Raw genomic sequence first — 144,179 nt, 5'->3', positions numbered from 1 at the left:
TGTGGCTGCTGGGTTGTAACCTTACTCGTCGGTAATTCGGATGTGGGGGTAACCGTGGGAGTTGGTGCTTCTTGTCCGTTTAATCTCACAACCTGGAATAGGAACTGTCCTTTTTTATCTTAGAGCTTTAATATCTTGCGCTGGGGGGAGTTCGAGGATTGTCCGCACTCACTTTTGCTCTGTCTCATGCTTTCCCTGTGTTATTACTATTCCCAAATAAGAAACCTTTTCCTTTATCATCTGTGCCTTTTTCAGCTTAACTTTCACTCTGACCTTCTGGAGGAAGGTGGAATATCGATGGATTATTATAAAATCCCTGGGAGAGACACGTCCAGGTGAACTGTTGTCCCTGAAACGTAAACGTAAAGAATCCATTGCTAATATCCAACACAGTAAACCACTTAGACTGTTTTGTTTTTTTATTTTCTAAAACTTTGATTGTCCTCTTAAATATCAGATAAATTTCCCTTTGAGTGCTTTAAATAACCCCTCATTTCAATTAAATTTTGTTTATTGATTCCAATTTCTTATGCCCAGACTTGGTGGTATTTTTTGTACGTTAAAGACAGAAGTGCTTGCAACTATCGCTCCTTCTCAAGCCCTTTGTCTCATTGATAAAGATGCTGTGACATTTGATGTCTGCAATTAAGTTCTTAAATTCTCAAAGCTGCTGAATCTCTCGCTGTGGCATCAGTTCTCACGTAGCCTTGGAACCTACCGTCACCTGCTTAAAAAAACACAAAGAATCCATTGTGGCTCTGCCCCTGAGCCCAGTGGGTTAATTTGTCCACTTACATCTGTTCTCAGCTGCATCACTTTACGTAACCTTTTTTTCTGATCGAAAAGAACTACTCCATTTTAAACTTTTTTCAATCCTTTTGGTATCCTTAGGGTTTGAAAGCAACAAAATTATTAGTAACATTATCAACTTCAAAGGACAGCATCTCCATCAGGAAAGACAGCATTTTAGATCAAACTGCAATTGTTTTCAAATTTTTTGCATCTTTTGTAAGAGGTTCCTAATGCCAGGATTTTTTTATAACAAAGATGATTCCAAATTCCAATTCACTGCAATAAATATTTAAAAATCAAAACTGCCAATGTTATATGAACGAGTCTTGTGTCTGGAACTGAAGACTCCTCCAAAACTTGACATCATAAACTTGAAAGTTCGTTGTGGCCACAAATGAAATTTCCAGTTTTTCAACTTAACAGGTCAATTAACCTTAATCGTATAAACTTAACTCAGACTTATTAACTTATAATACTTATTAACTAGACACAGAACAGAATCGCACGTGCTTTGTTTTTAAGATGGTAAATTACATAATTTTTCTTGTTCTTTCTTCAGGCGCCTTTTCAAATGCCTGTAATAAAACCAAAAACTAAAGGAAAAGTTATTTAACATTCTTAAAACAAAAGATTTAACACCAACTCCTTACACAAACTTTAAACAGGATTTCTTTCCTATATCTCTTTGTTTATCCTTCTCTCCCTTAAACCAGTATCCAATTCCTGACATTTGCTACATAATATGGTCAGTAAAACATGTCTTCAAGTTTAGACTGCAAAATAAAGCAATAGCAGAGTTTCCAATTAAAGCAGTGTTTTAAACTTCAAATTGGATTTTTGCCAGACAGCTTCAGACCTTCAAGGCTGAAGCTTATCTCTTAGAAAATTGTTCATTGCTTTTTCACAGTTGCCAAACCAACTTTTAAAATAAAAATAAAACTTTAACTTAAAACATAATTCAATTTTATACCCCATTACTGAGTGCACAATCTTAAATTGAAATGAATACACTCAACAATCACTTTTCTCAACCATTCAATTCCAAACAACTTAATAGACCCATGCTTTCAACATTAAAGCCAGACAACAAAGAGTTAAAGACAGTCAGTTCTACAGAACACAAGCTGTACATCCCCGGGACATTCAATTCATTCGTGGAAGCTTCCAACATTCACACATTCAAATCAAAGACACAGTAACTTGTTTTTACTCTAAAACATAGTCCTTTATGTCACTCTGCCATAAACCTTGTCATGGAGCCCTCTGGCCTTTATTGGCCAAGGACCATTGGGTCCGTTCTTTATCCTTACCCAAACTCTCTTTATATCTTCCAGGGACCACTGTCCTGTGGAGGTGCCATTTGTTTGCCCAATTTCAGTGTACGTTTTAGCCAAATTAAACTGTTGCTCTACATATTCTTTTAACTACCAAAGTATTTCATCTTTGGGAACGTCAGGTGGGGCCCGTCCACCTTTGACGGTAGTTGGTAACTGTTGGTTGCCTTCGTCGGTCATTTTATCAATGCCAGGGGTCGGTATATCTCGTCAAATACCGCCAAATTTTTTTTACAGATAAACTCGAGCTGAGGGGGCTTCTTTGGAAGCCCGTGGGCTTAATAGCCGGGTTGTTATTACGCCAAATACTGCCGAATAAGGTGCCTGAATATATAGGGGGTTTCCGTTTTCCCCCAAGTCTCGAGTTGCGGAACAGAAAGGTTCGGGATCGCATGGTGGAGTACCAAGCTTAGACAACGGCCCAGGACTTTTTTTCTTAAAACAAAGAGGAGTCCTTACCTCCGGGGCCAATGTAAGTCCGATGTCCAATGCTTTGGTCTTTATCCCCCAGCGATCCTGCCGACTATGCCAAATTGTTGGATCTCATTAGTTGCACAAAGAGAGACGAAGTCCGACTGTAGCTTTAAGAAACTTTATTGCAGTACTTAATTGTTACATCTTCAGAAAACTTAACAATGAACTGAACTAAAACTAAAAAGCAATACATACACTGAACTAACACTGAACTAACCCACCTTTCGCGCCAAATCAAGCCTTGTTATAGTTATTCATACAAATCAGTAACACCTACTCTTTGTTCCCAATTGGTCTACAAACTTCTGCAGTTTCTTGGTGACGGGGCCTGATTGGGGTACTGCCTTGTCACATTCTCCTCTAGCAGTTTCTCATCCCCCTATCTCCTTGGACCGTTAGGCTGATCGTTATACAATAGGCTACTATTAAGCAGTCTGCAGCTGCCCCGTTAGTTTCTGCTTATTAGTCTGTTTCTGCTGATAAGTTGCCTCTGCAGCCCTGAAGTTATGAAGTCATTTCTGATAAGCTGTCTCTGCAGCTCCGAGGTTAGTTTGTTAGTAGTACATAATTGATTAATTATTTCACCTTAAATGTCCCCATATTATTCTGTCCCCACAGTCCCCCCTTTGATTCTTCAAACACCTTTAAGAATCATTCCCACCTAACTGCCTTTAATGGTCTCTATTTGTCTAGAAACAGCCTTCAACACCCGGAGGGGTCGCACTCAATACGTTGCCTGCTTGTGCCAAAAGAGGGGCCTGCGGAAACTCTGTAAAGGCATAAGTTTTGCAGGGGCTTCAATTACTTGTTTACAACAGCACTTAATAAGCAAAAACATAAAAGGTAGTATATTTGTACAATTACAATTTCATTTAACCATCACTATTACATAATCGATTGTACAAACATAATACAATTCCATTCTTAGAGTACATTGATCATTCATTAATTCATTTTAAGTATATATGAAAAGGTTATACAATTACCCTTTTATGGCATAACTAATTGTCTCTCCTTTTATAGAGCAAGTTCGAACACTAATTGCTTTTCGGGTCGCTGTCCAACCTGTGTTCATACATCCTCTTACATCGCCTAATTAATTTCTTAAGTTGCCAAATTAAGTAGGTCACATATAACACCATGATACCCAAAACTACTATCAGGACATGGGAGATAATTCTATACCAGGGGTGTATCTGCACGTCTGACCCCCAGTTCCATAAGTCCTCCTGCCAGGTAGAATCATTTATCTCGTCAATCTCATCTTGTAGCATCTTTGACTGTTGTTCCAAATTGTCTTACACTACAGCAATGACTTCTAGCTGCTGCCTCTCTTTACCCAAGCGTGCGGGCAATGGCTGAATAGTATATTCATATTCCCGGAGGTAATTTGTCAAATCCTCCTTAATACTTTCTGTCACAGTTATCATTTCTGTCTTTTGTTTATGTATCTCTACCAACTCCATCTTCCCTACTCGGGTTGGTATTTGTGGGTTGAACCAAAATGTACTGTGGCTCACCGGACAAGTCCGGTTATGTCCATACTGGTACTCCTTCGCTGTGGTGGTTAAGCAATATCTCCCCTTTCCCATATAGGTCACATGGGTTAGCCCTGACAATGCTTTCCGAGTCTGCATGGTGCAATTTACAGTGGCGTTAAATCCACATTTTGATTCTGCCGTTTTATATATATAGTATGAGGACATATGACCACCTGGTTTTCCAGACTACACGCAGACAATGTTGTTCCAATTACCTCTTTTCCAATTTCCATAACATAGGGTAATATATGGAACACAAAGGTCCGAGTGTATCAGCCCTGTGTCCTCAGTACCTTGCTCTATGGCAGCGAGGCCTGGACAACGTATGTCAGCCAAGAGCGACGTCTCAATTCATTCCATCTTCGCTGCCTCCGGAGAATACTTGGCATCAGGTGGCAGGACCGTATCTCCAAAACAGAAGTCCTCGAGGCGGCCAACATCCCCAGCTTATACACACTATTTTTATTTTTTTATTTAGAGATACAGCACTGAAACAGGCCCTTCGGCCCACCGAGTCTATGCCGACCAACAACCACCCATTTATACTAACCCTACAGTAATCCCATATTCCCTATCACCTACCTACACTAGGGGCAATTTACAATGGCCAATTTACCTATCACCTGCAAGTCTTTGGCTGTGGGAGGAAACCGGAACACCCGGGGAAAACCCACGCAGACACAGGGAGAACTTGCAAACTCCACACAGGCAGTACCCAGAATCGAACCCGGGTCCCTGGAGCTGTGAGGCTGCGGTGCTAACCACTGCGCCACTGTGCCGCCCACTACTGAGTCAGCGACGCTTGAGATGGCTTGGCTATGTGAGCCGCATGGAAGATGGCAGGATCCCCAAAGACACATTGTACAGCGAGCTCGCCACTGGTATCAGACCCACCGGCCGTCCATGTCTCCGCTTTAAAGACGTCTGCAAACGCGACATGAAATCCTGTGACATTGATCACAAGTCGTGGGAGTCAGTTGCCAGCGTTTGCCAGAGCTGGCAGGCAGCCATAAAGACGGGGCTAAAGTGTGGCGAGTCGAAGAGACTTAGTAGTTGGCAGGAAAAAAGACAGAGGCGCAAGGAGAGAGCCAACTGTGTAACAGCCCCGACAAACAAATTTCTCTGCAGCACCTGTGGAAGAGCCTGTCACTCCAGAATTGGCCTTTATAGCCACTCCAGGCGCTGCTTCACAAACCACTGACCACCTCCAGGCGCTTATCCATTGTCTCTCGAGATAAGGAGGCCAAAGAAGAGGGTAATATATCATAGTATTTTATGTAATCTTTTCCCCTTATCACCCCTATATTTTCTACTTCATGTAATTGCATCCCTAACTTATCTCTCAGAATTACAGATATTCCCAACACTACTCCAATACTCATAGATCCTGTATTTACACATTCCTGACCTTTCCACACCTTAAGTTTTCTCAGTTGGCACCTGGTAATTTTATCATTCGTGTGACTAGTTAAGTCCTCCGACTGGGTGTCATTTATCCAAACTGGCACATGTTCCGCATCAATTTGCCTCAAATTTTCCTTCTTTTGTTCTAACATTCACGAACTGTATGTATCACATGCACTTTCATTATTTGAAATATCGTGGACCTCCTTTAGCTTTTCTATAATATCATTAATAGTATGAGCATGACCTTCTAGTACTCTCATCAGTCCTGTAATTAGTTCAGTTGCTCTGCATGTAACAAATCACATTTTCTTCCATTCCCGGTATCTCTTTGCATACCAGGTGGTGTTAATTTTGGAGTCTGTCATTTGCTGTTGACTTTATATACCTTCATTTGGGACCAGCGTTTCCATCGGCCCTTCCCTTTTACCATTACATTGTCTCCCACAACAGGCACCTTCGTCTGTTCCTCTTTCATGTCTGTTTCTATAGAATCTCCTGCCTCAGCTCATACAGTTGCCTGCACAGCTCCTTCACAAATCACCCTTCCTGTCACTATATTCATCAAATCCTTTCCTACTTTAGCTACACCACTCTGTCCCTTTTGTCCCTTTTTCAAAATATCCTTTACTAGCTGACTAAGAGTTCTAACCTTCTGGTCCACATTTTCCAAATCTATAGTATTGACAATTGAAGTTCCCGTATTAAGGACTGTGGCTGCGTCATTCACTAAACTACGTTTATGTCTTTTTCCCTTTATTATTCCCTCATCACCAAATTCTTGTCTTAGCAATTGTTACAGTAATACCTTGGACAACTTTCAGGTCTTCTCAGGGCACCAGTCAGGTAGCTGGATATCTGAAATATTCAATATTACCGGTACCAACTCAAGCTTTATATTATCATATACAATTTTATTAGTTTTTATTATCGCAAGTCCATTTTCTGGTCCTGCAGTTAAGGCAGGGCAAGGGAGACCAGTCACTTGTGGCTGCTGGGTTGTAACCTTACTCGTCGGTAATTCGGATGTGGGGGTAACCGTGGGGGTTGGTGCTTCTTGTCCGTTTAATCTCACAACCTGGAATAGGAACTGTCCTTTTTTATCTTAGAGCTTTAATATCTTGCGCTGGGGGGAGTTCGAGGATTGTCCGCACTCACTTTTGCTCTGTCTCATGCTTTCCCTGTGTTATTACTATTCCCAAATAAGAAACCTTTTCCTTTATCATCTGTGCCTTTTTCAGCTTAACTTTCACTCTGACCTTCTGGAGGAAGGTGGAATATCGATGGATTATTATAAAATCCCTGGGAGAGACACGTCCAGGTGAACTGTTGTCCCTGAAACGTAAACGTAAAGAATCCATTGCTAATATCCAACACAGTAAACCACTTAGACTGTTTTGTTTTTTTATTTTCTAAAACTTTGATTGTCCTCTTAAATATCAGATAAATTTCCCTTTGAGTGCTTTAAATAACCCCTCATTTCAATTAAATTTTGTTTATTGATTCCAATTTCTTATGCCCAGACTTGGTGGTATTTTTTGTACGTTAAAGACAGAAGTGCTTGCAACTATCGCTCCTTCTCAAGCCCTTTGTCTCATTGATAAAGATGCTGTGACATTTGATGTCTGCAATTAAGTTCTTAAATTCTCAAAGCTGCTGAATCTCTCGCTGTGGCATCAGTTCTCACGTAGCCTTGGAACCTACCGTCACCTGCTTAAAAAAACACAAAGAATCCATTGTGGCTCTGCCCCTGAGCCCAGTGGGTTAATTTGTCCACTTACATCTGTTCTCAGCTGCATCACTTTACGTAACCTTTTTTTCTGATCGAAAAGAACTACTCCATTTTAAACTTTTTTCAATCCTTTTGGTATCCTTAGGGTTTGAAAGCAACAAAATTATTAGTAACATTATCAACTTCAAAGGACAGCATCTCCATCAGGAAAGACAGCATTTTAGATCAAACTGCAATTGTTTTCAAATTTTTTGCATCTTTTGTAAGAGGTTCCTAATGCCAGGATTTTTTTATAACAAAGATGATTCCAAATTCCAATTCACTGCAATAAATATTTAAAAATCAAAACTGCCAATGTTATATGAACGAGTCTTGTGTCTGGAACTGAAGACTCCTCCAAAACTTGACATCATAAACTTGAAAGTTCGTTGTGGCCACAAATGAAATTTCCAGTTTTTCAACTTAACAGGTCAATTAACCTTAATCGTATAAACTTAACTCAGACTTATTAACTTATAATACTTATTAACTAGACACAGAACAGAATCGCACGTGCTTTGTTTTTAAGATGGTAAATTACATAATTTTTCTTGTTCTTTCTTCAGGCGCCTTTTCAAATGCCTGTAATAAAACCAAAAACTAAAGGAAAAGTTATTTAACATTCTTAAAACAAAAGATTTAACACCAACTCCTTACACAAACTTTAAACAGGATTTCTTTCCTATATCTCTTTGTTTATCCTTCTCTCCCTTAAACCAGTATCCAATTCCTGACATTTGCTACATAATATGGTCAGTAAAACATGTCTTCAAGTTTAGACTGCAAAATAAAGCAATAGCAGAGTTTCCAATTAAAGCAGTGTTTTAAACTTCAAATTGGATTTTTGCCAGACAGCTTCAGACCTTCAAGGCTGAAGCTTATCTCTTAGAAAATTGTTCATTGCTTTTTCACAGTTGCCAAACCAACTTTTAAAATAAAAATAAAACTTTAACTTAAAACATAATTCAATTTTATACCCCATTACTGAGTGCACAATCTTAAATTGAAATGAATACACTCAACAATCACTTTTCTCAACCATTCAATTCCAAACAACTTAATAGACCCATGCTTTCAACATTAAAGCCAGACAACAAAGAGTTAAAGACAGTCAGTTCTACAGAACACAAGCTGTACATCCCCGGGACATTCAATTCATTCGTGGAAGCTTCCAACATTCACACATTCAAATCAAAGACACAGTAACTTGTTTTTACTCTAAAACATAGTCCTTTATGTCACTCTGCCATAAACCTTGTCATGGAGCCCTCTGGCCTTTATTGGCCAAGGACCATTGGGTCCGTTCTTTATCCTTACCCAAACTCTCTTTATATCTTCCAGGGACCACTGTCCTGTGGAGGTGCCATTTGTTTGCCCAATTTCAGTGTACGTTTTAGCCAAATTAAACTGTTGCTCTACATATTCTTTTAACTACCAAAGTATTTCATCTTTGGGAACGTCAGGTGGGGCCCGTCCACCTTTGACGGTAGTTGGTAACTGTTGGTTGCCTTCGTTGGTCATTTTATCAATGCCAGGGGTCGGTATATCTCGTCAAATACCGCCAAATTTTTTTTACAGATAAACTCGAGCTGAGGGGGCTTCTTTGGAAGCCCGTGGGCTTAATAGCCGGGTTGTTATTACGCCAAATACTGCCGAATAAGGTGCCTGAATATATAGGGGGTTTCCGTTTTCCCCCAAGTCTCGAGTTGCGGAACAGAAAGGTTCGGGATCGCATGGTGGAGTACCAAGCTTAGACAATGGCCCAGGACTTTTTTTCTTAAAACAAAGAGGAGTCCTTACCTCCGGGGCCAATGTAAGTCCGATGTCCAATGCTTTGGTCTTTATCCCCCAGCGATCCTGCCGACTATGCCAAATTGTTGGATCTCATTAGTTGCACAAAGAGAGACGAAGTCCGACTGTAGCTTTAAGAAACTTTATTGCAGTACTTAATTGTTACATCTTCAGAAAACTTAACAATGAACTGAACTAAAACTAAAAAGCAATACATACACTGAACTAACACTGAACTAACCCACCTTTCGCGCCAAATCAAGCCTTGTTATAGTTATTCATACAAATCAGTAACACCTACTCTTTGTTCCCAATTGGTCTACAAACTTCTGCAGTTTCTTGGTGACGGGGCCTGATTGGGGTACTGCCTTGTCACATTCTCCTCTAGCAGTTTCTCATCCCCCTATCTCCTTGGACCGTTAGGCTGATCGTTATACAATAGGCTACTATTAAGCAGTCTGCAGCTGCCCCGTTAGTTTCTGCTTATTAGTCTGTTTCTGCTGATAAGTTGCCTCTGCAGCCCTGAAGTTATGAAGTCATTTCTGATAAGCTGTCTCTGCAGCTCCGAGGTTAGTTTGTTAGTAGTACATAATTGATTAATTATTTCACCTTAAATGTCCCCATATTATTCTGTCCCCACAGTCCCCCCTTTGATTCTTCAAACACCTTTAAGAATCATTCCCTTGATCCCACCTAACTGCCTTTAATGGTCTCTATTTGTCTAGAAACAGCCTTCAACACCCGGAGGGGTCGCACTCAATACGTTGCCTGCTTATGCCAAAAGAGGGGCCTGCAGAAACTCTGTAAAGGCATAAGTTTTGCAGGGGCTTCAATTACTTGTAGTAGTAATAAATGGGGGTCCAGAAGCAGCAGAGGGGGTGTCAAGCATCAGCAGTAGCAGCAGCAGTAATAGAGGGGGGTTCAGGAGTTATAGCAGCAGCAGAGTGATCCAGCAGCACTCCAGATTCATTACATCAGGGAAAGGCAGCAATACAAACAGGGCCAGCATTGTTTTAAAGATGGCGCTGGCACCTACATTCTCGTCAGCTGACGTTGTTATCAGCATCTTGTAGCCGATCCCCATCCTGCAATATAATGGCTCACACTCCTCGGTTATGTTAATTGGCCATTCACCGCTCGATTGTTGGCTAGCCACACATGTGACAGGTGCGACAAAACCTGCTTCCAGTGCCACTGCTGGGACCTGCGACAGGCTGACAAAATTCAGTCCATTGCCTCCAGGATTGTCACTGACCTTCTCTCCTCTGGAGACTTTCCCTCCATGACCTCCAACCTCATATTCCCCTAACCCCAAGCAGCCTGCTTCTACCTCCTTCCCAAGATCCACAAACAGGACTGCACTGGTGGACCTATCATTTCAACCGGTTTCTGTCCCACTGAACTGATTTCTTCCGATATCAACTTAATTTTTTCTCCCCCTTGTCCAGTCTCTTCCCACCAAATCTGTGACTTCCAATACCTACCATCACTTTAACAGTTTTCAGTTTCCTGACCCTAACCATCTCCTCTTCACTATGGACGCCCAATCTCTCTACACCTCCATCCCTCACCAGGAGAGTCATAGGGCTCTCCGCTTCTTCCCTGAACAGAAGCCCAATAAGTCTCCAACCACCGTCACTCTCCTTTACCTGGCTGAACTTGTTTTCACATTAAACAGCTTCTCCTTTAATTCAACTCACTTCCTCCAAATAAAAGGTGTTGCTATGGGTCCCGCATGGTTCCAAACCTTTTTGTGGGAGACGTGGAACATTCCTTTTTCCGCACCTACTCGGGCCCCCTCCCTCACCTCTTTTTCCTGTACAATGGCGCAGTGGTTAGCACCGCAGCCTCACACCTCCAGCGACCCGGGTACTGCCTGTGCGGAGTTTGCAAGTTCTCCCTGTGACCGCGTGGGTTTTCGTCGGGTGCTCCGGTTTCCTCCCACAGCCAAAGACTTGCAGGTTGATAGGTAAATTGGCCATTATAAATTGCCCCTAGTATAGGTAGGTTGTAGGGAAATTGAGGGAAGGTGGGGATGTGTTAGGAATATGGGATTAGTGTAGGATTAGCATAAATGGCTGGTTGATGGTCGGCACAGACTCGGTGGGCCAAAGGGCCTGTTTCAGTGCTGTATCTCTAAATAAAATAAATGGTGACTGTATCAGTGCCACTTCCTGCTCTTGTCCTGAATTGGAAAACTTCATCAACTTTGCTTCCAATTTCCACCCTTCTCTCAGCTTCACTTGGTCAATTTCTGACTTTTCCCTTCCTCGACTCCTCTGTGTCTGTTGCTGGAGATAGGTGATCAACAAATATTCATTATAAGCTCACTGACTCCCACACCTACCTCAACTACACTGCCTCACACCCTGCTTTCTGTAAGGATTCCATTCCATGTTCCAAGTTTCTCGGTCTCCATCGCATCCGTTCTGTTGATGCAACCTTTCCTACCCAGCACTTCTGACACATCTTCCTTTTCCCTCAACTGAAGATTCCCGCCAACTGTGGCTGATGGGGCCCTCAGCCGTGCCCATTCCATTCCCTGCAATCTGCTATCACCTCCTTCCCCGAGCCACAATAGGATTCCCTTTGGCCTCATCTTTCAAGCACCGATATTCAACACTTTTTTTTCATGGGATGTGCATATCACTGGCAAGGCCAGCAATTGTTGCCCATCCCTAATTGCCTTTGACAATTGAGTGTCTTGCTAGGCCATTTCAGAGGGCAGTTAAGAGTCAACCACATTGCTGTGACTCTGGAGTCACAGGTAGGCCAGACCCAGTCAGGACAGCAGATTTTCTTCCCTAAAGGACATTAATGAACAGATGGATTTTTACAACAATCAATAGTTTCATGGCAGCATTACTGAGACTAGCTTCAAATTCTTTGTTAATTAATTGAATTTCAATTCCATCAGCTGCTGTGGTGGGATTTGAACCTATATCCTCACAGATTACTGGTCTAGTGAAATTGCCTCTATGCTACCATCTTGCCATGCCATCCTCTGATATTTCCATCACCTCATGATGCCACCACCAAACACACATTCCTCTCCATTCCCCTTTCAAAATTCTGAAGGGACCACTCCCTCTGTGACACCCTGTTCCACTCCTCAATCACCGCCAACACCTCCTTCCCTTCCCACGGCACCTTTCCATGCAAGCGCAGGAGATGCAACACCTTTTACCTCCTCTCTCCTCACCGTCCAGAGCCCCAAACAGTCCTTCCAGGTGAAACAGCAATTTACGTGTGCTTCTTTCAATTTGTGTTCAATTTGACACTCTGTGTTCACTGCTCACAATGCAGTCTGCTTTTCAATGGCGAGACCAAACACAGATTTGGTGATCGCTCTGTGTTTTAAAAATTAAACCCTGTTACGGTCAAACCAGGAAAAGGCTGAAAGGGAACCCCTAGACCCCTTTCCTCACCTGGTCGTAACAACCAGCTGTGATCTTATTGAATTGTGGAGCAGGCTTGAAAGTTTGTATGGCCTACAGCTCCTATTTTCTTATGTTTCTTACGATTCTTGAAAGTTGCAATCCTGAAGTTCTTTCCCTCGAAGTGAAGCCCAGCCCAAATCAGAACTCTTATTTTCTCAGCATTTTCTAGGCCAATGATGATTACATTTCAAAGTTATTTATTGTATGGAAGTAAGGGAGTAGGCCACACAATGGCACATAGCATTTCAATTTAGACAAATGTAGTATCATGTATGTTGGTGATGGATTCTCCTGTCACTGCGAGTATTCAACAAGGAGACTGGTTGTTCACTGTATAGGTCGATGTCATCTCATATGTGATGTTAAACCAAATCTTGATCTGCAGATCTGATTGCAAATATGAAGTCACGGTTGAAAGGGTGGGTGAGGGCACTGGCTTTGAAGCATGCTTGCTTGTCCTGTTATCCTCAAATGATGAGATTGCTCGATGACAGAGACTTCTGCATTTGGATCTGTCCATGGTTGTTTTTTTACCATGTAGGTGGGTCCAATTTACAGGATCTGAGATTGGCTTTCACAGTGTCTTTGTATCTAAGTTTGGGATATCCTATGTTACGGGTTCTGGTGCTCAGCCGGGTGTAGAATATTGCCTTTTGATATGAAGAAATCCTCCAGATGAACCACATGGCCGATCCAGCAAAGCTGGGTTATGATAAGCATGCTCTCAAAACCAGGTATGAGGCACCTTGCAAGAGCTTCGGTGTTAGGGATGTTGTCCTGCCATGTGATTTTTCAGATAGATCTTAGACAGCGAAGGTGGAATGCATCCAGTTGCTTTATGTGATGCTGGTAGGTTGTCCATGCTTCACAGCCATAGAGAAGTGATGTGAGACCCACTGTCTCGTAGACTTTGATCATTGTTTTGGGACAGATGTCATGCTCTCTCCAAAGCCTGTGGGTGGGGCCTGTCAAATGCTGAGCCAACTGATAGACAATTACATCATCCAATGTGGTGTTGTTGAAGAGGATGTTCCCAAAATAGCAGAACCTCTGAACTGAGTTGAGGGGTGTATTGTTGATTGTGACTATGGGGTCTTGGAGTTTTTGGCCGGGGTAGGTTGGTACTAGATCTCCGTCTGCTCTGTCTGTTTTAGACTTATTGTAAGGCTGAAGTATTCTGAGGCTTAGGCAAAGTGGTCAACAAGCAGCTGGATGTCCTCTGGAGTGTGTGCTATGTGAACACAGTCGTCGGCAAACAAGTGTTCACTTTGTAACTGTTGACTGATCTTTGTGCGAGCCTTGAGCCTTTGCAGATTGAAGTGGTTTCCGTTTGTCCTAAACTGAATGTGTACTCCTATGTCGAGATCTTTGAGTGCATACAAAAGCATGGCTGAAAAGTAGATGGCAAATAAAACTGGAGCCATTACGCTTCCTTGCTGGATGCCATTGGTGACAGGTAAAGCATTTGATAAGACATCATTCTTACATCACGCTGGCCATCATGCCGTCATGAAATGAACAGATGGCCGTGATCATCTTTTCAGGGCAGCCATATTTGTAAAGCACCTTCCACAGGCCTTCATGTTTACTGTGTCGAAGGCCTTTGTCATGTCAACGAATACTATGTAGATGTCATTGTTCTGTTTGCGGGATTCTTCTTGAATTTGACACGCCGCAAAGATTGTATAGACTGTTCCTTGTCCAGCATGAAAGCCATACTGTGATTCTGGGTACACCGAGTCTGTAAAATGAGTGACAATCCTGTCGAGAATAACCCTTGCAAGAATGTTTGCTGCTGTGGAGAGAAGCAGAATACGGCAATGATTGTCACAGATGGACTTGCTTCCCTTCTGTTTGTACAAATGAGTTATAGGAGCATCCTTGTTACCTTGGGACACAATACTTTGGTTCCAGGTTACGCAGAAGAGGCTAGTGAGTTTCCTAACCATGTGCACTCCTTCATACTTGAATACTTCAGGTGGAATACCATCGATTCCCGAAGACATAGCCGCATGTAGTTGGTTTCTGGCTTCAATGACTTTGACTTTAAGATGGATCATGGGCAAGCTCGTCCACAATGCTGTGAAATAGGGCACAGGATACACATGGATATTGTTGTACTGTGCTGCTGTGGGCTCTGCATGGAGGGGGGTTGGTGACGGGGTCCGGGTCTCGGGGTCTCTGACAGTGGGCTCCATATCTCGGGGTCTTTGACAGGGGGTTCTGGGTCACGTGGTTTCTGCAATGGGTTCCGGGTCTCAGGGTCTCTGACAGGTGGCTCCAGAACTCGGCATCTGTGTCGGGGGGTTCCAGGTCGCAGGGTCTCAGAAGGGGGTTCTGGGTCTCAGGGTCTCAGAAGGGGGTTCTGGGTCTCAGGATCTCCAACAGAGCAGCCAGCTGCCTTCATCAATATGAAGGATTTCCATTCCATCAACGTCAGGTGGTCAGTGACCACCAAAAGCATTTCCTGCAGGTGTGTTCCCGCTTCCGAAGAAGCAGCCACGATGCCTACATACTTCGACAGTCCCAGGTGCCACACCTTTTCAGGCCACCCGTTTGCCTTCAGGGATGGATTCTCAGGGACAAGGGTTACATATTGAAGACATGGCTACTGACACCTGTGAGGAACGCTTGCAGCGCAGCGGAGGAGAGGTACAACACTTGCCATGGCTCCACCCGAGTGAACATCGAGCAGGCCATTGAGATTTTGTTGCCTGGATTGATCCAGTGGAGCCCTGCAGTGTGCCCCAGTGAGGGTTTCATGTATCGTGGTGGTCTGCTGTGCCCTGCACAATCTAGCACTGCAATGGGGGAAGGCCTTGCATGACAATGAGGTGCCTGAACTACACTCCTCCACGGTTGAGGAGGACATAGAGGAAGGAAAGGAGCAAGCATCACTGGATGTTGAACCCCTTGCACAAGATACAAGACAGATTGAGTGATGGGCAAAGGCGGCAAGAGACAACCTCATAATCACCAGCTTCCAGACTCCCTGATGCCCAAACATAGGGAAACCAGTAAACTCACTGCAATGCATGTAGACTCCTTTCCATTTGTGTTATCTGACTTATGCCCAGCTGCAAACTGCGCTTGTGCCCATGGGAGACCATATGTTAATGAAGGCTGTGGTTACATTGGCATCCCACTGAGAGGCAAGGGTGAAATCAGCAACTCACAATTAAGTCATAATGTAATATTAGCTGTTAAACAATGATCATTAATTGTGTGAACAAAAGAACTTGATATTCATCATTACATTTCAGATGGCAGAAACCCATGACTCCCCAAGTTTGGCTATGTGGTTTTCCTAACACATTTGGGGAGGTATGAGCACTGCAACAGCAGCTGGGCTGGAGGCAGGCTGCTGATCAGGCTGCCCTTTGGCCTGTGATGATTTCGGTGGCCATCCACTGGTGCAGCACTCTCCTGAGGCGTTGTGGCTTCTGGATCTGGGCTCAATGGTGGAGGGGCTGAGGAGCTGCTATCCATACTCGGAGTGCCCCGAAGGGAGCTCCCAGCTGTGGCAGTCAGCCTCTCCTCCTCCCTTTGAATGCTCACTTGAACCTCCCTGCTGACCAGAGAAGGACGAGGAGCTGGAGAAGATTCCAGGCACCTCGTCCCTCACTTGCTTTGCCGCTGCTGCATCAAGCTCATGGCCAAGGTGATGGTGTACAGTCTGCATGCATCTATGGAATCTGGCTCTCCATGAGGGTCACCAACTTCTCAATGGAGAAAGTCATGAACTCACATTCCTGAGAAATGGCAGAAATTATGGCATGAATGGGCTCCTCCATCATCCACTCATAACTGTGCATTGCCTCTGGCAGCACCGCCAGATGTAGCCTTACTTCTCTTTGCAACTCCAACATGCCCTGTGCTGTCAACACCAGAGGCTCCTCATCATCCTGGGGCTCAGCATGAGACTGGCCACCCACAGTCCTCTGACTGTCAGTGGCTTCGGCTGTCTCAGCCTCAGCCAGCTGTTCAGGCGCGTGTACAGTACTCTTGCCAGGTTGTGATCTTGATTCTACAGCCGAGTGGGAACTCACTGAGGTAAAAGTATCTGCGCTGGTGGGAAGTGTAGGAGAGTGCTTCCTCTGACTGCTGATCTTCCTCAGATGTGGAATTCTGTCCCCTTCCACTGGAGTCTCCTGTGGATGGCAACATGCATAAGAGAAGACAAACATGTGTGGGTTCGCATTAGCAGATCTCATCATGCCAGCCATGTGTCATGGAGGTCTCCAGAGGTGAACTGTATGTCAATGGAAGTCAATCCTCACTCACTTGCGTGGATTCGCCAGTGTCATTATCCACAATGGAGCAGCCACCCTGTGTTCCCACCAGCTCTAGTGCCTCCTCCTGAGCCATGGAGAGAGGCCTGATGTCTAACGTCCCTCCGCCAGTTCGTGATGTCTCCTCCTGTTATGGGCCCTCTTGTCTTGCAAATGGAAAGGTGGGCATAGTCATATTTCACAGAGCAATCAACATGACAGTTCTGCTAGTGTCCGCCCCTCGTCTCCTACTGGAGTACCCCATGGAGCTTTTGGGAGTTAATGGGGATGAACTGTGAAAGAGGGTGGCCTTTGGCCAAGATGCAGCCACGCATCTGTCAGGATGAGGTGAGTCTTAAGCCCCTTTGCTCGCACTTTCATCATTGCATCCCTCCCCATGTCCCACTTCGTCCTGCGTAACCACATGCAATTACGCAAAAGGAGAGAGCTAAGGAGCAATCACCTTGGTGGAATGTAGGAGGTCGTTTACCCTCTTGTGGCACTGAACCCACGTCCAGGTGGGGGTGACCCCATGGCTACAAAACCCCTCGGCGATCTCCATCCTGGTTTGCTTGATCAGGTGGAAGGACCTCTTCTTGCCATGGGTGGGAAAAGAACCTCCCGCCGCTCCCTCGTAGCCTGGAGAAGAATCCCTAGGGAGGCATCACTAAACCGTGGGGCTACCCGATGTCTTACTTCTGCCATGGTTGTTGCAGGCTCAGGTACAGGTTGACTATCAGGCAGCAGAAGGGGTACTGGGGCAGCAATTGGCACACTTGCAGGCACTCTTTGAAACCAGGCGGGTGTGCATGCAGGCCTGGCAGGCCTTTAAATATGACACCAGAACCTGTTCCAGAGTCATCTGGCGTTGTATTCGGCTTCTTACCTCCCGCCCCCACCGCGTGATTGGGGGGCCCAGTGCCTCCGATATATAAAATGGCCACCCGCCACGTGATCATGATGGGGCGGCCGTCCACATGTTAATTGGGAACAGCGGCTATTTCCAGTCCTGCCACTGGTCCGTGTGGCGGGATGACTAAATTCAACCCAATCATTTGCAGGAAAAATACTAAAAGCGGTTGAGAGATTTTTAAATAAAAGCAAAATACTGCGGATGCTGGAAATCTGAAACAAAAACAAGAAATGCTGGATTCACTCAGCAGGTCTGGCAGCATCTGTGGAAAGAGAAGCAGAGTTAACGTTTCGGGTCAGTGACCCTTGTCACTGACCCGAAACGTTAACTCTGCTTCTCTTTCCACAGATGCTGCCAGACCTGCTGAGTGAATCCAGCATTTCTTGTTTTTGTGTGAGAGATTTTTAAAAATGGCTGTTGTGGAGAAATCACTGAAAGTTCATGACCAATCTAGAGAAACTGTAGCTAAAGCTAACAGGATATTAGGTTGTATTAATAGAACCTTTCAGTAACAATCAAAGGGACACCATTCTGTCATTACGCAAATCATTAGACTGCATCTAGAGTACAGTGACCAGTTTTGGTCCCTTCACATGGTGAATGATATCATGGTCTTGGAAAAGGTACAGAGCAGAGCTGCATGAATGATTTCTAGTTTAAACCACTTCAGCTGCTCAGATAGGCTCAAGGATCTGGACCAATTTATTTTGGAGGAATGTAGACTGAGAGGGTCCTGACTTCTATAAAATAATTAAAAGGCTGGTTAGTGCACCAACTGATAAATTATTCCAGTTTAACAGATTGGGGAGCATGAAGGGACATAAGTTTAAACTATGTCAGAGTAGGAAGAGACTGGATGTTAGGTGGTTCTTCTTTTCCCAGACAGTAGCGAGCCTCTGGAATGCATTGCTGGCGAGTGTGGTGACCCTCTGTTTGCCTGCAATAGGGAGCTGGGCCAGTTCTTGAATGGGGAAGAGATTGCTTCAGATAGAAGTATCTTTACAGATAACATTTGATCCATGTGATCCCCTAGACTGGGTCCAGTCATTTGAAGGATTCAGAGAGAAATTGACCAGAATATTTTTTTCCTTATTGGTCCTGAGTTTTTTTTCTTTGTTTTCTTGTCTCTCTCAGGAGGTCAGATGGCTGTGGGATTGTGGTGGGGGGTTAGGGGGGGTGGGGAGTGTAGGAAGTGTCCAGTCATGATACTCCAGCCATCGTGGTGTAGGGCAGACTTGATGGACCAGCTAGTTTTGTATGTTCTTTGAAACATTTCCTGGAAATTTTTATTTTTTTCTTTTGTTTTAGAGATACAGCACTTAAACAGGCCCTTCGGCCCACCGAGTCTGTGCCGACCATCAACCACCCATTTATACATATCCTACACTAATCCCATATTCCTACCAAACATCCCCACCTGTCCCTATATTTCCCTACCACCTACCTATACTAGCGACAATTTATAATGGCCAATTTACCTACCAACCTGCAAGTCTTTTGGCTTGTGGGAGGAAACCGGAGCACCCGGAGAAAACCCACGCAGACACAGGGAGAACTTGCAAACTCCACACAGGCAGTACCCAGAAATATGATAAGGTGCTGCACTAACGTAAACTTTCCTTTCTTTTAAATGCACCCAGCATGCACAGCTGCTCCTTACTTTCAACTCACACAGTTCAGAGTTCAACATCGCTCTGAACTTTTGCACAATCTGCCAAAACCACTGGTCCTTGAAATGCATCCTTTATGCAACTCAAAGATGTTAGAAGCAATAAAATCTCCCCATCATATTTGTTCTTCTGCTATGAATTGTACCCGACAGCAGTGGCTTAGTAGCAGTACTTGCCTTTTAATCAATAGGTTGTGGGTTGCAGCCCCACACCAGAGACCTGCGGTCAAGATCCAGGCTGACACTTCAGTACAATACTGAGAGTGTGCTGCACTGTTGGAGCTGCCTTTCACATGAGATGTTAAATCTTAGATGGATGTAAATGGTCCCACAGGATCATTTCAAAGAAGAGCAGGGGAATTCTCCCCAGTGTCCTGGCCAATCTTATACCTCAGAACAGATTATCTGATCATTATTAGATTATTTTAAACATAGAGTTATGGGAAAGGTGAGCATGGATTTAGGATGTAATGATATGTCAATGACAATGATAGATATGGACAGTGTCCACGAAGGGGAATGGTTGTGTTGTCTGCCCGGTGCCAGGGTTTGGGCCATCTGCTCAGGGCTGGAAAGGAACTTACAGTGGGAGGGGGTGCAGATGGCCACCACATGACCAGATTTGCCACAGGTACGACAAACTCTGGGCTGTCCTGCCTAGACCAAGAAGCCCTGACTTCCCCCAATAGCGAAGCTTGAGGGAGGATGGATGATGGCTCCATTTGCCTCCACCTTCAAGATCATCTTGACCTGCCACTTACTAGTCCAAATCCCAAGTGACCTCAGTGCTGCTCCCGGCCACCTCGAGGTACCTGGCGAGGAAAGTGAGCACATCCATGAAAGGAAGATGGAGGTTGTAGAAGTGGATTGTCACCACCCGGTTCCATTGTGACGGCAGCATGAAGAGTGGCTTCACCGTGAGGATCGACAGTGGCGCCTGGTTTCCTCTCCTTGAACACCTTCAGGAACTTGATGCATCCCACCACGTTCTTGAACGTCATATCGAAATAGCCACTGCTAGGGAAGTCCTGCAGGCAGAAGATGTCCACAACTCGGATTCCACAACAATCAATCAGAATTTTCTTATTTATTTTTTTATTTAGAGATACAGCACTGAAACAGGCCCTTCGGCCCACCGAGTCTGTGCCGACCATCAACCACCCACAATCCTACACTAATTCCATATTCCTACCACATCCCCACCTGTCCCTATATTTCCCTACCACCTACCTATACTAGGGGCAATTTATAATGGCCAATTTACCTATCAACCTGCAAGTCTTTGGCATGTGGGAGGAAACCGGAGCACCCGAAGGAAACCCACGCAGACACAGGGAGAACTTGCAAACTCCACACAGGCAGTGTGGAGTTGAATTGAACCCAGGTCGCTGGAGCTGTGAGGCCGCGGTTCTAGCCACTTCGCCACTGTGCCGCCCTTCTTGATGAAGGAGGCGCAGTCGATGGGTGCACCTCCTTTGCTCTCTTTCACTGCAATCCTAACGGTGTTACGGACTTCCTGGCCTGGAGGTCTGATGTTGGTTGCAGCCATTTTATGCTTGAAGCTTTCCTGGGACAGGCACTAAAATGCCAACCAACAGGAAAACAACAACCAAGTTAGATCTCCAATCCCAAAGAGTGAAATGCTGTAAAAACAGCGCTGAAATCTCACCACCCCACTCCCCCCAAAAAACACAAAAAAACACACATACAGGATCAAAGCCCATTGATCACGGTCTCTCCCCTGCCAGAGGACATTCACTACAGACCTCTCATCTGTCAGAGCAGGGGAATGAGCAAATAAAAACAGAAAGTGCTGGAGAAACTCAGCAGAGTTAACGTTTCAGGTCAGTGACCTTTCAACAGAACTGGCAATGGTTTGGAAATGTAAAAGATTTTAAACAAGTAAAGTGGAGGTGGAGGGAAGAGAACAAAAGGGAAAATGTGTGATAGGACAGGGGGCTGGAGAGATTAACTGACAAGGTCATGGGACAAAGAAAAAGAGACTGTGCTAATGGTGTGATGAAAGACAAAGCATTAGTGCAGAGGGAGTGTGTAGACCCAGTAAAAACACATATAGTAAAAACACATACAGCAAAAACCCATAAGAACTTAATTAAAACAATGGGGCACAGCACACAGATAGCCGAAGAATTGCAGATATGATTATAGAAAAGGTATTGAGGAGGATCTCAGAAACTGTCTTTGGATTTAGCAGATATAGGGAGTCATCATAGACACCAGATATGATTAAACTCATAAGAGACAATGGGAAACTGTGAAGTTTTGAACAGGTTCTCACTGAGTCAAATAAAGAATTATCATTATGTCATTATACCAGACCCCTATGAGTAAGAGGGGCAGGTCTCAGAAACAAGATTTAATCCCTGACTGAAACTGAGGAAGGTACAAGAACCCCGGGGAAGAACACTCGAGAAGATACCCTGAGCCAGGGGCTCAGAGAACAGAAGAGCAGCCGCAAGTCCGAGACTGATCACCTCGTGTCTTGACGGGTAGTATACTGTACAAGTAGTGAGAGCTTGTACTTGATGATTTAGTGTGTTAATAAAATATTGATATTCCTTTTACCAATCGGATTCCGTGGATTCTTTAAGAGTAAGTGCGTGTTAGGCACAACAAGTGTTAATGACAGAATAATGAGCAGCCCTTGCCAAAAGCACAAATATGAAAAAAACAGTAGGCAGGCACATGGTTAAAAAAAAAAGGAACAAAATAAAATAACAATAAAAAGGGCCAGTCATGGTCTGAAATTATTGAACTCAATGTTCAGTCCGTTAGGTTATAGTGTGCCTAATCGGAAAATAAAGTGCTGTTCCTCAAATTTGCATTGATGTTCACTGGAACACTACAGCAGACCCATGACAGAGATGTGGGCATGAGAGCAGGGGGGTGTGTTGAAATGGCAAGTGACTGGAACTCGGGGTCCTGTTTTCGGGCTGAGTGGAGGTGTTCTGTAAAGTCATCAGCCAATCTACGTTTTGTCTCCCCAGTGTAGAGGAGACCACATTATGAGGAGCGAATCCTTTTGGGCCTCCTTATCTCGAGAGACAATGGATACGCGCCTGGAGGTGGTCAGTGGTTTGTGAAGCAGCGCCTGGAGTGGCTATAAAGGCCAATTCTGGAGTGACAGGCTCTTCCACAGGTGCTGCAGAGAAATTTGTTTGTTGGGGCTGTTGCACAGTTGGCTCTCCCCTTGCGCCTCTGTCTTTTTTCCTGCCAACTACTAAGTCTCTTCGACTCGCCACAATTTAGCCCTGTCTTTATGGCTGCCCGCCAGCTCTGGCGAATGCTGGCAACTGACTCCCACGACCTGTGATCAATGTCACACGATTTCATGTCGCGTTTGCAGACGTCTTTATAACGGAGACATGGACGGCCGGTGGGTCTGATACCAGTGGCGAGCTCGCTGTACAATGTGTCTTTGGGGATCCTGCCATCTTCCATGCGGCTCACATGGCCAAGCCATCTCAAGCGCCGCTGACTCAGTAGTGTGTATAAGCTGGGGATGTTGGCCGCTTCAAGGACTTCTGTGTTGGAGATATAGTCCTGCCACCTGATGCCAAGTATTCTCCGAAGGCAGCGAAGATGGAATGAATTGAGACGTCGCTCTTGGCTGGCATACGTTGTCCAGGCCTCGCTGCCGTAGAGCAAGGTACTGAGGACACAGGCCTGATACACTCGGACTTTTGTGTTCCGTGTCAGTGCGCCATTTTCCCACACTCTCTTGGCCAGTCTGAACATAGCAGTGGAAGCCTTACCCATGCGCTTGTTGATTTCTGCATCTAGAGACAGGTTACTGGTGATAGTTGAGCCTAGGTAGGTGAACTCTTGAACCACTTCCAGAGCGTGGTCGCCAATATTGATGGATGGAGCATTTCTGACATCCTGCCCCATGATGTTCGTTTTCTTGAGGCTGATGGTTAGGCCAAATTCATTGCAGGCAGACGCAAACCTGTCGATGAGACTCTGCAGGCATTCTTCAGTGTGAGATGTTAAAGCAGCATCGTCAGCAAAGAGGAGTTCTCTGATGAGGACTTTCCGTACTTTGGACTTCGCTCTTAGACGGGCAAGGTTGAACAACCTGCCCCCTGATCTTGTGTGGAGGAAAATTCCTTCTTCAGAGGATTTGAACGCATGTGAAAGCAGCAGGGAGAAGAAAATCCCAAAAAGTGTGGGTGCGAGAACACAGCCCTGTTTCACACCACTCAGGATAGGAAAGGGCTCTGATGAGGAGCCACCATGTTGAATTGTGCCTTTCATATTGTCATGGAATGAGGTGATGATACTTAGTAGCTTTGGTGGACATCCGATCTTTTCTAGTAGTCTGAAGAGACCACGTCTGCTGACGAGGTCAAAGGCTTTGGTGAGATCAATGAAAGCAATGTAGAGGCATACAGTATACTAAATTGATGAAAGTACAAGTAAATCGCTGCTTCAGCTGAAAGGAGTGTTTGGGGCCTTGGATGGTGAGGACAGAGGAGGTAAAAGGGCAGAAACAAAAACAAGAAATGCTGGATTCACTCAGCAGGTCTGGCAGCATCTGTGGAAAGAGAAGCAGAGTTAACGTTTCGGGTCAGTGACCCTTCTTCGGAACTTCGGGTCACTGACCCGAAACGTTAACTCTGCTTCTCTTTCCACAGATGCTGCCAGACCTGCTGAGTGAATCCAGCATTTCTTGTTTTTGTTTCAGATTTCCAGCATCCGCAGTATTTTGCTTTTATTTTAGGTAAAAGGGCAGGTTTTACACCTCCTGTGATTGCATGGGAAGGTGCCGTGGGAAGGGTCGGGGTGTCGGGGATAATGGAGGAGTGGACCAGGGTGTCACGGAGGGAATGACCCCTTCGGAATGCTGACAGGCGAGGGGAGGGGAAATGCGTTCGGTGGTGGCATCATGCTGGAGGCGGCGGAAATGGCAGAGGATGATCCTTTGGATGTGGAGGCTGGTGGGGTGGAAAGTGAGGACAAGGGGAACCCTGTCGTGGCTCTGGGAGGGAGGGAAAGGGGTGAGGGCAGAAGTGGGGGAAATTTATTGAGGAAGAACTGTCAACCACAGTGCAGGGGAATCCTCAGTTGAGGAAAAAGGAAGACATATCAGAATCGCGATTGTGGAAGGTTGCATCATCAGAGCAGATGTGTTGGAGATGGAGAAATTGGAAGAATGGAATGGAAGGTGTGAGGAGACCAATGCAGATTGGTCAATTATCACTGCTTTTTTGGCACCTGATTACAATTCTAACCTCAATTTTGCTGCCAATTCTTTTAGTTTATTCTTAGTTAAAGTTATCAAGTCACTGAGGGAAACATGATAGGCATTCAAACTCTTCAGCTGCAGCAGACATCAACAGTTCCTTCAGCAATACCAAATGGTCTCTTAAAAGAGTTATTTCCTCTTTAGGCAATTAATTTGGCCAGTAGCTCCATGTAGAATTTCTGCTGAGAGAGAATGGACAGCTCTTTTCAGTATTCTTCACTGGAAAGTCTGTCAAAACAAGCTGGTTCAAGCCAGTTTTTGCCAGTTTTACACACAGTTAAGTGGAAACTTTATACCATATGACTTTTCTCTCCTGCTGTTGCCTCGGTAACAAAATGCAGCTGTGGCACACTGTGCCACCAGAAATCCAAAACTTCTCTCCCTGTCTTAAAGGTTCATTGTTTTTAACAGAGTCTTAAAGACACACAGTTTTAATACGAGGAGAAAAATAATATGTCCGTGACACCTTATTTATGCCTTTGTTCCACAAGAACACAAGAAATAGGAGAATAAGTGGACCATATGGCCCAACAAGGCTGCTCTGCCATTCAATACGATAATGGTTGATCTTAGGCTTCAACTCCACTTTCCTGCCTCCTTGCCATATCCCTTGATTTCTTGACAGAACAAAAATCTATCTATCCCAGCCTTAAATGTATTCAACGATGGTGCATCTACAACCATTTGGGGTAGAGAAATCCAAAGATTCACAACCCTTTGAGTGAAGTAATTTCTCCTCATCTCAGTCTTAAATGATCAGTCCCTTATTCTGAGACTGTGCCCCAGTGTTCTAGATTCCTTGACCATTGGAAACAATCTCTCAGTGCCCACCCTATACAGCCCCTTCAGAATCTAGTATGTTTCAATGTGATCACCTCTCATTTTTCTAAACTCCAGAGAATATAGCCCTAATTTACTCAGCCTCTCATCATAGGACAACCCCCTCATCCCAGGGACCAATTTAGTGAATCTTCGCTGTACGTTCTTCAATGCAAGTGTATCCTTTCTTAAATGTGGAGACCAAAGTTGCACACAGTACTTCAGATGGGGTCTCACCAAAATCCTGTACAATTGCAGCAAGACTTCTTTATTCCCAGGGTCGGCAGCATGTCCGTACTTGGACACCAGTGGCTGTGGCAAAAGATTTTGAGATCCGTGACTGGTAATTTCAGGGATGAGAAATTTCCCATTGGCTCAACAGCCACTAGTCTTGGTCCATATTGATATCAATGATACAGGTAGGAAGAGAGATGTGGTCCTTCAAAAAGAGTTTAGTGAGTTAGGTAAGAAATTAACAAACTGGACCTCAAAATTAGTAATCTCCAGATTACTCCCAGTACCACACACAAATGAGTATAGAAATAGGAGGATAATGCAGATGAAAGCATGGCTGGAAACATGGCACAGGAGGGAAGACTTTAGATTCCTGGAACAGTGGGACCAGTTCTGGAGAAGGTGGGACCCGTATAGGCCAGATAGGTTGCACGTGAACCGAGCTGGGACAAATTTCCTTGCGGAGCAATTTGCTAGTGCTATTGGGGAGGGTTTAATCTAACTTGGCAGGGATGTGGGAGCCAGGAGGAAATATCAGAGAATATTACCAAGGTGCACAAACTACTGGGAGAGTTATATAGCACGAGATTAGGGAATAGTAATTTATTGGATGGGGTCAGAATAAGGGTTAATGTGCATGTGTGTGAATGCACAGAGTGTTGCTAATACGATTGGTGAGTTACAGGCACAGATTGCCATGTGGAATATAATGTTGTGGCTATAACAGAGATCTGATTTAAAGAAGGGAAGAACTGGGTGTTAAATATTCCTGAATACAAGGTGTTCAGGAAAGATAGGAACTATTGCTGAAAACAGAGACATTTTGTTGAAGCTTTTCGTCTTGCACTCATCAGGACAATTCTGATGCAAAACTTGTGAAGCATGATTCCTGGCAATTTTTACCACTATTTTTGGCAAATTACGATGATAGTGAAGACTGGGATTGTTACATTGAACGGTGATGAAATGAAAGCTGAAATAAAAGCCCTCCCTCAATGTCCAACTGGTCTGTGATAACAACAAGAGCTTCTTCCATGTTTGTGCTCACTTTCCTAGCATTTGCCATGACTCCTGAAATCCTCTACCAGTCCATGCTGCCTCAGATCTTCACTCCATCTCCCAAACTGCGTGGATGGATCCAAGGAGACAAGGGAAATCCCTTGAAAAGATGGCTGCTGATCCCTCTAGGGACGGCCCAGACAGAAGCACAGAGACGAAGCAACCAATGCCATCTGCTCAATAGGCCAACCATTTAGTAGGCCATCGGGTTTCTGAAGATGTGATTTCGGTGCCTGGATCGGTCGGGTGGCACCCTCTAAGACCCTCCTGTAGGGTCTCGGCCATCGTGGTGGTCTGCTACACTCTCCAATCATGGTCTGCCAGAGAGGTGTAGACCTTGAGGACAGTGAGGCCCTGGAAGGAGACAGCTCATCAGGGAAGAACAGGAGGTAAGAGAGGAGGAGGATGAGGAGACGGACGGGGATAACACTGAACAGAGAGGTGCTCCTGCTGCATGATGAGGTGGCCTCTCCAGCCACCCTCCGGGATGAGGACCTGCCACCTCTTCCTCCTGGCCTTCATTAGATCCAGGTGGGCATCGATGAAGCGAGGTTTTTCCCAACCCCTAGTGCCAGGCCTCCAGCTCTCCTGTGACATCTCACTTACTTCTGGTGAAGTGGAAGGCAGATCTCTCCCTCAGGACAACCAGCATCCTCAGTGATGGCTGCCATGGGCATGTCTTCAGGAGCCTCAAACTTAATTTGAATCACCTCCATTTTCAATCCCACTGGCTGTAAGTGGACAGAAAACCCATCTCCATGCCAATTAAGGCTAACCCATTTGAAAAATCTGAATCAGTTTCCCACAGGAGGCAGGTTTCCAACTCTAAACCCAGTTTCTGTTTCCTGCCTCCATCACAAAAATCCAGCCCTATGTTTCGGGGGACTTCCTGGCCCCCTGCAGGTAACAAACATTTCTCCTCCTTTCCACCTCCTCCAACAAGTGCACCATCCAAAATCCTTGCAGCCAATCTCTCCATTTCCCACTTCCTGCCTGACTCCCAGCAGCTGCTCCAGCCACAATGCACCTTTCCTTTAAGAGCTGCACACTAGCTTTAACGGAAGCAGAGCTGTTAGGATTTTGGGCCCCTGGCTGAAATATGCAGCCTTCAAACAGTGTAGTTAGTGCTGGCTGCAAGTAGAAATCATTATAATAAACAGGCAGCATGAAGTTGGCAGCCTGCATTTCAGTCAACAGACATAAGTCAATTGTGCATCAGACCTGTTTTCAGAGCCTGCCTGGACGTGTAGCTGATAAGAGTTCAACAGAAGCAAAAACAGGCTTTTTTTTTTGTTAGATTGCTGCATTTGCTTCCATAGGTTTTGCAGCTTGAAATAGTTACAGACTATTGCTGGCATCCATTCGATAAATTGTAGTTAGGATGACCAACTCCTCCAAGAACACATTGAGGAATATGGTCAAGTTGTAATAAGGTATTGGGCCTATGTAACTGTCTCCTTTTGAAGGAGTTGATTGATAACTGTATGTGAGGTCTTCTTGTTAAAGTAATCCCTTGATAACATATGAATCCACACCAGAGAAAATATATATAAGGAGGGTGTTAGAAAAGATTCTTCAGAAGTTGACAAGGCCTGATCAGCTGTTCCCCTAGATCTCATAAACTATGATGAGTGAATTATTTGGTAACTTGTACCAAAAGTGTGTTAAGTATATGTGTCATCGTAATTAATAGTGATCATTGTATAATTGTTTCCAATAAATGCCTTTGAACCCTACCATCATATGGAATAGCTTATAAATTTCCCGAATAGAGTAAAATCAAAGGAGCTGAGTTAATTGTGCATCGTGATCCTCAGGCCCATTTTCAGGGGCAATCCAATGTAACGCCCTTGGGCTTATAGCTGATAGGAATTCAGCAGAAGCAGAGCAGCAGGGCAGCAGAGTGAGTTGAGATGAAAATTGAAATCAATGAGGATGAGAAGTTCCTCAGTGCAGCGAATATTTTAGAATGGAAATCCGTTTTGCCCCGTTTTCGTGTCTGAATAGGCATTTAGGCCTCGGTCCTCATCAACACATTGCCAGCGGACTGAGGGCGGCATCCAGAAGCAGCCTGCTGGTTTCCAGGAGATCATGAAAGAGAGTGGGATGATGAGCATTGCGAGGGAGCCAAGTGGGGACTTGCAACTGTCTTTGAGAATGCTGTGGATACAAAAGGAGCACTCCTGCTTCTCCAGGATCCATATTCAGATAAGTGTATTTAAAGTGCATTTAAAAATACTTAAGGGCCACTAGATGTCAGCATTCTTATTCTGAAAGCAGCAGGTCTGGCACCAACTATGTTGAAGGCAGTTTGATCTCTGCACTCCTATATTCGAGCCATTACCAATATGTCAGGGGGAGGGATGGATGTTGTCCACTACCAGCACCTCCTTATTGGATGCTTAGGCACCAGTTTTATGGGCACAACATTAACAAATTCCTAGGCCTAAGCAGAGGCCAAGGATTTTCCATTTTTGCTGAATCCCGATGCACCTTTGGTAGAGTAAGAACTCCACCCCCTCAGAGGCCTGCTGCTGTACATTACGTCCAAATGAATTAGGAGCAGAAATAGGCCATTAGGCCCCACGAGCCTGCTCCGCCATTTAATAAGATCATGGATGATCTGTTTGTGTCTCGAATTTCACACTTCCATCTTTGATTCCCTTGGCTTATAAGAATCTATCTATCTCCACCTTAAAATATTCAATGACCCTGCCTCCACCACCTTCTGAGGCAAAGAATTCCAAATTCGCACTACCCTTCGAGAGAACATAATTGTCCTCACCTCTGTCCTAAAAGGGCGACCCTTAATTTTAAAACAGTGCCCCCTAGTTCTGGACTCACCCACAAGAGGAAACATCCTTTCCACATTCACCTTGTCAAGACCATTAAGGATCTTATATACTTCAATCAAGTCTTCCTTCACTCTTCTAAACTCCAATGAAATCAAGCCCAGTCTGTCCAACTTTTCCTCATAAGACAACCCGCTTATTCCAGTTATCAATCTAGTAAACCTCCTCTGAACCACCTCCAAATCATTTACATCCTTCCTTAAATAATGAGACTAAAACTGCACACAGTATTCGAAATGTGGTCTCACCAATGCCCTGTATAACTAAAGCATACCATCCTTACTTTTATTTTCAATTCCTCTTGTAATAAAGGATAGCATTCCATTAGCCTTCTTTATTATTTGCTGTACCTGCAAAGTAACTTTTTGTGACTCATGCACTAGAACACCTAGATCCCTCTGCACCTCGGAATTCTGCAGTCTCTCTCCATTTAAGTAAAACTCTGCTTTTATATTCTTCCTGCCAAAGTGAACAACTTCACATTTTCCCACATTATACTCCAACTGCCAGATTTCTGCCCATTCACTCAACCTATCTATATCGGTCTGCAACCTCCTTATCTCCTCTTCACAACACACTTTCCTACGTATCTTTTTGCCATCTGCAAATTTAGCTACCATGCCATCACTCCCCTCAACTAAGTCATTGATATAAATTGTAAAAAGTTGAAGCCCCAGCACAGAAATATTGAATTGAAACATTAATTTGAATCAATGCAACTACTTTCAGGGGAAATCTACCCACTTCCCACTTTCAGCAACATTGCACGCCAGGAATACACCTTGTATCCAGTCAGCAGTGCCAGGGCCAAGTTTAAGGAAAATTTGTTGTATCTTAAAGTTAATAGTCACCTTTTCTCATGTAAGATTTAATGCTCATTTGCCCTAGAGTTTGTATTAACATTGAATATCTCTCTGGGATCCAGTTAACCTACTTCTTTTAAAATCTTCAATACCTCAATAAGTTGACCTTGGTATACATTCCTAGTAGGCATAATTTTTTCCAGTTATGAACTTATTTGCCCTTCTTTGCACTGCCTCCAAGGCCAGGATATACAGTGTTCAAAACCATGCATATTACTTTAGTAAGGGAGAAACTAGTGGTAATTATCATTCTCTGGGATGTGCGTTAGTCATAATGAAACTTTTTATGACAGTACTTTGGCCGTCCACCCGAGTCAACATTTCTCCAAGTTTTGGTTCAATTTATATGCAAGGAATTTGAACATCATTCTCAACCTAACTGTTTTGTAAGGGTGTGTCACGACTTAAGCAGAAACCCAACAAATTCCTGTCACAACTGAAAAAGAAAATGTACTTGTGTGTTTTCTTACAAGCTCTCGTGAATGCCTGAATCTGGACAGAGTATCATGGATCGTAAAAATAAAGAAACTAGGTGAGTAGTGAGTAACTCTAATTAATTAATAAGTTGTTAGCCTTGGTTCATTGATGGCACACGCACCTCTGAGTCAAGAGATTATGGGTTCAAGCCCCACACCAGGGTTTAAGTGCAAAAAATGTAGTCGGACACTCCAATGCAGTACTGAGAGAGTGCTGCAATGCCAGAGATGCTGTCTTTCAGATGCGACGTTGACCAAAACCTCATCTGTCTGCCTGGTTGGATGGAAAAGATCCCATGGATCTATTTCGGAGAAGAGCAGGGAGTTATCCCCAGTCTCCTGGCCAATAATTATCCTTCAATTAATATACAAAAACAGATTATCTGGGCATTATCACATTGCTGTTTGTGGGTGTTTGCTGTGTGCAAATTGGCTGCCGCATTTCTTACATTACGATAGTCACTACACTTCAAAAGTACTAAATTGGCTGTAAAGTGCTTTGAGGTGTCCGGTGGTCATGAAAAGCGCTATATAAATGCAACTCTTTCTTTCTTTGATGGTACTATTTTGAAGAAGAGCAGGGGAGTTATCCCCTGTGTCCTGGCCAATGTTTATCCATCAACCACCTTAAAAAAACCCGATTATGTGATCATTATCACATTGTTGTTTATGGGACTTTGCTGTGTACAAGTTGTCTGCCGTCCCTACATTACGACAATGACTACACTTCAAAAGTACTTAATTGGCTGTAAGGCATTTTGGGAGGTCTTCGGATATAATGATGCTATATAAATTAAAGTTTGTTTGTTTTATTCCAAAGATGATAAATCTGTGGCATTTACCAGCTGTTAATAATGGATGAAATTGCCCCGCTAGTACGATTAATCAAACAATCAAGTGTGATCTCACCATTGAGTCTTTAAAAATTGAGACTAAGGGAACCTTACAACATACATGCTTTTGAAATCCTACTTAACATCATCCAGTTATTACTTTCTTTGTTTTAACTTGCTTTATGTCTTTTTTTTAAGCCTCAGTCTGTCCTGAATTATGAGTCCTGGTTCAAAACCTAGACTTCTTGATAATAACTAGAGACATTATGTGGCAAAAGCATATCTCAACCATTTTGAACTCTGTCAATGCAATGTGACAACAAAGACCTAGAATTGGCAAAAAAAAAATCGAAAGTTTAAAGAATGAAACAAATTGCAGTTCAAATATAGTTTTGGATTCTTTAAAATAAAATAACTGCGTAATTGTAATTTGAAAATATATTTACATGTTTGTTTACCATATCTATTGTGACAAATGTGCAGTAAAATGATGATGCTTTGACTTTTAAAGAGATAAAATGAACAGCACTAATCCCCACACACCAGCCTTCTTTATAGTAATTTTTCACATATCTAATCAGACTTAATTCCTGTTCTACCTCTAACTGCCTAACCTGGCAATAATATCCCTTGTATCGCTCTCTCGATTTCCCTTCCTCCTACCTTTATTTGAAGATATTCCAAGGTATATATTTTATCTTTAAACCTACATGTTGTGTGTTTTTGTCCTGGGTAACAGAACATGTTTCACTTTTGGTTCTCATGTCTGAATCACGCATTTCCAGTTACAGTGCAGATTAAATGCAAGGTTATACTCTATCCTCTCCCACTAATGTATCACTACCTTAACTTTAATAGAACCTATATTAGTATAATGTTTACATTTCTCACACATGTCTCTGAGTGAAACTGCTAATGTTTTAAGTGTAAGTACAATAAAGTACAACATCAGAGGAATGTATGATGGCATTAAGAGAGCTTTAGGGCCAACCATCAAGAAGATCGCCCCCCCTCAAATCTAAATCAGGGGACACAATCACTGACCAACGTAAGCAAATGGACCGCTGGGTGGAGCACTACCTAGAACTGTACTCCAGGGAAAATGTTGTCACTGAGACCGCCCTCAATGCAATCCAGTCTCTGCCAGTCACGGATGAGCTGGACGTACAGCCAACAAAATCGGAACTCAGTGATGCCATTGATTCTCTAGCCAGCGGAAAAGCCCCTGGGAAGGACGGCATTACCCCTGAAATAATCAAGAGTTCCAAGCCTGCTATACTTTCAGCACTGTACGAACTGCTTTGCCTGTGCTGGGACGAGGGAGCAGTACCTCAGGACATGCGCAATGCCAATATTATCACCCTCTATAAGAACAAGGGTGACCACGGTGACTGCAACAACTACCGTGGAATCTCCCTGCTCAGCATAGTGGGGAAAGTCTTCACTCAAGTCGCTTTAAACAGGCTGAGCGTGTCTACCGTGAGGCCCAGTGTGGCTTTCGAGCAGAGAGATCCACCATTGACATGCTGTTCTCCCTTCACCAGCTACAGGAGAAATGTCGTGAACAACAGATGCCCCTCTACATTGCTTTCATTGATCTCACCAAAGCCTTTGACCTCGTCAGCAGACGCGGTCTCTTCAGACTACTAGAAAAGATCGGATGTCCACCAAAGCTACTAAAAATCATCACCTCATTCCATGACAATATGAAAGGCACAATTCAGCATAGCGGCGCCTCATCAGACCCCTTTCCTATCCTGAGTGGCGTGAAACAGGGCTGTGTTCTCGTACCTACACTGTTTGGGATGTTCTTCTCTCTGCTGCTCTCGCGTGCGTTCAAGTCTTCAGAAGAAGGAATTTTCCACCACACAAGATCAGGTGGCAGCTTGTTCAACTTTGCCCGTCTAAGAGCAAAGACCAAAGTACGGAAAGTCCTCATCAGGGAACTCCTCTTTGCTGACGATGCTGCATTAACGTCTCACACTGAAGAGTGTCTGCAGAGACTCATCGACAGGATTGCGGCTGCCTGCAACGAATTTGGCCTAACCAGCCTCAAGATAACGAATATCATGGGACAGGACGTCAGAAATGCTCCATCCATCAATATCGGTGACCACGCTCTGGAAGTGGTTCAAGAGTTCACCGACCTTGGCTGAACTATCACCAGTAACCTGTCTCTCGATGCAGAAATCAACAAGCGCATGGGAAAGGCTTCCACTGCTATGTCCAGACTGACCAAGAGAGTGTGGGAAAATGGCGCACTGACATGGAACACAAAAGTCCGAGTGTATCAAGCCTGTGCCCTCAGTACCTTGCTCTATGGCAGTGACGCCTGGACAACGTATGTCAGCCAAGAGCGACGTCTCAATTCATTCCATCTTCGCTGCCTCCGGAGAATCCTTGGTATCAGGTAGCAGGACTGTATCTCCAACACAGAAGTCCTCGAGGCGGCCAACATCCCCAGCATATACACCCTACTGAGCCAGCGGCGCTTGAGATGGCTTGGCCATGTGAGCCACATGGAAGATGGCAGGATCCCCAAGGACACATTGTACAGCGAGCTCATCACTGGTATCAGACCCACCGGCCGTCCATGTCTCCGCTTTAAAGACGTCTGAAAACGCGACATGAAGTCCTGTGACATTGATCACAAGTCGTGGGAGTCAGTTGCCAGCGATCGCCAGAGCTGGCGGGCAGCCATAAAGGCGGGGCTAAAGTGTGGCGAATCGGAGACTTAGCAGTTGGCAGGAAAAAAGACAGAAACGCAAGGGGAGAGCCAACTGTGTAACAGCCCCAACAACCAATCTTATCTCTAGCACCTGTGAAAGAGTCTGTCACTCTAGAATTGGCCTTTATAGCCACTCCAGGCGCTGTTTCACAAACCACTGACCACCTCCAGGCGCTTACCCATTGTCTCCCGAGACAAAGAGGCCAAAGAAGAAGACAACAAAGTACATTCATGTTTATGAAAATCTTCCATTCCCATTCTCTCTCGCCATATCTTTACTTTTGTGTAGGAACAAATTTGGTATCATTCCAGACTGGAGTCTATGCTTGATTCCAGTAAATATTCTTGTGGATGATTGTGAAGACTTCACAATTAGAATGTTTTGAGAATTTTTCATTATTCTTCTGTAAAATTAACCACTGGTCTGGATAATATCAATTTCTGCTTTACAGATTTGTGCAGAAAGTAGTGTTTCTTAGAATTAAAATCTATTTTAAAAAGCACTGATCATTATTTGAATTTCCAATGTCAGTATTGTCATAGATACCTTCAAGGGGAAGCTAGATAAGTACATGAGGCAGAAAGAAATAGAAGAATATGTTGATACGGTTAGATACAGTCGGGTGCGAGGAGGCTTGTGTGAAGCATAAACACTAGCACCAGTTAGACTGAATCACCTACAACTGTCCGGTACCCAGCTGGGGATCTGGAGGAGAAAATCAGCTCTAACATGTGTCAGCCATGTGTCAATGTTAGCACTCTCTTCTCCAAGTCAGTTGGTTGTGGGTTCAAGTTCCACTCTATAGACTGGAGTACATAATCTAGGCTGGTAATTGAGTGCAGTACTATTTGAGATACCATCTTTCAAATGAGATGTTTAACCGTGGACCCATTTACCTACCCAAAAGGGCGCAAAGAATCCCGCACCACAATCCAAAGAAGAGCAGTCTAGTTCTCTCATTGTCCAGGGCAGAATTTATCCCTAAAACAACACCTAAACCAGATGATCTCACAAAAATTGGCTGCTGCATTTCTTACTTAACAACAATTTAAAAATACTACATTGGTTGTAACAGGCTTTGGGGCATCCTGAAGACACGAAGGTGCTATATAAATGTAAGTCCTCCTTTCTTTTCTTAACATATCTTGGTGTGGATTTTCTCACAGTAATAGTTGAACCAAACCAGTGTTATATCACTGATTACTGCTTAGCTCTGGCACAACAGTGTATGTCTTGTGATCTGCAATTAACTGAACAGAAGCAAGAATGTGATGGTGAATAAGGTGACAACCTGGTGAAGCTACATCACAGGATGCATGCATGCCAAACAGCAGAAGCAGCATGCTGTTATAATCCTATTAGGGAACGTTAACTCTTATAAGGAGAAAATTGAATTCCCAGATATTTCTGAAAGAATTATGCCACAAGATTTTATGTTTTAAACAAAAAAAGCTTTACTATACAGGGGTTAAACAAAGAAAAGCACTACTAACCTAACACTACAATTTAGAAATATTTATATTTTAAACATAAAATCTTAAAAAAACAGGAGGATGTATACTTTAAACTCTAAATATCAACATAATACCCCCACTTGACTTTTACTTCCACCCCAAGAGTTCCCCTGTACGGATCTTGGCAATTTGTTCACTTCTCCTGGGACCAATCCAAAGTGTACCACAGCTCTTAGGAATTCTCTTCAATTCCTTAGTTTCTCAGCTATCTTCTGAGGTATGAAATCATCTCCCGAATCTGGACTTCCCAGCTTGAGCATGGGCCTGCCTTAAAACAGAAACATCCCTGGATCCCAATGGCTTCTTTGCTCCAAAGTCCAACTGACTTCCAAAAGCCAACTGTCAGCAAGCACGCAGATCAAAATACCAACAGGCACCCACTGCATCATCTATCTCCATAGCAATGTGGTATATTTTGGATGTCCCAGATAGAAATTTAAACTAATTATTTCCAACTCCAAATCTTCTCTTTGTTCTGGAAAATCGTATGAATAATTTAAACCCCTGATTGCAACAGCTGCAGACACACCGTATCCATCAAGAAGTTCAGAGAGGTTCCCATTGTTTAGTGTCTTCACACTTCCCATTATGACCTTACTAGATAAAGACCCTTTGATTTGTAACCGCCCTTGGTTTGTTTGCCAGCTTCTCAAACCAGGTATTTTCATTTGTCTTGCATTAAAAAAAAAATCAATTTGCAAATTAAAAGTTGCCTCTAGAAAATTAATACAAACCATGAATTAGATGAATGTAACAATGCTATAGACAGAAGCGATCCCACAACGAACAGATCAGATCAAATTCTGCTGTTCTGTCACATTCAGTGAATGGTGGTGAACTATTAAACAACTCACCAGAGGAGGAGACTGAACAAACATCCTCATTCTCAATGATAGCAGAGCCCTGCACATCAGTGCAAAAGACAAGGCTGAAGTGTTTGCAACCATCTTCAGCCATAAGTGACAGGTGGATGATCCATCTCAGCCTCCGCCTGAGGTCCCCAGCATCAGAGGTGACAATCTTCAGCCAATTCAATTCACACCAACTAATATCAAGAAACAGCTGAAGGCTCTAGATACAGCAAAGGCTTATGGGTCCTGACAACATTCCGCTGTAGTACTGAAGCCGTGAGCTGCAGAACTAGCCGTGCCCCAAGTCAAACTGGTCCAGTACAGCTACAACACTGGTATCGACCCAAGAATGTGGAAAATTGCTCAGCTATGTCCTGTCTACAAAAAGCTGGACAAATCCAATCCGGCCAATTACTGCCTCATGAGCCTACACTCAATCATCAGCAAAGTGACAGTGTTATCAAGCCGCACTTATTCAACAATAACCTGATCACTGATGTTTATTTTGGGCTCCACCAGGCACTCGGCTCCAGACCTCATTACAGCCTTGGTCCAAATGTGGAAAAAAGAGCTAAATTCCAGGGAATAGGTGAGAGTGACTGCTCTTAAAATTAAGGAAGCATTTGACCAAATATTGCATCAAGGAGCCCTAGCAAAAGTGAAATCAATGGCAATCAGAGGGAAAACTCTCCACTGGTTGGAATCATACCTAGCACAAAGGTTGTGTTTATTGGAGGCCAATCTTTTCAGCCCCAGGGCATCAGTGCAGGTGTTCCTCAGGGTAGTGTCCTATAACCAATCATCTTCCGCTGCTTCATCAATGACCTTCCCTCCAACTTAAGGCCAGAAGTGGAATTGTTCACTGATGATTCCACATTGTTCAGTAGCATTCGCAATTACTCAGATATTGAAGAGCAGTCTGCACACCATGCAGCAAGACCTGGGCAACATTCAGGCTTAGGTAGATAAATGGCAAGAAACATTCACGCCATACAAGTAGCAGGCGGTGCCCATCTCCAAAAAAAGAGAATCTAACCATCTCCCCTTGACATTCAATAGCATCACTATCACTGAATTCCCCACCATCAATATCTTGAGGGTTAGCATTAACCGGAAATTTAACTGGGCCAGTAATATAAATACTGTGGGTACAAGAGCAGGTCAGATACTGTGAATATTGAGGCAACTAACTCATCTCCTGACTCCCCAAAACCTGTCCACCATCCATAAGGGACAAATGAGGAGTGTGATGGAATATTCTCCACTTGTCTGGATGTGTGCAGCTCAAACATCATTGAAGAAACTCGACACCATCCAGGAAAAACATGCCGCTTGGTCACCACCCCATGCACAACCTTAAACATTCACTCCCTCCACCACTGGCACACAGAGGCTTCTGTGTGTACCATCTACAAGATGCCCTGCAGCAACTCGCCAAGCTTCCCTCAACAGCACCTTCTAAACCCACGACCTCTACCACCTAAAAGAACAAGGGCAGCAGATACATGGGAACACCACCACCTGAAAGTACCCCTCCAAATCACACCCTCCTGACTTGGAATTAGATCACCATTCCTTCAATATTGCTGGGTCAAAATCCTGGAACTCCCTCCCTAAATGCACTGTTGGTGTACTTGCACCTCATGGACTGCAGCAGTTCAAGAAGGCAGCTCACTACCACCTTCTCAAGGTCAATTAGGGATGGGCAACACATATTGGTCTTACCAATGCTGCTCACATCCCATGAATGAATAAAAAAATTATTAATAGTACATTGTTAAATGTGTGTACACAGCTAATGTATCAGATGGAAAATGTGCAAAACCACATGTGGAGTGCAACTTTTAATAAATTCAGCAATAAGAGCCAGAATTACCTACGCATGTAAAGTGCTGCATGAAATCATTTTCCTCAGAAAATCTGGATAATGAATTTTGAAGTAATGCCCTTGTTTTCTTGACACTATGCAAGCTTTAATTGTACTTTGAAATAAAAACAAGAAATGCTGGAACCACTCAGCAGGTCTGGCAGCATCTGTGGAAAGAGAAGCAGAGTTAACGTTTCGGGTAAGTGACCCTTCTTCGGTCACTGACTCAAAACGTTAACTCTGCTTCTCTTTCCACAGATGCTGCCAGACCTGCTGAGTGGTTCCAGCATTTCTTGTTTTTATTTCAGATTTCCAGCATCCGCAGTATTTTGCTTTTATTTTAATTGTACTTTGTTGTTACCTTGCAAAATGGTTTGGTGCATGTTATGTCGAAGAGAAAACTGAGCAAATATGTGAATTTTTTGTTATTGTCTGAAATCTATGAACTTTATATAAGTGATTGTCTTAAATTATATATTTTTATTCAATAGGAAAATCTGGGATGAGTTTGTTGCTTCTGCAGTTAACACTGAAGAAGAAACCGCCTCAGTATGTATGACCGTAATCCAGTTCTTCTGCTGCACAGTGCTTGGCATCTTAGTGCTTGGTCTGGCCCTCTTAAGCAAGGTAAGCTGGTTCCATCATGTAATTTAATACTTCATAATAACTAAGAACATTTGTCTACATTTTTGACCCAGAGTTTGTCAGGTATGCCCAATCATGCAGATGACACATTTTCAGTTGTTTATTTATTGTGTTATATTTCAGAAATTCTGTTATGCAGTATCCCACCCAAAAAGTTAACCTACCTTTTCTTAAAGATGCTAACTCACTTGCTGTATTGTTCTAATATTTTCTTCTTTTAATTCAAGATTCCTAGCATTCGTTGTTCATCTTTTTTATCTCTACTGTCTCACTTGAAGCTCACTAATTTTAAAAACACTACCTTCTGTTCTTCTATTATTCTCTATCTATTTATTTGTGCCTCTCAGTGTTTTTAAAGCTTCAACCTCAGTCATGTCCCCTCTCAGTCTTCTTTTCTTCTGTTAAAGATTTGTAAATCTCTTTTTCGAACTTTTCCTACATTACAACAACAACAACAAGTCAAAAGTATTTCAGTGGTTGTGAAGCACTTTGGACATCCTGAAGTCAAGAAAGGTGTTTTATGTTCACTACTGTCCTTTAGACAAGGAAATCTGCTGTCCTTACCTGGTCTGGCCTCCATGTGACTCCAGACCCACAGCAATGTGGTTGACTCTTAACTGCCCTCTTGAAATGGCCTAGCAAGCCGCTCAGTTGTATCAAACTGCGACAAAGTCAATAAGGAATGAAACTGGATGGACCACCCGGCATCGACCTAGGCACCGGAAATGACAATGGCAAACCCAGCCCTGTCAATCCTGCAAAGTCCTCCTTACAAACATCTGGGAGTTTGTGCCAAAGTTGGGAGAACTGTACCACAGACTAGTCAAGCAGCAGCCTGACATAGTCATACTCACGGAATCATACATTACAGACAATGTCCCAGACACCGCCATCACCATCCCCAGGTATGTCCTGTCCCAGCGGCAGGACAGACCCACCAGAGGTGGCGGCACAGTGGTATACAGTCGGAGGGAGTGGCCCTGAGAGTCCTCAACATCGATTCTGGACCCCATGAATTCTCATGGCATCAGGTCAAACATGGCAAGGAAACCTCCTGCTGATTACCACCTACCACCCCCCCCCCTCAGCTGATGAATCAGTACTCCTCCATGTTGAACACCACTTGGAGGAAGCACTGATGGTAGTAAGGGTGCAGAATGTAATCTGGGTGGGAGACTTCAATGTCCATCACCAAGAGTGGCTCAGTAGCACCATTACTGACCGTGTTGGCTGAGTAATAAAGGACATAGCTGCTCGACTGGTTCTGCAGCAGGTGGTGGGAGAGCCAACAAGAGGGAGAAACATACTTGACTTCGCCCTTACAATTCTGCCTGCCACAGATGCATCTGTCCATGACAGTATTGGTGGGCATGACCACCGCACAGTCCTTGTGGAGACGAAATCCCATCTTCACATTGAGGATACCCTCCATCGTGTTGTGTGGCACTACCACTGTGCTAAATTAGATAGACTTCGAACAGATCTAGCAACTCAAAACTGGGCATCCATCAGCAGCAGCAGAATTGTACTCAACCACAATCTGTAACCTCATGACCCGGCCTATCCCTCACTCTACCATTACCATCAAGCCGGGGGTTCGCACTGGTTCAATAAAGAGTGCAGGAAGGTATGCCAGGAGCAACACCTCAAAATGAGGTGTCAACCTGGTGAAGCTACAACCCAGGACTACTTGTGTGCCAAGTAGCATAAGCAGCATGCAATAGACAGAGCTAAGCGACTGCACAATGAGCGGATCAGATCCAAGCTCTGCAGTCCTGCCACATACAGCCATGAATGGTGATGGACAATTAAACAACTAACTGGAGGAGGTGGCTCCACAAATATCCCCATCCTCAATGATGGGGGAGCCCAGCACATCAGTGCAAAAGATACCGCTGAAGCATTTGCAACAATCTTCAGCCAGAACTGCCGAGTGGATCATCCATCTCGGCCTCCTCCTGAAGCCCCCAGCATTACAGATGCCAGTCTTCAGCCAATTTTATTCACTCCACATGCCAGCGAGAAATGACTGAAAACACTGGATACTGCAAAGGCTACGGGTCCTGACAACATTCCAGCAATAGCACTGATGGCCTGTGCTCCAGAACTTGCCACAAACCTGGCCAAGCTGTTCCAGTACAGCTACAACACTGACATCTAGCTGGCAATGTGGAAAATTGCCCAGGTACGTCCTGTACACAAAAAGCAGGACAAATCCAACCCGGCCAATTACCGCCCAATCAGTCTCCTCTTGATCATCAGTAAAGTGATGTCGTTGACAGTGCTATCAAGTGACACTTGCTTAGCAATAACCTGCTCAGTGACGCTCAGTTTGGGTTCTGCCAGGGTCACTCAACTCCTGACCACATTACAGCCTTGGTTAAAACATAGACAAAAGAGTTGAACTCCAGAGGTGAGGTGAGAGTGGCTGCCTTTGACATCAAGGCAGCATTTGACCGAGTATGGCATCAAGGAGCCCTAGCAAAATTGGGCACAATGGGAATTAGGGGAAAACCCTCCGCTGGTTGGAGTCATACCTAGCGCAAAGGACATCATTGCAGGAATTCCTCAGGGTAGTGTCCTAGGCCCAACCATCTTCAGCTGCTTCATCAATGTCCTTCCTTCAATCATAAGGTCAGAAGTGGGGATATTTGCTGATGATTACACAATGTTCAGCACCATTCGTGACTCCTCAGATACTGAAGCAGTCCGTGTAGAAATGCAGCGAGACCTGGACAATATCCAGGCTTGGGCTGATAAGAGGCTGTAACATTTGTACCACACAAGTGCCAGGCAATGACAATCTCCAACAAGACAGAATCTAACCATCTCCCCTTGACATTCAATGGCATTACCATTGTTGAATCCCCCACTATCAACTTCCTAGGGGTTCCCATTGACAATAAATTGAACTGGAGTAGCCATATAAATACCGTGGCTATAAGACCAGGTCAGAGGCTAGGAATCCTGTGGCGAGTAACTCACCTCCTAACTCCCCAAAGCCTGTCCACCAACTACAAGACACAAGTCAGGAGTGTGATGGAATACTGTCCACTTGCCTGGATGGATGCAGCTCCAACAACACTCAAGAAGCTCGACACCATCCAGGACAAAGCAGCCCACTTGATTGGCACCCCATTCACAAACATTCACTCCCTCCACCACCGATGCACAGTGGCAGCAGTGTGTACCATCTGCAAGATTCACTGCAGCAACGCGCCAAGGCTCCTTGGACAGCCCCTTCCAAACCCATGACCTCTACCACCTGGAAGGACAAGGGAAGCAGTTGCATGGGAACACTACAACCTACAAATTCCCCTCCAAGCCACAGACCATCCTGACTTGGAACTATATCGCCGTTCCCTCACTGTCGCTGGGTAAAAATCCTGGAACTCCCTTCCTAACAGCACTATGGGTGTACCTACCACACATGGACTGCAGCGGTTCAAATGGGTGGTTCACCACCGCCTTCTCAAGGGCAATTAGGGATGGGCAATAAATTATGTCCTAGCCAGCGATGCCCACATCCCATGAATGAATAAAGAATAAATAAATAAATGCAAGTCTTTCTTTCTCCTTTTGTCAAGCCAAGAAAAAGTAAGTGCATAGAGTCATAGAGTTATGCAGCACAGAAACAGGCCCTTCGGCCCATCGTGTCTGTACCAGCCATCAAGCACCTAACTACTCTAATCCCATTTTCCAGCACGTGGCCCATAGCCTTGTATGCTGTGGCATTTCAAGTGCTCATCTAAATACTTCTTAAATGTTGTGAGTGTTCCTGCCTCTACCACCTCTTCAGGCAGTCCGTTCCAGATTCCAACCACCCTCTGAGTGAAAAATGTTTTCTTCAAATCCCCACTAAACATCTAACCCCTTACCTTAAATCTATGTCACTTGGTTATTGATCCCTCCACTAAGGGAAAAAGTTTCTTTCTATTTATCCTATCAATGCCCCTCATAATTTTGTATACCTCAATCAGGTCCCCCCCCTCAGCCTTCTCTGCTCTAAGGAAAACAACCCTAGCCTATCCAGTCTCTCTTCATAGCTGAAATGCTCCAGTCCAGGTAACATCCTGGTGAATCTCCTCTGCACCCTCTCCAGTGCAATCACATCCTTCCTACAGTGTCGTGACCAGAACTGTATACAGTACTCCAGCTGTGGCCAAACTAGCTTTTTATACAGCTCCATCATAACCTCCCTGTTCTTATATTCTATGCCTTGGCTAATAAAGGCAAGTATCCCATATGCCTTCTTAACCACCTTATCTACTGGTGCTGCTGCCTTTAGTGATCTATGGAAAAGTACACCAACATCCCTCTGACCCTCTGTGCTTCCTAGGTTCCTACCATCCATCGTATATTCCCTTGCCTTGTTAGTCCTCCCAAAATGCATCACCTCACACTTCTCAGGATTAAATTCCATTTGCCACTGCTCCGCCCATCTTACTGGCCCATCTATATCATCCTGTAAATTAAGGTTTTCCTCCTCACTATTTACGACACCACCAATTTTCGTGTCATCTGCGAACTTACTGATCATACCTCCTATATTCATGTCTAAATCATTAATGTACACTACAAACAGTAACGGTCGCAGCACCGATTCTTGTGGTACACCACTGGTCACAGGCTTCCACTTGCATAAACAATCCTCGACCATCACCCTCTGCCTCCTACCACTAAGCCAATTTTGGATCCAATTTGCCAAATTGCCCTGGATCCCATGGGCTCTTACCTTCTTAACCAATCTCCCATGCGGGACCATATCAAAAGCCTTACTTTAGTCCATGTAGACTACATCAACTGCTTTACCCTCAGCTACACATCTCGTCACCGCCTCGAAAAATTCAAATTAGTTCGACACGATCTCCCCCTGACAAAGCCATGCTGACTGATTAATCCCTGCCTCTCCAAGTGGAGATTAATCCTGACTCTCAGAGATTTTTCCAATAGTTTCCCAACCACAGATGTTAGACTCACTGGCCTGTAATTACTTGGTTTATCCCTGCTACCCTTCTTGAATAATGGTACCACATTTGCTGTCCTCCAATCATCTGATACCTCTCCTGTGGCCAGAGAGGATTTGAAAATTTGTGTCAGAGCTCCTGCTATCTCCTCCCTTGCCTCACAGAACAGCCTTGGATACATCTCATCTGGGCCTGGGGGTTTACCCACTTTTAAACCCGCTAAAACAGCTAGCACTTCCTCCCTTTCAGTGCTAAAATATGTTTAAGTATATCACAATCCCCCTCCCTGATCTCTACACCTACATCATCCTTCTCCATAGTGAACACAGATGAAAAGTAATAATTTAAAATATGGGAAAAGTGCAGGATTAGTATAAATGGGTGGTTGATTGTTGGCACAGACTCGGTGGGCCGAAGGGCCTGTTTCAGTGCTGTATCTCTAAACTAAACTAAAACTAAAAACCACACCAATGTCCTCTGGCTCCACACACAGGTTGCCTCTTTGGTCGCTAATGGGCCCTACTCTTTCCCTGGTTGTCCTCTTGCCCTTAATATACTTATAAAATGCCTTAGGATTTTCCTTTATCTTGCCTACCATTGTTTTTTCATGTCCCCTCTTCGCTCTCCTAATTACATTTTTAAGTACCCCCCCCTACACTTTCAATACTCCTCTCGTGCCTCTGCTGTTTTAAGTGCTCTGTATCTGCCATACGCCTCCTTTTTTGTTCCTTATCCAATCCTCTATATCCCTTGACATCCAGGGTTTCCTGGACTTGTTGGTCCTACCCTTCACCTTAACGGGTACATGTTGGCTCTGAACTCTCACTGTTTCCTCTGAATGACTCCCATTGGTCTGATGTAGACTTTCCTACAAGTAGCTGCTCCCAGTCCACTTTGACCAGATCCTGTTTTATCAAATTGAAATCAGCCTTCCCCCAATTCAGTACTTTTATTTCCGGTCCATCTTTGTCCTTTTCCATAACTACCTTAAATCTTACAGATCTTACTATCCCCGAAATGCTCCCCCACTGACACTCCTACCACTTGTCCGGCTTCATGCCCTAGGAATAGGTCCAGTACCGCCCCTTCTCTTGTCGGACTTTCTACTTACTGGCTCAAAAAGCTCCCCTGTATGTATTTTAAGAATTCTGCCCCCTTTAAGCCTTTTGCACTATGACTATCCCAGTTGATATTGGGGAAGTTGAAATCCCCTACTATTATTACCCTATTATTTATACACTTCTCTGAGAGAAGTGCATATACTGGTGAAAACTGAAGCTAATACATGCTGGACAATGGTTAGCAAGACATAATCTTTATGGTTAATTTAAGAGTCAGCGTAATGCGTATGACCTCTTTTTGAGGGGAGGGAATGAGTTGGGTGGGATAGCATCGCATCATAGAGTACCCCAATGCATTATACAGTAGAAAGTATTAAAATGGCCAGCATGTTACATATTAGTTCACTGACAACATTATCCCAGTGAGGTAAATATTCACAGTAATCCTGTTTTTCTTCTAATTATTATTGCTTCATTTATGTTGGAGGACTGTTCCAGTGGCAGGTAAGCTGCTTTCTGTTCAGATATCAGTCATAGATACTTTGCAACTGACTTCAGAGGTGTTATATGCTCAAATGCATTTACACTCTCTAACTTTGCTCATCTCATGCCAGTCTGACACCTGAGCCAAATTCAGCCTCAGGCCTCATTTGAATGAAATTGGTGATCTGGAGATGTGAATTGAGCATCCCGATGTAGCTTTCTGATGGGGACCTGATGAAATATGGCTGTCTTCGACCTTGAGCAAGATCAAAGGCAACGGGGAGGAGAAATGGTGGGGAGAAAGCCTAGGCTTGCAGCAGTTTGCAGTATTTTTGTGGAGCCAGAAGAAGCACTTTTAAAGTGTTTTGTGGTCACTTCTTGAGCAGCATCCATTGATCCCTTTAAGAATTGGTGGTTAAGCCACTCAAGGCTCAGTGCAGCTAGGCAAGCTTGCATGGCACAGGCTCTGCCCATTTTTACCCTAATTTTGCAATTGGAGTATGATAACCAGCAGTAGGATATCGATTTGTATATGCAAGGTGCTTAACACCTGTTTCAGGCAGTCATCCTGTACAATGTATAGGCACCTGCTCCCAATGTGCCAACTGGCGCTCTTGCAGGGCAAATCCGGAGGTTGTCCTATTATTCATCGCCATGTTGCCAACATGATGTGTTTTACACCCAAATATCAATACAAACAAAGATGTTTTCACTTGTGGGGAGGAAACCAAAACCAGAGGCCATAATTATTAGATAGTCACTGTTACAACCAGGTGAGATAGGGGTCTAGGGGTTCCCTCTCAGCCTTTGCCTGGTCTAACCATAACAGGGTTTAATTTTAGAAACAGTGTTTTTAGCTCCCTCTCAGTGAATCCTTGTTCACTGCTTTCCAATTGTAAGGCAAATAAATCAATTCGACAAGTTTTTGTAGATTGAAACAAGAAAGGTGGAAGTTTATTAATCTTAGACTCTAATTCGGGTAACGGCTACGAGTAAGCGACGCAACCACGCTAGCATGCCTATGCGCTAAACACCAATGCATATAGAGACAGAAAAAGTCGAAAGAATAAAGGGGAAAAGTTTGAGACAATCGATGGATTGTAGTTACAGTCCTTTGAGTTTGATGTTGAGTCTTTGGTTGCTGGTACGTCGTGCTGTTCGTTGGGGCCCAGTGCATGCTTTAACTTGTTCTGATGTAGGAGTCTTTTCTCTCTTAATGTTTACGTGTTTGCAATGGGTCCAGAGGCTTATGAGAAAGGGAGGGAGAGCCAGCCAGGAGAGAGGCTTTCTTGTTCCAGGATCAGTTACAGTCTGCAGTCTGACCCCAAACTGTCCTGTGTCTAGTTCAAAAAGCCTGGGCCAGCCGGTTAGTCATGTGACCAGCTGGCTTAACCACTCCTGCATTTGTGGATTCCTAAATCTCCCGGTGGCGGGGTGTAGTGTTGTCTCCCACCCCGACAAGATGTGGGTCACCATTGCCCAGCCCAGTCTCTGTTAATTGAATCAGTGAGCAATTCTTTTGTCTCTCCAAGCACTGTCTCTCAGTATGTAACTATCCCCCAGCCAAGTGTCTGGTGATCTCTTGTAAAATTTCTTCACTCCAGCAACAGTTTAAAATTAATGTTCATATGACAAAATGAATACGCCTCATTCTTGGCAGGTGGGGGTCTTCATGACATCACCAGCACATCCAATAGGGAATTCGACAGAAACTTCTTTCCCCCAGAGAGTGGTTAGAATTTGGAACTTGCTGTCACAAGGCAAATAGTGTCATATACTTAAGAGAAAGCTAGATAATTACATGAAGAAGAGAATGGGAGATTATGGTGATAGGGTGAAATGAATTGGGGTGGGAGAGGCGTGTGTAGAACATAAACACCAGCATAGATTGGTTGGGCTGAATAGTCTGTTTCTGTGTTGTGTATTCTATGAAATTACTAAGGGTGCAATTTTATTATCTTTCATCACAAATTTACTGTCCTATATTTTCCAGGTTTCTCTTTTACTGTTGATTTCTGCCACAGGTGATGATTCAATCCATTTTACCAATAAACCCTTCAGTCATCTTATACTGGGTTGCACACTGTTAATCCCCAACATTCTGACCGTTGCAAAGTGTCTGTGGAAACTTTCATTCCGTTCTGAATCTATGGTCTTCACATACAGCCTGATAACAGTAAGTGAATGCATAGTAAGCTGAAATTGGAATTGGAATTGGGGGGATGATTCCGTGCAAGGATGTGATTGGGATCGGTTTGATAGCCACTAGGAAACAAGTATTCACTGACAAAATTGCCCATGTTCGTACTAGGAGTTTGTCCATTTTTGTGAAGTAAGTGGGATACTGTCACTCCAGACCCCACAGCAGAAGTTATTATCTTCAAGAGTGAGTGATAGTGAGTTTCAGGAAGAAACTAGACAGATACTTCTCAACAAAACAGATTCAGGGTTATTAGAAATATTGAATTATTAGAAAAGGAATACTGTGGATAGGTGGTTAGGTGAACCAAAGGTCTTCTCCTGCCTGAACCTGTTACTATGTTATGATTATCATGCGATCATTCAGCCCATTGTGCTTGTGCTGACTCTTTAAAAGAGTTATCCAAATCGACCCACTTCCCTGCTCTTTCCTCATAATGCTGTAAATGTTTCCTTTTCAAGTTTATAACCTATTTTTGAAAAAGCTACTATTAAATTTTCTTCCACAACCCTTTAATTCCAGATCATAATATTTTTGGGCCAAATTTTGTTGCCACAGGCCATCTAACAGTGTTTGTCATTAATTAGACATCCCCTTGCATGTTAAGGTTTTTTCATTTTTTTCGTGGCAAATTGCTGAAATGTGAGCAGATAAAGTCGCAGCGAGGGTGTAGGGTGTGAGAATTCCTTGCAGTGTTTCACTTAGGTTCAGTGCTGTACTCTAGACATAACAGGAGTGAGTGACTCAACACCAAATAATGTTTTAAACAGTAATTTTATTGAGTAATTATTAAGTAATTATGAAACAAATAGTCGTTTGGTAGTACAGAACTTGAGTATTGCTGAAAATAGAGGCATGTTGTCAAAACCTTTCGCCTTGCACTCATCAGGACAATGTGAGGGAAAGCAACTTTTATACTGCATGAGAAGAGAGTGCTGATTGGTTGGCATGTGAACTCTGATTGGCAGAGGCGTTTCCATGGAGAATACACCAGCTTATGGTGACTGATAGTTAACTGCCAAGCTTTGTTGGAAATTTAAAGCAGGTAGCTTGACTCTGATTGGTCAATGCATTGCCCTGACGAATGAACCAGCTAATGGCTGTCACTTATTTTGTTTAGCTGAAACAGGCGCAATGTGTGTATATGTTCTTTCTGTCTGCAAAGAACAGGGCCCTGTGTACTAATATATGTTGCGAACATTAGAAGGGACATGCTGTTTGATACGATCCACCAGTCTTTGGGACGTACGGCCTACATACCTAGCATTACACTGGCATTGAAATTCATATATCACATTATTTATTTGCGTGTTAGGCAGGATGTCTTTTTGGTTTGACAGCAGCATCCTGTTAGTAACAAACACCACATGTGTTGCTACTGCATAGTAGCAGCATGAAACAGCTAGCTTCCAATCACTGTCTGTTAATACGCAAATGTCTTTTCCAACCATGGCTGATCTGTTTAACAAGTCCTTTCTTCACTCCAGTAACAGTTTAAAATCAATGTTCATGACAAAATTCATTTGCCTCATTCTTGGCAGGTGGGAGTGACACCTAACCTCTTGCATATTTCCAATATGTAGCATTGGCTGTATTTGAATCTGCAGCTGCATGCAATCATTTCCTTACACGTCTTAATGGGCTCCATCCTGAGCTCAAATTCACCTTTGAAATGGAGCAGTCAAATAAGCTCCCTTTCCTTGACGAACTTGTTGAGAAATCTGCTAAGGGGTTCTTTACCACGGTCTACCACAAACCTACCTTCACTGGCCAATACATGCATTGGGATTCTTACAGTTCCACGCGCTATAAGATTGACCTTATTGGCAACCTCGTAAATAGGGCCCGAGCCATTTGCTCACCATGCAAGCTTGATGCTGTAATAGGATGAATCAAAGGCATCCTACATGACAGTGGCTACCCTGATCAGATCATTTCTCACTGTATATCGCACAAACTTATGAACGGGCCTAAGGCTGCCATTTTTGAAAAGTGCCCAGTCGACCTCAAGTTACCCTGGAAGGGTAATGTATCCCAAATATTTGAGCAACAGGTGAAGGTGCCAACCAATCAGCACTCTCTTCTCATACAGTATAAGTTGTTGTTTTCCTTTACATTGGTTACTCTTGCGATTGTCCTGGTGAATGCACGACGAATGCATGTCTCTATTTTCAGCAATTATTAAACAATTATTAATGATAGAAAAGGAAAGAAAGGTAACTTTATTAAAAGGAAAGGAAGGAAAAGAGTATAGAAAAACAAAAACAAAACTTGTACACACTGCTGTAACCCCAAGTCAGTTAGTTCACGACAGATCAATAAAATGGTACCGTTCCCCCTTGGTGCATCCATCACCAAGTCTCCGGAGACCCTTGCATGGGTGTGGACTCTCCAGTCAGTCACTCTGTGGACATCTCTTCCTCCATCGTCTTCAGTGGTTGACTAGTTCATTCTGGCTGCAGCCCCGAAAGTTGGATGCTGTTCCCCTTTAAGTCCAATTTCTGGCTCCATTCCAGCTTTCTGAGATTTCCATCCAGACTCAAAACAAAGGTCTGACAACCATGAGTCCTTATTAAATTCTTCTCACAGGCACTACGAGGCTGTTCAGGCTGTTTACACATCCTTTGATGGTGTCTCTCACCTGCCATCAATTAGGTTATACAGACCATCAATTAAACTCCATCTTCTGACTTCACATCAGAGTGAATCACCCCATGTGCAAGGTTATCCATTGTCCGTGCTTGTAGTTCAAGGGTCATCAAATATCATAAGAACTGACTTCTGTTTAAACAATGAGAAAGCAACTGTTATTTTCAAGAAGAGAAAAACAGTAGTTTGGACAAAACAACAGCTGTGCATGGTCTGGAAAAATACAAGTTCACAATTAATAATATACCAGTGATTACATAATTGATTAATTACTTGATTCAAAGCACAATTTTACTTCGTTTTTAATCAACGTCTACAAATTAACCTTTAAAAATTCACTACAGGTTTAATATAGGTTATTAAAAAAAAATCAAAGCAAGGCAGAAGTAAAAATTTAAAAACTTACAAAATGTAGTGGCTGCAGTCCTCAGGCCTACAAGGGAAACAAGGTATCTGGAACCTGAGTAAACAGGACTACCAACTGTGTTTCTCCTTAACCAACCAGATTGAAGGATTGTGAAATTAACAGTGCAAGAACTGAAAGTGTGTGAGAATAAGAAATACTGAAATGTTGTTTCTACAGCTTGTGGAAAGTTACCAAGAAGTCATTTGTGCACAACATAATGAAATCACTGAAAAAGAGAACTGATAAGGATATGTCAGTGGAGACCTTAAGACAGTACATCACTGACAAAGAATTGATAAGGGTATGTAAGTGGAGACCTTGGGACAGTACATCACTTAAAAATTGTGCTTAGGCAGATAACAGAGAAACAGCAAGAGTTAGAACAACGGATGTAGTGAATAAGAAACTGCCCCACTAAGATAAAGGCTGACAGCTGCAAGTTAAAACACATAATTGGAGAGCCAAATAAGGTAAAACAAAAACAAGAGTTAGGGGCTAGAAAGTTAGAGTAGGGGGAGAAGTAAACAGAGGAGGAGACTGTAGCAACCATAGGATAGGTTAGTGTCATAATACGTTATAACCAATAATGTAAAATAAAGGCGTGGACAAATGGATTTGTATTGTATAAACATGAACTGAATATGTTGATCGGTGTGCCTGCTTGTAGGACACCCGATCTTGCAAGACCGTTAAATAAACTTACTTCTTCAGAGTTTGACTTGGTGTAAATTATTATCAAGTGGGCTACGTTTCTCACAAGTGTAAGCTAGAATGGGTGAATTCAATGTCAAATCAGGTACAGAGAGAAATAGAGGGAAAGAAAGATTATTTTAAGGGAGTGAGAAAGGAAAAGAAAAAAACATGTTTTAAATTTGACAGTTCTAACAACAATTATACCTGAAGGAATAAGACGTCACATTTGGAATATTTAATTTTCAGTGCCAGAGAGGTTGATAGGCAGTAATGAACACTTAGCACATTGTTAGAAGAGTACTAAGACTGGAATAGACAAGACTCAACTTTCTGTGCTGAATTTATTTTGTATCTATTGTGAAAATACAGCAACTTCGTACCATTCAATACATTTCAAGGATGAGGCAGTCAATGAACTGTTGTTTTCACAAAGCTAACAACAGAGTGGCACAACTCAGACAGCAACGTTTTAATATTTGAGTTAAACCATGTATCTGCCCCTCACCTGAATTTGCTGCATAAATAAAAGTGAGCGCCATTAACCTCACTGTTATTTTGACAGGAAAATCTGGACCACTGTTGCCAACGTAATCATTATTGGCGAAGTAATGAGAAATCAAAGACATTACGAGGAGAATCTGGCTCGGCAGAGTTATATATTTTCTTCAGCTTCTGAATCATTTGGGATTTATTTCAAATGCATCAGAAGTTAACCAGCTTCTTGTTTTTCTTTCAGGTCTGCATTCTGGAAGCATTCACATCCTTCGGTACAGCATCCCTGGTTGTCATCTGCCTGCCCCACTATGACATATTGACAACTGTGTTCATTTCTAACAGTATTAGTTTAATTCCATCCATTCTACAAGTGGTATCTCAGAAAGCCAGCCTACGGCTCAGTGTGATAGGACCTCTGTCAGGGTTGCTCCTTCTCTTGTGTGGTTACATATTCTTTCTTGTTGGTCAATGTTTGGATCTAAAGGAACATGATAGTGTATACTTGGGACTCACCATATTTTTCTCTGTTTTAACATCTCTGAGTTGGCGTGAAAATTTTATTTCAAATTGGAAGTATCCAATAATTAAACTTCTGAGGTCTGAGCTTGATAAATCCAGGAATATGGTGAGCCTCTGGACAAGTGTAGTGAGAATTGTTATTACTGCTTCTGTAGTGGGATCTGGGATTGCTATCAAGGAATTGGAGTGGGAAACTGTCAGTGATGTTGCATCGCACGAAATCAGAATAATTCTGGGTCTTTTTGCAGTGCAGGCTGGTGCATCAGTACTTTGTTCCTGGTTTGGGGTGGTTGCATGTAAGATCCATGCAATGAGGCGAAGTTTTGTCCTTCCTTTGATTTTGAATACTCCAGTGGTACTCACTTTTTTTCTGGTGGTCTTTAGGATTCACTACAATGACTTTTGACAAACTGACAAGAAGTTCAACCTCTCAGATTTCTGTGCTCATTCCACAAATGGTGTGAATAATACATTTAGTGTAGAGATCCTTTATTCAGAAATCGTTCACAGCATTTGCAGCCTGCAGGGAGGTACATCAAATCAGACCAGTGTTTGGTTACTTGGGGTGGCTGGGGCATGCTGGTGGGTTGGGTTCATTCTTACAACGATCTACCTGTGGACTCAGAACATCAACAGAATACAACGGACATCAGAGATCTTTGTTCGGAGGATGTATGAAGCTCCCTTTCTAGAACAATCCATGCTGCTTAACAAAAGAATTCACATTAATCCACATCAGCCTGCGGAAAGTAATCCAAGGTATAAACATAATGGAATGTTTTGTGTTTAATTAGCAGGAGATTCCCAGATTGTCATTCAGATCAAGATATTCCAATTTATTTGATAACGTGAATGTTCATAATTCTGTTTTCCAGCCCAACATAAAAACCAAAATGCAGGATATACAGAAACACATTAATATTAAAAAAAGAAGCAAACATCACCTTTGAGAATACATTGGTGTACACACTTTAACTGCATGTTTTACATGTAAAATGAAATATTATAATGCTTTGGATAAAGTGAATCAATTACATCCATCATTGTTGTATCAGCAAGTAACTTCTCGGAAGCCAGTGCATACTGTTGTCAGCTGCTCGCACAAACTGACTTGTGATTGAATAAAAAATTTAACTTCAGGCCAAATCTTCCGAGAAAAGTATTGGCATATTAGCGACATATGTCATTATTAACACCCAAACTGGCCAGCAAGTTTCGGGGATTTAAGAGATACACTGTGAGTTATGAATCTCCAGACCTTGCTGATTGATTTATGCCACTCCACTGCTAACTTTGCACACATGGCCATATCACTCTTAACCTCCCCTTTATTATTCAGAATTTCCAGCTTTGCACACTAATTGTCTATGAAATTCTCCATAGAAATTCAGGGCTCATTATTAATAGTGTAAGTACCCTCTTAACAATAATTGTTAATAGAACATAGAACATAGAACAGTACAGCACAGTACAGGCCCTTCGGCCCACGATGTTGTGCCAAACCTTTAACCTATTCTAAGATCAAACTAACTACCTACCCTTCATTCTACTATCATCCATGTACCTATCCAAGAGTCGCTTAAATGTCCCTAATGTATCTGCTTCTACTACCACCGCTGGCAGCACATTCCACGCATCCACCACTCTCTGTGTAAAGAACCTACCTCTGACATCTCCCTGAAACCTTCCTCCAATCACCTTAAAATTATGCCCCCTGGTGATAGCTCTTTCCACCCTGGGAAAAAGTCTCTGGCTATCCACTCTATCTATGCCTCTCATCATCTTGTACCCCTCTATCAAGTCACCTCTCATCCTTCTTCGCTCCAATGAGAAAAGCCCTAGCTCCCTCAATCTTTCTTCGTAGGACATGCCCTCCAGTCCAGGCAGCATCCTGGTAAATCTCCTCTGCACCCTCTCTAAGGCTTCCACATCCTTCCTATAATGAGGCGACCAGAACTGAACACAATATTCCAAGTGTGGTCTAACCAGGGCCTTATAGAGCTGCAGCATAACCTCGCGGCTCTTAAACTCAATCCCCCGTTAATGAAAGCCAACACACCATATGCCTTCTTAACAACCCTATCAACTTGGGTGGCAACTTTGAGCGATCTATGGACATGGACCCCAAGATCCCTCTGTTCCTCCACACTACCAAGAATCCTGTCTTTAAGCCTGTATTCTGCATTCAAATTCGACCTTCCAAAATGAATCACTTCACACTTTTCCAGGTTGAACTCCATCTGCCACTTCTCAGCCCAGCTCTGCATCCTGTCAATGTCTCGTTGCAACCTACAACAGCCTTCCACACTATCCACAACTCCAGCAATGCTAATCAACCTCTCTGGCCCAGAAAGGGAACAATTTAAGACATTGGCCGGGATTTTATGTTGGGTGGGAAGCTCCGTCCACCAGCCAAAGAGGCGTGGGTAAACCCGCCTTCGCTGGGCCTGGGGAGCCACGCCGGGATTTTAAGCTCCCCAGGCCCTAATTGGACTTGGGCAGGACTTCACCTCTCTGAGACAGCAAGTGCCACCTAATGGAGCTGCCAGCCAATCAGCTCTTGGTCCCAGCAGTGCCACTGGGAACAGTGGCCACTGCTAGTATTGCATCCAACCAACAGCTGGATTGTAGACGTTGGCCTCAGAGAAAAGGTCGGTTTTGGGACCTAACTGGGGACAATCAGCCAGTAACCAGCGAAGCAAGTGTGCGGGGGGGGAGGGGGAGTGTTGCACAGTGTGCGGTTGGGCCATGGGGGGGTTCTCTGTGTGGCACAGGGTGCCCGTTCAGGATGGCCCCCACAGCTGACAAGGAGGCCGCCATGTGGGCTGTTTCATGCCGCCACCGCCCCTGGTAAAATTGCACCGGGGGCAGAAAGGTATCGGGAATGTCACTCCCCACCTCCCACTCAATTTTACAATCCACCCGCCACCAATCTGCTCTGTGGTGCGGTGTAATATTCCGGCCATTGACAGTCATTCCTGCATACAGTAAATTGTTGTTAGAGATTTAAAAGATTTCAAATTTTAAATTCTAAGATTTTTCTTACTCTTTCTTTGTCATTTTTTTCTCTCTTAATCCAATCTTTCTTTCCCTCTTAATTTTTCTTTCAGTGTCTGATTTCATTCTAATTCACCTTCCTTCTCTTGGCTGTATCATAACTTGCACCAAGTCCCATCACCCCTGTCCTTACTGATCTACATTGGCTCCCAGTTGTGCAACACCTCAATTTTAAAATGTTCATCCTTCAATTTCCTTCAGGGCCTCGCGCACCCCCCCCACCCCCCTCCCCTCCCTCCGATCTCTGTAACTTCCTGCAGCCCGACAACCTTCTGATATATCTGCATTACTCCAATTTTGACCTTTTGTGCATCCCCAATTTTAATCATTCCACCTTTCCACCTTCAATTACCAAGACCCTATGCTCTAGAATTCCCTCCTTAAACTTCTCTACTTCTCTACCTCCCTTTCCTCTTTTAAGACAGTCCTTAAAATCTACCCCTTTGACCAAATTTTTGGTCATCTGGCCTAATAGCTCCTTATGATGGCTGGCCACCACCTTTACAGGGGCAATTAGAGATGGGCAATAAATGCTGGCCTAGCTAGCGATGCCTATGTCCTGTGTTAGAATAAAAAAAGTGCCAGATTTATATTCATAGTAGACTTTTACATGGAGGTTTCAAATTTCTGATCTAACCATGGTTCTAATGGTAGTTATTAACCAAGATTCGTGGTTACGTTTTGTAACATCACTTGAGCCATTCAATTGGTTTACTGCCTTGTACTTAAACCTTGGTGTTTGCTATCCTCCGTGCAATATACAGAAAACACTAAATAACTCAGACTCAAACTATAAAACTGAATTGTTTAATACTTTGGTTTGACTTGTGTTTTGATACTATGTGATGTCCCACAATAAACATTCTATGGGCTGAATTTGATCCGGCCCTTGGAGACAGGAGGGGAGGCGGGCAGGGACTGACAAAATGGCATGGGGAGGGGCTGGCCTTCCCCTGCCACCATGCCAATATGTCTGCGCTGGGAAGGTGGAGGATGGCCCACTCGCCTGAGGCTAATTGAGCCACTGAAGTGGCCAATTAAGGGCCACTTAAGGCAGCTTCCCATATCTGCTCCCATTCAACTTACAAGGGAGGAGCCTGCCTCCACTTAGAGACACCACCAGGTGAGACCTGGTTACCTTGGAGTGGGGGGTGGGGTGCTCCCATCTTTAGGGGCAATCCATGGCCCATAAGGTGGCTCCCTGATGGCAATAACCGCTGCTGGTGAAAGGCCCCCAGCCTCATCAACCACCCCCTCGTCGGGGCCTGCCTGACTGGCCCCGGTGACTGCGACCCCACTTACCTTGGTCTCAGGGTGGTCTCCATGACGCTGCTCTGGGCTGGGTGCAGTTCCAGCCATGGCCACCGTTCCCAGCAGCACTGCTGGGACTGATGAGCTGCCAGCCCTCTGATTGGCCAGTGGCACTTGAGGTGGGATCTTGTCCCTTAAAGGGGATGGAAGCCTCTACGACAGGCCTGTACGCTGTTGAATTTGGCCGGGGTAGGGGGGGGAGGATTGACAAATGGCTGACGCGGGATCGCTCCGCCTGCTTCCTGGCCCAACGCTGGCACCGCCACTGCCAAAATAAAACTCAGCCAACTGTTGCTGCCTCATTACTGCAATATCATGTTAAAAATCTCAGGGATTAGTTTCCGAACAGATTTAAATGACAACAAATCATTGGCCCTAATTATTTGTTGTCATTTTTATTTGATTATCCACATTAGTTAATAAAATTTAAGTTTTTAACACAAATGATGGGGAAAATAATGGCTTCGAAGTCTATGGTGTTTAATGTTATATTCCTGACTAGTGTCAAAATGGCTCCTGTTTAATTTTACAGAAAGACAAGAAAAATGATGATTTATGTGTGTGCGACTATGTGGCATGAAACACTGGACGAAATGATTCGAATAATATCTTCATTGTTCAGGTAAGCTTCTTTGGAATATGTGCCTCTTTGTATCAAGGATTTTACCATAGCTAATATTTACCAGTTAAGGTCATTAATAATCCACAGCAACCATCAGCCTGTAAGTTTATAATATATTTTTAGTCAAAGTGAAACACTTAAATGTTTCATCTGTTACAAGATAATTCTTGTAAACATTTGTAAGGCTGGAATTTTACCTTGTAATAGTGGACATCCTTGGAGGTGGGGGGGAACGAGAAATGATGAGTCATGAGGTCAGCTCGGGCCCCCGATGTCGTGACAGCTGAAGGCCACTTTTCGAGCCGAGGACGGCAAGCGAGATGGGAACTCCGTTCGTCACAAATTAAAGGCAATTAAAGGCCAATTAAGGTCATTTAAAAATCAATGCACTTTAATTTTACGTGCCCCACACCATTTCACGGGACACACACAGGTCGCGGGGGGGGTGGAGGGTGTTGGTGGTTGGAGCCTTGTTAGGTTTAAATAAGTGGCAACGGCTCAGCATTGAAGGGGCCTGAGGAACTGGGCCTTGTGAGTTTGTGGCTTTCCGGTAAGGGGGAGTTAGGGTTTAGGGCTAAAATTGCTGGCCCACTCTGGCCAAATTGAACATAGCCATATTTGAGGAGATATCTAACAGAGGGCTGGGATTGCTTTCCCTCTCAGCGATCACTGGAAAGTTGTCCACATCAGATATTAGGTGCACTGTGCCATGGGCATTGTGCATTCCGGAATTGGCTCCTCCAGCGAGGAAGAGATCTGGAGAAGGAGGGAGAGGCGGGCAGGCGGCCAACGACAACAGCAACAGGCTGGTCACCGGCAGGTGCAGCCTGGTGATGGGGGAGGGGAAAAAGGCCACAGAGTAGACTGGGCACTAATACCTCTGAGGAGATGAGGCTACCCAGTAGGCAGGAGTATCAGTAGCGGATGTTCTTCCTTGCGATGTCAGAGTGCCAGTGTCTTCAATGACTGCACCAGTTGGTGCAGACAGCATGGGCTGAATGGCCTCCTTCAGTGCCATAAGTGTTCTATGTTTCCATATGTACTTCAGGACTCAGCCAGTTTAGCCAGCGGTGATGTTACTAAGTCACTCTTGGTGATGGATATTGAAGTCCTTCACCCAGGGTACATTCTGTGCTCTTGCTACCCAAGTCGTATTCATCATGGAGGAGTACTGATTCATCAGCTCAGGGAGGGAAGTAGGTAGTAATCAGTAGGAAGTTTACTTGCCCATGTTTGACTTGATGCCATGAGACTTCACGGGGTCAAGAGTCACTGTTGAGGGCTCCCAGGGCCACAGACTTCTGACTATATAGCATTGTGTTGTCTGCCACCTCTGGTCATTCTGTTCTATCGATGGGACAAGACTTACCCTGGGATCGTGATGGAGGAGTCTGGAACATAGGCTGTAAGGTATGATTCAGTGAGTATGATTATGTCAGGCTGTTGCTTGACGAGTCTGTAAGACAGCTCTCCCAATTTTGGCACTAGTCCCTCAATGTTAGTGAGGAGGACTTTGGAGGGTTGACTGGGCAGGTTGTGCCTTTTTATGGAGGGTGGAAAATATTAGGCTGGCCAGGAATGCATTCAAATAGTCAAGTCTAAAGGTAACAAAGGTGTGAATGAGGGTTTCCACAGCAGGTGAGCAGTCTGATGATGGTGACGTTTTTGTGACTGTATTTGTTTATTTGCTAACAGGTTGGACCAATTCAAGGAAAAACGTAGAAAGGCTGCAATCAAAAGTGATGACAGCTTTGATTTTGAAATTCACATTATGTTTGATGATGCATTCAGGAATATTACCGACAAAGAGGCAGGCACCAAGAAGAGGGTTCTTAATGAATACGTTGAGTCACTTATCAAAGCAATGGAAGAAACTTACAGATTATCCTTGAAATTCACTCTTTCAAGTGCGTGTAGAAATTAATAAATTTTTCTCGAGTTTATTTGGCTCCACAAATGTCAAGTTAACCTCAGTAGCTGAACTTCCACCTGTGGGAAAGTTATCAAAATATATAAATGCAGGTAAATGGGCTGATTAAATGTTGCACGTGAGTGCAGGGGGAATGTGGCATGCAGGCCTTACCAGTTAACTTCCTGTTCCCACCCATCCCTCTTTCTTCCTCCGCCTTCCCTCATTTCCAATACATTCCCTCTGTCTGGCTACTAGCTGTTCATTTCCATTGCTTCCCTCCATCTTTGAACTGTCCATTTTGAAGTACCCTCCCCTATGTCCTCCCTCACCCCTCACTGCACTGTTGTCTCAAGACTGCCGTAAATAGGTCAAGGTGAACTTGGTTAGGTTCCTGTCCAAAAACATGATCAGACACCAACCAGAAGCAATGCAGAACTGTCTGAGGGCATGTGAGAGATGGAGAGCAAATAAAAGCTGGAATGGGACCTGTTAGTGAGCGATTGGTCCGAGACTTAAATGGAGGTGGGCTCTGGCCCCAGCCGGTTAGTAGAAAAAAAGTAAATCGAGAGTGAGGTTTGCAGGGAGTATTAGGCCCATGATCAAATGCAGAGCCCTGTGAGAACATGCAGGCCGAGGTGAGAGGAAGCAACAGGAAGGGAAGAGTTATGGGGACACCGGCGGGAGAGCAAATTTAAGCATAAATTAAATTAAAGCAAACTGAAATAAAACTGACCTGGCAGCAGCAGGAAATCTAACCTAATTTAAATTTTGAAATTCACTTGAAGAGACTTGCAGTGCCACTTTAAGAAACAATCCTGAGAGACATGACTTGCAAGGGCAGTTGTTGCACCTAGTGTTGAGAGGACTGGAGATAACTATACATGGCAATACACTTTATTATGGAAGTGATTCTGTTTTTTTATTATTGAAATATTTTTTGAGGAATTCATAGTCAAACTGAATGAATGTTGGACAAGTTTTTTTCAAGAGTGCATTGAAAGAGCTAGTTTGGCAACAATGCTTACTGGTTGTCACATGACTCAAGTTAAAAGAAGAACAGAAACCATGGTAACAGGAGAAGATGTGGGCAGTGAAGTCAGTAATATAACCTGATAGGACAAGCCCAGCAGCACACACCTGAGAGAGAGAAAACTCGCAAGCTTTTGGTTGTAGTGTTAGTGTGCTTTATTCTGGGAAAAATAGAGTATATGATTGGCCGTATTGGTACGTGGGAATATTTAAAATATATATTGTGACCTGTGGAGAAGTGAGACTAGAATAAACAAAGCACTCCTCCTGCCTTGGTCGGATAATTGGGGGCTCATCTGGGATAAATCCAACATCGATGGCGTACAATTGTAAGTGGGGTAATAATAAATGATAAAATGAAAAATAAAAAGAACCAGGTGTCTTGTTTAATAGAGTAAATTTTACACCACTGAAATGTCTTTAACAGTTGCTGCAACCTTTCTCGGGAAGGAGGATGTATCCTTGAGTGATTTGAAGAACTTAACCAAGGTTAAACTAAAAGATTTGGCAGAATTGTTGGTGTTAGAGTTAAAACCAAGAGTGAAGAAAGCAGATGTAATTGAGGTAATAACACAGCATTTACAATTAGAAGAAGAAGAAAGTGGACCAGAGGGTAGTGCAGTTGAATTAGCTAAAATGTAGTTACAGATGAAGCAGCATGAACTTGAGCAGGAAAAAGAATTGAAAAAACTTGAGCTTGAAAGAGAATTGACAACGAAGAAACTTGAATTTGAAAAAGAGGAAAGGGGAAAAGAGAGAGTATTTTAAAGAGAAAGAGAAGGAAAGGAATTGGATTTTTAAAAATGATGGAACTAAGACAAAGAGGTGGCCTTGACTCCATTGAAAGCTCTGGTGAAGAAAGATCTGTTTCCAACACAGGACCCAGTGGAGAGCTGTTTAAATTTGTGCAGGCCCTCCCTAAGTTTAAGGAAAGGGATGTAGAGGCATTTTCATTTCTTTTGAAAAGATAGCCAACCATTTGAAGTGGCCAAAGGAAAGCTGGACACTGCTTATAGAAAGCAAATTCCCCAGTTTTTTTATCCTCAATAATGTGTAATTAGAATTTATTTTCATAATTGATTACATTTAAACACAAACCTCCACAGAAATACCATGAATTAATTTATTACTAGAAGGGTTTTGATAAAGCTTTCCATAAAGTCTCCCTCTTCAGCTTCATCCAACAATTAACAATGCAAGAGCTGTAGACAGTGGCAAGACTGAGAAAAGAGTGAATGAGTGTGAGTGGCAAAATGTGTTTTTACATTTTTTATTTTCTGCTTTCCCCAATTTGTCATGAAATGCATTTTAAAATTCTGTTTCATTTCTCCAAGGGTAGAGGTTTTATGGAAGTAATTCTGTTTTTTTTTGTTAAAATATCTTTTGTGGATTTCATAGTCAAAGTCAATAAATATTGGACCAGTTGTTTTTCAAGAGTGCACTGAAAGGACTAGTTTGGCAACTATGTTTACTGGTTGTCACATGACTCAATTTAAAAATAGAATAGAACCCTTGTAACAGGGGAAGATGCGAGCAGAGAAGTCAGTCACGTGCTGTAATAGAACAAGCCTGGGGACAGTAGTATGCACCTGAGAAAGAGAAAACTCACAAGCTTTTGGTTGTAGCATTAGTCTGTTTTATTTTCGGAAAATAGTCTATGATTGACGGTATCGATAAGTGAGAAAATTTAAAATATATGTTGTGACCTGTGGAGAAGTGGGACTAGTATAAACAGTGCACTCCTCCTGCCTCGGTCATAACAGCTTGCATTGCCCATGGTGATACTCCAGGTGTGACAGCCATGACATAACCTTAGGAAGCTAGGAATGATAAGATTGTGACACAGGAAGTACGTGTGATAAATGACAGAATTTAAATGTATTGCAAATTATCCATTTCTTTTGCTCACAAATTCAGAGTATACTAATCTTAACTGATTATCCTGGGTGGAGCTCATTAGGCATTCAAAGGATTCCCACTGTCAATGGTGAACCTGCTGGTGATAGCCACAAAACTCCCGTGGTACCATCCAGGGAGGCTGTGTAGCACCTGAAGATCTGAGGAGACTTAAAGGGCTGAATTTTACCAGCCCCACCCCCCTCCCCACAATGTCAGGGGTCATAGTGGGAGGGGGCCTGGAAAATACTTCTGTGAGAGGCCAGCCATGGACCTTGACGCCGAGAAGGCCCCGCCCCAGTTTACCAGCAGCATGAGGCCTTGAGGCGGCCACCTCCCCCGCCCTACCCCGCCGTTCAGTGGCAGAGCCTTAATTTAAATATTTAAATAAATGTTAATGAAAGCATAAACACCTACTTTATCCTGACGGCCGTTCTACGCTGATAGGCCAGCAGGCGGCTGGAACTCCCGTGCCTTTGGATCTCCGTTCAGAGATCTGAGGAGTAACACTGGTGGGGAAGAGTGAAGTTTTCAGGACGTGAGGTGATGTGAGTGGGGAAAACTATTCCTATTGGTTGTGGGAATGGTGGGAAGGGGTTGGGGGTCAAAGGTGCTGAAGTTTGTGGCAGGGGAAAGTTTGGAAGAGCAAAAAATGTTTCTTTTAGGGGATAGGGCAATTTATTTATTGAGTACTCAGTGGAGGGGGGTGGTGGGAGAGGGATTTCAAAGTTAAATTAAAATTTTATTGCGATTTTTAAATCAACGGGACCTTTAAACATTTAAATTAAACTGAAGGGTTTGAAGCCCTTTCAAAATGGCTTCAGCACCCACAGCGGCACAAGACGTCATTGCCAGGGACACAGTACCCGCCCCCTTCATGTCATCAGGGGCCAGCATTCTGTCCCCTCCATGATAATGAGCCGCCGCACAAAATATACAGGCTGCTCTGTGGTGCATGTCTCCTGTGTGCGTTGCGCCATTCCGGATGCTCACCACTGACAATGGTGGAGAACTTGAAACATTCAGCCCAAAGGAGTGGAAGCACCTTAATAAGACTCAAGGCCTCAGCTGACACCAAGGCCTTCAGCGGGTAAGTGTTGAAGCGTATTCCCAGGGCAGAGGCACCTGCAATAAATATTATGTGAATAACTAATAACATATAATTCCAGCTAGCAATGAAATGTTTGCAAGGCACCATGGGACTCAGCTAACTTGACAACATTCCTCACAAGGGATGATTCACATAAATTCAGCAGAGCCTAATCAGGTGGCCTCTAGCAGATGCCCTTATGTCGACAAAGATGGAATGCTGACAAAGTTGCCAGCCTGTAACAAGGTTAAGATAAGATGTTATGTATACATAAGGCCCAAGGACGATGAATCAGGAAGACATCATGTACGCATGAGTAACTCCTAGCTGTCCAAGAACATGAGCTGACCATGCAGTCCCCCAATGTCTAGTAACCCATTTCATTGGTTCTACTAATCAATGTATATAATCTATAATCACTATGATTGGCCAGCCGGGATGGGCTGAGTAACTGTTTGAAACTGTATAAGTATTGATGATTTTCCTTTGTTCGGTGGAGAGGAATCTGGATTGCCCAATGACCTGCTCCCTGCCGGCGTAACCCAATAGACTGACGTTTGGAGCAGACCCGAGTGTCGAATGATTCTTTCAGATTCATTCCCACTAACAGTAAGTATCTCTGATGTCTGACGCAAAAGAGAACTTCTTACTCCATTTTATACTTACCACCATTTCCCACAGCGTACTGCTACTACTACTGCTGCATGGTGGCCTGAGAGGGGTTAATAAATGTACTGGACAGCAGGAAGATCTGCCCGGATTGTACCCTGCAACTTTATTGCAATTTACGTTGGTCGGGAGGGGAAGGAGCGGGCAGCAGTGGTCCCAGTGAAAACAGAAGAAAATAGAAGAAATCAACCGCTTGAACATTCCCCAACAAAAATATTCATTAGAGAGAAATATTAAATGAATAACAGAGTTCTTCTGTGTTATAGGGTTTTTCAAGGTCACAGTTCAATGGTTTCTTCTGATGAAAATGAGAAAGGGACTACAGGAGTAAAAGCGATCTCGACTCCTTATGGAGGAAGATTGTCTTACATATTACCTCGTGGAAGTGGCCTACATGTTCACCTGAAAGACAAACAGCTGATCCGAAATCGTAAAAGATGGTCACAGGTTATATGAAAAACTGTTTTATGTTATTGTTGCTTAAGAAAAATGAATTTCCAAAAGCAGGAAGAACTTGTAGTGTCTTTCACCTCCAAAGATGTCCCGAAGTGTTTCACAGCCAATTTGTTACTTTTGCGTTGTAGTTACCCTTGTATTGTAAGGAAACATGGCAGCAAATCTATGTAGAACAAAGTCCCACAAACAGCAATGAGCTAAATGACTAAATAATTTCAGTTAGTGATGTTGGTTGAGGGGTAAATGTTGGCCAGGAGACCAAGAGAACTCTCCTGCTCTTCTTTAGTTGGTGCGATAAGATCACTTACATCCTTCTTAAGTAGACAGATGGTTTAATACCTCATCTGAAAGATGGCATATCTGACAGTGCAGCACTCCCTCAGCATTACACTGGATTGCCAGTCTGGAGAATAGATTAACAAAATGAGGTGATCAACTAATTCTTAATTTTTTGCGTTTTCATTTGTTTTTTTTCCTTTTGCATTTGTTTTCTGGATTGAAAGGGAACTTCCCCCTCCATTTCAGTACTTACCACCATTTTCCAAGACGTATCACCATCCCGAGAAGGGATGTTAAGTACAGCGGAAAGCAGGAAGGTCCGCTGGGACTAAACCCTGTGCCCGAGCCAAACTGTCTTTTAGATCAGACAGGTCTATCATTCTCTTCCCTTAATAGTGATTTTTGGTGTTAGTGTGACAGCATGAAACATTTTAAATCTACCTAATGATACTTCCCGTCTTAAATAGGTGATTAAGATAGCACTAATCAGTGAAAAGGCTCCCACGTTGTCCCTCTTGGATGGGGTTTCCTTAAGAACTGGCAGAACCAGGATTTTCCTTACCCACTTATTGTCGAGTGCTCCATTCAAAGATGGCCATGAGACTCCTTTGGAAAGATCCTTGGTGGCTGTTGTTATGTTGGGTCAGAAAATCAGTAAACATCACACCAACAAAATGTGGTAGTGCTAACCCAACACAGGTCCCTGATTCTGCTCAGGAAACTGCTTTCTTGCTGCCAACCACGACTGCCCTGCAGTTGAATGAGAGAGATAGAGAGCAAGAGAATAGACAGATAGTAAGAAGAATGAGAAACAAAGCATCAAATGGATTGTTGGGGAATTCCCGGCTTCCTGTGGCAGTGCTTCAGAAATCCGTTCACTGGAAAATATTGCAAGTAATATAGGTTTTTTTGTCATTTTTTTCTTTTATCTAATATGAATACACTGTGTGTGCTAAAATATTGAATTCCTAACAGTCGTATTCGTGAATACCTCAGACTGAAAAGTACAATGGATCAACCCTTACATACAAAAACATAAGAAATAGGAACAGGAGTAGACCATTCGGCCCCTCGAATCAGTTCCACCATTCAATAAGATCATGGTTGATCTGACTGTAGCCTGAACTTCACTTTCCTGCCTGCCCCCCTTGACTCCCTTGTAGGTCAAAAATCTGTCTAACTCAGCCTTGAATATATACAATGACTCAGCCTCCACTGCTCGCAGGTGAAGAGAATTACAAGCACTAACGACCCTCTGAGAGACGCAATTCCTTCTCATCTCCATATTAAATGGGCGACCCCTTAATTTGAAATTGTGTCCCCTAGTTCTAGATTCCCCCATGAGGGGAAACATCCTCTCAGCATCCACCCTGTCAAGCCCTCTCAGAATCTTATACATTTTAATAAGATCACCTCTCAATCTTCCAAACTCCAATAAGCATAAGCCCAACCTGTTCAATCTTTCCTCATAAGATAACCCCTTCATCCCAGGAATCAGCCTAGTGTACCTTCTCTGAACTGCTTCTAATGCAAATATGTCCCTCCTTAAATAAGGTGACCAAAACTGTACACAGTACTCTTGGTAGAGTCTCATCAGTGCCCTGTTTTCTTTTTTGATTCATGGAATGTGGGTGTCTCTGGCCAGGCCAGCATTTATTGCCCATCCCTAATTGCCCATGAAAAGGTGGTGGTGAGCTGCCTTGTTGAACCGCTGCAGTCCATTGCGGGGTATGTACACCTACAGTGCTATTGTACAGTTGTAGCGAGGCTTCCCGACATTTATATTCCACCCCCCTTGCAATAAAGGTCAACACTCCCCCCTGCTCTCATGCTCACATCTCTGTCCTGGGATTGCTGCAGTGTTCCAGTGAACATCAACGCAAGCTCGAGGAACAGCATCTCATCTACCGATTAGGCACACTACAGCCTGCCGGACTGAACATTGAGTTCAATAATTTCAGAGCATGACAGCCCCCCATTTTACTTTCATTTTTAGTTATTTTTTCTTCCTTGTTTTTACATTCTTTTTTACATTTTTTACAATCTTTTTTTTTGCATTTATTTCATTTCATCTTAGTTTGTTCAGTTTGCTTACCCACTGTTTTTTTTTCATGTTTGCACTTGCTGCTGTTCAATATTCAGTGTATTTACACCTAATCTGTACTAATGCTTTGTCTTTCAACACACCATTAACATATTGTTTGCCTTTGCTCCGTGACCTTTTGGTCAGCTATGTGGCCTGGTCCAATCTACACCTTCTCCTTTGTTATCTCTTGCCCCACCCCCACCTCACTTGCTTATAATCTGTGACTTTTCTAATATTTGTCAGTTCCGAAGAAGGGTCACTGACCCGAAACGTTAACTCTGCTTCTCTTTCCACAGATGCTGCCAGACCTGCTGAGTGATTCCAGCATTTCTTGTTTTTATTTCAGATTTCCAGCATCCGCAGTATTTTGCTTTTATATTAATAAAGGTCAACATGTCATTTGCCTTCCTAATTACTTGTTGTACCTGCATGCTGACCTTTTATGATTCATGTACAAGAACACCCAGATCCCTCTGTACTGCAGCATTCTGCAGTCTGTCTCCATTTAAATAATATTCTGCTTTTCTTTTCTTCCTGCCAAAGTCGGCAGTCTCATATTTTCTCACATTATACTCCATCTGCCAATTTTTGCCCATGCACTTAACCTATCTATATCCCTTTACAGACGCTTTGGGCTGAATCTTCTGTGCCTGCAGCCGATGTTGGCGGCGGACGAAAGAAACGGCAGCCAGCATGTTGCGGAGCCGCTGCATCTTCCGTTCGGTGGCTCATTTAAATAGCTGGGGCGGGCCCCGCCCCGATCACATGGAGAGGGTGGGCTGTCCGACCCAACAATGACGTCAGCTGCCTGTGCGCAGGTACTGATGCCATTTTTAAAAGGCTGTCAGCCCTACCAGTAAATTTAAATATTTAAAGGTAAAGTTAATAACAAGAAATACAGACATTTCTTCTGCCCCTCTCCCAACCCCCCCAATAGCAATACAATTAATTACTTGCCCTTTCCCTCCACCAAATCACTTGTCCATCTGACCTCCACGCCCCTCGCAAACTGCATAAATTTTAAACTCCAACTCTTCCCACCATCCGCTACACACATGACGTTACTTTGACCCAGTTTCCTCCACCCCCCCACCGCACTGATAAACTTATCTCCTCCCACCAGTGTGGCACCTTGTTTCTCCGGATGGGGATGTGAAGGCGCAGGAGTGTAGGCCACCAGGCTGAAAAATCGCAGTGGTACATCAAGCAGTGCATGAGTATCATTAATTCATTTAAATATTCAAATGTGGGTTCCATCACTGAGTGATGGGGTGGGGGCCATTACAAGGCCTCGCCACCGCTGATAATATTGGGTCGGGCCCTCCCGATGTCGGATGCTTGGCGGCCCTTTCTCAGAGGCATCTTTAGGCCCAGCCCCGCCACGGAGCCTGACACCTGGGGAGAACAAAATCCAGCCTTTTGTATCCTCCTTACAGATCATCAGTTTAAAATGGAACAAATCATTAAATCATTTTCACAGTAATAACGTTAAAAACACTGACTATTTCAAATTGAAATCTGTAGTGAATGAAGTGTTACATTGAGGACCAGTTTTGGCAATTTTGTTTTGAAAATACAGAATGCTGTATATTTTCTTCAAAATCAACTATCTCCCAGTTTTTCTTCTCTCTCTTTTTTTGTTCATTCATTGGATGTGGGTATCACTAGTTACTCCAGCATTTATTGCCCATCCCTAATTGCCCTTGAGAAGGTGGTGGTGAGCTGCCTTCCTGAACCGCTGCAGTCCATGTGAGGTAGATACACCCACAGTGCTGTTAGGAAGGGAGTTCCAGGATTTTGACCCAGTGACAGTGAAAGAACGGCAATATAGTTCCAAGTCAGGATGGTGTGTAAACCTGGAGGGAAACTTGCAGGTGGTAGTGTTCCCATGCATTTGCTGTCCTTGTCCTTCTAGGTGGTAGAGGTCGCGGGTTTGGAAGGTGATGTCTAAGGAGCCTTGATGTGTTGCTGCAGTGCATCTTGTGGATGGTACACACTGCTGCCACTGTGCGTTGGTGGTGGAGGGAGTGAATGTTTGTGGATGGAGTGCCAATCAAGTGGGTTGCTTTGTCCTGGATGGTGTCGAGCCTCTTCAGTGTTGTTGGAGCTGATACGTTATATTTACATTATATTATATACATTATATTTTATACTTTGTTTTAATTTGAACAGTAAACCCTCATGAAACACATAAAATATGGTAATTAATGTATATTTTACTGTGCACAGTATTAACAAATAATCGCTTAGTGCATTGGTGTGACATAATCTGAATGGAGGTGTTAACCTTTTTCGTAAAGCAAAACAGCAGAAAAGCTGCAATGTTGCTGAAACTTTTGCGATTGTGTTTTAGGTTTTGGTACAGAGGGAAATGTTTAAAATTACATAGGAAAACATGAGAGCACATTGGTAAAAGTTTGGTCAGGAATTGAGACCTTGCTACAAAAGGTCTTGAATTCAGTTGCAGTGATAGACATAGATACTGCAGTATACCGTGGAGAGACTGGTGGTGTAGTGGTAATGTCACTGAATTATAATCCAGAGCTCCAGGATAATGTCCTGGGAACATGGATTTAAATCCCATAATGACAGATAGTGGAATCTTAAATTCAAAAAATATCTGGAATTGAAAGATTGTCCCAGTAATGATGCCATGAAACTGTCATTGATTGTTGTAAAAACCCATTTGGTACACGAATGTCCTTTAAGGAAGTAAATCTGCTGCCCTTACTACATGTGACTCCAGACCAATAGAATTGTGGTTGACTCTTAACTGTCCTCTGAAATGGCCTAGAAGGCCATGTTTACCTATTTACAACCATGTCCCCCATTTTAACTGGCACATTTTCTATTTAGGTGATGTATATGTATTATCTTTTGGGTTGGAAACTATACAGGAAGCACTTTATCTCCAAACAACTGCATCCAGAGATCAGAAACAAACTTGATACATATTTAGAGGTGAGGAAAGTGTTTGAATAAGCTATAATTTTACATAAAATCTGAAAAGGTGAAGCTCACTCTCATCACCAGGCACATCAATATTCTGTGTGAAGGCAAGGAGCTGGACAGGTCTGGAGGGCAGTCTGAGACTTAATCACTAGTATGATTTCTCTCTGATCTCCTGATCCCCAAACGTAATACGGAAAATCCCAGCATAATTGATCCAGCACCGCCCGCCCAACTCTACTATTCAAACCTCTCTGTTCACTGTGTTATTTGTCGACTAAAGATCTGTCACAACCGCATAGAAAGAAAAAAGACTTTTAAAGACTTTTATATCATGCCTTTCACAACCACAGGACATCACAACCAATTTACAGTCAAAAAGTAATTTTCAAGTGCAGTCACTGTTGTAATGCGGAAACACAGCAGCCAACTTGCACACAACAAGCTCTCACAAACAGCACCGTTGTAATGACCAAATAATTTGCTTTTTTGATGTTGATTGATGGACAAAGATTGACCGGGATGCCAGGGATGAATTGCCCACTTTTCTTCAAAATGCTGCCATGGAATCTTTCACATCCACCTGAGAAGGCAGACAGCACCTCAATTTAATGACTCACTGAAAGGCTTCCTCAGCTCTGTACTGAAGTGTTAACCTTGATTTTTATGCTTAGCCCTAGTGTGAGATTTGAGCCTACAATCTTCTTGGTCATAGGCAATTATGCCACCAAATAAGCCATGGCTGACACTTCTTAAATGCCAGCATGTTCCATGAGCTATTATTAAATCCATTTATACTTAGCTCCAAGCCTTCAGTGACATTTCTGACTAAATATTTCCCATCCTATATTCTCTCGATTGAGACTGGTTAATCCTGTATTTGTTTTTTTTTCAAAACTACACTCACATTTCAAGTCAGCGGCTTTTTTCCTACTATCTACAAATCCAAACAATTCAGGGAGCTGAATTATGTCCTACCTCAATTATCTTATTTCTAAAGGCAACAAATGTAATGCTGCGAGCAATTCTTCAAGGCTTGGTCTTTGGTCAGGTTTGAGCTCATCAATCATCATCATTGTTAATGAAAATATTGTAAGTTGTCTTAGTAGCTGCAGACTAGGAAGCTAAGGAAGCAGGGAATACCTGTACCTGAGTGCTGTTTAGTTACCCTGGTTGTAAGTATGCACGATTCATGGGTTAATGATAGGATTGGGTTCAATGGCGATACTTTTCTTGTTGGAATAGAAAAGAAAGAACTTGCATTCATATTGTGCCTCTAATGACCCTCAATCTGCCCTAAAGTGTAGTTACTCTTGTAATGTAGAAAATATAATGGCCATTTGGTGTACAGTGAAGTCCCACAAACTGCAATGAGATAAATGACCAGATAATCTTATTTTGATGGGATCTGCATAAATGTTGCCGGGATCCTGGGCGAACTCCACTGCTCTTCTACACGTAGTATCATGCAATCATTTATAAACAGTTGAGAGGGCAGATATGACCTCAGTTTAATATTTCATCTGAAAGGTGCCACCTTCAATGGTGCAGCGCTCCCTCTTTACTGCACTGAACTGAGCTGATTATGTGCTGAAGTGTATGGAGTCAGAGGTGTGAGTGTTACCAATGAGCCCAGGTTGACACCCAGAATGTAAAATGTTAAAACTCAAGGCGAGGCTCACATGTTTGGCTGGTGCCTGTGGAGGCAAATTTCAGTATAAGCACAGCCTTCAGGAAAGGGAGAAGAAAAAGAAAGAACATTTGAATTTATTAATGCTGATCCATTTTGTATTTTACAGTCAGAGAAAATGAACACGTACATTTTGGCACTGGATGGAGACACTGAATTCCAACCATCTGCTGTAACTCTGCTGATTGACAGACTTAGAAGATATCCTGATGTAGGAGCTGCATGTGGTCGAATACACCCAACTGGATTAGGTAGGTCAAAATGCACAGCCTGTGTTGATTTTTGAACTTTGGATTTTCCTGGTCTATAAGGCTTGACTATTCATTTGCACATGCATATATGAAACGAAACATTTTTTAAAATTTCTTTATACTATATGATCCACTTGTTAATTATTTAAAATAGAAACTGTCAAATGGAAGGATCGGAATCGAGTCATTAAGAACTAGGTATTAAGTAAACTACTGTTTTATTACGAAGGTCATTTTAAGCTAACCAGCTGGATGTGAAACTCATGGAATCAGATCACATTTTACTTTCCACTGATTTCAAATCGGGCAGAGTGACAGATCTGATCCCATCAGTTTTCCACTGGGCAGGTTAAGTTAAAATTACCTCCAAGTGTTTCTTAAGCAGTGCTCCTTAAGGACCATCTTCATCCGTTGTACCTTTTAAAACAATCCAACCAATGGAAATGTCCAATGAACTAGGTTTACAATATCCACATCAAAATAAATTGCTTTAAAAGGAAACTAATTATGGGCTTTATTTTATGTACAGTATTTCTTCTGGCGTAAGACTGTTACAAAGAATATCACTTTAAATATACATACAGCAGGGGACACGGAGCATTACAAACAGGAAAATCCAAATTATATAAGGATTCTCTTTCAGACATAATTGTCACTTCCTTTTTCCTGGAGGGCAGCATGTGTTAATAGCACTATCGGCTCCATGGTAAGAAAAATAATCTCTAGAATTCTTTGCCATTATCCCTGCCATTCAGGCTCATAGGAGAGTATTGTAGTTGATGAAAAGAGTTCTGAAAACTTCAGTGCTTAACAAGTCTATTGGTCTGTTGAAGGATCTGTGTCTGCCAATTTCAAAGTTTGCAGATGATACAAAACTTGAAAATGTCATTAACAGAAAAGAGGATAGTAGCAGATTTCAGGAGAACATAGACTGGTGAAATGGGCAGACACATGCAGTGAAGACAGACACAAAATATCTGTTCAATACGTCTGCCATTTTCTTATTTCCCATTATTAATTCCCCAGACTCACTCTCTTGATGCCCAACACTCACTTTAGTTACTCTTTTCCTTTTTAAATACTTGTAGAAACTCTTAGTACACGTTTTTGTAATCATAGTTAGCTTTCTCTCATACTCTCAGTTCTCTCTCTCCTTATTTTTTTCATCAGTCTTTGCTGGTTTTCAAATTCTGTCCAATCTTCTGACCTACCACTAATCTTCACAGAATTGTACGCTTTTTCTTTCAATTTAATATCCTCCTTAACTTCCTTAGTTAGTACGGATATGCATCCTTCTCATAGTGTCTTTCTCATTGGACTGTGTTATGAAATATCTCCTTAAATGTCTGCCACTGTGTCTCTGCTATCCTACCCTTTAATCTAATTTCCCAGTTCACTCTGCTTTCATACCCTTGCAATTGTCTTTATTTAGACCCACATTTCTCAACCTCAAACTGAATGCAAAAATCATGTTATGATCACTGCTACCGAGAAGCTCTTTTCCTATGATGTCAATAATTAATCCTGGACCATTGCACATAACCAGGTCTAGAATAGCATGCTCTCTGGTTGGCTCTACAACTCACTGCTCTAAGAAATTGTCCCAAATACACTCTAAGAATTCATCTTCCAGGCTACCTTTGCCAATCTGATTCATCCAATCTATATGTAGATTAAAATCACCCATAATTGTTGCTATACCTTTCATACAAACCCCCATTATTTCTTCCTATATACTCTGTCCTCCAGTAGCAACTGTCAGGAGGCCTATAAACTATTCCCAAAAGTGACTTCTTACCTTTTCTATTTCTTATCTTTACCCAAACTGATTCTACATCTTGATCTTTAGAACTAAGGTTATCTTCGCACTGTTATGCTAATGTCATCCTGAATTAACAGAGCTACCCCTCCATGTTTTCCTAGGTTCCTATCCTTCCGAAATGTTAAGTACCACTGAATATTCAGGTCCCAGCCTTGGTCACCCTATAGGCATACTTCTGTAATGGCTATCAGGTCATACTTAATTATTTCTCCTTCAGCTGACAATTCATCTTATTTTATGAATACTGTGTGTATTCAGCTACAGAGCCTTTAGTTCTGTCTTTTTACTGTTTTTGCAGGTTCTGGCCTTACCTGCTGGCACACGCTTAAGTTTGTATGCTCTGTCCCTTCCTGCCATGCTCTGATTATCATTACCCTTATTGCTACCTTGCTCTATTGCTTTGTCCTTTCCCTTCTTTTAAGCTCATCTTTTCTCACGTGTTTCCGCCCTCCCACCCCACCCCCAGCTCTTTAGTTTAAAACCCACTCTGCCACCCTAGTTATATGACTTGCCAGAACACCGGTCCCAGCATGATTCAGATGAAGACCATCCCTACGATACAACTCCCACTTTCCCCAGTACGGCTCCCAGAGCCCCATGAATCGAAACCCATTCTGCCCACACCACTCTTAGAGCCACATGTTCAACTCCTTAATCTTATTTAACCTACACCAATTTTCTTGTGGCTCAGATAATAATCCAGAGATTATCACCTTGGAGTTCTTGCTTTTTAATTTAGCCCCAAGCTGCTTATACTCGCTAAGCAGACCAAGTACTATCTCTGTCATTGGTACCTATGTGGACCACAACAACTGGATCATCCCCTTAATGCTGCAAGTTCCCTCTCCAGCCCTGAGCAGATGTCCCAGATCCTGGCAGCAGGCAAGTCAATACAGCCTTCTGTATTCTTACTTTCGGCAACAGAGAACTCTGCCTATTTTCCTGACTATACTGCCTCCTATTATCACTATATTTCTATTTCATCCCCCCTGTTGAATGGCTTCATGTACCATGGTGCCATGGTCAGTTTGCTCATTCACCCTGCAACCCTCACTCTCATACATGCAAGCTGAAAGAACCTCAAACCTGTTGGACAATTGCAAGGACTGAGGCTCCTCCACTTCTGCCTTCTTGATCCCCTTACCTGCCTCACTTGCAGTCACACTCCCCTTGTCCCTGACCATTGACCAAATCAGAAAACCCTATCCTAAGTGGTGTTACTACCTTCTGAAACAAGTTTCCAGGTAGCTATCTCCCTCCCTGATTCATTGCAGTGTCTGTCGCTCGGCCTCCAGGTCATTGACTCCGAACCGAAGCTCCTCGAACAGTAGACACTGCAGACATGGTTGCCATGGATTGCACTGGCATCCATCCAACATACTGCAGCCACAACACGTTCCCTGCCCTGCCATCTTTATTATGTTTTAATTAACTAATTAATTAATTTCTTAATTTTTTTAATTGATGTATCTCCTCACCACAATGTACTATACTAATTTAAACCTTAGTAATACAATAAACCTCACTGCTTAAAATAAAATAAAACAGTAGACTCACCAGCTTCTTACTTCCCTTCTGCTTGTATCTCTTAATTAATGATAAGGTAGCTAATTAAACGTTTCTTTTACTTTAATTTTATGTTTTTCTCATTTCCAGCTATTAACACATGCACCCTAACAGCAGTGTATGAACCAAGCTATTTACAGGCACTCTCTAACATCAATTACTCACCAACAAATCACCTTATAGCTTTCCTGTGATGTCACTGTTTGATTCTTTTTCAAATTCAGATGGTCAGTAATTCCTATTTAAAATAATGGAAAATTTCCTTGGGGGGTCAATGGTCAGACATGGGTACATCAGAACAGGCGTAGGCCATTCAGCCCCTCAAGTCTGCTCTACCATTCAAATAGATCATAGCTGATCTATATCTTAATTCCATCAGCCTACCTTGGTCTACTCAACAGACCAGTAAGGAAAATCAGCCATTTCCCTTGCGTTATCTTTGGAGTCTCACCAGAGAATTACTGTTACAAAGTTTGCTTTGTTTATTTACAGTTTGGCGTATATCTTCATCAAGAACAGGTTCTTAAAATTATTACAAGAAAATTCAACTTCTAATACTTTCACTCTTATTTTAACTACAGCAGTGCTCACTGTAATTGTGTTTTACAAGCACTGGCCATTACTTGCCCCTACAAAATGGATGGCACCATAAATGTAAAATCAGACCGGATGTAGAACACTAGCTCTTCTCTTTGTATATGTTTTAGGTCCTATGGTCTGGTACCAGAAGTTTGAATATGCTGTTGGTCACTGGCTACAGAAGTCAGCTGAACATGTGTTAGGATGTGTACTGTGTAGTCCAGGATGCTTCAGTTTGTTCAGGGCAGCAGCTCTAATGGATGATAATGTTTTGAAAAGGTATACAATGAAGCCCATTGGAGCTATGGACCACTTACAGTATGATCAAGGTAAGATAAATGTTCTCATCTATAGTCTGTTTTTGATAACCAGCTCAAAGCAGTATTTCTTAACCTACATCTCTTACCTCAGAGGCACATGTGCTCCAACCCACATTTTGTTGGTCTCTCATCAAACTGGCTGAGTCACCATGAAACTCTTAAATTGTTGTTAATTAAGGAAAATGACAACCAAGAGTGCTGGGATCACTGTCTTCCTCCCACAAGAGTGTCAAATTACTTTTTAAGGTATTTAAAATTTCTAACGAGTTTTGAGTCCACATACATTAAGAGTAAGAGAATAACTAAGGAGAGAGTAGGGCCCATAAAAGACCAAAAAGGTAACCTATGTGGAAGGGCGGAAGATGTTGGTATGGTTCTTAATAAATACTTTGCGTCTGTCTTCACAAAAGAGGAGGATGATGCAGATATTGTAGTTAAAGAGGAGGAGTGTGAAGTATTGGATGTGATAAACATAGGGGTAGAGGAAGTATCAAAGGGATGAGCATCCTTGAAAGTTGATAAGCCACCAGGACCAGATGAAATGTACCCCAGGCTGTTAAAAGAAGCAAGAGAGGAAATAGCAGAAGGTCTGGCCATCATTTCCAGTCCTTACTGGATACAGTTGTGGTGCTGGAGGATTGGAGAACTGCTAACGTTGAACTTCTGTTTAAAAAGGAAGCGAAGGATAGACCGAATTATTACACGCCAGTCAGTCTAGCCTCAGTAGTGGGCAAATTATTGGAATCTATTCTGAGAGACAGGATAAACTGTCACTTAGAAAGGCACAGGTTAATCAAGGATAGTCAGCATGGATTTGTTAAGGAAAGATCTTGTTTAACCAACTTGATTGTTTTTTTGTGAAGAACTAACAAGGAAGATGGATGAGGGTAGTGCAGTTGATGTGGTCTACATGGATTTTAGCAAGGCTTTTGACAAGGTCCCACATGGCAGACTGGTTAAAAAATAAAATCCCATGGGATCCAGGGAAATGCAACAAGGTGGATACAAAATTGACTCAGTGGCAGGAATCAAAGGGTAATTGATGGGTGTTTTAGCGACTGAAAGGCTGTTTCCAGTGGATTTCCACAGGGCTCAGTACTGGGTTCCCTGCCTTTTGTAGTATATATTAATGATTTGGACGTAAATGTAGGGGATATGATCAAGAAGTTTGCAGACGACACAAAGATTGGCCGTGTGTCACATAGCGAGGAGGATAGCTGTCGGCTGCAGGAAGATATTAATGGTCTGGTCAGATGAGCAGAAAAGTGGCAAATGGAATTCAACTTGGAAAAATGTGAGGTGATGCATTTAGGGAGGTCACACGAGGCAACAGAATACATGATTAATGGGAAAATACTGAGAAATGTAGAGGAAGTGAGGGATCTTGGAGTGAATGTCCACAGATCCATGAAGGTAGCAGGACAGGTCAATAAGGAGGCACATGGAATCCATTCCTTTATTAGCCGAGGTATAGAATATAAGAGCAGGGAGGTTATGCTGGAAATGTATAACTCATTTGTTAGGCTGCAACTTGAATACTGTGTTCTGGTCACCTCATTACAGAAAGGATGTAATTGCACGAGAGAGGATACAGAGGAGATTTGAGGATGGTGCCAGGACTGGAAAAGTGCAGCTATGAGGAAAGATTGGGTAGGCTGGGGTTGTTCTCCTTGGAACAGAGAAGGCTGAGGGGGGATTGATTGAAATGTACAAAATTTGGAGGGGCCTGGATAGAGTGGATGTCTATTCACCTTCGCAGAGAGATCAGTCACGAGGGGGCATAGATTTAAAGTGATTGGTAGAAAAATTAGAGGGGAGATGAGGAAAATCTCTTTTCACCCAGAGGGTGGTGGGGGTCTGGAACTCACTGCCTGAAAGGGTAGTTGAAGCAGAAACCTTCAACTCATTCAAAAGGAGTCTGGATATGCACCTCAAGTGCCGTAATCTGCAGGGCTACAGACCAAATGCTGGAAGGTAGGATTCAAATGGGTGGATTGTTTTTCGTCCGGCACAGGCATGATGGGCCAAGTGGCCTCTTTCTGTGCCTTAAACCTTCTGTGATTCTGTGCAGTCAGTTATGCAACCTTGATTTGCTGCTTGTAGTCACTGTCCTTGGTATTGTTATGGCCATGTGGTGTGACATGGTTGGCTTCCACTGTTCAACTCCCTACCCGACCAGAGCAAAGAATTTGTATTAAGAATTACATACGAACATAGGTTCAAACCTATAAATTAGGAGTATGAGTAGGCCACTCGGCCCTTCGAGCCTGCTCTGCCATTCAATAAGTTCATGGCTTAATTGATTACTCCTCGATAATCTTCCACCCCCTTGCTTATCAAGAATCTATTTACCTCTGCCTTAAAAATGTTCAAAGACTCTGCTTCCACCGTCTTTTGAAGAAGAGAATTCCAAAGACTCTTGACCCTCTGAGAGAAAATAATTCTCCTCATCTCTGTCTTAAATGGGCAACACCTTATTTTTAAACAGTGACTCCTCGTTCTAGATTCTAGGATACAAGCCTAGCTTGTCCAATCTTTCCCCGTAAGACAGCCCGCCCATTCCAGTTATTAGCCGAGTAAACCTTCTCTGTACTGCCTCCAACACATTTACATCCTTCCTTTAAATAAGGAGACCAGTACTGTACACAGTACTCCAGATGTGGTCTCAAAAAGACTAGATATATGGTACCATTGTAAAATTCCTGCTATGATAGCGAGCAGTATGGTGGTCCCCAGCCTGCTGCGTGCTGATTCGGTGAAGCCGTGACTGTATAGCTGAAGCATAACCTCTCTACTTTTCTATTCAATTTCCCTCGCAATAAATGATAACATTCTATTAGCTTTCCTAATTATGTGCCATACCTGCATACTGACCTTTTGCGATTCATGTACTAGGGCAACGAGATTCCTCTGCATCTCAAAGCTCTGCAATCTCTCACCATTTAGATAATATGCTTCTTTTTTTATTCTTCCTGCCCAGGTGGACAATTTCACACTCTCCCACATTTATACTCCATGTGCCAGATCTTTGCCCACTCACTTAACCTACCTATATCCCTTTGTAGGCCCCTTACGTCCTCTTCACAAGTTACTTTCCTACTTCTCTTTGTGTCATCAGCAAATTTAGCAACCATACCTTCAGTCGCTTCATCTAAGTCATTCATATAAATTGTAAAAAGTTGATGCCCCAGCACAGATCCCTGTGGCACACCACTCTTAACACCTTGCCAACCAGAAAATGACCCATAAATGCCGACTTTCTGTTTCCTGTTAGCTAGCCAATCTTCTATCCATGTCAATATGTTACCCACTACACCTTGCTTTTATTTTCTGTAATAACCTTTGATGTGGCACCTTATCAAATGCCTACTGGAAATCTAAGTACAATACATCCACCGGTTCCCCTATATCCACAGCACATATAACTCCCTCAAAGAACTCCAATAAATTGGTTAAACATGATTTCCCTTTCACAAAACCATGTTGACTCTGCCTGATTACCTTGAATTTTACTAAATGCCTGCTATAATGTCTTTAATAATAGCTTCTAATGTTTTCCCAAAGACAGATGTTAAGCTAATTGGCCTGTAGTTTCCTGCTTTCTGTCTCCCTCCCTTTTTGAATAGAGGCGTTACATTTGCTATTTTCCAATCCAACGGAACCTTCCCCGAATCTATGGAATTTTGGAAAATTAGAACTAATGCATCAACTATCTCATTAGCCACTTCTTTTAAGACCCTAGGATGAAGTCCATCAGGCCCCGGGGACTTGTCAGCCCGCAGCTCCAACAATTTGTTCAGTACCACTTCCTTGGCGATTGTAATTTTGCGTTCCTCCCTCCCTTCCATTTTCTGACTTACAGCTAATACTGGGATGTTACTTGTATCCTCAATAGTGAAGACTGATGTAAAATATCTGTTCAATTCATTTGCCATTTCCTTATTATCCATTAATAATTCCTCAGACTCACTTTCTATCGGACGAACACTCACTTTATTAACTCTTTTTTTTTTCTTTTTTAAATATCTATAGAAACTCTCTTTTTTTTTTCTTTTTTAAATATCTATAGAAACTCTGACTATCTGTCTTTATATTTCTGGCGAGCTTTCTCTTGTACTCTAATTTTATCTTCCATATCAATCTTTTTGTCATTCTTTGCTGTTTTATATTCTGTCTAGTCTTCAGACCTGCCTCCCATCTATACATAAGCTTTTTCTTTAAGTTTGATACTGTCCTTAACTGCTTTAGTTAACCATGGATGGCAGGTCCCACCCTTGGAATTTTTCTTTCTCATTGAAATGTATCTATTCTGTGTATTCTGAAATATCCCCTTAAATGTCTGCCACTGCATCTCCATTGACCTATCCCTTAATCTGATTTGCCAGTTCACTTTAGCTAGTTTTGCTTTCATGCCCTCAAATTGCCCTTATTTAAGTTTAAAATACTAGTCTTGGACCCACTCTTCTCTCTCTCAAACTGAATGTAAAATTCAATCATATTATGATCGTTGCTACCTAGGGCACTTTAACTATGAGGTCATCAATTAATCCTATTCATTGCACAATACCAAGTCTAGTATAGCCTGCTATCTGGTTGGCTCCAGAACGTATTGTTCCAAGAAATTCCAAAAACATTCTATGTACTCCTCAATAATAATAAATAAAAGCAAAATACTATTTACTCCTCATCTTGGCTACCTCTGCCCATCTGATTTTTCCAGTCTATATGTCGGTTAAAATCCCCCATAATTATCGCTGTGCCTTTCTAACAAGCTGCCATTATTTCTTCCTTTATACCCGCCCTACAGTGTAATTAATATTAGGTGGCCTGTACACCTCTCCCACAAGTGACTTCTTGCCTTTATGGTTTCTCATCTCTACCTAAACTGCTTCTACATCTGGCCTCCTGAACTTAGGTCATCCCTCTCTTTCGCGCTAATACCATCATTAATTAACAGAGCTACACCTCCATCTTTTCCAAACTTCCTGTCCTTCCTAAATGCCATGTACCTTTCAATATTCAGGTCCCAATCTATTGTCGTCCTGCAGCCGTGTCCCTGTAATGGCTATCATATCGTACTTATTTATTTCTATTTGCACTCTCAGTTCATCTGTTTTGTTTCGAATGATACATGCATTCAGATACAGAGCCTTTTGTTTTGTCCTTTTTTTAAAATTATTTTTGGAATCTCTAGCCTTATCTGTTGATTTATTCTTATATTTGTATGCTCTGTCCCTTCCTGTCACAGTCTGTTTATCATTTCCCATATTAATAACTTTCTCTCTTGGCTTGTCTCTACTCCTTGATTTGCCATATGTTCCCAAATTTGATCTCTTGCCCCACTATTCAGTTTAAAACCCTCTCTACTTCCCTAGTTATGCAGCTCACTAGAACACCGGCTCCAGCACGCTTCAGGTGTATTCCATCCCAACAGTACAGCCACCACTTTCCCCAATACTGATGTTCGTGCCCCATGAACCAAAACCCACTTCTACCACACTAGTCTTTGAGACACGCATTAATTTCACTAATCTTATTTGCCCTATGCCAATTTGCACATGGCTCAGGTAATAATCTGGAGATTATTACCTTTGAGGTTCTGCTCCTTAATTTGGCACCTAGTTCTTCATACTGACTATGCAGAACTACTTTGTCTTGCCTATGTCGTTGGTACCTACATGGACCATGACGACTGGACCCTCCCCCTCCCACTATATCTTCCTCTCCAGCCCTGAGCAGATGTCCTGAACCCTGGCACCGGGCAGACAACACAGCCATCTGGACTCTCGCTCTTTGCTGCAGAGAACAGTGTCAATCCCCCTCACTATACTGTCCCCTACTACCACTACATTCCATAGAACCATAGAAAAGTTACGGCCCAGAAGGATGCCATTCAGTCCGTCGTTTCCGCACCAGATGAAAAAACTAGGCACCCAATCTAATCCCACTTTCTAGCACCTGGTCCATAGCCTTTGCAGGTTACAGCACTTCAGGTGTATTTCCAGGTACCATTTAAAAGAATTGAGGGTTTCTGCCTCCTCCACCATTCCTGGCAGTGAATTCCAGATACCCACCACCCTCTGGGTGAAAACGTTTTTCCTCATCTCCCCTCTAATCCTTCGACCAATCACCTTAAATCTGTGCCCCATGGTAATTGACATCTCCGCTAGGGGAAACAGGTCCTTCCTGTCTACTCTATCTAGGTCCTTCATAATTTTGTACACCTCTATTAAGTCAGCATGTGTGCAGGAAGTGTGTCCAGCTGCAGCTCCTGGAAGCTCGGGTTTCAGAGCTGGAACGGCGGCTGGAAACACTGTGGAGCATCCGCGAGTCTGAGAGCATCATGGATAGCACGTTTAGAGAGGTGGTCACACTGCAGCTGAAGGGACTTGAGGAAGGAAGGGAATGGGTGACCACCAGGCAGGTAGTTCAGGAGTCCCCTGGGGTCCCGCTTGCAAATCGGTATTCTATTTTGGAGGCTGATGAGGCTGGTTCCTCCAGGGAGTGCGGACATAGCCAAGCTTCTGGTACCACAAGCAGCCTGTCTGCACAGGAAGGGGGAAAGAGAGGAAGAGCAATAGTAATAGGGGATTCTATAGTCAGGGGAACAGATAGGCGCTACTGTGGCCGTCAACGTGACTCCAGGATGGTGTGTTGCCTCTCTGGTGCCAGGGTCCGGGATGTCACTGAACGGCTGCAGGGCATCCTGAAGGGGGAGGGTGATAAGGCAGAGATCATGGTACATGTTGGTACCAATGACATAGGTAGAAAGAAGGGTGAGGTCTTGCATCAAGAATTCAGGGAGTTAGGCAGTAGACGAAAAAGCAGGACCTCTCGGGTTGTAATCTCTGAATTACTCCCAGTGCCACGTGCTAGCGAGTATAGAAATAGGAGAATAGCACAGATGAATGCATGGCTTAAGAGTTGGTGCAGGAGGGAGGGTTTTAGATTCCTGGACCACTGGGACCGTTTCTGAGGAAGGCGGGACGGTCTACATCTGAACCAGAGGGGGACTAACATCCTTGCTGGTGGGTTTGCTAGTGCTGTTGGGAGAAGTTTAAACTAATTTGGCAGGGGGAGGGGACGCAGACTCCTCGCAGAATAGGGACACAGCTAAACACAGGAAAGCAAACAAGTCAGAGGGAATACAGAGAAAGTAAGTTTCAAGGGAGGAAGACAGGATGGATGGCCTCTACTTTAATGCCAGGAGTATTACAGGTAAAACGGATGAGTTAAGGGCAAGGATTGACACGTGGAATTGTGATATAGTAGCCATCACGGAGACATGGTTGAGGGAGGGGCAGGATTAGCAGCTCAATATCCCGGGATATAGAATCTTCAGGCGAGACAGAGGAGGGGGTCAAAGAGGAGGGTTCATTGCAATATTAGTGAAGGAGTCAGTTACTGCAGTAAGGAGAGATGATATCTTGGAGGGGGCATCAAATGAAGCTTTATGGGTAGAGTTTAGGAATAAAAAAGGGACAGCCACATTGCTCGGTGTTTATTATAGACCCCCAGATAGTCAGCGGGAAATTGAGGAACAAATATGTGCACAATTCGCAGAGGTGTAAAAATAATAGGGTAATTATATTAGGTGATTTCAACTTTCCCAACATTAATTGGGATAGTCATCATGTTAAGGGCTTAGATGGAGTGGAGTTCTTAAAATGTATACAGGAGAACATTTTAACTCAATATGTAGAGGATCCAACAAGGGAGGGTGCAGTGCTGGACCTAATTCTGGGGAATGAAGCCAGACAGGTGGTTGATGTGTTGGTGGGGGTGCATTTTGGTGATAGCGATCACAACATGGTACAATTTAAGCTTGTTATGGAGAAAGAAATAGACCAGTTGCAAAAAAAGGTTTTGGATTGGGGGAGAGCGAATTTTAGTAAAATAAGGCAGGATCTGGCCAAGGTAGACTGGAAAGAGTTACTTGTCGGGAAATCTACAGAAGAGTAGTGGGGGGCATTCAAAAAGGAAATGGGCAGGGTACTGGCCCAACATGTTCCCTCTAGGGTAATAGGTAGGAGCAACAAGCCCAGAGAACCATGGATGACCAGAAACATTCAGGGTACGATGAGAAGGAAAAGAGAGGCTTTCAGCAAATACAAGGAGAACAAATCAACGGAAGCATTAGTGGAGTACAGAAAGTGTCGGATGGAGCTTAAGAAAGCAATTAGGAGAGCAAAGAGGGGATATGAGAAAGCTCTGGCTAGTAAAAGGAGGGAAAATCCCAAGATATTCTTTGAGTATATCAATGGGAAGAGGATAACCAGGGAAAGAGTAGGGCCCATTAGGGACCAAGGGGGAAATCTGTGGGTGGAGCCAGAGGACATTGGTAGGGTGTTGAATGAATACTTCACATCTGTCTTCGCACAAGAGAATGGGGATGTAGATATGGAACTCGCAGAGAGACTGTGAGGTTCTTGAACAAATTGTCATATGGAGTGACAAGGTATTGGAGGTTTTGGAAGGCTTAAAAGTGGACAAATCTCCAGGTCTGGACAATTTATGTCCTAGGATGCTGTGGGAGGTGAGGGTGGAGATTGCAGGGGCTCTGACCCAAATTTTTAATTCCTCTCTGGCCACAGGGGAGGTGCCAGAGGACTGGAGAACAGCTAATGTGGTCCCACTATTTAAGAAAGTTTGTAGAGATAAGCCAGGGAACTACAGACCAGTGAGTCTCACGTCAGTGGTAGGGAAATTATTGGAGAAAATTCTGAAGGAGAGAATCTATCTCCACTTGGAGAGGCAAAATTTGATTAGGAATGGTCAGCATGGCTTTGTCAGAGGGAGGTCATGCCTAACAAATTTGATTGAATTTTTTGAGCATGTGACCAGGTGTGTAGATGAGGGTAGTGCAGTTGATATAGTTTACATGGATTTCAGCAAAGCCTTTAACAAGGTCCCACATGGGAGACTTATCTAGAAAGCAAATGCACATGGGATACAGGGTAACTTGATAAGGTGGATTCAAAATTGGCTTACCTGTAGGAGACAGAGAGTGATGACAGACAGCTGTTTTAGTAACTGGAAGCCAGTGTCCAGTGGCGTACCACAGGGATCTGTGCTGGGTCCCCTATTGTTTGTCATTTATATAAACAACATAGATGACTATGTGGGGGGTAGGATCAGTAAGTTTGCGGATGACACAAAGATTGGCCGAGTGGTTAACAGTGAGGTTGAGTGTCTTGGGTTACAGGAAGATATAGATGGGATGGTCAAATGGGCAGAAAAGTGGCAGATGGAGTTTAACCCTGAAAAGTGTGAGGTGATACACTTTGGAAGGAGTAATGTGACACGGAAGTATTCAATGAATGGCCTGACACTGGGAAGTTCTGAGGAACAAAAGGATCTTGGCGTGTTTATCCATAGATCTCTGAAGGCAGAAGGGCAGGTTAATAGGGTGGTGAAAAGGCATATGGGACCCTTGCCTTTATCAATCGAGGCATAGATTACAAGAGCAGGGAGGTCATGTTGGAGTTGTATAGAACTTTGGTAAGGCCACAGCTGGAGTACTGTGTGCAATTCTGGTCGCCACATTATAGGAAGGATGTGATTGCACTGGAGGGGGTGCAGAGGCGATTCACCAGGATGTTGCCTGGGATGGAACATTTAAGCTATGAAGAGAGGTTGGATAGGCTTGGGTTGTTTTTGCTGGAGCAGAGAAGACTGAGGGATGACCTGATCGAGGTGAACAGATTATGAGGGGCATGGACAGGGTGGATAGGGAGCAGCTGTTCCCCTTAGTTGAAGGGTCAGTTACGAGGGGACACAAGTTTAAGGTGAGGGGCAGGAGGTTTAAGGGGGATTTGAGGAAGAACATTTTTACTCAGAGGGTGGTGACGGTCTGGAATGCACTGCCTGGGAGGGTGGTAGAGGCAGGTTGCCTCACATCCTTCAAAAAGTACCTGGATGAGCACGTGGCACATCATAACATTCAAGGCTATGGGCCAAGTGCTGGCAAATGGGATTAGGTAGACAGGTCACGTGTCTTTAATGCATTGGTGCAGACTCGATGGGACGAAGGGCCTCTTCTGCACTGTATTATTCTGTGAAGTCACCCCTCAGCCTCCTCTGTTCTAAGGAAAACAACCCTAGCCTATCCAATCTTTCATCACAGCTTCAACTTTCAAGCCCTGGCAACATTCTTGTAAATCTCCTCTGTACTCTCTCCAGAGCAATTATGTCCTTTCTGTAATGTGGTGACCAGAATTGTATGCAAATACTCCAACTGTGGCCTAACCAGCGCTTTATACAGTTCCAGCATTACATCCCTGCTTTTGAATTCTGTACCTCGGCCAGTAAAGGAAAGCATTCCATATGCCTTCTTCACCACTCTGTCCACCTGTCCTGCCACTTTCAGCGACCTGTGGACATGCACTCCAAGGTCTCTCACTTCTTCTACCCCTGTCAATAGCCTCCCGTTTATTATGTATTCCCTCGCTTTATTTGCCCTTCCCAAATGCATTACCTCACACTTAGCTGAATTGATTTCCATTTGCCACTTTTCCGCCCACTCAACCGAACCATTGATATCTTTCTGGAGTCTACAGCTATCCACTTTACTATCAACTACACGGCCAATTTCTGTGTCATCGGCAAATTTCTCAATCATGCCTCCCATATTTAAGTCCAAATCATTAATATATACCACAAACAACAAGGGACCCACCACAGCCTTGTGGAACGCCACTGGAAATAGTTTTTCATTCACAAAAACTGTCGACTACTACACTTTGTTTCACCTCAGTCCGCAAGCATGACCCCGAGCTTCTGGTTGCTTGCCATTTCAATACTCCCCCCCTGTTCTCATGCTCACATCTCTGTCCTGGGATTGCTACAGTGTTCCAGTGAACATCAACGCAAGCTCGAGGAACAGCATCTCGTTTACCGATTAGGCACACTACAGCCTGCTGGACTGAACACTGAGTTCAATAATTTCAGAGCATGATGGGCTCCCTATTTTACTTTTATTTTTAGTTATTTTTTTCTTTTTTCTTTTATGTATTTTTTTGTGTTTATTTTATTTCATCTTAGTTTGTTCAGTTTGCTTACCTGCTGTTTTTTTCATGTTTGTACTTGCGGCTGTTCAATTTTCAGCCCGTTAACACCCTATCTGTACTAATGCTTTGTCTTTCAACACACCATTTAATATATTGTTTACCTTTGCTCCATGACCTTCTGGTCAGCTATTCTGTGACCTTGTCCTATCTACACCTTCTCCTTTGTTATCTCTTTCCCCACCCCCGCTTTACTTGCTTATAACTTTTCACATTTCTAATATTTGCCAGATCTGAAGAAGGGTCACTGACCTGAAACACTAACTCTGCTTCTCTCTCCATAGATGCTGCCAGACCTGCTGAGTATTTCCAGCATTTCTTATTTTTATTTCAGATTTCCAGCATCTGCAGTATTTTGCTTTTAGTAAGTCATGACCTTCCCTTAATAAATCTATGCTAACTATCCCTGATTAATCTGTGCCTTTCTAAGTGGCAGTTTATCCTGCCCCTCAGAATAGATTCTAACAATTTACCCACCACTGAGGTCAGACTGACCGGCCTATAATTATTTGGCCTATCCCTTGCACCCTTTTTAAACAATGGTACAATGTTTACAGACCACCAATCGTCTGGTACCTTTCCTGTATCTAGTGAGGATTTGAAGATGATCCTCAGCGCATCTGTTATTTCCTCCCTGGCTTCCTTTAACAACCTGGGATGCAATCCATCCGGCCCTGGCGATTTATCCACTTTCAAGGATGTCAGACCCTCTAGTACTTCCTCCCTCATTATGCTTATCGTATCTAATATTTCACACTCCTCCTCATTAACTATAATGTCTACATCAACCCTCTCCTTTGTGAAAACAGGGATAAAAACTCATTAAGAACTACATCTTCTACATCCATGCATAAGTTCCCTTGCACATCTCTGATAGGCCCCACCCTTTCCTTAGTTATCCTCTTGTCCTTAATATACTGATAAAACATCTTTGGGTTTTCCTTGATTTTACCTGCCAATAATTTTTCATGTCATCTCTTTGCTTTTCTAATTTCCTTTTTTACTTCACCCTTTCACTTTCTATAGTCTTCTAGGCTTTCTAAAGTATTAAGATTTTTGTGATCATCATAAGCTTTCTTTTTCTGATTTAACTTACCCTGTAAGCTTCTAGATAACCAGGGGGCTCTAGATTTGGCCATACCACCCTTTATCTTTGTGGGGACATGCCTACACTGTGCCTGTAGAATCTCGCTTTTGAATGCCTCCCACTGGTTTGCCACTGATTTCCCTTCAAGTAGCTGTATTCAGTCCACTTTCGCCAAGTCACCTCTCAGCTTCTTAAAATTCGCCTTCTCCCAATTTAGAACTTTTACTCCTGTTTTATCTATGTCCTTATCCATGATTATACTATAACTTACTGTATTATGGTCACTATCTCCAAAATGGTCACCCACCTCCTCCACTTGCCCAGCTTCATTACTGAAGACTAAATCTAGAATTTCTCCCTCCACTTGAATGGCTTCCTGTACCATGGTGCCATGGTCAGGTTGCTCATCCATCCTGCAGCCCCCACGCTCATCTAAACAAGCTGAAAGAACCTCAAACCTGTTGGACAATCGCAAAGGCTGAGGCTCCTGCACTCCTGCCCTCTGGGTCCCCTTACCTCCCTCAGCTGCAGCCACACTCTCCTGTCCCTGACCACTGACCAAATCAGAAGACCCTATCCTAAAGGGTGTGATCGCCTTCTGGCGCAAAATGTCCAGGTAACTTTCCCCTCCCTGCCATGTCACAGTGTCTGCAGCTCAGCCTCCAGTCCAATGGCTCTGAGCCGAAGCTCTTCGAGCCGCAAATACTTACTGCAGACGTGTTTGCCCTGGATTACACTGACATCCAGGAGCTCCTACATGCTGCAGCCATGACACCTCACCTTTCCTGCCATCCTTAATGTGTTTTAATTAACTACTTAATTATTTTATTCAATTATTTATTTTATTTTCCTATTTTTATGTATTTTATTAAGCTTACCGCTCATTCCTTTACTATTTTAAACGTTAGGATTAGAATGGACCTTAATCACTTACCAGATACTCACTAAGCAGGTAACTTCTTCCCAAACCAGTCACTTAACTGATTGCATGTGATGTTTGATGCTATGGTTGATTTAAATTAAAGTAAATTAAAAGCTTACCTGTATACTCACCCCGGTGGCTCTGTTTCCCTGCTCTCTATGTTGATTGTAACGTCGCTCTGATGTCACTGTTCGATTTTTTTTCCCTGCTCCACTCCTGCCGTGCTGCTCTCTCTCTCCGCTCCCTACTTTAGGAATATTAATCTCCAGGACCATGTGATTGTTGCTGAGGCTTGTAATATACAAATTTCTGTTACTGCTTGTAGCAAGATTCTCTGTACAAGCTTTAACCTCTTGACTACTGCTTCCACAGTACATGGCATTAACCATTCAGGTTGTGGCACATTAATAGTTCTTATTTCTAGGGTGACAGTGGGTGATACATTGGGCTGGATTTTATGAGTCCGCCACCCATCTTGGCGGCGAGCTCAAAAAATGGTAGCCTGCCTGCGTGGGCCGCACACCAAAGAGCCACCGTGATCTCAAGTGCAGCGGCTCATTTAAATAGCCCGGGTGGCCTGCCCCCCAAATCTCATGGAGGGGATGGGCTTTCAGTCCCCAGCAATGGCGTCAGCTGCCTGCAGGCACTGACATCATTTTTAAAGAGTAGCCAGCCCTGCCGGCATTATTAAAAAATTTAAAGACAGAATACCCCTCCAAAGTTTAATAAATAAAGTTCCAACTCCACTTTCCAACCCCCAATAACAATTACATTACCTGTTTGCCCTTTCCCCCACAAACCACTTACCTTTAACATCTGACCTCCCCACTCCCCACAAACCGCACAAAGTTTAAAGTAGAACCCTTCCCACCATCCCCTATACCCATGACGTTTATTTGACCCTGTCCCTGTCACCCACCCCACCGCACTGACAATTTACCTCCACCCACCTCCCCACCAGTGTTGTGCCTCGTTTCCCTGATGTATATCTGAAGGTGGGGGAGAGTCGGCTGCCGCGCCAAAGATCACGGCGGGCCCTCAAGATCTGGGGTATGGATATGTAAATATATTAATTTAATTAATTTGAATGTGTTTATTGTGGTCCCGTCGCACAGCAGCGGTGGGGCCGACATGGAGCCTCGCGTCGCTGGGAGGATCGGGTCGACCCTGCCGGCATCGAGGTCTGTAGCGGGCTTCATCCGGAGCTATCTTCAGGCCGCCCCCACTCATCACGATACGAGGGCTTCTTAAAATCCAGCCCGTTGATTTTTAGCCCCTGCAAGATATCTAGGATTTCTTCCTGCCCCTTGTTCTGGCTGAGTTCTGACTCTAAATTGTTGGGTTTGAGTAGTTTTGGATTTGGAAACTGATTGTGTGATTCTTCAATGGGTAGATCCATGCTGACCTCATTTTTAGTTCCTGTTGTGATTTTCACAAGTGCGGTTCACTTTAGGGTATGTTATCTTCCCTTTTCCTTTTACTTCAGAGATATGTGTTTACCTAATCTGCCCCATGTCCTCTGGGCGCAACTGCTCGCAGATGGTTGTCCAACTTCCACTGCAGATCCTTGTGGCACTTCAACTAGGTTAGGCATCTCCCTCCAGCTTGGCTTTCCTGTTTGGAAACTTTCCTCGTCCCTATTTAAATCTTTAAAAAAGCTTTCAGCTAACCCTATCTTGGTTGTTTTTCTTTCAGTTTTTTCGGCTTTTATCGTAGCTTCTTTAAATCTTTTTGGCTCTATCTGGGCCCTTTTAAATTTGTCAGGCTCTATTGCAGCTTCTGGAATTTTTGGGACTTCCCCAGCCCTCTGCAGTTGTACAGAGTTTTGTTTTCACCGCTCAGTTTCTCCACTCTCTGTGAACTGCGCTGGATCCTCTGGGTACAATAATGTGCTTCCTGCCAAGTCATTGCCCAGCAATAGATCTATCCCCTGCATGGGTAAGCTCAGAATGATTCTGACTGTCACAACCCCAGTGATCAACTTACTCTGTAGGTAAATTTTAACTAAGGGAACTTTCAACCTTTTGCCAGTAAGCCCTTTTACTAATACCGTGGTATTTGTTCTGCTTTCCAGTGACATTTCTGTCAGTTTGGCTGCCAGTAGGGTTTGAAAACAACCATATCCCTGAGGATGGTTATCTTCTTGCCTGGTGCCTGGGACACAAAAGGACTCATTTTTCCCTTGTGCAAAAAGTTCTGTTATGTGCTCTGCTCTTAAGTTATTTTGGAACACAGGCTTATCTCTTTCAAAGTCACAGATACAGGTTTGACTGCAGTACCTCCTGCTGTTTTTTGCCATACCAACGATTGGCCTGGAGATTCCCAGATTTGCCACACTGGAAACATGTCGGGCAGACCCCTACTACTTTATCCCTGGGTTCCGTCTTTTAAAAGTTGGAGACTGGTCGCATTTTTCTTCCCTGCTTTCCTTTTCTCTCAGGCCCATTTCTGCTTCCTCTGCATCCTTGCTATCTCTTCTTAGCTTATTCGAATTACTAGACCCAAATTTATTCAGAGTTAGGGATTTATGTATTAATTCATGGTTGTTGGCCATTTTTGCGGCTTCCCTTACTCTTGTGACTCTTTGTTCTTCGCTGTGTGTTCTTATGCTACTTGGGATGCTATTTTTAAACTCTTCCAGAAACATCACTTTCTCAAATTTTCATATGAGGGTTCTAGCTTGAGAGAACCGGCTGAATTTCATTCGCGAACCGCATTTCGCGGTAGCGTGCTTTGAAGTCAGCGGCCTTCCGACATGGCAGCACCCCCATGATATTTTGCACGGGGGCTCATTTGAATGGAGGAGGCAGAGCGGCCATCCCTGATGACCTAAAGGGTTGACCGTTGCGCCCCGCAACACGGAAATGGCGGCGTCATTTATAAAGGGCTTCAAGCCTTGAGATGAAATTGTAATATTTAAAGGGGAATTTGTGTCCATTTGTTATTAAAATTTTATTACAACCTGGGGCCCTTTCATCTCCCCTCCAATGTCTGTTTTCGGGCCACCAACCCTGAATAAACTCTATTGCCATCGTGACCTTCCCCCTCCCCCCCTCAACCTCATATAACATTTGCCCTCCAACCCCTTCCCACCATACCGACAGCCAATAGAAAGTGTTTTCCCTGCTCTCCTACTCCTCCCACCCTGAAACTGCACTCCTCCCCTCTCCCCACCAGTGTCTCGCCTCGGAAGGCACGTGAATTGCGGCTGGTGCACATAATATCACAGTGGGACGGTCGCCCGATCCAGGTACATTCATTAACATTTATTTTATTGCATTTTAATATCCACCATATCCAATGATTAAAAAAAATATGTTTGATTCTTTCAAATTCAATGTAAGCCTGTGTGGGTCTTCTCCTGGTGGTGTCGGAACTTCTGTCTATATGCTTCCAGTGCCAGCTCATTTGCATTTAGCACTGCAGTTTTAGTTCGTTCATTATCAGAGGAACTTTCTTCTGATAATAGGGAAAAAGCTTCACAAGCCCTCCCCATAAACTCGCCTTGTAAGAGAGAGTCCAAAATTATTTTTGCTCTTTTAGCCTGATAGCTATTTTCTCAAATGAGATAAAATGCATTTGCATTAAGAGTTTAGACCCTTTGTGTTTTATTTTTCAAATAAACAGACAGTGACAGGTTTTCTTGTCGGTTTTGAAAAACAGAAAGTCAATTGTTTATTGATCAATCCACCTAATCCCGAAATTGTCACAACCTCATACACTCACCAGAGGTTGTTATCAGATTTACTGTATAATAACGGTAGGCACTGATAACCAAGCATATTATTACAGCAAAAACCTGGCGCATATGTGGCAGGTTACTGATGCCACGAGTTTTTGCTTTGGATGCAATCGATGATCCAGGCACAATTGCACTCCAAATTGCGCTAGTTTTCACAAGTGCTTTTTTTTTTGCTCAAGTTACTGCCCAAATTATTCGCATACCACTGCAAGTAAAATCTGTCATGAATCAGCTCAGAGACTGCTGACGCCACTGCCTGGGACAGATAGCCCAATCCCTCCATGTCATCTGGGTGGGCAGTAAGCCCCGGCCATTTAAATGAGCTGCTGCACTTAATATTGCGGCTGCTCCGCAATGTGCGGCCCACACAGTCAAGCCATCATTGTCTTCGTAGCCGCCGATTAAGGCGGCGAGACTATAAATTTCAGCCCTTTGTTTTAAGGTAAAACTGTGTCACCTCTCACTTCCTGTTCGGAAACATTCTGGTTTCTTACCTGTGGTGATCACACAATGGCCCAGGACGTGGTTTCTTCACAGCTCCTTTGTTTTAGAAGAAGACAATCAAGTCTGGGATATTTTTAGGATAGATGTAAGATGGGTTTCATTAATGCTTTTTGGCTTTGAAGATTTGTCTGTTGTCTTTGTTAGACTGTTTGAATACACAAAAAACAAATCCCCTTTCTTTGGTGGCCATTTTGGACCATTGCTCACTTTTTAAAATAAAGGTTAATTCTCAATAGGGAAAGTTCATTTTTCATAACTCCTCAGGGTTAGTCCGTGAATGTTGTATCATCGCACTTCTGATGTACTTGAAAGTATCTTATGATTGTTTTGGTCTCTGAGGGCATTGTCTGTAACATTCCAAACATTGCAACCTTCCACATCTTGGCTTGGAGATCCTGTTAGGGTGCATTTATATTTCCAGCACAATTAGCCTAAAATCGGCAAAACCAGTGCAAAAAGCAAGATATTTCAAGGAGAAATGATGTCCAACACAAACAGAGATTCTGGATTCTTTTGCACTGGTTTAAAGAACAGCACACCAGGTCTGTCCATAAAGCTGGCCTCACCACGAATCGAACCATTCACTGTGGAGAGTTTCCGCTAATTGCACCTGATTGTGGTCCTTCTAAGACAATTGAAAATTAAGATTTTTATTTAAGAAAAAGGCACGAATAGGTATCCTTTAAAAGCTTTGAAGATTTTTTAAATTTGCTACAAAACTGACTGCTGTACGCTAATATTGGTAAATAAGTTCTGTATAATTTTTAAAAGTGATTTTTAGTTATTTAATCTCAGGTTACTCTCAGGTGGTGGACTAGGCACTGATTAAAAATGCTTATTTTTTGTGATGAATCCATTTTCAGCTGTATTAATCAAACTGCACCAAGGTACCGCTCATAAATATATCAAGGGATGTTTTTAATGGACAAAAAATAAAAACTATGTTCTAAAGTGCTGCCAGATTGCGCTGATTCATGACAGATTTAACTTGCAGTTGTATGCGGATCAATTGAACAGTAACTTGAGCAAAAAAAGCGCTTCTGAAAACTAACGCAATTTGGAGCGCAATTTGTGCCTGGATCACCGATTGTGCCCAAAGCAGAAACTCGTGGCCTCAGTAACCTTCCACATATGGGCCGGGCTTTTGCTGTAATAATAATGCTTGATTATCAGTGCCCACTGTTATTATACAGTAAATCTGATAACAACCTCTGGCATCCACACATCTCCCTAAATCTTAGCTTCAGCAAATCCTTCCAAGATGTGAGAATGCATTGTTCTTATTGTCAATCCTGACAGTACATATGTTACTAAGTATTGCCCTTGGCTCACTGATAACACTCTCACCTCTGAGGCAAAAGGTCATGTTTCAAGTCCCCTCCACATAATCCAGGCTGACGCTTCAGTGCAGCCCTGAGGGAGTGTTGCACTGCTGGAGGTGCTGTCTTCTGAGTGCGATGTAGAGCCAAGGCCTCGTCTGCGCTCTCAGTGGGTGTAAAAGATCCCACAGCATTATTTTAACATGGGCAGGGTAGTTTTCCCAGTGTCTTGGCCAATCATTAACCCTCAACCAACACCAAAAGCAGGCGATCCAGTCATAATCGCATTGTTCTTGTGGTATCTTGCTGTGCACAAATTGGCTGTCACTTTCCCACATTACAACAGTGACTACAATTTAAAAGTACTTTCTTGGCTGTTAAGAACCTTGAGATGTCCTGAGATTGTGAAATGCACTGTATAAATGACAATTCTTTCTTTCTTATCAGCTCTAGTTCATTTTTCAATGTTATTATCATGTGACTTGAATATACCTTACAGGTGAAGACAGGTGACTTTGCCTCTTGCTGCTGCAGCAAGGTTGGCGTATTGAATACTGTGCAGGATCAGACTCATACACCAATGCCCCTCAGGAATTCAAGGAGTTCTTCAACCAACGTCGACGCTGGGATCCATCAAAACTAGCAAATACCATTGACCTGCTCGGAAGCGGATTACAGACATCAAAAAGAAACCCGTGTATTTCAAGACCATTTCTCCTCTACCAAATCATATATATGATAGCAACTCTTGTCGGGCCATCCACAATTTGTTTGATGGTAGCAGGTCAGTGTTATCCATTTAATTTGTAGCGTACGCAATTTTGTTGAAGTAGATTTTTTTTAGCATGTTGGCACCAATATGCTCTGGAATAAACTGAATAAACCATTATGCTTGAATGTGGAAGAGTCTTAATGACCTATTGTATTGGCCAAACCCCCAGCTGAAGCTTGCCTTGTGATCTGTCGCTCTCCGCCCCCCACCCCCCCCCCCCCCCACACCGCCTCCACCCCACCGCCCCGCAACTGATGTCTTCCCTGCGACTTTCCAACCTCCCCCCACCTGAAACCTGACCCGTGATCATGATTTACGGGGACTGCCTGACTGTGGCCTCCTGCCGCTGTTTTTCCCGCCTAGCAGTAGCCTATCAATTAGGCTGGCTGGGAAACAGAAGAAAAATATGATCTTGAGGTCCTGCTGTTAAATTCAGCTGGTTCCCTGTGCTCTTGCCCTCATCTGTTTCGACCAGCAGTGAGGGACAGGAGGATATGACCATGAGTGAGGCAGGTAAAGGGACTGAGAAGACAGTAGTGGAGGAGCCTTAGATTTTGCAATTGTCAAACAAGCTTGAGGTGCTCTCAACTTGTGTGGATGAAAGAGAGATCGGCAAGGTGGATGAGCAGACTGGCCATGGCACAGTGGTACAGGAAGACATTCAAGCGGAGGGAGCAAAAAGGAATGTAGTGGCAGTAGTGGATAATATAGTGAGGGGGATTGACACTGTTCTGTGCAGCCGAGAGCATGAGTCCAGAAGGCTGTGTTGCCTACACAGTGCCAGGGTTCGGGACATCTGCTCAGGGTTGGGTAGGAGCGGAATGGGAGGGGGAGGATCCAGTTGTCGTGGTCCATGTAGGGAAATAACTAGGACTAGAAAAGAGGTTCTGCTTAGACAGTATGAGGAGTTAGGCACCAAATTAAAGAGCAGAACCTCAAGGGTAATAATCTCTGGATTATTACCTGAGCCACATTCCAAATGGCAGAGGAAACATAAGATCAGTGAAATGAATATGTGGCTCAAAGACTGGTGTGGGAGAAGTGGGTTTTGGTTCATGGGGCACTGGCACCAGTACTGGGGAAAGTGGGGACTTTACCGTTGAGATGGTCTGCACCTGAACCATGCGGGGACCAGTGTTCTAGCAAACCATATAACTAGGGAAGTAGCAAAGGCTTTAAACTAAACAAGGGAGGGTGAGAGATCAAGCTTGGATAGATTTAACAAATCAAGGGGTAGATTCAAGGCAGGAGAGCAGAATAGTAATATGGGAAATGAAGGTCGGAGAATGGCAGGAAGGGACAGAGAGAGAAAACCTAATAACACACCAACAGTCAAGGCTAAATGTTACAAAGATAACGAAAAGACAAAACTAAAGGCTCTGTTTCTGAATGCTCATAGCATTCATAACAAAGTAGACAAACTGATAGCGCACATTAGCGGAAATAAATATGATCCGATAGCCATTACGGAGACATGGCTGCAGGATTACAAGGATTGGGTCCTGAATATTGAGGGGTATATGACATTCAAGAAGAATAGGAAGCTAGGTAAATGTGGAGCAGTCGCACTGTTAATCAAGGATGGCATTGATGCAATAGTTAGAGATGACCTTGGTTCAGGAGATCAGGATGTAGAATTGGATTGGGTGGAGATGAGGAATAGTCGGGGAAGGAAGACACTAGTGGGAGTGGTCTACAGGCCCCTGAACAGTAATCACAATGTAGGACAAAGTATACAAGAAGAAATATTGGGTGCTTGTGATAAAGGGATGGCAATAATCATGAGTGATTTTAACCTACATATAAACTGGAAAGATCAGATTGGCAATTGTAGCCTGGAGCAGGAGTTTGTAGAATGCTTTCGAGATAGTTTCTTAGAGCAGCACATTCTGGAAAAAAACCAGAGAGCTGGTTATATTAGACTTGGCACTATGTAACATGATGTCATTAATTAATGACCTCAGAGTAAAGGCACCTCTAGGTAGCAGCGACCCACAATATGATTGAATTTTACATCCAGTTTGAAAGAGAGAAGAGTGGGTCTAAGACTAGTTTTTTAAACTGAAATAAGGGCAACTATGTGGGCATGAAAGCTGAGTTAGTTCAACTGAACTTGGTTACTCAGCTAGATGATAGATACTGTGGGGAAAAAGGCATTGAAGTGGATGATCAGCCATTGTCATGTTGAATAGTGGAGCAAGCTCGATGGGCTGTATGGCCTACTCCTGCTCCTATGTTCCCATAGATCAATAGAGAAGCTGTGGCAGATATTTAAGGGTATATTTCCGAATACTCAGGATAAGTATATTCCTACTATAATGAAAAATTCTAAGGGGAGGACTCACCAGGCATGGTTAATTAAAGAAGTTAAGGAAAGCATCAAACTTAAGGAAAAAACATATAATTGCACAAAGATGAGTGGCAGGTCAGATGATTGGTCAGAATATGAAGCATGGCAGAGAATGACTAAAAGGTTAATCATGAGAAAGAAATGAGAGTATGAGAGGAAACTAGCTAGAAATGTAAAAATGGATAGCAAGAGTTTCGACAGGTATTTAAAAAGGAAAAGAGTAAGTAAAGTGAGTGTTGGTCCTTTAGAGAGTGAGAATGGGGAGTTAATAGTAGATAATAAGGAAATAGCAGATGGAATGAACAAATATTTTGCTTCTGTCTTCACTAGAGAGGATACAAAAATATTCCAGTAATAGCTGTAAAACAGGAGGTGGAAGGAAGAGAGGAACTTGGTGAAATTACAATTTCCAGGGAAGCAGTACTGACCAAACTGATGGAGCTGCAGGCTGACAAGTCCTCGGATCCTGATAGACTTCATCCTAGGGTCTTAAAAGAGATGACTAATAAGGTAGTAGACGCGTTGGTGTTAATTTTCCAAAATTCACTAGATTCTGGAAAGGTTCCATCAGAGTAGAAAGTAGCAAATATAACCCCTCTATTCAAGAAAGTTGGGTTGGGGGTGGGGGGTGCGTGGTGTGGGGCGCACATGGGTGGCAGAAAACAGGTAACTATAGGCCAGTTAGCTTTCACTCTTCATGGGGAAGATGTTAGAATCGATCATTAAGGAGGCTATAGCTGGGCACATAGAAAAACGCAAGGTAATCAGGAATAGTCAGCATGGTTTTGTGAAAGGGAAATCATGTTTGTCCAATTTATTGAAGTTCTTTGAAGGAGAAACATGCGCTGTGGATAAAGGGGAGCCCATTGACATACTGTATGTGAATTTCCAGAAGGCATTTGACAAGGTGCACATAAAAGGTTATTGTGCAAAGTAGGGGGTAACATATTAGCATGGATAGAAGATTGGCTCGCTGGCAGAAAACAGAGTACACGCATAAATGGGTCCTTTTCTGATTGGCAGGATCTGACAAGTGGAGTCCCGCAGGGGTCTGTGCTGGGGCCTCATCTTTTTACAATTTATATCAATGACTTAGATGAGGGGAGCAATGGCACGGTAGCTAAATTTGCAGATGACACAAAGAAAGGTAGGAAAGTATGGTTGTGCAGAGGATGTAAGGAGCTTGCAGACCGATATAGATAGGTTGAGTGAATGGGCACGAATCTGGCAGATGGAGTATAATGTGGGAAAATGTGAAGTTGTTCACTTTGGCAGGAAAAATAAACAAAGAGTATTACTTAAATGTAGAATGACTGCAGAATTCCGAGGTGCAGAGGGATCTAGGTGTTCGAGTACATGAGTCACAATATGTTAGTATGCAGGTACAGCAAGTAATAAAGAAGACAAATGGAATGCTATTCTTTATTACGAGAAGAATTGAAAATAAAAGTAAGGATGTTATTCGTCAGTTATACAGGGCATTGGTGAGACCAAATTTAGACTACTGTGTGCAGTTTTGGTCTCCTTATTTAAGGAAGGATGTAAATGCATTAGAGGTGGGTCAGAGGAGGCTTACTAGATTGATACCTGGAATGAGTGGGTTGTCTTATGAGGAAATGTTGGACAGGCTGGGCTTGTTTTCACTGGAGTTTAGAAGAGTGAGGGGAGACTTGACTGAAGTATATAAGATCCTGAATGGTCTTGATAAGGTGGATGTGGAAAGGATGGTTCCTCTTGTGGGTGAGTCCAGAACTAGGGGGCACTGTTTTGAAATTAGGGGTCACCCTTTTAAGGCAGAGATGAGGAGAATTTTTTCTCTCAGAGGGTAGTGCAACTTTGGAATGCTCTGCCTCAGAAGGTCATGGAGGTGAGGTCATTTAAAATTTTTAAGGTGGGGATAGATTCTTTTTAGGCAAGGGAATCAAAGGTTGTTGGGGCGGGGGTGATAGATGGGAGTGTGGAATTTGAGACACAAACAGATCAGCCATGATTTTATTGAACAGCGCAGTAGACTCGAGAGACTGAATGGCCTACTTATGTTCATAATTCGTATGTTCATATGTATGTTCAGATTTCCCTCACCCCCAAACCCTTCCAGCCACTCTGTAAATATTGGAGCCATAATCTTAGGTGGTATTCCAGTTCAATAGTGAAGGAGTGTGGCATTATTGAAGGTGCTTTCCTTTGATTAGAGTTATAAAGATCCGATGGTTCTAACTGAAGAAGAGTCCTGACTCCTTCTGAAAATACCTCACTTCTGCTTGTCGGTTCTTGTTATATGCAAAATGGCTGCACCATTTGCACTTTGAAAGTAATTCATTGAATATGAAGCTTTTTTAGATGCTTGAGAAGTGATAAGTTCCTGCATAAAAACAAGTTTTTCTACTCACTCTAATACTAAACCTGTAACCAGCACTTAGTACTAATATTGTGTGCTAAAAATGATCTCCATGGACACAACCCACATTTGGAAGGACAGAGCTATAATTTCTGGTGTTTTTCATAGTTCAAGAGGACACAGTAAGAACTTATCACGTACACGTAACAATAGCAATAACAATGACATGGTTTTTATTTTTGTTGAAGTGATATCAATTTCTACTATCTTGATAGTATAAGCTGTCAAAAATGCAGCAAGCTACCGTTTCTCAGGGCAAGTATTCAATAAGTTGCTTAAAGCCCAATATGACAGGATTACCTGTGATGTTGATAATTTCCGAAACAACTGTCTTTTGTCTGCTCCATAAAATGTATGTTAATGAATGGTAGAAGACCAAGTCCCTACTGCCCCAAGGCAACTTGAAGATGTTTCCGTAGATAATGGAGCAGTAGTGGAACATCCAATAAACCCTAGACCATTCCTAACTGGTGAAATATAGGTTGAGCCTGAGTTAAGCCTTGTAATTGGTGGATAGACATTGAGGGGATCAGGAGGTGAACCACCCATAGCACTGTACTGATCTTCTGCCCCAGGCATAGCCACGGCATTTACGTGGTTGATCCAGTTGAGTTTCTCGTCAATGTTCACCTCTAGGATATTGATGGTGGGATATTCAGCAATGGGAATATCAGTCAATGCGAATGTCAAGGGGAAGCTGTTAGGCTTTCTCTATCAGGACCCACCTAAATGAAGACATCTTACCCAGAAACATCCGCAGAAAGATCATCAATGAATTACTCACTGAGCCGCAGACAATCTCCGACAAAATAGCACAAAACAAAAGTCACAATTTAAGATTAAGAAATGAGTAAAATTATATGAAATACATTATTGTTTGTTTATAGTGTGAGAAGTTGAACTTTTTTGTTCATTTCATAAAATTATGCAGATTGATGGATTATATTTTTGTTTTATGGAATTCAGGCAATATTCTACATACTTCTCAAAATTAATTTGTTTTGGATGAATAATTCTTATAAGCTTTTCCTCTATGACTTTTGAAAATTATTGGGCTCAATTTTGTAATGCCACCGCCAAAATCAGTAGCTCGTTTACATAGCCGGGGCAGGCACCCCCACCCCGCGATCACATGGAGGGGATGGGCCGTCCGTCCCCAGCAATGGTGTCAGCTGCCTGTACTCAGGCACTGAGGCCATTTTTAAAGGGCTTTGAGCCCGACCAAAATTTAAATATTTAAAGATGCAGTGAATAAAAAAAATTAAATATATTTATTTTGCCCCTCTCCCCCCCCACCAATAACCATAAAATTAATAACTTGCCCTCTTCCCCTCCAAAAAAAAACACTTACCTTCCACCCCCCCAAAGTGTATAAACTTTAACCTCAAACCCTCCCCATCATCCCCTCCACCAATAATGTTACTTTGCCCCCGTTCCGCCACCCCCCCCCCACCCCCGCGCACTGAGAAACTCTCCTCCTCCCCCTCCCCACAAGTGTTCCGCCTCTTTTTCCCTGATGGGGATCCGAAGGCACAGGGGTGCCGGCCAGCGGCAGGAAGATTACAGCAGGACAGAAGGCGGCGGCGTAAGTATGATTCATGCATTCATTTTAATTTATTTAAATATGCAAATGGGGAGGAGGGTCCTGTCACTTAGCGGCAGGGGGGGGTGCCGCCACGAGGCCTCGTGGCCACTGCCAGCAATATCGGTCCGGGCCCTCCCAGCCTCGGGGTACGTGGCAGCCCGCTCCCAGAGGCACTTTCCGGCCCCCACCCTGCCACAAAACCCAACATCAGGGTGTCTGTAAAATCCAGCCCATTGTTGTTAAAATCATGTTGTTCTGAACTTTTCTCATTAAATATTACAAAGATCAAAATTAAACGAATGCAGGTTTGTTCAACATCTCCTGATTTTAAATAGGAACCTGCCAGTTCAAACCATCTGTCTGGGTTTAAAAACAGGCCACATATTACACCTGAGTTTTTCTGGTTATAAACAGCAAAAACACTTCACATAAAGGAAGGAGGGGCTGGAGAAATGAATACCTTCTATGTCAATTCTATTCTGCATATACACACTGATATTCCAATGTGTATATAATAAGGCTGAAACTGCAGTAATGTGTATATGAAGGATAGATTAAGCATGAAAATGTCTGTGTGCAAAGGCAAATAAATGAATCTGTGCATATTAAAACAATGAGGAGAAATTGCTTTAAGATATTTTCCCAACACTCATTAATAATTTCTGTTTGACTCCACAGCTGTCATGACATATGTATTTCACTGGAATCCGATTGGTGCATTGATATTTTCAATAATCGTCCCTATTTTCTACATAATTATCTGCTACATGACGAAGCCAGACACACAGATCATTGTGGGAGCAGTTCTAAGTGTGATGTATGCCTTTTTCATGACTGCAGCGTTTTTCACTATAATTGGTGAGTGTGCAGCAAAATTTTTTTTTCCTTCATGTCCCATTTTATTTCCAATAAATTATTTTATCTTATGTCCTTAAATCAATCAAGAGACTGCCATAAGGTACCAAATCTCGTACAGCTGCTTGCTCCAGTTCCATCTTTGCTTTTCACCTGCATGTCAAAATCAGGATCTCAGATTATGAGAACACGCTGATGATAGTAACATAGAATGTGGGAACTCCATCACACTACTCTACTGCATTATCTTACTAAGAATGAAATCTAATTTTATAAGTGGCATCGAGGCCAAATTTTGAGTATATCTACAATCACCCAACAGCCTGACAACTTGTTCATGCTTTTAATACTCTTGGCAAAAGCAGGGCATCAAATTAGGGCTCATACTTGGAACATAAAATGAGGGATGGGGGGCTCGGAAGATTTGTTTTTATGCAAGGGGTAATTAGAATATTAAATGAAACTGGCCAATGGAGCTCAGACATTTACAGCATTTAAGAAGGAATAATATAGTCAGAGAGATACAGCACTGAAACAGGCCCTTCGGCCCACTGAGTCTGTGCTGACCAACAACCACCCATTTATACTAATCCTTAGTATAAAAAGCCCTTCAAAACACTCCCACAGGGGATGCAGGGACCAAGTGGGCCCACAGCAGAGACGCCATCTATGACTCAGCAATGACCACCTATGGCAATCGTGTGAAGCGGAATGCAGACTGGTTTCAATCTCACATTGACGAGCTGGAACCTGTCATAGCCACTAAGCGCATTGCACTGCTGAACTACAAGAAAGCCCCCAGCGAGTTAACATCCGTAGCACTTAAAGCTGCCAGAAGCGCTGCACAAAGAACAACCAGGTGCTGCTCAAATGACTACTGGCAACACCAATGCAGTCATATTCAGCTGGCCTCTGACACAGGAAATGTCAGAGGAATGTATGATGGCATTAAGAGAGCTTTTGGGCCAACTATCAAGAAGATCGCCCCCCTCAAATCTAAATCAGGGGACACAATCACTGACCAACGCAAGCAAATGGATCACTGGGTGGAACACTACCGAGAACTGTACTCCAGGGAAAATGTTGTCACTGAGACCGCCCTCAATGCAACCCTGTCTCTGCCAGTCATGGATGAGCTGGACGTACAGCCAACAAAATCGGAACTCAGTGATGCCATTGATTCTCTAGCCAGCGGAAAAGCCCCTGAGAAGGACATCATTACCCCTGAAATCAGCAAGAGTGCCAAGCCTGCTATACTTTCAGCACTGTACGAACTGCTTTACCTGTGCTGGGACGAGGGAGTAGTACCACAGGACTGCGCGATGCCAATATCATCACCCTCTTTAAGAACAAGGGTGACAGCGGTGACTGCAACAACTACCATGGAATCTCCCTGCTCAGCATAGTGGGGAAAGTCTTCGCTCGTGTCGCTTTAAACAGGCTCCAGAAGCTGGCTGAGTGTGTTTACCCTGAGGCACAATGTGGCTTTCGAACAAAGAGATCCACCATTGACTTGCTGTTCTCCCTTCGCCAGCTACAGGAGAAATGCCGTGAACAACAGATGCCCTTCTATGTTGCTTTCATTGATCTTCCCAAAGCCTTTGACCTTGTCAGCAGATGCGGTCTCTTCAGACTACTAGAAAAGATCGGATGTCCACCAAAGCTACTAAGTATCATCACCTCATTCCATGACAATATGAAAGGCACAATTCAGCATTGCGGCGCCTCATCAGACCCCTTTCCAATCCTGAGTGGCGTGAAACAGGGCTGTGTTCTCGCACCTACACTGTTTGGGATCTTCTTCTCCCTGCTGCTCTCACATGCGTTCGGGTCTTCAGAAGAAGAAATTTTCCTCCACACAAGATCAGATGGCGGGTTGTTCAACCTTGCCCGTCTAAAAGCGAAGACCAAAGTACGGAAAGTCCTCATCAGGGAACTCCTCTTTGCTGACGATGCTGTATTAACATCTCACACTCTAGAGTGTCTGCAGAGACTCATCGACAGGTTTGCGGCTGCCTGCAATGAATTTGGCCTAACCATCAGCCTCAAGAAAACGAACATCTTGGGACAGGACGTCAGAAATGCCCCATCCATCAATATCGGCGACCACACTCTGGAAGTGGTTCAAGAGTTCACCTACCTAGGCTCAACTATCACCAGTAACCTGTTTCTCGATGCAGAATTAAACAAGCGCATGGGAAAGGCTTCCTCTGCTATGTCCAAACTGACCAACAGAGTGTGGGAAAATGGCGCACTGAGACAGAACACAAAAGCCCCGACAACCAATTTTATCTGCAGCACCTGTGGAAGAGTTTGTCACTCTAGAATTGGCCTTTGTAGCCACTCCAGGCGCTGCTTCACAAACCACTGACCACCTCCAGGTGCTTACCCATTGTCTCTCGGAGGCAAGGAGGCCAAAGAAAAAAAACATTAATCCCATATTCCCTACCACTTCCCCACCACCTACCTACACTAGGGGCAATTTACAATGACCAATTTACCTATCAACCTGCAAGTCTTTGGCTGTGGGAGGAAACCAGATCACCCAGCAGAAACCCACACGGTCGCAGGGGGAACTTGCAAACTCCACGCAGACAGTACCCAGAACCGAACCAGGGTTGCTGGAGCTGTGAGGCTGCAGTGCTAACCACTGTGCCACATACAAACACAAAAAAAATACAAATCAAAGCATCTCGGCAAAGTGCGAGGTAATTGGATGAGAGTAGAGAGCTCCAATGTAGAGTTCGCACCAGAACAGGCATGATGGGCTGGATTTGATCTTCATGCTGGAATTTGTAATTGTTGTGGTGCAGGATGATGTACCTCAGGAGGCATGTGCGTGTGAAGCAGAGAGCAGGAATTTGGGGTCGGAACCAGATCTTCTGAATTTCTGCCCTATTTAAGATTCGCTGGAATAGTAATCGGCCAAGGATGTGACGAACAATCCTCTATGATGTCTGCAGTTAGCTTTACTTTGGATGATATCTGTGGGTATTTCTGGGATACCCTGGGATTTCTGCCCAACATGACCTCCATAGGCCAAGCAGAAACCATGCTGAATGAGACTACGTGTAGCTATCACACTTGGCCTGCTGAAGGCCCAGGTATCTTAAGGAGCAAAAGTAATCAATCCCATAGGAAGTAAATCATCTCTGTCTGTCGGTTTTTTTTTTCTGTGAAGCAGTAAGATTTTTCTTTGACTTAGCTCCATGAGGGGCCTCTGACTCTTATGTACCTCAACAATTTTGTATTTATATTTAATAGATACAGCACTGAAACAGGTTCTTTTGCCCAGAGTCTGTGCTGACCATCAACCACCCATTTATACTAATCCTACATTCATCCCATATCCCTACCTTCCCTCAATATCTACCTCTACTGGGGGCAAGTTATAATGGCTAATTTACCTATCAACCTGCAAGTCTTTGGCTCAGGGAGGAAACCGGAGCACCTGGCAAAAACCCACATAGTCATAGGGAGAACTTGCAAACTCCACACAGGCAGTACCCAGAATTGAATCCAGGTCACTGGAGCTGTGCGGCTGCAGTGCTAACCGCTGCGCCACGGTGCTGTCCTTAATTTCCTAGCACTTCTTCAGGGCAGGCACCTCTAGAGGCACATGCTTGTTCACCTTGAATATTATGGATGAGTCTGTCCCTGGGATTTGGGATGAGATTGACATCCACAGCAGTTGATGTCTGAAGTCCAGCCATACTGGATTTCCAACAGCTGGAGAGGGATCGCGGAAATTTCAGTCCTGTGATTTCAGGATTTCAAAATAATTCATGGCCCCATTAATGTAGTGGGCAAAGTAATGTCATAGAAACACTTTAAGCCTTTGTACAAATAAAACAGTTGGAGGTAAACATTATGATAAATTTGTATAAGGCAATGGTTAGGCCACATTAAGGGCCGAATTTTATCCAGGCACTGCGCTCCGCGGCGGCACCCTTTAAACTCAGCGGGATGCCTGCATTTAGTGGCCGCCGCAGAGTTCCCGTGATATCACGCACGGGGGCTCATTAACATCACTACTCCACGACTACCCCCCCCCCCCATATTACGTGGGGAGAGGTGGGACATTTGGCGCAGTGAGGAAGCCTTTTGACAGCTGTGCCGCAGGTGCTGGGATCCTATTTAAAGTGCCCCTGCACCTGGTTCCTGACAGCTGTCAAAGAATGCTAACCTGACTGCTGAAAAGTGGGGCTGCTGTCAATCTGGCAGCAAAGCAGAAAGTGCTGCAGAAATCCACCAGGTCAGGCAGCATCTGTGGAGAGAGAAGCAGAGTTAACTTGTCCAAGTTCACAGACCTGAAAGTTAATTCTGCTTCTCTCTCCACAGATACTGCCTGACCTGCTGACTTACGCCAGCATTTTCTGCTTTCATGCCACATACTTACCATGCTGTGTCCCAGTGTCCTGTGAAGTTGCGATCCTCTTCTTCCATTCAAGTGCAACATTCCTTCTTGTAGGCATGCCGCACCTGGGTGAATAATCTTAATTTTGCACATTCCAGGACGTGGTACTGAAATATACCATGAAATGTATTACAGAGGTTTACAGAGAACACACTGACACAAATGGGAACTCACGGGTGTCACAGAAATGTAAATACATCTTTCATTAAATGTTCCTCACCGACATGTGTGCCCTTTTCTCTATGTGAATGATGTGTGCCAGCATGTAGCGCCAATGTCACATCTCTTTGCACCGTTGGTCCTTCAGGAGAGCCAACGTATGCAATAACAAACATTGCCATTCCACCATTACTCATGAGCATCTCCACGGATGCAGTGACATGGACATTGGCTCAGTCAGCTGCTGCCTCTAATGGTTTACACGAGGATGCTGCAGATGTGGACTGGTGCACAGCAGGTGAGCGAGGGTTATGTGTGGCTTGCAGAGCTCATGTCGGTTTCTATGGAGCAGTCAGCCTTTGTCTGATAAGCCACTGCCGTACGTCCCGAGCTCACTGCTATCCTTATGTGCAGAGCCTGGGTGCCATCTGCCCTCCCATGCGTCTTTCATGTTGTAGGTCCTCAGCGTCCTCATAGTCCCAGAAGGAATCCTGTTGACATCTCTCCTCATCATGCCAGGCCTGGCCCCTATTGGGTGCGTAGTTGTGCAGAGAAGCAAAGAAAGGAGCTGGCCTTTTCGGCCCATAGTACAGAGTATCACCCTATCCATTCAGGCATTGGAGGCGCCCTTTCAGCATGCCGATCTCCTGCTCAATGTTGGCTAATGTAGCTCAGTGGCTGGAGTTGTGTCTCTCTTCTGCAGCAGTGGTGGTGTCTCTCACTTGTGTCGGGAGTCATGTCTGCAAGGTATAGTCCTTATCTCCAAGAAGCCACCCCTCCATCTGAGCCAGTTCAGTGAACAGCGGTGGCAGCTGGGACTGGTGCAAGACCCAGGTGTCATGGCAGCTGGCTGAGAAGAAGTCACACAATGGCAGCAAGCATCTGCGGTGATCACATACCAGCTTCACTTAGATTGAGACGGCTTCTTTAAAGATGACGTCTGCAGGTGGTAGCCTGGCAGTAGGCCTGATGGTCATCTGAGTGCAATCTATGAACATTATTACCTATGGTTCTCCGGCAATGGTGCCAGAACCAATGGCCCTTTGGGCCTGGCTGTGAGTGTCTGTCCTGAAGTGGACATACTCACTGGCCCGCTGGTGCAGGACATTGGTGACCTCCCTGTTGCAGCGGTGTGCTGCTGACTGTGTGACCCCACTAAGGTCTTTGGTGGGCCTCTAAAAAGCTGCAGAGGCATCAGGCTTGATAACCGTTGCTACTATGAGGAACAAAGGCAAGGGATGTCCACTGGAGCCCATGGGCTGCAGGTCATCCTTGAACAGGGCACAGAGATGTGTCACCACCCTCTCTACATGCGCAATCGCTTCTGACACTGGTGCCCTGACATCTGATGGCATGTTATGTGGGGCCTGTAGATGCACGTCAAACGTAATGGCAAGCTCCCCTTGGGGGCTGCTGCTCATGACCGGGGGCCTCTACGTGGATCGCACCTGCCTGTTCATTTTGCCTCTGGCGCATACAGATCCTCATGAGCAGAGGATCATACAATATAGGATGAGTCATACCTATTTCCATGTGATAAATAAAGTTAAACCCTGCATGTATTCGAAGGTTCTTAACAGGGCAGGGATTGGTGTTGACGGGTACATCAGCTGCTTTCCTGGATTAATTATGTGGTGTGTCATGGCATTGCCCATCTTGGCCAACACTCAGAGTGGCACAGCATGACCACATCAAGATCCTACCAGCTGAATCGATTGCCCCCACCATCCATATAAACTTAATGCTCCTGCCCTTTCTGGCACCTCCCCCAGACACTTGGTGCCTAGTGTGCCATTGCCCCCTCACAAACACAAACAAACACAGAGTGCACACTGTTAACGGAGGAAGGGTACAAAGTACCTCCTTCATGCCAGTAGAGCTTTCCCTCCAGTAATCCTGACCCTCCTCCCTTTAAGAATGCAGAGTGAGACCCCTGTGTAGCCCCCTCCCTCCTCTCTTTATGAATCCAGAGTGACCCCTGTGTATCCCCCCCCCCTCCCTTTATGAATGCAGAGTGAGACACGTGTGTATTCCCCTCCTCCATCCTTCCTTTCAGAATACAGAGTGAGACCCCTGTGTACCCGCTCCCTCCTTCCTTTATGAATCCAGAGTGAGACCCCTGTGTACCCCCTCCGTCCTTCCTTTATGAATCCAGAGTGAGACCCCTGTGTACCCCCTCTGTCCCTCCTTTATGAATCCAGAGTGAGACCCCTGTGTAGCCCCCTCCCTCCTTCCTTTATGAACAGAGTGAGACCCCTGTGTACCCCCTCCGTCCTTCCTTTTTGAATCCAGAGTGAGACCCCTGTGTAGCCCCCTCCCTCCTTCCTTTATGAATCCAGAGTGAGACCCCTGTGTACCCCCTCCCTCCTTCCTTTATGAATCCAGAGTGAGACCCCTGTGTAACCCCCTCCCTCCTTCCTTTATGAATCCAGAGTGAGACCCCTGTGTACCCCCTCTGTCCCTCCTTTATGGATCCAGAGTGAGACCCCTGTGTAGCCCCCTCCCTCCTTCCTTTCTGAATACAGAGTGAGACCCCTGTGTACCCCCTCCCTCCTTCCTTTATGAATCCAGAGTGAGACCCCTGTGTAGCCCCCTCCCTCCTTCCTTTATGAATCCAGAGTGAGACCCCTGTGTACCCCCTCCCTCCTTCCTTTATGAATCCAGAGTGAGACCCCTGTGTACCCCCTCTGTCCCTCCTTTATGAATCCAGAGTGAGACCCCTGTGTAGCCCCCTCCCTCCTTCCTTTATGAATCCAGAGTGAGACCCCTGTGTACCCCCTCCCTCCTTCCTTTATGAATCCAGAGTGAGACCCCTGTGCACCCCCTCCCTCCTTCCTTTAAGAATGCAGAGTGAGACCCCTGTGTAGCCCCCTCCCTCCTCTCTTTATGAATCCAGAGTGACCCCTGTGTAGCCCCCTCCCTCCTTCCTTTATGAATACAGAGTGAGACCCCTGTGTACCCCCTCCCTCCTTCCTTTATGAATCCAGAGTGAGACCCCTGTGCACCCCCTCCCTCCTTCCTTTATGAATGCAGAGTGAGACCCCTGAAAAGGAACTGACCTTCTGCCATGAAACATTCTGCCTCTGTGGACCCATCGGCTTTTCAAACCGTGAACAGGACGACATGTGACGGCCGCGCATTCAGCCAAAAATCAGGAAGTGACAATGGAGAGGCGGCGGGCTGCATAATCTGCAGAGGTAAGTACCGTTTAACATATTGTAATTGGGGTGCCGCCGCCATGTGATGGGGGGGCCGCACTGAGGTCCACCAGCCACCGGTAATTTGCAGCGGGCCCTTCTTGACATTGCGGGTCGAGGCGGGCCTTTCCCCATAGACTTTTACCGGCCTCCGTGCCGCAACCTGCAGCATTGAGGGCCGGTAAAATTCAGCTCTAAGAGTCATTTGCACACTGTTGGACACACCATTATAGAAATCCTTATAGTGCATACAACAAAAATTCAGCAGGATCATACAGGAATGGGAAACTGAGGAGAGACTTGAGATACTGAAACTATTTCCACTGGAACAAAGGCTACTAGGAGATTTAATAGAGGTTTTCATAATTGTGAAAGTTTTGACAGGGTGAAAAGGTAAACATTACTTACTCGATTTGGGAAGTCAGATTTAATATTGTTATTAAGTTAGTGAGGAGTAGTTAGGAGAAATGCTGTTGTGGTGATGTGGGATGCTTTGCCACAGTGAAAGGTAGAGATAGAGACCATTAGGCCTTTCTAGGGAAAAATTGATTAATAGTTGAAGCAGAGAAAGATCCAGAGATATGGAAAGCAGGCACAGCAGTGGATTAGCCTTGGCTCCGTGGTATCATGACACTTCAATGTAGTACTAAGGCCGAGCTGCACTGTTGAAGGTACTTTTAGATGATTCTTTTGGAAGGTCCCCTCTGCCTCCTGCAGTAAATGTAAAAGATCCATGACATTGTTCAAAGAAGAGCAGTGAGATTTTCCTGGTGTCCTGGACAATATTTATTTCTCAATCAACATCCCTGAAAAAGTTGAATTGGTCATTTATCACATTGCTCTTTGTGGACATTGCTCTGGAGAAATTGTTATTTGCATTTCCCAACATTATAAGCATGAGCACACTTCAAATATACTTCATTGTCTGTGAAGCATTTTGGATTGTCCAGAGGTTATTAAAGGTGTTCTATAAATGCAAGTTTGTTCTTTCTATTAGTGTGGGATTGCTGTGCCAAAGTGTCAATACAGATGTGATGGAGGCAATTTGTTATCTTGCAACCATTCTATTTGCACTGAAAAGTGGGGACTGAGGTATTGTTACAGAATCAACTTGTGGCTCGTCAGACCAAGATTATGTAATTTTCTCTGTAGCTTCTGCACTCAGGTTGCCTGCTGCTCCACAGTGTTACTTCTTTCTATTCCTGAAGTTAAATAAACTGCCCCCTTTAAGCTACTACAGGCTGTGCTGCCAATTTATTACCTCCAACTGGAGAATTGACTATGAAGAGCATGTTTCATGCTGGTAGCTTGCTGACCCCATTATAACAAAGGTCGACTATGAGAATTGATCGGGTCCTATATTGACTCTTTGGGCAGTCAACATATATGCCCTGTCTATATGAAATTGCTACTGATTGGTCACGCCGTCTTCTGTGCTCTAAACTTCTGTAATAGGTTACTATTGCACATGCACACAATCATTTCTAGACGATGGCCAATTTGACCCAGATATTGACTGGGTGGATTCTGTGAGTGGAAAGGAGGAGGAGTTTTGTTCCAATAGAGTTTAACTCCACAGCATATGCCTTTAGTTTCTAGCAGGTTTCCTGCTTGGAAGCCAACCTGATTGACAGGCTTGACTCCCTATTGGGTGGGGAACATTCTGGAGGAGGCCACAGCCCCAGGATCAAGTAGAGAACCTGCTGCTGCATTAGTGAGAGCGTTGGAGGGTATGTCCAGATCTTGTGAGGGTTGTCAGCAATCTCTTGGGGATGTCTGATACAGGGCTTGGAGGGGGTAGGGTTTTGATTCCAATCCTCTATCCCATTTCCAGGGGGATTCAGAGTTCAGGTCCTGGTCTCGGGGAGGGACTGGGGGCTTATATCCTCAATCCTGGGGTCTCTGATCCCCAATCCTGGGCGGGGTGGGATCTGATCCCTGATTCTCAAGGTTCGATTGCGATGTTGTGGGGGTGGGTGGAAGGTGTTTGAATGGGGAGTGGCCCAACGGCAGTCAGGGGAGAGGCTAAGCTTGATGGGCTGGGAGGAAGCACTCCTGCTCCCCTTGGCCCACAAGCAGTACTAGAAAGGTACTAAATTTTTTTCGTGCAGCAGTGCTCACCTCCCATCAGCTGTCAGATTTTCCGAGCCCTGGGAGCCTTAACCATCCAGAGTTAAACCTGGAAGACAATTTAAACATGAAGCACACAACCTCATTATGATATTTACACACCCCTCCTCGGAGTGGTTTGGTTGGCTGCCCCCATTCCACCTCCGTTAAAATCAGAGATGGCTAGGTTGGAGGTAGGTTGGGATTGGGTTTGAGATATTATAAATTTTAACATGCCTCCTCCCTGAATCAAGCCCACCCATTTTTTGTGGTTAAATTTACCCCTTCGAATCTGCCTGTAGCTATGCAGCTACCTTCTTTCTCTTCTTTTCTCTTACATTGAAATTACATTAATTTTTTTTTTTGCTTTATAGGTACAATAGTTGCAGAAGGAACAATTATCACGCCGACTGGTATTTTTATTACATCAATGTTTCTTCTTTATTTTGTCACTGCTCTACTGCACCCCATTGAGTTCCCACTTGTGGCATATGGTCCACTCTACTTGATATGCATTCCTGCTGGCTCACTTATCCTGTCTATTTATACATTCGTAAATTTGAACGTCACTTCTTGGGGCACAAGAGAATCTGTAGGAAAGACCCAAAGCAAAGCTGCGGAAGACAATGACTCAGCAACACAGGAAAAAATCCATAAGCAGTGGAAATACCATTCCTGGTATATTCATTGTATAGTTCGTAAACGAGGTGTCCAGAAAACTACTGAATCCATACTTAAGGAAACTCCAGAAAGGTACTTATTATTGATGCACTTTTCATTGTATTTTATGTTGAGATATGCAAATTGCTGTATATTGATCAGCAGTTGAAGAATCCTCTGTCCCTTAGCATTGAACCCTTAGAATGCCAACACAAAATTGATGGGCAGGAAAAGACCAGGTCATCCATCAAGCCGGCCCCAGACTGCATGGTAGTTGGAACATCATGACTAAACGCTTTCTCCCTCCCTTCAGCCCCGCTCCCCCAGCCCTGCAGCCATGTAATCAGGACAGCAATAAAACAGAGAAAATTACTTTCTACATCTCATTGCCATGCTCTCTTCCCCCAGTCTTTCTTCTTTCCCATTGTTCTGCCTTTATACTAGTTTTGTTATTTAGCTTTACTATTTAACTTTACTTTTTTACATTATTGGGAATAACTCTGACTGTAAGGCCACAAATCTCATTTGCATAGCACCCATTTTTCCAATTAATGCCCTTTCTTAACCTCACACAGCTGAACATGCATTCAGCAGCAGGAAGGACACCTCCCACCATCCCCACCAACCCTATTTAAAAGGATCATTTACTACTTTCAGGTCAGTTGCTAATTTAGTAGAAGTGATGGTGGTTTGTTCTGCTATTTACAGTTGATGAAGACTATAGGAAGTGGTGTGGTATGTGATGAAGGGTTTGGTTCTTACTTCAAGTATTCTGCTCAGACCACTTACTCTCAGTCATGGGTGTAGTGGTTTGTGTTGTATGTTTGGCTAGTCTAGCTAGGACAGATTACTGAGTCTTCAGTAAGTTTTAACAACAACTATTATATGACATATTTGAGAACTATATACATTTTACTTAAACATGTCTAACTCCTCTGATGGTCATGATACTTCCTTCAGTCTCTCTCTCATGCGATCTCTTAAATCATCATAGTGGGAGGTGTTACTAACACTGTCCCAAACATTAACCCTTCCAAACCCTTATATACTGCATCTCCACCCAAGTCTTTGTCCATATATTTTTTGTACATTAATTTTTACTTTTACATACTATCCCATTCCCCCCCCCACCCCGAACCTCTGACATCACAGATTCAATTTGTCAGAAGGCTTCACAACTCTCCCTGATCGTATTGTTGTCAGACTCAGAAGATCAGTAATTTTTCTCTGAACTCTTGTTTCTTGACTTGGACGGCCTTCATTGAGGTTTGTAGTATCTGGTCCTTTCTGAATTTCAAGTTCAACATCTGGTTCATCCAAATGTTTCTTCTTATAGTACCTTCTGAAGTATGTACTAAATAAGATCTCAGTTGATTATCCTCTCTCTGGGCGATTACTCCTTCTCTGCCTTGGTCTCGTACTCATACCTTTTCACCTTCTATCAACTTGGGTTGGTTCCTGGTACAATATCTCCAGTTATAGTTAGAAGGTTGTTGTTTTTGATAAGACTTTTCGCTGTCTTGAACTCTCTGATAATCCTGAACTTCTGGCCCTGGAAGTAATTTTTTGGGTAAGATGGGAAGTTGTGTTCTAAGCTTCCTTCCCATCAACAGTTCTGATTGTGCTAATCCACATTGCAGTGGAGTAGATCTGTAATTTAGGAGTGCTGTTTGAAAATCTTCATTCTTCTTAAACAATGCTTTGCTAGTTCGGATTGCTCTCTCAGCTTCACCATTAGATTGAGGATATCTAGGAGAACTTATAAGATGTACAAATCCACAGTTTTCCACAAAGTGCGTGAAGTAGTCATTTACAAATTGTGGACCATTATTGGAAACAATCTGGTCAGGAATGCCATGTGTTGCAAAGATCGCCGTTAAAACTCGAATAACTGTCTCTGTCTCTGTAGTCGCTGTGTACAAATGTTTGACCTCAATCCACATGGAAAAATGATCAATAACAATCAGTTAGGATCTTCCACTAAACATGAATATATGCATCCCCAGATGTTCCCATGGTATGGTTGGAAATTGGGTTGAGATAACGGGTTCCCTCTGGTCTGGTCGGTGCACTGCACAGACCTGGCAATTAGAAATCATGGGCTGAATTTTACCAGTCCCCCGACGTTGGGGGGCGAGAAGTTCAGGATTATCAGCGAGTTCAAAACAGAGAAAAGTCATCGAAAACAACGACCTTCTAACCATAACTGGAGATATTGTACCAGGAACCAACCTAATTTGATGACGGGGGGACCCTGAAAATACTTCGCAGAGAGGCCCGCCAGGGGCCTCGATGTCAGGAAGGCCCCGCCCCATTTTACCAGCAGTGGTGAGTGCTTGGGTGGCCGCTCGGTGAAAAACTTAATTTACATGTTTAAATCAATGTTCATAAATGAATTATAACTTACCTTGTGGCAACAGCCCTTCCACTCCGATATTCCAGCTGGTTGCCGGAAGTCTTCTTACTCTCCTCCTCCTCCCTCGTTGAGCAGCTTGTCCTCCTCTGTGTCACCCCTGCTCATTCTCCATTTCATGCTGCAAGCCGAGGGAAATGCAAATTGTCCTATAAGGGTTTGAAAGGGTTAATGTTTGGGACAGTGTGAGTAACACCTCCCACTATGATAATGCAAGAGATCAAATGAGAGAGAGACTTGAAGAAGATGCATCATGACCATCAGAGGAGTTAGACATGTTTAAGTAAAGTGTATATAGTGCTCTAATATGTAATAGTTATTGTTAAAACTCACTGAAGACTCAGTAATCTCAGCAGGAGGCGATATCCATCCAGGATCATTAGAGAACAATTCTTCTAGTGGAACCACAATGAGGAACAGTTCCTCAGAGGTTTCTGCTTCACTAAGGAAGTGTTCACTGAAATCTGCCACCTGTTGCAATCCAAACTGCAGCCTGAGAGCAGGGCAAGAATAGCATTGCTGGTGGGTGTGAAGGTGACTGTGGCATTGAACTTTTATGCATTTGGCTCCTTCCAGGCTGGATCAGGTGATATTTGTAGCATCTCCCAGTTCATCATCCACTGTTGAATTAAAGGAGGTCACTGAAACTCTGTATCCCTGAGCTGGATTTTCTTCTACCGCCCCGCCCCTCACTCCCCTTCCTAAACACTTACCTGATTACCATGAACCTTATTTTTTGGGTTCCTGATGAAAATGTATTGCAATCTGAAATCGGGTTCCCGACCACCAGGGAACTATGAGGCTCTATACCCTCACAATAAGAACAGCCGGACGGCTTCCTGTCCACTTTGGCTTAAAGGTGTGCAAAGGAAACCCGACCGAGCCCGAATGACGGACCCGGATGTCCGACCCGACCTGGCCCGTACCCGACTCATGTCGTTGGGACCCGTGGGGTTCGGATCGGGTAGCAGGCCTTTCCCCATGCACTGATGTAAAGGTCTGCTACTCGACCCGACCCCGACGGGATCCGATGACACGTGTCGGGTTCGGACCGGGTCATGTCGGGCTTCTGGCTCCGGCATTCGGACTGGGGTTGGGTTTCCTTTGCACACCTTTACTTTGCCTCTTGCCCACACAATGCAATAATAATCAGGACATTCGTATAACGGGCGGCCGATCCTATATCACCTGTTCACTCTATTGCATTAAGTGTTACACACCCCCAAATGTATTTTATAATGAATCATGTAAATAGAATAAGTCAAACAACAAGATGCCTGCAGTTAGTTGTTCTGTTACAAATATTTTCCATTAACACATTCTCTTTTTTTTCTTAGTACAACTACAGATACAATCAAAGATCCAGTGGAAGAAGACCCACCTCTGGAATACTGTGAGCAAAGCACAAGTTAAATATTTTTTGTACCTTTTAACTGACTTGGTAGTGGGAATAATCTCAGACATATACAGCAAACATCTATCTTACTTCATCTTTGTGCTGCCCTTTAATGAGCTAATTTGCACTTGTAGTCCTACCAGTTTTTAATAATACCACACTTTTTACACGATTTATGATGCTAATGAAAGTCAGTACAAAGAGATTCAAGGTTCTCATATTTCAGCTGATTAATCACCAACTCAAGTCTGTAATCAAATGGATGTCAAAGCCTTCTGTTGATGAGTCATTTTATATCATAGGCAAGATGTTAATATCTATGAAAAGCTCAGGTAACTCAACAAAGTACAAACCATCTATTTTACTTTACGAAACTAATAGAATAGGTAAAGAGAGTGTGGCTTCCTAGTAATCCTGTAGGTAGCAAAGATTGCTACTGTATCTGGAACAAAAGTGCAACATAAATGGTCATCGTAAACCAAAATGTGCAGAAGTTATGGAAGCTCTTTCTTTTACTGTTATATTTTCCAGGTTGGATTCCTGAATTACAAGCAAACACAATGCCAAGTACATATTTCACTGAAGATGAAATAGACGAGGTACGATAGTGTTTCTGTTAGCATTTAAATGTGTTTTACCAGCAGTCTAACCAACTACAATGTCCTTAACTGATTCACTGTCCAGGTTAATGAGAATTCTGAATTCATCTTTTACTAACAGGTACACCACATTTACCAAATCTTCACTGTTAAATGCAGTCAAGACAAACAGTTTGATAAGCCTTTTTTTTTTCTTTAGCTCTTCCTCAGCTACATACATTATTAAAAAATTGCAGCCGCTATCTAAAGTCAAATTAATATGCCAGTGTGGCAGTAATTGATTATCGAGCAGAAAGGTACCAGTAATGAACAATCTTTATTATCTTGAAATAAAAAAAACTGGCATTAATTAATCTTAAGGAAACTGGGAGCTGAAACTAATCAGCCTTTAAATGATATATTTGTACATTAACTAAATTTAGGAAATATTCCTAAATACTGGACCATACAGAACCATATTTATTTTTTAAAAAGTAGTCAGGAGACACATGTAGAAGCTATAGTGCGGCCAACATCCCCAGCTTATACACACTACTGAGTCAGCGGCGCTTGAGATGGCTTGGCCATGTGAGCCGCATGGAAGATAGCAGGATCCCCAAAGACACATTGTACAGCGAGCTCGCCACTGGTATCAGACCCACCGGCCGTCCATGTCTCCGTTATAAAGACGTCTGCAAACGCGACATGAAATCGTGTGACATTGATCACAAGTCGTGGGAGTCAGTTGCCAGCATTCGCCAGAGCTGGCGGGCAGCCATAAAGACAGGGCTAAATTGTGGCGAGTCGAAGAGACTTAGTAGTTGGCAGGAAAAAGGACAGAGGCGCAAGGGGAGAGCCAACTGTGCAACAGCCCCAACAAACAAATTTCTCTGCAGCACCTGTGGAAGAGCCTGTCACTCCAGAATTGGCCTTTATAGCCACTCCAGGCGCTGCTTCACAAACCACTGACCACCTCCAGGCGCGTATCCATTGTCTCTCGAGATAAGGAGGCCCAAAAGAAGAGAAGAGTACAATAATTTGAACATCTGTTCTAGGGAAAGCCATTGAATAATTTTGAAATGTAGTGGGTGAACATGTAGAAATGCTTACAGAACTTTCTGGGATTTCCAACCATTAGTTTCAATCCTCCTCCACTTGCCCCACCACTGGTGGCCCTGCCTTCAGCTGTCTAGACCCACTTTCTGGAGATTCCACACTAAATCTTTCCACCTCTCTACATCCCCCCTCCTCCTTGAGCCCATTCTTAAAACTCACATTTTTGACCAAGCTTTTGATCACCTCTCCTAATATGAAGAAAAAATAATAGAAGCAATTATCAAATGATTTCAGAAAGGAAGATTATGCTTGCCAAAATTGATGGAATTCTTTGAGTAGGTAACAGATATGGTAGATGGAGGAAATGCAGTGGATGCGGTGTATAGAGACGATTGAAAATCCTTTGACAAGTTGCACTCCGGAGACTCCTGGAGAAGATTAATGGAAATAGGAAATGGGTAGCAAATCAGATAAATAAATAGTTAGAAAGGGGGAAACTGTCCTCAAACTAAGTTTTCTTTCAAGCTATCATTGCTGTTTTGTGGTAAACCGTATGGAGGCATTCTTGCAGTAGGGATGGAAAGGCATGTTTATACTAGGGATGGAGAGACATGCTTGCAGTAGCGATAGATAGAGGCATTTATGCATTAAGGATAGAGAGACATTCATGCAGGAGGGATGGAGAACATGCTTGCAGTCGGTATGGAATAAGAAATATCAGCTTTCTTTCCATAAGAAGACAGTCTATGTCATTAAGAGGTGTCCAGCTTATGCCTGTTAACACATTTGTGACATTCATCCCAATGGTTGCAATGAGGGCATGAATGCCTGGCACCCCACAAAGTCAAACATATGAACATCCTGTTAGGAATTATTTTTTGTGGAAAAGCTTAATGATATTTCTTCAGAGAAGCAATGAGTCACTTGAAAGTAGGATATGCAAACGAATATCAAGGGGAATATGGTATATTTTTCTCTCATTATAGGATGAAACCTTCTTTTGGAGTGAGATGATTGAGGGATACCTGAAACCGCTCAAAGAGGATAAAGTCCAAATAGAACAGGCTAAACAAGATCTCTTGTCTCTGAGGAACAAGGTGGGTGCAGCAGAGTTTTTGTTTTCTGCTCGGTTGGGACAGAATGCCTCATAAATGATATTGTCTCGGAGTCTTTTATGAAGTGAAATTATCAATACCAGTTTCATTAGGATTCTCCCTATATTTCTTCCTACTTTGAAGTGACCATAACTCATAGTTTAGTTCTTACAGTCATTATTTACTCAACTTGTGGGCCTTAATTTTGTTTCTTCCACTGGCCCTCCTCACTCTGTCTCCTGAATGAGTGCCTTATGCTGGAATACAGTTTAACAGTGTTGTTGACATTTTGCCATCTTATTCAAGTAGCCATCCGTTAATATTAGACAGGATAATAAGCATTGGCAAGCTATTCCACCATAACAACACACGTACTGCATAGCAATCAACAGCGGGAACTCTGGCTGCCCTTTCTCGCTTGTACATGGATAATCAGGCCAATAGCACAGTCCCTACTGCCAACACAGCAGAAATTTGCTAACTCGTCACAACCTGGGGGGGAGGGGAGTTCAAACTTGTGACTTCCTTGGTCATTGTTGTTCAACCCCAGGCCGCAGAATGCACCTACTCACTGAATCATGGGAGAACTGAGCCTGATTTTTTCAGTAATATTCACTAGGAAAATTAATTTTAAAATTATAACGGCCACATGCTAAGCTTGGACTTCAACATGTAGCTTTAGTGTAGACAGGACTGCCCAAGTTCTGATGGCCACAACTGATAGCCATGTGGTTACCAAGAGGTGGCCATTTGACTGTTTTCTGCATTGGGGGAAATTCAGAGAAGGATAACAGTTGGAACTTTGAGAAATGGTTTAAAAAGAACTCCGGGAAATGTTTGGGGTTTTTAACTTCTGCGCATATCAGCTCATGTTGATAAATACAGAAGTGGAAAACTCTGGCTTGAGTTGGATTGCAAACTGTCCTGTTCCTGTAACAAGAGACAATTTTTTTAAAGCATTGAGGAAGTGAAAAAAATGGGCTGCTCCGAACAAGAAATGGGAGGTTGAATCAGTCAGCTTTTTCATCGTCATGCTGGCAGAATCGAATGTCAAAGTAGATTGAAAAACAAATGTGGGATTTTCTCTGGGGCAACAGAAAATTGCTGCAAGCCTTAAAGAAAACTATAATTAAAAATCTTAAATTAAAATTATTGTCTTTTTATTTGATAATAGAATCCATAAAATGACAGTGAAGTTTTACCATCTTTTTCACCAGGCTGTTTTCGCATTCATCATGATTAATTTGATCTGGTTAGTCGGAACCTTTATCCTACAGCTGATTGCCTCTACTATTAGAATCTATATTCCAAAGATTCTTACCAATGGAGAGTTTGCATCTGAACAGTACATTGAGATAGAACCACTTGGATTCATGTTTCTAATCTCCTTCGCAATTCTTATTCTTATTCAATTTTTCGCAATGTTATACCACAGGTATGTCAATATTTAATTTTATTATACCAATAATATTCTTCTGTTGCTTTTTTATCTTCATACTGAAATATAAAGGGAATTTAATAATCAAAAATATTGACTGTTAGGCAGAAAATATAATCAAGAAAATCCATTAGAATAATCACCATCAGGGTTGATTTCAGTGGACTTTTAGAAAGAAAGACAGATTTGCATTTATATAGCACTTTTCAGGACCTCAGAATGTACAGTCAATTAAGTGCTTTTGAAATTTATTCACTGTTGTACTGTTGGAAATGCAGCAGCCAATTTTCACACAGCCAGGCCCCACAAACAGCAATGTGATAATAACCAGATAATCTGTTTTGGTGATGTTTATTGAAGGATAAATATTGGCCAGGACATGGGGAGAACTCAACCTAAGAGTGCAGATGGGCTTCGATTTAATGCCTCATGCAAAGGGCAGCACCTCTGACAGTGCAGCACTTACTCAGTATTGCGCTGAGGTTTCAGCCTCGATTTTTATATGAAGCCTTTGGAGTTGGACTTGAACCACAAACAACTGACTCATGGGGAAATTACTCCCACTTCGAAATGTGATATTCTAATGCACAATCAAGCCTGCATTAAAAGACAAAGAATGGCTTGCATTTATATTGTGCCTTTCACAACATCAGGACACCCCAAAGCACTTTACAGTGAAAGACGCACAGTCACTGCAGTAATGCAGGGATTAATTTGTACACAGCAAGCTCCCACAGCCAGCAGTGAGATCATGACCAGAATATCTGTTTTAGTGATGGTGGTTGAAGGATAAATGTTATCCTGGATACCAGTGAAAACTTCACTGCCCTTGCTTGAAAATAGTGTTCTAGGGGCCTTTAACATAAACAGACAGAGCCTCTGATTGACTTCCCATTTGAAAGACAGCATTGCTTACAGTGCAGTATTCCCTCAGTAGCAGCAGTACACTGCAGCACCAGTCCAATTACTGTGCTTAAGTCTCCAGAGTGAGGCGTGAATCCACAATTACCTGACTCAGAAGCAGGAAAGCTACCATTGAATCATGAATGTTACTACATGCAAGCATACTATTTTAATAATTCAAAAAAATCTTAAGAATTGTGGCAGTTACACCTTTCCTGTTATAAATATCCAGAAATGTGACAGATGACCTGCGTGAGACAGCATTGGTCTGAATGGTTCATAGGAACAGTCATGCTCCCACAGCCAGCCCTTTAATGCATCCATATTTATTTTCAAGTCTTGATGCGATGGAAAGGATTCGCTTTGACTATTCCAAAATGCTGTACTATCGTGACCAGACAATGATGTTTATGATTCAATTTTTTAAATGTAATTTCTTGTATCAGATTTTCCTGCAATTTGATCAAAATTATATTTTAATTTAATTTCCAGAGTCTATGCTTTCATCCATTTGCTGTCATTAGCTATAACAGAACCAAAACCATCACAGCACAAGGAACATCTGAGCAGCCACAAACAAAGTAAGCTCCTCATGACTAGCCCAGGTTAGGGATCTATTCAGGTTGCAGCCCTTTGCTATGCACCAGAACTGAGAGTTTGAGATGCAGGACTCACAAGAAGTTAAATGCCAGAATACCCACTTTTGGGCAATCCAGCATTTGCATCCCACGCACAAATGATGAGGTCTGAGGATTCCTGATTATTGAGCCTTGTACTTCATCATAATGAAGATGGCCACACAGGTAAGTAGTCAGGCCAGATTGCAGGAGCTATGGGGGAGAATCGGGCCCTCAAGGAAGACATCGGGGATCAGGTGGGAGGGATTGAGACTCAGTGGGTCGGAAGGTCAGGGCTTGGGGATTAGGGAGGGAGACAAGGTGTTCTGGCAGTTGCGGCCGTGTATGGGGGTTGGTGGGGGAGGGTGCGAGATCGTGAGGTCTTGGAGGTTGGAGCCAGGAGGTGGTGTGCGGAGGGGTGGGAAGGCTGGGGGAGAAGAACCCAGAGGGTTTTGGAAGTCAGGGCCATGGGTGAGGAAAGAGGGCGAACAGGGGTCCTGGAGGGTGGACCAGCAGGGATCGAAAATTGGATCTCCTGGAGGTTGGAGCCAGGTGTTGCGAGGGAGGGTGGAGATCCGGAGATCAGAGGTCTGGGCCAGGGTGGGAGGGAGGAAGATCGGGAGTCCAGGAACCAGGGATGATAAGTGGCAAGTAACATTCATGCCACACAAGTGCCAGGCAATGACTTTCTCAAACAATACAGAACTAACTATCTCCCCTTGATGTTCAATGGCATTACCATTGCTGAATCCCCCACTGTCAACATCCTTCGTGGTTACCATTGACCAGAAACTGAACTGGATCAACCACATAAATGCTGTGGCTACAAGAGCACGTCAGAGGCTGGGAATTCTGTGGCAGTAACTCACCTCCTGACTCCCCACTGCCTGTCCACCATCTACAAGGCACAAGTCAGGAGTGTGATGGAATACTCGCCACTTACCTGGATGGTGCAGCTCCAACAACATTCAAGAAGCTCAACACCATCCAGGACAAAGCAGCCCGCTTGATTCGCATTCCATCCACCACCTTCAACATTCACTCTCTTCACCACTGACACACAGTGGCAGCAGTGTGTACCAAATACAAGATGCACTGCAGCAACTCACCAAGGCTCCTTCGACAGCACCTTCCAAACCTGTGACCAGTACCACCTAGAAGGACAAGGGCAGCAGAGGCATGGGAACCCCATCACCTGCCAAGTTCCCCTCCAAGTCACACAACATCCTGACTTGGAAATATATCGCCATTCCTTCACTGTCACTGGGTCAAAATCCTGGAACTCCCTTCCTAACAGCACTGTTGGTGTACCTACATACCAAGGACTGCAGCAGTTCAAGAAGGCAGCTCACCATCACCTTCTTAAGAGAAATTAGTGATGGGCAATAAATGCTGGCCTAGCCAGTGATGGCCACATCCCATGAATGAATAAATTTAAAAAAACCTGGGGTCAGTGGGGGAGGGAGATCAGGGGTGCTGGATGTTGAGGCCGAGCTTGGAGTAGGAGGGAGTTCATGGAGATTGGGGCCAGTGGGAAGGAAGGGAAGGAGACTGTACATCTCAGAAGTCAGGGCGGGTGCGAGGGGTTGTTGTGGAGGGAGGTAGATCGTGGGTTGGGGCTAAGGTCTGGATGTCAGAAGCCAGGGATCTGGGGACCAGGAGTGGCAGCTACTGCTGTAAGAGCCCATCAGATTTCACTTCTGCAATGGTTTAGAGTTGGTTTTCTGAAGGCAGTGCTGCCTTGGGGGGACCAATATTGCAGCAGGGGCTGTTAGGCCCCTTGTTTGCACGTGGTCCGACATCTGCTTCAAACGTTGGTAAAGGATTTATCTTGTTTGTCCTTATCCAAAATGACGGTTTCACATTCGGGGCTGCATTTTGCCAGGACCCCGACGTCGAGCTCCGTGGCGGGAGGGGCCCAAAGATGGTTCCAGCAGATATCTGCGCACAGGCAGCTGATGCCACTACCACTGCAGGGGACAGACAACCCACCCCCTCCACATCCATCTCACCTATTTACATGAGCTGTGCGCTTCATGTTGCAGTGGCTCTGCGGCATGCAGCCCGTGCGGGTGGTCTGCCATTGTTTTCTCAGTGGCAGACGTATAATTTCCAGCCCAGTGTGAATTATCAGTAGATATTGTTCAAATAAAGAGATAAGAAGAGAAGGGAAAGAAATAGTAAACTGAAAACAGAAGGACATTAATTGCCCACTTAAGGTCCTCAGTTGACCGTGGGGTAGGAAGGCTGTTCACAAGCCTCCCACCCCAGACTTAATTTTGGTGGAGGTGGGTGTAATGAGTTGAAGATCTCAAACAGGTTTATTACAAAGCTAGCTTATTATATACAGTACAGAGCTAACTATTTACAGGACTTGCCTCCAGGTGTTACAGTTGTAGAGTGAGACTGGCATGTAGTCACATGACTGCATCCTGGTACTCAGCTCATTAAGATACTAAGATCTTAAAGGGACAGCACTCTTAAAGGCAATCACACAACAGTGGGAAGGTGCTGGGGCCTCCTCCTGCCACCAGCCCACCCCATTACATGCTCTCCCTGCCTCTAAATCTGCCATGGGGGAGAGCATAAAATTCCTTGTGAGAAACCAGCCCACCTCCCCATTGGTGAACATCTTTGGGAACCATAGGTCCAAAGTCATCTGCTCCTCCCAGGCCTGGTATCCTTACCATATATCACGCCTCAAATTGCTCATATATTGTATCCCAAAAATTCAAAACCTGAACACAAATATGAAACCCAGACCCTGAAGTCAAAAGGCTGATGCTTTACAAACTGAGCTATTCTGATGAACTTTTCACAAAGGTCAAACTCTCTGGAGGGTTTTATTCATGGATTTTCTAGAAGTTCTCTAATTTCACTTTTCCACAAAACTGACCCCCAAAAAACTTGCATTTATATTGCACCTGTAACATGGTAAAATGTCCCAAGTCACTTCACAGGAGTGATCAACAACCAACATTTTTACATTCAGTGATCATTTGAAAAATTACTGGACACAGTAAATATAAAGATGTGTGCATTTATAGTTAAGGAATCAAAAGAATAAAACAATTATACATAAAGGTGAAGAATTTACCTTGATTTGTCTACTATTAGTTACAATAGTGCATTGGAACTATTGATGGTATATAGTATGATTGAAAATCCTCACTGATTCTGTAAATATTCTGCACAACAAAGACCTGGTCAAATAGAAAATTTATTTTATCTTCTTAGAAGCAGCCAATCTGAAGAAACAACAGCCCTTCGAGACAATCACAGGCATCAGGAGATATTCGGAACAGGTGAACGCATCCCAACTGGACTTTCGAAGCTTATAGTGCGAAAATAACAACAAGCTGTTGCTCTTTTGTCTTTAAAAGAGACGGATAAGGGGTGATCTATTATAGGTGTTTAAAATTATGAAGGGGTTTGATAGGCTCGATGTAGAGAAGATGTCTCCACTTGTGGGAGTGTCCAAAATGGGAGTCATAAATATAAGATAGAAACTAATAAATCAATAAGGAATTCAGGAGAAACTGGGCAAAAGCAAAATACCACTGATAATGGAAATCCGAAATAAAAACAGAAAACATGTGGCATACAGCAGGTCTGGCAGCATCTGTGGAGAAACAGAGTTAACATTTCAGGTAGATGACCTTCCATCAGAAAGGTTTTATTTAGGTTTGGATACTGCATCCAAAGGCCTAATGTTTAGCTCTTAACTCTAGCCCCTCCTTCATGTATTCTAATGTAACATTAATTGTGGTTTTGTTGTTAATGGGAATCGGGATGAAACAGCCCCATTATTGCAGCAATTATAATGCTAAATATTTTCATATTATTGTTGAATTGAGTGATGTTAAGAAATATGAATTCACTTCTGTGGTGAGAAGCTGGGTAAGTGGGGTTGATCTCGGATAAAGAGCGTAATGAAATTTTGCTGTTCCTAAAATTCATCTGCTTTACCTTATATCAGCAGTTTAGAGATTAAATTAGAAACAGTTTTATAGAGTCAAATACTTTTGCTGGTCAAAGAAATGCTACCAGTCCTAATTAGGGTGTTACAAGATTGTTAATATTCTTTGAAATGGATTCATGAGAAAATTCATCTGGTATAAGGATGTAAGTTAACAATTAAATCCACAATAGCAGCATAGTGGTCTAAATCACCGTTAAATATAAGACTATATTCCTTTTATTTAATTGGGCATGAATATCTCGAAGGGCTTGATGGATTATGACATACAAGCTTGTCAAACGTCTGAGAAATTGCCAGTAGAGCAGGTTTATATTACCTTCTAAGGTATTGAACTGGATTTTCTGGCGGCCTGAGTAAGTAAAGCTGTTGATTATCAATGACTAAATGATTTAAATTACAGCTTAGGGAAGACAAGCAATTTCCACTCCCATATTTTACATCTCCACTTTTCTGGCTTGTTGGCATTCTTCCCTTGTTAAGCATTTATGCAGTAGATGTGATACTGCACCCGTGCACTCACCTTTTGAGTGAAGTTTCATTGGATTGGGATGAATTTTAATCTTCACCATCTGGGTGGTAACCTGACAGAGCAGCTGACTCACTCATTATTGAACTTACATGATATTCAAACTACTGACTTTAATTTAGATATATTCTATAATGGAAGGGTGATCCACTCTCCGATTATCATCCATGAAGTGATGAAAGTTTACCCCAACAGGGGTCTTTTCAAGACAGGATTCAGGATTTATTTTCTACCTTAAAAAATCTATTGTGGTTCATCATGATCAGAGGTGACAAAACAGGACCATTAGGTGCAATAAAGTGTCTTCAACAATGCTTCCTGCAGAACTCAGCAAATGTTTTTTCAGTGAGTAATTGAACCAGCTACACAGAGGGTCCCAAGTTTGATCCCCAGTCTGTGTTGAGACAGTTGGGGCAAGGGTATGAGTGCTACCCAAAGCTCCTGGATTAGGAAGGATTAGCCAGCAATCAAGCTCTTAAATACTGTCTAGTGATCCCTGACAGAAATTGTGCCTGTGCGGATGTTAGGTTAGGACAGGGTCAGGATCAGCAGTGATGCTCCCCTCTGTCAATGTTCACAAGTGGCTGGTCAGGTGCACTACCAGATGCCAAACATGAAATTATATCTGAGCAAGGAGCCAAAGTCATGGATGTTGATGGAAGAGCATAAAATTGATGAGAAAAGTGACTTCAGATGCACTGTTTACGAGTGAACATAGATTGTTCTGCATCCTAGCAGCTAGAAAGAAAGTAATTGCTCATAAAATACATTTAAATAAGCACATTAGATGTATGGGTTGTTTGCTCCTATCTTGTACCTTGAAGTACTACAGATGCTTTTGCCTGGTACAGTTAAAGCAAGAGGGACAGACAGCTCAGAATCAGAAAATAGGAAAAGACTATAAAAAAATTTCATTCCTATTTATACGTCAGGGTATAAAGTGTCCTTCACCTCTGCCCTACAGTACCTAGGTCAAAATTCTATTTAAACTGTATGTACACATCATTCTTCAGGTGTATGTTTTGATTACAGAAATTAGATCTGATTATACTGTCATCCTAATAGTCACATTTAATGCTGTGCTCTATTGTAATATTCCTTACACTGTACAAAATAAATGATTTGTTTTGTTTTGAAATACATGAATTCCTTTGTTGAGTCTATGAGGTAATAGATGACTGTTGGATTCTTGTATTCAGTGGATCCGCTTCTTAGTGGAGCTGCTTTAGTTGGTTCATTTAAAGCTTGATTTCATCAAAAGAGCATAAGTATTGTAAGAGCTTCCATTCCCTTACCCCCTTACTACAGTTCTTGGACTTTAGGAATTGCAAGAACAAAAATTGCACACGACACAATTGGGGTTGGTTTAACCATGAATTGTTGTTTTATTGAATCCAATAATATCCCTAATACAGACACCTCTATGGTTAGTTGAAACAGAAATAAAACAAAACTCTCCTCAGTACAAAGCCTCCTGCAGTAACTTAAAATTGACACCCCAATTCCCAGCTGAACCCTTCAGCGATTTGACCACTGTTCCCAGTTAACAAAACAAAGTCACTACGACTTGGCTCAAACTTACAAATTTCAGGCAAAAACACTACACCTTTGTTCCAATCCCTCAGACCAAGATGACTACGATTTGGCTGAACCACAAATACAGGCAAAACACTATGCTTTGTCCCAATCCCTCTGATCAAGATCACTATAATTTGGCTGAAAACACTTACAATCACCCACACGGCCAGTCGGTCCCAGTGCTGATTGTAGGTCCTGAGTCAAGATGACCAACTTTGACCCTTCTTCCGACTGCAGCCCCCACAGTACAAACAGTTCAAGATTTGACTGAAAAACCAACAATCACCCACACGGCTGGTCATTACCATTGTTAATTGTAGGCCTGGACCTGAGAAGACCAGTCCCCATCCTTCTTCACATAACTGCAGCACCAAACCCTTCGATCTTGTCCTTTTTATGATGATCCTTATCGAAATATCATGAACACATCTTTAGTTTAGTTTAGTTTAGAGATACAGCACTGAAACAGGCCCTTCGACCCACCGAGTCTGTGCCGACCATCAACCACCCATTTATACTAATCCTACACTAATTCCATATTCCTACCACATCCCCACCTGTCCCTATATTTTCCCTACCACCTACCTATACTCGGAGCAATTGCTAATGGCCAATTTACCTATCAACCTGCAAGTCTTTGGCATGTGGGAGGAAACCGGAGCACCCGGAGGAAACCCACGCAGACACTGGGAGAACTTGCAAACTCCACACAGGCAGTACCCAGAATTGAACCTGGGTCGCTGGAGCTGTGAGACTGCGGTGCTAACCACTGCGCCACTGTGCCGCCCGAAGTGTCTCCTGAAGCCATCCTGCTGGATGGTCAACACTTAACACCTTTCAGTCTCTTTCCTCTGTTACCTGCCTGGTCCAGACAGATCCATTTCGTGCTGATGTTATTTCCATGAGTCAGAACAATGAACTCCACCAAGGTGAGGTACCCCAGGCTCCAGAGCTGATGTGCACGACAAAGGTTTCTCTCCTGTCTTGACAGGAGTGAATGCTGTAATCTGGGGCCAGTCGGTTGTAACAATGACCTCCCCAATTACTGAACATGGTGGCAGTTATCCTGTGTCACTGTTATAATAATGTCCCAAATTCCAGTATCAGTTCTGCTGTGATGTTGGAATGTTTGAAATTGATCCATCGGAATGCAGCCTGCCTCTGTGTGCTTTGTGTTGAGGTTTGGCTCTTATTCACAGAACACCAGTATACCTACTCAGCATCTATGCTCCAACACTCTGCTCCCCACCTGAAGTTAGAGACCAGTTCTACGAGGAACTCCACAATATCATTAGTAGCATTCCCAATACAGAACATTTGTTCCTGCTGAGGGACATTAACGCCAGGGTTGGGGTCGACCATGACTCTTGGCCCTCCTGCCTTGGGCGTTATGGCATTGGAAGGATGAATGAGAACGGACAGAGACTGCTGGAGTTGTGTACCTATCACAACCTCTGCATCACCAACTCGTTCTTTCACAATAAACCCTGTCACCAGGTTTCTTGGAGGCACCCAAGATCACGTCATTGGCACCAGCTGGACCTCATCATAACAAGACGAGCCTCTTTAAACAGCATTCAAATCACACGCAGCTTCCACAGTGCGGCCTGTGACACTGACCACTCCCTAGTGTGCAGCAAAGTTAGACTCAAACTGCATCACTCCAAGCAGCAGGGCCACCTGCGCATCAACACTAACAGAATTTCTTATCCACAGATCCTACATAAGTTTCTAAATTCACTCGATAAAGCCCTTCAAAACACTCCTACAGGGGATGCAGAGACCACATCAGAGATGCCATCTATGACTCAGCAATGACCACCTATGGCAAACGTGTGAAGCTGAATGCAGACTGGTTTCAATCTCACTTTGAAGAGCTGGAACCTGTCATAGCCGCTAAGTGCATTGCAATGTTGAACTGCAAGAAAGCCCCCAGCGAGTTAACATCTGTAGCACTTAAAGTAGCCAGATGCGCTGCACAAAGAACAGCCAGGCGCTGCGCAAATGACAACTGGCAACACTTATGCAGTCGTATTCAGCTGGCCTCCAACACCGGAAACATCAGAGGAATGTATGATGGCATTAAGAGAGCTTTTGGGCCAACCATCAAGAAGATCGCCCCCCTCAAGTCTAAATCAGGGGACACGATCACTGACCAACACAAGTAAATGGACCGCTGGGTGGAGCACTACCTATAACTGTACTCCAGGGAAAATGTTGTTCCTGAGACCGCCCTCAATGCAGCCCAGCCTCTACCAGTCATGGATGAGCTGAACGAACTGCCAACAAAATTGGAACTCAGTGATGTCATTGATTCCCTAGCCAGCGAAAAAGCCCCTGGGAAGGATGGCATTACCCCTGAAATAATCAAGAGTGCCAAGCCTGCTATACTTTCAGCACTGTACGAACTGCTTTGCCTGTGCTGGGATGAGGACATGCGCGATGCTAATATCATCACCCTCTATAAGAACAAGGGTGACCACGGTGACTGCAACAACTACCGTGGAATCTCCCTGCTCAGCATAGTGAGGAATGTCTTCGCTCAAGTCGTTTTAAACAGGCTCCAAAAGCTGGCCGAGCGTGTCTACCCTGAGGCACAGTGTGGCTTTCGAGCAGAGAGATCCACCATTGACATGCTGTTCTCCCTTCGCCAGCTACAGGAGAAATGCCGCGAACAACAGATGCCCCTTTACGTTGCTTTCATTGATTTCACCAAAGCCTTTGACCTCGTCAGCAGCCGTGGTTTCTTCAGACTACTGGAAAAGATCGGATGTCCACCAAAGCTACTAAATATCATCACCTCATTCTGTGACAATATGAAAGGCACAATTCAGCAGTGCGGTGCCTCATCAGACCCCTTTCCTATCCTGAGTGGCGTGAAACAGGGCTGTGTTCTTGCACCTACACTGTTTGGGATCTTCGTCTCCCTGCTGTTCTCACATGCGTTCAAGTCTTCAGAAGAAGGAATTTTCCTCCACGCAAGATCAGATGGTGGGTTGTTCAACCTTGCCCGTCTAAGAGCGAAGACCAAAGTACGGAAGGTCCTCATCCAGGATCTCCTCTTTGCTGACGATGCTGCATTAACATCCCACATTGAATAGTGTCTGCAGAGACTCATCGACAGGATTGCAGCTGCCTGCAACAAATTTGGCCTAACCATCAGCCTCAAGAAAACGAACATCATGGGACAGGACGTCAGAAATGCTTCATCCATCAATATCGGCGACCACGCTCTGGAAGTGGTTCAAGAGTTCACCTACCTAGGCTCAAATATCACCAGTAACCTGTCTCTTAATGCAGAAATCAACAAGCGCATGGGAAAGGCTTCCTCTGCTATGTCCAGACTGGCCAAGAGAGTGTGGGAAAGTGGTGCACTGACATGGAACACAAAAGTCCGAGTGTATCAAACCTGTGTCCTTAGTACCTTGCTCTACGGCAGCGAGGCCTGGACAACATATGTCAGCCAAGCGCAAAGTCTCAATTCATTCCATCTTCGCTACCTCTGGAGAATCCTTGGCATCAGGTGGCAGGACTGTATCCCCAACACAGAAGTCCTCGAGGCGACCAACATCCCCAGCATATACACCATACTGAGCCAGCGGCGCTTGAGATGGCTTGGCCATGTGAGCCGCATGGAAGATGACAGGATCCCCAAGGACACATTGTACAGCGAGCTCATCACTGGTATCAGACCCACTGGCCGTCCATGTCTCCGCTTAAAGACATCTGCAAACGCAACATGAAGTCCTGTGACATTGATCACAAGTCGTGGGAGTCAGTTGCCAGTGATCGGCAGAGCTGGCAGACAGCCATAAAGGCGGGGCTAAAGAGTGGCGAGTCGAAGAGACTTAGCAGTTGGCAAGAAAAAAGACAGAGGCGCAAGGGGAGAGCCAACTGTGTAATAGCCCTGACAACCAATTTTATCTGCAGCACCTGTGGAAGAGTCTGTCACTCTAGAATTTATAGCCATTCCAGGCACTGCTTCACAAACCACTGACCACCTCTAAGCAGCATTGTCTCTCGAGACAAGGAGGCCAAAGAAAAAAAAAACTGTCCGTGGGGGTTGGGGTTCCTTCCCCCTACTCAACAAAGTCCAGTTTTAAAGTTCAGTTGGGAGCGGGAGGAATTTCGATCCTACATCTGCCCCCTTTAATATCTCTTTTATACTAGAGATATTACTTCCAATGAATCTTCTGCCGTGATGAGTGTATTGTAGGTTCCAGCCAAATCTTACATTTCTTTAAAGTCTTTTTTAAAATCGTCTATACATTCGCATCCATCATCCCAAATTCCTTCTTACACATTCTTTCTGATTTTTCTCTTTTTACTTTTCATTTTAACTTACATAATAATTTTAACACGTAGAATATTACAATCAATTGTGCAATTACTAGTACATGTGAAACAATTCGAATCCAGGGAGGGATTTCAATATTAAACCCAGTATCCCACCAACTAATTCCCCTTATCTCATCTCTTGTGTCCCTGTTTTTCTGTTTGAGAGTATAATATTGCTTTTGGGGGAGTTCCACTTCCTTTACCAGTTTTGCCAAATGCTCGGGTAATGATGGGATATCATACGCAAAATGGGCTATGTATTCGTGAAGGTTTGGTAAAGCATTGCTCACTGTTAGATTTACTGAGGCATGGAAGGACTGAGATAGGGATAATCCTTTCCTGTGAAATTGTACCTCTCTCTGGGGTTTTAAACAAAAGGTTGTGTCGTAAACTGAGCACCATGTGTCATTGTGTATCCTATACTGGTAGTGGCACAGTAGGTTGCATTACCCTCATGTGCAACCTGCGGAGGGACATAGTTCTGAGCTATCACCTCCATAGTACAGTTAATGGGCTGTGTACTTTCAGACTCAAACCCACATACTGGTTGGCTGAACTCATTTCGGTGATATGGACAGAGCACTTCATATGAGGCCCTTCACCGACACCCCTTCAGATCAGTGCCAATCATAGAGTCCCCCACTTAGCCACATTAACCCCTTGTTCCTCCTTCCACCATTTGTTCCAACACAATTTCACCCCCCACTTTATTCCCGTAATCCATCTGTGTGTGTTGTACCCCAATCTTTCCCAATCCCCGAATTCATCATCCTTTGCCTCGTCTGTTTTATGTAACCACCACCATCAACCCACGGGGATGCTTCCCTGACATTCTAGACCACCTGCCTTCCCTCTGTCACCTGTACCTTGTTGGTTGTGATATATAATTTTGAGCAGGGCACTGATGCTTCAACGAATGTGTACCAGTGTGATTGGAATACTTGGTTGAATTTGACCCCGGCCACCTTCCCTCATGGAAGCATGTAGCTATCCTGTCAGTGCCCTGTGTCTTACCTCCCTGTGTTACAGTGAGCCTGGCTCCTCTCATACACCATAAGTGCCCCCTCGATCCATCTGTCCTGCTCCAACAGGATTATCATCACACTCAGCCACAGGGTACGTCCTGTCTTGCGTTCCTGGCTCGGCTTTGCTTCTGCAGAAAAGGAAAAGAAAAGAAAATAGCACTGTTCTGTGAGGGGGGGTCTTCCCTCCACAGGTCAGACTTAGGTTATGTACAAATTTACACTACCTGAGAGATCTTCCCTCCACTGGTCAGACATCCTTTTATGTTACTTTACACTGTGTGCCGCAATCACCGTGTCCCCTTTTTGTTTTTCCCAGGTTGGGACTTTTTGCGGTTCGGGATCGGTGTGCAAGGAGGCGTCCAGGGCACCCTGGATCGGGGTGTCCGACTACTCCCTCTTACTGCCCTGCTCACTGGGTCTTGCTTTTAAAAAAAGGAAACTCCCTTCTCAAAAATTAAAACCCTTTTATTTAATAAAACATTTTCATAAATTGTCTTATTTCACCCTTTAAATTCCTTTTGGCAAATGATCCTTTGTTCTTCCCGCAGTCTGAGCTTAAAACACACAGTTTGAGTGTGTTTTTTGCCAATCTCTAACTCGCATGTGTGAATTTCTGTCCAGAATAAAATCCCCACATGTTTAATGAAACAAAATTCCCTACGAATTGAAATTTTGCTCAGAAATTCCAACTCGAATTTATAACTTCGAACATATACTTATTTCCATTACTGTACCCCTCTAACAAGGTCACAATTCCCATTGTGAAATCCCCTTAAACCCAAAAGTAGTAAAACTTAAGACTACAAATCACAATTTCAGAAAACAAACTTAAAACATATATCCTCCACACAAAACCTTTATTACAAACACACATTCTCTTACTTGAAGCTTCCCACTTGCATTCTCCATGCACACACTTTAAACTTTATAAACTTTAATCAATTAACATAGCACATGTTTTACAAAGAAACAAAAGAAAATAACTTAAGTTCTGCGTTCTAAGGTCTTCTTTCTTCAAGGTCCCCTTTGAAGCAACTGTAAGTAGGAAATCAAGACAAAGGTGAATTTTCAAAGTACAACTTCAGACAACATTTAAACCTAACAGCAGCCTCACATAGCATGGGAGAGAACCCCCTATATCTCTCTATATCCCGGAACAATAAAACAATCTTTTTTTTTTCCAGTTCAATATCCATGTTATCATAACTTCTTTCTCACTTACATCCATTAAAAAAACTCTTGAAACACATTAAACAACCAACTGTTTTAAAATCACATACAAAAACTGACCACAAAGGGTTAAACAACTTTTAAGTGACACAGACACTGGCTTGCAAACTCAGAGAAATCAGAGACATGTGTCACTCTCTCTCAGCACAAGAACACAGCACAATTAGATTTTAACACTTCTAACATCCACTCAGTGACAGACACTAAACACTGGAGCACAGACACACAAAATCAAACAGGACACCAGTAAAACGAACAGAAAGCTGAACCAACTCACATAAGGTTTTCATTTACTGTTCACACAGGGTTTTAAAACCTTCCATGTGAATCGTCTGATTAACTTCCTTTAACCATTATCTTTCAATCCGAGCACCTTTCTCTGTCCCTTGCCCATAACCTACTGTAATGCGGCCGCCAGAAGTTTCACTGGGTCTTCTACTCGTTCTTTCTCTGCCTCTACTGCCCATGATTTCAACCCTGAGGGATTCCCGCTTCCTGGTTTCCCCCGTCGGAGACTTCCACTCTCTACTGCAGTGTCCCATTTTCCCACAATTGAAACATGCCTGGGATGTGTCCGCATTACCCTCTTCTTGCTTCCACTCTTTTCTACCACTCACGCTTCCCTTTATTTTGAGTACCTTTCACTTTTGTTTATTCTCCTCCCTCTCCCGTCAGAGTTAAAAGCCAGAATCAGTTACCTCAACACACCCGTCTCTGTATTTGTCTCATCCTTGGGGTCAAACCATGATTCTGCCCTTGTCCCGATCCATTGCAAGCTGTTAGTTACTGGGGTCCTCAACCAATGATTCCTGGGAGCCCCCATCAGCTGCGCTCGGGATAGATTTCCCCCAGTAGCTTTCATATATATAGGCCATAACCTATCCGCAAACGCCTCCTGTGCCTCGCCTGCGAGCTGTCTGGTCTGCTCAATCTGCAAGAATGGACTGCCCTGATTATGTCCCAGTGCCACTAAGATTTCATCCTTCAAACCGTCTGTGGTTTCCCCTCCCAACTTAGTTGTTGACAGTCTCTAATACAGCTTCTCATCTAGAGAAAACAGGATCAGTTTCTTCATTTCCTCCTCATCACAGTTATTAATTCCCCCTATCTGCCCTATGTTAGCGAAATGGACACAGGCATCCCCTCCACTCTTCAGTTTCGGCACACTGGGCCAGCATTTTCTGAAACTGAAGGGTAGTATAGATATATACTAATATAGATATATTGTCACTGTATATCTGAGACTCACATCTCTCCATCACCAATGACCATGTACTCTGCCAACCTACTGATCTCCATATACCTTTCCTTTAGCAGTAAGGCTATCACTGGAGGGCCACCCAGGTTCTCTGTCTCTCCCTAGAGCTCTGCACTCTCTTCTCCTGCAAGGAGAGAAAGCAGAGAGTTAGGAGGTGTGAGAAATGGATATGGGGGAGAGGATGGAATGACATTTGTGGAGGGTGACTGTGAAGGATGGTTGTGACTTGGCAATAAGATGAGGGTGAGTGTGAATGGTTGTTCAGATGGGGAAATGAGGAGGTGCCTTGAGAGAGAGGAATGAGTGTAGCTGCAAGGTGTGTTGATCTGAGGAGTGCTGTGCAGGAAATTGCTGGGAAGTCAGTGTGGGGGTTGGCACCTGAATGTGCGACTCCACCTACCTTTTCTCCCTCATGAGGTCACTAAGAACCTCTTGCAGCACTGAATCCAGGTTTGAGGAACGAGCTGCTGATTTTCAAGGCTATTTCCAGGTGTTCCTGCTTCGTTTGAGAGGCTGGCCTGCTCCTCCTGTACTCAGGACACAACAGTTCTCTGCCTGGACCAGGACCTCTTGGAAGAGTCAAAGAACTGAGGAGGGAGGGTGGTGTTAGAGGGAGATGGGCACAGCAGCAGCCTTCCCACATTGTGCTTCCATTCTTTTGCTTTCGGCAGCCTCTGGAACTGATGTAGAGTGTAATCATTCTCACCTCTACTGGGATCCCTTTGAATAGAAATTCTTTCTTTGATAGAGTCTGAGTCATCATCATGCCTACATTCTGTGGTTGAGGAAATCCAGAAGCAGGATGCTAATAATGTCACTGAGTTAAAGACTGATAACACAAGTGAGTTCCCAAGCCACTGCTCCCTGCCCACCTCCCTCACCCCCACCCTCCCCCACTGCAAGTGTTTCAATTTTGTGAAAATTCTGCCTGATGTCTCAGATCATTGAGTTTTCACCAGGGGAAATGTTAGAGGTTTTAAGAAATTACAGTGACACAGGAAAAAAAATGTGTTTTGTTAAAGCTCCAAATGAGGCGTAGGATTGAATGGAACTTCTGAAGTATAGTCACAGATCATCTGTTTTAGTGACATTGGTCAAACTAGATCACCAGGAAAAACTTTCCTGATCTTCAAATATAGTTCCATGGGATCTGAGAGGTCAGTCAGGGCCTCAGCTGAGTATCTCATCTAAAAAGACACCATTTTCAACAGTGCTGCACTCCCTCAGTATTACACTGAAGTGTCATCCTGAAATTATGTGCTCAAATTTTCAGAGTGGGACTTGAATCATTCCGAGGCTACTTCTAAGATAAGGTTGGCACCAAGAAGCTGCAATACGTGTTTTATTTTTAACCTCCTAAAATCCAATTGAGTTATTTAGAACTTCTAATGATTATTATCGAACTTCATCAGAAGTTAACCAGCTTCTTGCTTTTCTTTCAGGTCTGCATACTGGAAGCATTCACATCTCTCGGTACAGCATCCCTGGTTGTCATCTGCCTGCCCCACTATGACATATTGACAATTGTGTTCATTTCGAACAGTATTAGTTTAATTCCATCCATTCTACAAGTGGTCTCAGAAAACCAGCTTACGGATCAGTGCAGTTACATATTCTTTCTAGTTGGTCAATGTTTGGATCTAGAGGAACATGATAGTGTATACTTGGGACTCACCATATTTTCCTGTGTTTTAAGATTTGTGTTTGTGGGAAAATGTTATTTCAAATTGGAAGAATCCAAGATTTAAACTTCTAAGGTCTGAACTTGACAAATTCAGGAATATGGTGAGCCTCTGGACAAGTGTAGTGAGAATTGTTATTACTGCTTCTGTAGCGGGAGCTAGGATTGCTATTAAGGAGTTGGAGTGGGAAACTGTCAGTGATGTTGCATCGCACAAAATCAGAATAATTCTGGGCCTTCTTACAGTGCAGGCTGGTGCATCAGTACTTTGTTCCTGGTTTGGGATGGTTGCATGTAAGATCCATGCAATGAGGCGAAGTCTCGTCCTTCCTTTAGTTTTGAATACTCCTGTGGTATGCGCTTTTTTTTCTGTTTTTTTAGGATTCACTACAATGACTTTTGACAAACAGACAACAACTTCAGCCCCTCAGCTTTCTGTGCTCATTGCACAAATGGTGTGAATAATACACTTAGTGTAGAGATCCTTTATTCAGAAATTGTTCACAGCATTTGCAGCCTGCAGGGTGGTACATCAAATCAGACCAGTGTTTGGTTAGTAGGGGAGGCTGGAGCATGCTGGTGGGTTGGGTTCATTCTTACAACAATCTTCCTGTGGACTCAGAACATCAACAGAATACAGCGGACATCAGAGATCTTTGTTCGGAGGATATATGAAGCTCCCTTTCTAGAACAATCCATGCTGCTTCACAAAAGAATTCACATTAATCTACATCATACAGAGGAAACTGATCCAAGGTATAAACATAAAGGAATGTTTTGTGTTTAATTAGCAGGAGATTCTGAGATTGCGGTAAATGTTTTTGTCTCTTTTTTTGAGGGGGAAGCATTCTTTTAGTTTCTGCTTTTTATTCAAAACTTTAATCAACATATGTAGGAAAAATAACTATTTTTGTCACTGAACTGAAGTGTATATTTTGGTTAAACATTTGAATTAAAAATAGTTTTTCGAAGTGAAGTAAATCAACCATATTGAGATTTGAAGAATATTTATCTACAGCTGGTGAAGTAATTGAAGAATTTTATCCAAATGCAGATGATTCCACTTAGAACCTTTAAATAGTCAAGTTCCATTACCTGGAGTCACAGATTCAATAATGTTTCTTTTCACCTTGTCCTCTACATCTTAGCTAGGGCCAAGAATCTGGTTTATTAGGTAAGAGTTTATTATATTGAAGTTTGATTTTTACCTCTCCCTCCACAAACAAGTATGAGAAGCTCATGGATTTTATTCATTACCCAGATAAAGGTAATCTGTTCAGATGCCTCTGCTGCTTCTTCCTTTTCAATTGTCCATCAAGTCAAACTGCCCTCCAAGTACTAGCCCTGATACCCTTTCTTTTTTTGGTTTCTTTCCCATTTCCCTCCATGTTATTGTTTTTGTACCTGGCTCCAATTTTGTACCATCGCCATTGACCCCATTCTCTCCTTAACCATTGTCTTGGGCTGAAGCAGATTGTTGACAACCTTGGCGCCTTAATTGATTTCAATCTGAAATTCTGAATCCAAATCCTCTCCAGCACCAATACTGCCCACTTGCAGCTCCGTAACATTGCACGCCACTGCCCCTATTTCAGCACACCTGTGGCTGAAACCTTTAGTCATGTCTTAATCACTTCCAGATTTATTGCTTCAATCCTGTCCTAACCAGCTTCCTATCCTCCACCCTCCATAAACTTCAGCTCATTCAAAAGTATCCCATCTTGCAGAAAGTCCTGCAGCATATCACCACTGTCCTAGCCGACCTATATTGAATACAAGTCGTACAACACCTCAAATTTGAAATTCTCATTCTTGTTTTTAAATCACTCCATAGCTTTACCCTTCCCTATCTCTACAACCTCCTCCAGTCCGACAACCTCTTCCTGCTGGACTTCCCATGACTCTGACTCTGGCCTCTAGTGCAACCCTTAGTTTGTTTCCTCATTACTGGCAACCCATGGCTCTGCCACCTAACTTCTAATCTCTGGAATTTCTTCCCTATTCCCTCTGCCTCACCATATCCTTCTTGTCCTTTATGATCCTCCTTAAAACTTAATCCTTGTGAGCAACTAATCCCTCCTAATGTTTCTTTCTTTGGCTTGTTGTCTGTATCTTTCTTTTGCTTCTGAAGTTCTGTGAGTTATTTGTTAATGTTAAAAGTGATTAATAGATGGAAGTTGTTGGATATTCACACATAAACACAGTGGCATTTATATTTGAAATAATTGTGTATATATATAGATAGCATCTTATCACATCATAAAAACACTTCAATCAATTAGTTACTTGTCAACAGCCGTGGCTGTGATATCCCACAAACCACAATAATCCAGTCAGTGCTTTTTGATGATAATTATTGAGGGAGGAATGTAAGTCATCATACCAACTCTTCTTGGAATGACGTCGTGGGATCTTCAATGTCCAGCTAAATAGCATCAGTACTGTACTAGCATGTCAAATTGATTAATGTGCTCAATCCTGGAGTGGGGCCTGAATCCACATGTTTCTAAAACAGAGGCAAAAGTGTTACGAACTGAGCCAAGCAGAAACCTTAAATAGTGAAACAAAAGTATTTCTAGTTTACTAGAATATTGAACTGAAATTTAAATTCTGCTCAAACTCTTTGTAAAACTCTTCTATTTTGCAGGAAAAGGAAAAGAGAAATAGGAAATCTTTTATTTACATCAGAACTGTACTTGGGATGAGGTATCTGCTTATCTAATTTAATCACATAATTAAAGCACAATGTAATGTATGATGGATATTGCTTAGACTATTGTTGAATACGATGATTCCATCAGTAACCAAGAGTTGTATAACTTACTAGCAATGGACTAGTGAGTTATACAGATCCTTCCCTCCCCTCTTAAAGCTCCTGACTCATCTTACAGTTCCACAGATTCCAGACCAACTGTAATACTCAGGCCACATCACAGTTCTTCATGGTATCTTAGATAGCAGAGCATCAGGAAGCTATAAAACTATGGCAGACCATCACAGTTTAAGTCGACTTTTTCCCCACGTGACACCAATATAGATGTACTTTTCGACAGGGGTCACTCGATAATGATCAGGCCTTTTTTTTTCTCCCTTGTTTGGCCAAGAACACTGAGGTTAACTGTATCACACCCACCATGCAGCCCCCTCCCACTGCACATCTGAGGTCACTTAACTCCACATAGATCTAGGACCATTTTGACTTGCATGGTAGATTATGTCATTCAAATCAAGAGAGACTTGCGTCCATGCTGAGTAAAATGATCTCCGCTATCGGGAACTGAATTTCATGTTATGTTGTTGGAAACTTAAAATAAACTTGCCTGCTAGTTGGTGAGGTTTTAATCTCCTTTTTTTCTTGCATAGAACAGACTAAAGCAATGAATGGTAAGAGGACACCTAAAGAAGCACAGTGGCAGTGAGTGCCCTGTTATTGCAGCTTCACAGTGTGTCACCAATTCTCTTTGTGAATGATATTAATAACAAAAGAGAAGTTATTTTGCAGTGGTGCCTTAGTTTACAGGTGATACTCAAGGCTGCTGAGAGCCAGCACTGTTGTTCAATTTATTACTTTATGTGCCAGTGGTTTGTAGGAGTGGCATTTCAGTTAGATTCTTATCTCCTGCATGCATAATTATCATGCGGCTTGATAGTTTTGTAAATATTTCAGTCTCTGAATTAGAAAAAATAATTAAAATCAAGCTTAATTACTCCAGGATACCAAGTGTTTGCTTCATTAGAAACATTCTTCTGTATTTTCCCCTGTGGCCGTTCCCCTCAATAATAAGTATTCCGTTTTGAATACAGTTGGGGGGGACGACCCACCAGGGGAAAGCCACAGCGGCCAGGTCTCTGGCACTGAGCCTGGCTCTGAGGCTCAGAAGGGAAGGGGGGAGAATAGGAGAGAAATAGTGATAGGAGATTCAATGGTTAGAGGATCAGACAGGAGATTCTGTGGTCGCGAACGAGACTCCAGGATGGTATGTTGCCTCCCGGGTGCCAGGGTCAGGGATGTCTCGGATCGAGTCTACGGGATTCTTAAGGGGGAGGGGGAGCAGCCAGAAGTCGTGGTACACATCGGTACCAATGACATAGCTAGGAAAAGGGATGAGGACCTGAAAAGCGAATATAGGGAGTTAGGTTGGAAGCTAAAAGGCAGGACGGGCAGGATAGTAATCTCAGGATTGATACCGGTGCCACGTGCTAGTGAGGCTAGAAACAGGGAGCGAGTGCAGCTGAACACGTGGCCACAGAGCTGGTGTAGGAGGGAGGGCTTCAGATATGTGGATCATTGGGATACCTTGTGGGGAAGGTGGGACTTGTACAAGAAGGACGGGTTGCATCTGAACTGGAGCGGCACCAATATCCTGGGTGGGAGGTTTGCTAGAGCTCTTCGGGAGGGTTTAAACTAGTTTGGCAGGGGGATGGGAACCGGAGCTACGGATCAGTGGATGGAGTAGCTGTTGAACGGGCAAATACAGAGTGCAGAGAGTCTGTGAGGAAGGTTAGACAGTTGACAGGGCAAAGTTGCAGCCAGTATGATGGGTTGAAGTGTGTCTATTTTAATGCAAGAAGTGTCAGGAATAAGGGTGATGAACTTAGAGCATGGATCAGTACTTGGAGCTACGATGTTGTGGCCATTACGGAGACTTGGATATCACAGGGGCAGGAATGGATGTTGGATGTTCCGGGGTTTAGATGTTTCAAAAGGAATAGGGAGGGAGGTAAAAGAGGTGGGGGAGTGGCATTGCTAATCAGGGATAGTATCACAGCTGCAGAAAGGGAGGTCATCGAGGAGGGTTTGTCTACTGAGTCATTATGGGTGGAAGTCAGAAACAGGAAAGGAGCAGTCACTTTATTGGGAGTTTTCTATAGACCCCCCAATAGCAACAGAGACACGGAGGAACAGATTGGGAAGCAGATTTTGGAAAGGTGCAAAAGTAACAGTGTTGTTGTCATGGGTGACTTCAACTTCCCTAATATTGATTGGAACCTCCTTAGTGCAAATAGTTTGGATGGAGCAGTTTCTGTCAGGTGTGTCCAGGAAGGTTTCCTGACTCAATATGTAGATAGGCCGACTAGAGGAGAAGCTATGTTGGATTTGGTACTTGGCAACGAACCAGGCCAGGTGGCAGATCTCTCGGTGGGAGAGCATTTCGGTGATAGTGATCACAACTCCCTGACCTTTACTATAGTCATGGAGAGGGACAGGATCAGACGGGATGGGAAAATATTTAATTGGGGGAGGGGAGATTACAATGCTATTAGGCAGGAACTGGGGAGCATAAATGGGGAACAGATGTTCTCAGGGAAATGCACGACAGAAATGTGGAGGTTGTTGAGGGAGCACTTGCTGCGACTGCTGGTTAGGTTTCTCCCGATGAGGCAAGGAAGGGATGGTAGGGTGAAGGAACCTTGGATGACAAGAGATGTGGAACAGCTAGTCAAGAGGAAGAAGG

General features: G+C 43.5%; 2 protein-coding genes across 2 annotated transcripts; both read left to right on the top strand.

Annotated features, from left to right (window-relative positions):
* Window positions 1-30,990: 30,990 nt before the first annotated feature.
* LOC137376710 (chitin synthase chs-2-like) lies at window positions 30,991-62,333 on the top strand. The gene is made up of 9 exons (XM_068045685.1): window positions 30,991-31,028; window positions 39,258-39,393; window positions 47,947-48,098; window positions 52,607-53,239; window positions 53,303-53,643; window positions 57,785-57,874; window positions 59,570-59,781; window positions 61,243-61,379; window positions 62,214-62,333. Exons 2-9 carry the CDS (start codon window positions 39,318-39,320, stop codon window positions 62,331-62,333), a joined length of 1,761 nt encoding a protein of 586 aa, XP_067901786.1. The 5' UTR covers window positions 30,991-31,028; window positions 39,258-39,317.
* Window positions 62,334-63,945: 1,612 nt separating this feature from the next.
* Window positions 63,946-126,658, top strand: LOC137376709 (chitin synthase chs-1-like). The gene is given in 14 exon segments (XM_068045684.1): window positions 63,946-64,117; window positions 64,748-64,917; window positions 70,148-70,252; window positions 72,040-72,181; window positions 76,277-76,477; window positions 95,608-95,892; window positions 102,892-103,071; window positions 113,325-113,703; window positions 117,361-117,416; window positions 117,951-118,018; window positions 120,040-120,150; window positions 121,365-121,582; window positions 122,981-123,069; window positions 126,343-126,658. Coding segments are annotated over 14 exon segments (2,280 nt in total). The 3' UTR covers window positions 126,447-126,658.
* The last annotated feature ends 17,521 nt before the right edge of the window (window positions 126,659-144,179 follow it).

This window comes from Heterodontus francisci, chromosome 13, assembly GCF_036365525.1.
Source record: "Heterodontus francisci isolate sHetFra1 chromosome 13, sHetFra1.hap1, whole genome shotgun sequence".
NCBI lineage: Eukaryota > Metazoa > Chordata > Chondrichthyes > Heterodontiformes > Heterodontidae > Heterodontus > Heterodontus francisci.
The sequence above is the reverse complement of the archived record's forward strand: the minus strand, read 5'-3'. Positions and strand labels throughout refer to the sequence as shown.

What these genes read in the sequence shown, in the direction of transcription:
- LOC137376710 (XM_068045685.1), top strand. Translation starts at nt 39,318, where the DNA reads ATGTATGACCGTAATCCAGTTCTTCTGCTGCACAGTGCTTGGCATCTT. An exon ending in ATAATATCTTCATTGTTCAG is followed by an intron (nt 57,875 to 59,569) that starts GTAAGCTTCTTT and finishes ATTTGCTAACAG; the next exon opens with GTTGGACCAATTCAAGGAAA. An exon ending in CTTGAAATTCACTCTTTCAA is followed by an intron (nt 59,782 to 61,242) that starts GTGCGTGTAGAA and finishes TGTCTTTAACAG; the next exon opens with TTGCTGCAACCTTTCTCGGG.